Here is a 144,179-nt window from a genome sequence, read left to right as displayed (position 1 = left end):
GAGGGTAGAAGGGGGATGGGATAGGGAATGGAAAGGGAGAATGGAGAGTGACTGTTAATGGGTATGGGTTTATTTTGGGGGTGTTGAAATTGTCCTGGAATTAGATCATGGTGATGATTGCATAACCGTGTAAATATACTAAAAACAATACTAAAAACAACTGAGGCTTATAATTTAAAATGGTGAATTATGTAGTTTGTGAATTATATTTCAATAAAGCTGTTACCAAAAAAGTGTATTATCTCTCTTAATCCTTATAACAACTCTAAGAGATGGGGACTAACAAGAAACTGAGACCCAGCAAAGTTAATTGGTCACATTTGCTCAGCTAGTAAGTGGCAAGGATACCCATCCAACTTTGCCTGACTGCAAGGCTCTTGCTTTTAACCACCATTTCACACTGCCTCTAATGAATGTGTTCCTCACATAGAGGATATCATAAGAGCCAATACTTACTGAGGACTTATTTTTCACCAAGCACATTACATTCTTGATATGGTTGACGCTTGAAACAAGGTAGAAACCATTCAAGCAGCGGTCTCCCAACTTTTTTGATCACACACCCCTCTATGAAAAAAATTTTGAGCAGGTATTCTCAATATTTGAGGATTTTGTAGTTTCAAAATGACATATGTGTGTTACTCTACTAACGCACTATGTACATTCTAAAGCACAAGAAGGACATTTTTAAAGGATGAGACAAGAATGAAATAAACACTATTTTCAAATAATTTAAACTTTTTGTATTTGTAGTATGAAACTATTTTGACTCTCACTAAAATATTACGAATTTTTTTTTCACAGAGAATGTGATTGCATATGGTTCATTAAAAAGACTCTCGGGTTATCAAAACAGCATGGTATTGGTACAAAAACAGACATATGGACCAATGAAACAGAATAGAGAGCCCAGAAATGAACCCACAAACTTTTGGTCAACTAATCTTCAACAAAGGAGGCAAGAATATACAATGGAATAAAGACAATCTCTTCAGCAAATGGTGTTGGGAAAACTGGACAGCAGCATGTAAATCAGTGAATCTAGAACACTCCCTTACACCATACACAAAAATCAACTCAAAGTGGATCAAAGACTTAAACATAAGACAAGATACAATAAACCTCCTAGAAGAAAACATAGGCAAAACATTATCTCACATACATCTCAAAAATGTTCTTCAAGGCAGTCTACCCAAGCAATAGAAATAAAAGCAAGAATAAACAAATGGGACCTAATGAAACTTACAAGCTTCTGCACAGCAAAGGAAACCATAAGCAAAACAAAATGACAACCTACGGAATGGGAGAAAATTTTTGCAAAAGATGAAACCGACAAAGGCTTGATCTCCAGAATATATAAGCAGCTCATACGACTTAATAAGAAAAAAAACAAACAACCCAATCCAAAAATGGCAGAAGAGCTAAACAAGCAATTCTCCAAGGAAGAAATACAAATGATCAATAGGCACATGAAAAAATACTCAATATCACTAATTATCAGAGAAATGCAAATCAAAACTACAATGAGGTACCACCTCACATCAGTCAGAATGGCCATCATTCAAAAGTCCACAAATGACAAATGCTGGAGAGGCTGTGGAGAAAGGGGAACCCTCCTACACTGCTGGTGGGAATGCAGTTTGGTGCAGCCACTGTGGAAAACAGTATGGAGATCCCTCAAAAGACTAGGAATAGACTTAACATATGACCCAGTAATCCTGCTCCTGGGCATATATCCAGAGGGAACCCCACTTCAAAAAGACACCTGCACCCCAGTGTTCATAGCAGCACTATTTACAATAGCCAAGACATGAAAACAGCCTAAATGTTCATCAACAGATGACTGGATAAAGAAGATGTGGTATATTTACAATGGAATACTATTCAGCCATAAAAATGACAACATAATGCCATTTGCAGCAACATGGATGTCCCTGGAGAATGTCATTCTAAGTGAAGTAAGCCAAAAAGAGAAAGAAAAATACCATATGAGATCGCTCATATGTGGAATCTAAAAAAAAAAAAAAGAAGAACATAAATACAAAACAGAAAGTGACTCACTTATAGACATAGAATACAAACTTGTGGTTGCCAAGGGGGTGGGGGTTGGAAGGGACAGACTGGGAGTTTGAAATTTGTAGGTACTGACAGGCATATGTGGAATAGATAAACAAGATTATACTGTATAGCACAGGGAAATATATACAAGATCTTGTAGCTCACATTGAAAAAGAATGTGACAATGAATGTACGTATGTTCATGTATAACTGAAAAACTGTGCTCTACACTGGAATTTGACACAACATTGTAAAATGACTATAACTCAATAAAAACATGTAAAAATACTTAAAAATAAATAAAATAAAAATACTTTATTGCTAAAAAAAGACTCTCGGGTTGATATTGTAATAGAGTAATACAGCTATAATTACATGCTGTAATACAGCTATGTGAAGGTTTGGTTTTAAGTTTAGTTTATTTCAGCACTTGGTTTCGGTGGCTGTCATGGATGAAGAAGATGTCTGAGAAAGCTACACAACTCCCAATGGAAGACAAATTCCATGGGCTGGATTTACTAGGTCAAGATTCTCATTTTTCAGTTCCACCCACCAATTATGCAATGGTTTTTGATGAAATTCAGCTAGTAAACCATCACCTGTCCTGACGCCAATCATTTGTTTTTGCCATCCAATCAGCACATTTATGTTTTTAACAAATGTGTTCAAAGCTCACAAAAACCCTACATTTGAAAGATTTGAAAACACAGTAGACATTTTCAGTCCTAGGTTTTAAGCATGCAGATACGAGAGGTTTTCTAGGTATGCAACTTACATCATTTTTGGCAATAAACTTACAGAACAATGAAAACGCAAATATCCGTTCTCCAAATGAACGAAATGAAGGAATGAAGGAAACTCGTTTCTCTCCATGAAGTGAGTTTCCTTCCAAAGCAGTTATTTTCTCACTCATTGTTAAAATATCAGCTTAACCTTGAAGAGCTAGATTGTGTGTGTTACTATAATTGTTTTTTTAAAATGTCCACTGGCTGTTAAAGGACACCACAGATATGTGTTGAAATCCGTATCTTTGTGTGAAAGGAAACTGTGTCCTTTAGTTCAAAAACTCTTCTAAGGACTTTGCCACAAAATAACCAGCTAACCTCTATGTGGTACCAAAGTGACAAAGGGAGTGTCACTCCCTCCCTTGTTATAAAATAGAGTCCTATGAAGATCTGAAAAGTCTAGTTTCTATACCATATTGATGAATCCTAAAGCACTTTGTACATTTCAGGCTTCAATATCCTTGCTTTAATAGCTTGTCAACTTTTTCAGTAACCTTACTTTGAGATCTACCCCTATCTTTTGAAAAAAAAAAATTCCTGTCAAAGCAGCACTTCATTTGAGTAAAAAAAACCTGCATTTTCAATTTTTCTGAAAGACATTAAAAAAATTAAACCAGTCATTTTCTGTTTATTCTATATCTTCTCCTCAATATCTTTCCTTTCATAGCCCACAAAAAAGAAGTTCTTTGTGGATTTCATTATTGAAACAGAACCTAGCAAATACGAAGCTGAAAATGTTAGAAAGATTTTATCCAGCTGTACAGTAAACCTCCCACATGCTATCATTTATTCTAATACTGTTTGTTCAAATCTTCAGCAGTGTTTTCTAGATGCCTTCTAACAGTATTTGCTGATAAAAGAATGGATTTTAGTTTGTCATCATACTGTTTCATGTAGATTCATTTTGACCATTTTTTTTTGCCATGATAGAAAAAACAATTGTTTCCCCAAAGGGATCTTTGAACTTCCATTTTTTGTTATTTAGTAAGAAACTTCAAACAAAACATCTAAACATCTATCTTTACATTTAGTGAGATTTAATAAATTACCATATTGAAAATCACTTGATGTTAAACATTGATGAAAAAATAGTAGAGATTTATTTTTATGTTCTGGATGCCCAGTTTTTAAAATGTAAACTTAAAGAAATTGTGGCATACATACCAAAAAGTGCACAAATCATAAGTGCACTGACAAATTTTTACAAACTGAACACACTTGTGTAACCAGCACCCAGATCAAGAAATAGAATAGCACCACACCCAGAAATTTCCTTTGTGCCCCCTTCCTTTCTTTATCCCTTTAGTTCTTATTGCCGTGTGACAAATCACCCCAAAAAGTAGTGGTGAAAAATGACCAATTTATTATGTTTGTGGATTCTGTAGGTCAAGAATCCAGACAGGGCACATGGGGGTAGCTTGTCTCTACTCCATAATGTCTGGGGATTTGCTGGGAAGGCATGATGGCTCGGGGTAACTGGACACCTAGGGGCTGAAATCTTCTGGAGATGTTCTTCCTCAAGTCTGTCATTCCATGATGGCTGCTGGGTGGGACTTCAGCTGGAGCTGCTGGCCAGAACACTTACAGATGGCCTCTCTATGTGGTCTATGATCTAGCGTTGGAAGTTGGGCAGCATCACTGCCATCATACTCTGTTGGTCGTTCAGATTCAAGGGAAGGAGGCATAGACTCTTCCCCTCAAAAGGAGAATTTCCAGACATGTTTCAAAACTGCCACAAAAAGTAACCACCATCTTAACGTCTACCACCATAGATCAGGTAAGCATCCATTTGGGCAATGCTTAGATTTTAAAGATCTTGCTAATCATGATAGCTTCGTATTATTAGTAGTAATATATCAAGGCAAAGTACACACTTAAAATGAGTTTGTTATTAACAAAGTGGATGTGAATCAAACTTTACGTAGCTTTCTTGATATTTTCTTTTTTCTTTTTTTAAAAATTTCTTATCAGAACCAATTTGTTCATTGTTGTTTTTAATTTGGAATGGGGCTGATGAAAAGCTCATGCTAAGAGTGGGAGAAAAATCAGTTCTCCCATTTTCCTGTTACCCGCTCGTACTTTTCTTCAGATTATCTTCATTCAGGCTGTGGTTTATTTGTAGGAATCTTTTCAAGCCACTTTTCCATTTGGGGAGGACTGGTTTAGTTAAAACCAGATGATATAATCTGTAAATTCACAACCCAACACAGACACTGCAGAACTTTGCAATAGGCTGAAAATAAAAAAAGAGGGCAGGTGCCACCATCAACCCTCTCTTACTCCCCTACCCCTCTATCACCCCTCCCTTCCCTCTCCCCACTGGTAACCACTAGTTTGCTCTATATCTGTGAGTCTGTTTCTGTTTTATTATATTCACTAGTTCGTTGTATTTTTTAGATTCCGCATATAAGTGACATCGTACAGTATTTGTCTTTCTCGGCCTGACTTATTTCACGCAGCACGATACGCTCTCTGTCTTTGTTTTTGCCTACCGTTAGGGCAAGTGTGGGCAGTCCCTCACGATTGGTCTGCCAAGAGCATGATCCTTTTGTTGAATGTCCTGGGGGCTTGATCCAGGTCAATAGAGGGGAAAGGAGGCCCTCAGGCTGGGCACGGGCTTCGAAGAGAAGACACTGTCCCTGGGTCAGCTCTTCCAGTGGGCCGCTAGAGGTGCCTACAAACAGCGGGGGAAAAGGAGGAGAAGGAGAGAGCATCGCGGCGGGTCCCTGTCACACTGCTAATGGATTGGTTTGCCATCTTTGGCAGGCGTGTGCTACAGTTTGCCAACCCTTCAGAGAAAAATTACTCTGCCTGGCCCTGCTGGGACAGTTGAGGGATCAAGGACAACAGCCTGCTGGATGCTCTATGACCCTGAAGCCTACAGCTCAGTAATACCTATCCTGAGGTGGTTCCCATTCTTTTGGAAGTTTAGCTACCCCCTGAAGGCACTAGGAAGAACCCGCCCCAGTCTGGCCACCCTTTCCAGTTGGCCAGCTGGCATCATCAGCTGTTCTGTTCCTAGGGTCCCCTGGCAGCCAGTTTGGCAAGAGCGGGCTGGGAAGAATAGTCACTTGATTTGTTTCCTGTCTGCCAGACGCTCAGAGCTGCTGGAAATCCACGTGGATGCAATGACTAGACATGGTTTCATTCACTGAGATCCAGGGGGAGGACACACTCCTTCCAAAGACAGATAGGGGCTACATGCCTAATCTAGCAAGTCGGGGAGGTTTCACACATTTCACAGTGTTATGAAATGTCGGGGCTGCCTCCTGCGTCTCCTTCTGGGGTCACAGAACACTTGTTTCTGAGGGCTCCTGGGGACTGAAGATTTCATAAAGGAACAAAACAGTAACCGTTCAAAAACATATATGTAAATTATTCATATTTGTGAGTGAAAAATGAATAAAACAACAGATTGATGAGGTTTCTTTTTCCAAGATAGGAATTGGATTCCAGGCTGCAGAAATGGCAGGACAGTGTCCAGAGCAGAGGGGTTGGGGGGAGCATGAGAAGCTGGCTCTGCATGGGACTGGCCAGACCCCATCCAGAATATTGTGCCCAGTTTTCGGAGCCCATCTGTAGGAGTGACCAGGAGTGAGGGGACTGCAGATGCGAAATGACAGAGAGAGGCAGGAGTGTTTAGCTGGAGGAGGAGAAGGCTCACAGGGAACATGACAGCTGCCTTTAAAAAACTGAAGGGCTGGCCTGTGGGAGAGAGAGAGGGGACTTGAGGCAGAGTGGAGAAGTGAAGAGTGTGGGCTGTGGATTCAGGAACCTTTGGCTGAATTCATGGCTCTGCAACTTTCTAGGCCTGTTCTCTTTGGTCATTTAATCTCCTTGAGCCTCAGTTTCCTCATTGGTGCAGTGGCTTGGAAGATAACACCTTCCTCACTGTGCTGTGAAGATCCAGTGAGCGGGGAGGTGTATAAAAGAGTGCTTGAAATCTGCAAAATGCTTAGCAATTTATATTTCTGTGAGTCTCTATGGTCCCCAAGCACAGAGCCTGGTCCAGTGGGTGAAATTGATGGAGAGGCAGATTTGGGCGCAGGCCAATCACAAAGAGCTACCTACCGCTATAGGGGTCGTAAAACGCAAATAACTGCTTTGGAAAGTAGTCGGTTCGTCATCACTGGAGATGTTCAAGCAAAGGGTGGACCACCATTTTCTGGGAGCTGCACAGGGGAATTCCTGCATATGGAAGAAGGTTGGAGTGCATCACATCTAAGGTCTTTTCCAGCCCTTAGGGTTGAAGGATCTAAACTGAGTTTCTGCGAAGTCCTGTTTACAATGGACTGTCTATGCTCCCCTTCTGCATCCGATGCCATTCCTTACCTCTCACTTACCTCAAGACCTTGCTCCAGCTGTTGCTCCCTCTCCTGTGGCATTTTTTCCCTCTTCACTGGATCTTTTATATTCTCACACAAGTATGCTGTTTAATCTCCAATTGAAGAAAAAGAAAAATTGTTTCTTCTAGCTATCGTCCCATTTCTCTTCTTTCCCTTTTCTAAACCTTTCAAAAGCATGATCTGCATTTGCTGCCCCACTCCCCAGTCTTTTTCCTCCAACTCTCTCTTTTACATATTCCTTTCTGGCTTTTGTCCCCACCACTCCACACAAGTTGTTCACATTAAGATCATTGTGAGATGATAGAAAAAATTTATATATTGGTCTCTGCCTTTGGTTCCTGGCCCAGAGCTTCTAAAAACCTCGCAATTTCCTAAGTGATAAGAACACTAGGAGCATCTCTTGTTCTGATACCTGCCTTTGGCCCCATTCCTGACACAGGGCTCCTAAAATCCTTGTAAATTCCTAAGTGATAAGAGCAGTGAGTAGCATCTTTTGTTCTATTGAGGTGATTCTGGATGAGCTCTTGGCTGGCTCCTGGATGGGGGCTGGTCACCAGAAAGACCAAGCCATGATTAAAATCTTGGGGTTTTCAGCTCCCCGCCCCCTCATTCTTCAGAGCTTGGGGAGGGCCTGGAAATGGAGTGACTAATTGATCATGCACAGGTGAGGAAGCCTCCATAAAATCCCAACAGTAGGGAGTTCTGACAGTTTCCAGGTTGGTGAACACATCCACACTGGGAGGGTGACACAACCCAACTCCATAGGGACAGAAGCTCCTGCACTTGGGACCCTCCCAGACCTAGGTATCTCTTCATCTGGCTGTTCACCTGTAGCCTTTATCATATCCTTTGATAAACTGGTAAAGGTAAATAAGTGTTTCCCTGAGTTCTGTGACCTGCTGTAGCAAATTAATCAAACCAGAGGAGGGGGTCATTGGAACCTTTGATCTATAACTGATTGGTCAGAAGTACAAGTGACAACCTGGACTTGTGACTGGCATCTGAAGTGGGGCTGTGTGTGGCAGTCTTGTGGGACTGAGCCCTTAACCTGTGGAATCTGATACTGTCTCCGGGTAGAGAGTGTCAGAATTGAGTTGAATTCTTTTTTTTTTTTAATTGAGGTATAGTCAGTTGCAATGTGTCAGTTTCTGGTGCACAGCATGATGTTTCAGTTATACATATGCATACATATAATTGTTTTCATATTCTTTTTCATTATAGGTTACTGAGTTGAATTCTTAGACATCCTGCTGGTGTCCGAGAGAACTGCTTGTCGGTGTGGGGAAAACTCCCCCATATATTTGGTGACCAAAAGTGTCAGAAGTGAAGTATTTTCTTTGTAGGTAAAGGAGACACACAGGGAAGAAACACACAGTAGAGAAGAACTGGGGCTTTCCCTACATAGGAAGGAAAAGGACTGAGGTTTCCTCCTATATAATCATCAACAACTTATGTGCTGCCAAATCCAAGGATCAAATTTCTCCATCTTCCTCCTCCATGACTTGTCCCATGTGCGTAACTGACAAAGTGGACCTCCTTGTCCTCCAGGACACCACACTCTCTGGCTTTTCTCCTACCTCCCTGGTTCTCAGTCTCCTTGGCAGATTCCTCCTCATCTCCTGACTTCAAATGGTGGAGTGCTCCAGGGCTGTGTCCTAAGATCTCTTTTCTTTCCTAGTGTTTCCTTGTGGTCTCATCCTGACCCGTGGCTTTAACTATATACTGGGTATGTACTTGTCTCTGTATACCAGACAACTCTGCCAGTCGTATCTCCAGCAGGGACCTCTGTCTTGGACTCCACACCTGTATGGCCAATAGCCTCCTAGGCATCACCACCTGGAAGTCTAATTGCCCTTGATGGGGTCAACTGAAATGCTTTTAGCAAAGCTGAAAGCAAGAGTTGGGTCTTGGTCTTCCCTCTGCCTCCAGCCTGAGCAGTGCAGAGCCCAGGCCTGGCCCGTGTGTCCTTGTGCTGCCTGCTGGCTGCCCCAGGCCCTTAGCTCAGTTCTGAGCTGCCCTCCTCCAGCCCCTCCCCCAGTGAGGAACAGGCCTCTTGTTAGCAGAGCTGGTTTAGAAGCTGTAAAGGAGGAATTCAGCTTTTTCCTTCCTATTGAGGGGGAGCAAAATGCACCACCTTGGAATATGTCTCTTTGGCATATTGATTATATTGAGCTGGTTACTTTTAAGAAACAGCCAACACAGGTGAAGCTATGAAAACTGAGTGGAAGTTACTCTTTTGTAAGAGATTTACATTTACAGGGGAAATCTCCAGTGTAAAGTTGTCTCCCCCTCTGTACCAGGAAGAGAAGGGTGACTCCAAATCTCTAGAAACTTACCAATGCTGAAGGCAATGACTTAGATCTGCATAACACCCTTATTCTTGCTTAATGTTTACTGGGCTTTTCTTGGTAACCTCCCATTAATTGGCCTCCCCTGCCCCATCCCCCCATCCCCAGTCCCAACATCTTTTGTCCTTAGCTGGAGATGGATTTAAAGTAATAGCTTGGACCATTTCAGGGAGTGGCTCAGTGTTTTCCTGGGTCTCTCCCATGTATATAGGTGGTATATATGTGATTAAGCTTCTGTTTGTTTTTCTCCTGTTAATCAGTCTTTTATTACAGGGGTGTCTCAGCCAAGAACCCAGAAGAGTAGAGGGAAAATTTTTTCCTCCCTTCCACTATGTAGGGGAAAACCCAATTCCTCCCCGCCGTGTGTTTCTTCACTCTGAGTCTCCTTTACTGCTCACACACTTTCCTTCTGGTCACCAAATATGTGGTTTTTTTCCCCTACATCAAATAATTCTCTGTGACTCCAACTAAGTGTCCTACAATTTAAGTCAGTTCTGATACCATCTACCCAGTGATAGCCTCAGATCCCACAGGTTAAGGGCTCAGCCTCACAAGACTACCCACCCCCCTTCAGCCACCAGTGGCAAGTCTAGATTATCACCTCTGCTTCTGACCAACAGGCTATAGGCCTAGAGATCTGGGAGGTTCCAATGACCTCCCTGGGTTAGGTTAATTTGCTAGAGTGGCTCACAGAACTCAGGGAAACACTTGCTTATGTTTATCAGTTTATCACAGGATATGATAAAGACTAGAGATGAACAGCCAGGTGAAGAGGTACATAGGGTGATGTCTGGGAGGGTCCCAAGTGCAGGAGCTTCTGTCCCTGTGGAGTTGGGTTGTGTCACCCTCCCAGTGTGGATGTGTTCACCAACCTGGAAGCTGTCAGAACTCCCTACTATTGGGATTTTATGGAGGCTTCCTCACCTGTGCATGATCAATTAGTCACTCCATTTCCAGGCCTTCTCCCCTCTCTGAAGAATGGGGGTTTGGGAAGCTGAAAATCACAAGATTTTAATCATGGCTTGGTCTTTCAGGGGACCAGCCCTCATCCAGGAGCCACCCAGGAACCCTTGGGCAATTTGCAAAAACTGGGCCCTCTGCCTCGTTCTCCACCAATGAGATTCCTGTTTGTGGAAGGAAGGTAATAACAATGATCATACCTACTTCTGAGGTAGTAGTGACATTTAAATGGGTTCTTTATTCCCTGTAAAAGCTCTTAGAACAATGTCTGGCACATAGTAGGTGCTCGATACAAGGAGGCAGTTATTTTTGTTCTTCTTAATATTATCTTTTATTTACTTTGCTGGTTATAACAGCCCTGCAGGGGAGAATGCACCGGGTAGGCTGGAGTCAGACAGACCTGGTTGGAATCCCAACCTGGAGACTTAACCAGGTGACCTCTGTAAGGCCTTGCACTGTTCTGTGCCCCAGCGGCCTCCTTTAGAGAGTAGAGGTCATAGTGATCACACCTGCCTCGTAGGAGTGTCTGAAGAATTGAAATAGCTCTTCCAAAGACAGCACGCAGCAAGATACTGGCATGTGGTGAGGCTTGGTTGATGGGAGCTAGATTTGGTTCTGTTTTCTGATCTTGATTCGGCTGTGAGCTCCCTGGCTGGCCTGGGGCTCCTCCGTCCTCTGTGTGGAGCTGGTTTTCTTCAGCTGTCATTCAGAGAGCAAGAACTGGCCCCCGCCTCCTGCAAACGGAGCCACTCAGCCTCCCCACCCCCTTGGGGCGGTGACAGGTGCACTGCAGGTCAGCTTCTGGCCCTGCCCATTCTCTGGTCCCCTTTCTAGCATCTGGACCACTCAGCTCTTCTAGGGAAGGAACTTCAGGGGCTTCAGGAGCTTGCCTTTGGGGACTAGACATTGAGTGCTTGGTCTGTTTGTCACCAAATCATTGAGACAGTGCAAGCCCGCCCACTGTGCCCTGCAGCCCCAGCGCCCAGTTGAGGAGGTGGCTGCAGCAGGAGTCACTGTTGCGCCTCCCTGGCCATTTCCAGGCCTGCAAGCGACATCTTTCTGCTAGGGTTCACTATCACACAGGAGGGTTCCTTTGCAGTTTTCTCCAGAGCCTGGACTGCCCTCCCACCCACTCCTGCCACTCAGCCAGTTTGTCGCTTCTCTCAACCAGAGCCTCAAACTGCCATCCCAATGCAAGCCTGCTGGATGCGACAGCCCCTCCACCCCGCCCTCGCTTAGCAGCTGCAGCCGGGCTTCTAGTGCTTCTCCAGTCAGGCTTTGCCTGGTTTTGTTGTTGTTGTTATGGTCCAAGGAAAATAAAAGTTTGCTTTATTTCAAAACAATAACTTCCTTATATGGACGCACTAGCCAAAATTCAATGCTGAGACAAATATAAATTTCTTAGGCAGTCAAAGTATGTATATCAGGCAAATTTTCTGAATTTCTTTTAAAGGCAGAATTTTTCAACCATAGAAAACAATGAGAAACAATGTACATCAATAGCATGTGTAAAATAAGCCACAGTTCAAATTTTAGCTGAACAACCAAACCATGTAAATTAGTTCAACTGGTATTTGCTATTATTTAGCACATTGCACGTATTTTCAATAACTTAAAAGTCAGTGTCTTCTTCTATCTCCTCCAGCACCAGCATTGTCCTTGGGGCAAAAGCACGCAGCCTGAACTTGTTGGACCCCATGTCCCTGCAGTGCCCTTTGCAGGGCTCTTGCCTCCAAGTGCATCCTCTCTGTGACCCTCACCGTGGCCAGCAGGCCCACTCTGGAGCCGACTCTGGGGAGGGCATCCTGCCAAGGGCTGGCCTGGATCAGTGTTGTGAGAGGAGCAGACACCACCCCCTAGAGAGACATCGGTTTCCACACTCATGAGTGGACGTGTCTCATCAGGAATTTGAGACCTCCACTCCTTGCATTTAGAAAACTGGCTAAAACGGGCAGCCAAGGAGAGAGGGAAAGACTTCAATGTTTTTCTTTTTAATTTTTTTTGGGGGAAAGGTAATTAAGTTTTTATTTATTTATTTAAATGGAGGTACTGTGGATTGAACCCAGGACCTCATGCATGCCAAGCACATGCACTCACTCTATCACTGAGCTTCCCATCCTACTCAGAGGGGGACCTCCAATTCTGGCTGTGCAGGGCTCACAAGGTAACAGGTCCTCTCCACCACACCCACCCCACCTCCTACCAATCTCCCCTCGCCCCTACCCCCTCCTACTGCTCCAGTCCTCCCCCACCCCACCTGCTTGTTCCTTGATCATGTCTAGCACGCCCCCACCCCAGGGCCTTTGCACCCGCAGTTCTCTCTGCCTGGTGTGATCTTTCCCAATTCATTCACGACCTTGCGCCTTCATGCCATTCAGTCCTGCTCAAATGTCACTTGGCCAGGGAGGCCTTCCCTGCCCACCCTGTCTGAAATAGCACCCTCTGGTCCCTCTCTAATCCCATCCCCTGCTTTATTTTTATCCCTTTGTTCTATGTTGATCTTTCCAACTAGAATGTAAGCCCCATGGGTTTAGGGACTTGGTTTTGTCACTGCCATCATCCCCCGCCCTCCATCCCACCATGTAGCATGTGGCACATATATACTGAGTCAAAGAGTGAATCAAGCTGATCATTTTGCCATCCTAAAATCCTACAGTGCTCCATCATATCTCTGTGCTTTTGTTCATGCTGCACTCTCTACTTGGAAGGTTCTTCCTGCTCCTAGACTGCCTGGAAAACTCTTATTCATCCCTCAACACCCCACCAAACTGTCGCCAGCTTTGTGAAGCTCCCATGTCCCCAGGCAGAATGATCCAATCATTCCTTGGTGACCCCAAAGCATCCTGTAATGCCTCAGTTAATGCCTGAGTCTCATGCAATTTGTCTGTCTGTCTTCTCCAGTAAATAGTGAGCTTCCTGAGAGCAGGCACCTTTTCTTCTCCTCCCTGTGTCCCCAGAGCCTGGCTTGGTGTCTGGACAGCTATAAGTAAGTACTTGGTAATGGTTTACTGGCTGAATGAATCGATGAACCAACAGATGAGGGAATAAGGGAGTAGAAAGGAGGGAAAGAGGGACATTTTCTTTTCTGGTAGGTGTCCCCAGGTGCCTGGGAGCCCTCACTAGGGAAGTTCCCCTGCTCTCCAGACTAATCCTGACACCCCGCCCCCTCATCCAAACTTGCTAGAAACCTCTCTGCCACACTGAGTTAGTTTCCACTTCCCCCAGATTAGAACCCACAATCTGGTAAGTTTAAGCATGGGTTTCAGAGGCAACAAGACTGAAGTTTTGAAATCTGTCACATGGCAGGACCTATGGCTATTCAGGTTTATTTTCAGATGACTGTGACCACAAATCAGGGCTAATGGATCTCATACATATTTACTAGAAAATATTTAGAAACTACAGGTAAGTGTAGAGACAACCCGTTCACAATCCTACATCCTAGATGCTAAACATTGTTAATATTTTGACGTAACTTCCTCTGGTATGTATGTAGGCAATCAATATACGCACATGTGTGTATGTGAAACATAATATGTACCTGGAAGGGCATATGTCAAATACATGAATGGAATCGCGCTGCCCCTTCCATTTTACACGGGTGGATCTTCATACTGTAGCAGGTGCCTGCCTGCTGTCTTAATTCCATGAGTAGTAGCTGACAGCTGAGTGTCCACACCGGACACCCTGGGAGGCCTGGCTCTGCCTAGGCTCCCACACTGCTGCTTCCACCTGCAAGCAGGACCTCTAGACATGACAATGCCCCATAGGGCCAGGGCCAGCTGCGGGTAAATAGAGCGACGGTGATCAAAACTAAGAACTGGGGAGGCCCTCCTACCTATCTCCAGATCCTTCCCGTGAAGTCTGGGAGCAGGTGGAGGACCAGTATCAGCTTTCTTGGGAGCTGAGGCAGGGAATGGAGGGAGAAGACATTTCCACTGCGATGGGAACTTGGACCTGGCTTGGAGAAATCTAGGGGGGTGGGGAGGGCTCTACAGCCTGAACTGATTGTCAGAATGCTTCCCTCTAGCAGAGTCTGCTGCTGGGTTGCTTTTTCCTTGGGGGAAATCTACTTCTGGCACATTGCTCTGGATAGTGTAAGAGACATTTGTATTTTCTCCTCTATATTAAAAAAGACAGACAAAAAGCCAATAAAAAAGTCACCCCCAATCATCTATTTTCCTTGCCTCTCCCAAGGCAACACTTATCCTAGAGGGAAATTATTGTAATAAAAAAGATGGTTAGTTTTCTTTCTTTTTTTTTTTTTTTTTTTTTTTTTAAGTAAAGCGGACCTGGAGGTTAAGAACTTGGTCGGTCACTAGGGGGCAGCAAAGTGTTCCTATTCTTAGAGGAAAGCAAGAAAGTCAAGTCCCACCAGTAAGGGAGAATCAATCTAAGTCATATAGAAACAAAGGATCAGCCACTGAATTTACAAATGACTGGCCAACACCCACTCTAGCGTCAAAATTTGGAAAAGAAATGAGTTTAAATCTCAGCTGAACCACTTAGGACATGTCCTTGGGCCAGTTGCGATCTATTTCACTTGCAAATTCCTCATCCTTAAACTAGGAACACGTGCTTCCCAGTATCACACCTTCCTCATAGGGTTGTCCTGATAATTAAGTGGGATAATTAAGGTAATAGGTAAGATGCTCAGCATAAATTAAGTGTTCATATGTTAAATATTATTATTACCATATAAAGAACCAGGGGACTGTTATTGAATACCTATTATGTGTCAGGCACTTTGAATCCTTAGAGCAATCAAGTGAGGAATGCTGAGACATTAAATGAGAGGTTGAATGACAGATGAGAGGTGAAATAACGTGACCAAGGCCAAATAGCTAGCAACCATAATACAGCTAATGTGAAGGAAACGCTAATTATGTGCCAGGCACTCACTCTTCTAAGTACTTTGCATGAATTATCTCACTGCATGAATTATCTCACTTCTTACAGCATTCCTCTGGAGTGGGTACTGTTATATGCCCATTTGACAGAAAGGGAAACCGAGGCACAACAAGTAACTGGCCCGGTCATTGTGGAGTGTAAGTGTGGACTTGGGCTGGAGCTGAGGCAGTCTAGCTCCCGAGCCTGAGCTCCAATCTTCATGCCATCTGACAGAGGTGGTATTTAAACTGAGGCCAAGCCCTAGCTCTTTCCATCACCCTAAACAGCTTCCAAGCTAGCTTGCATCTAAGCCTGCTCAAGATTCTCATGAAAAACAAAACAAATGATCTCTGTCTTGACCCCAATACATCCCCTCCAGCCACAGTCATTTCTCCCTTTTCCCCATCATCACTGCACTTCTTAGGTTGTCTCTGCTCAGTACCTCCAGTTCTTCCCTCTCACTTCTGCCTCCACCCATGACAGTCTGGCTCCTACCACCGCTACTCTACAGAACCAGCAACTGGCAAGTTCACTAATGGTCTCCAGGTCACCCAGCCCAAAGGTCACTTCTCAGCTCTCTTCTGAAAATTCAGAATTTTCAGATTTTGACATTGCTGACATCTCAGACACACACTCGATATTACTGTAAAGTTTCAAAACAACACCCTTGTTACATATGATGTACTCTGATATTTTCTACTCTCTTCCATTTTATTAAAAAGAAAATGCTTGATTTCCAAAGCCAAGAATGGGTTATAACTTACAGTTTGAAACACACTGAATTAGGACTCTCAGGTTGCAGGTAAGAGAAATTTCACAAGAGCAAGTAAAAAACACACATTTACCTATGATGCTAGAGGTCTGAGAAGTGGTCATCTTTGGGGGAGATTAATTGGGAAGGTCAGTAGGGAGCCTTTGGGGCGCTGGAAATGTTCTACATCATGAGTTGGATACATATACAACTGTATATGTATGTGAATGTATGTATATGTACGTAAAATATGTAAAAATTCATTGATCTATACACTTAGGAGGTGTGTGCTTTATTATAATGCCACAGGGATGTGTCCCGGAATTCAAGGACAAGAATGTAACTGGATCTTAGGATGGGACTAGAGCCAAGGCAGTAATCTACTATGAGTGCTAGGAGTACAGGACTGTGAAGCCAGCAGATTTGAAACTCTGGTCTGCTACTACATAGCTGAGTGACTCTGGGCAAACAACTTAACCTTTCTGAACCTCACTTTTCTCACCTTTACAATGGGAATAATATATGTTAAGATGATGCAATGAGCTAATGGATAGAAAGCAGTTGCCCATCACCTTACACATCATCTGTATTTAGTAAATACTGTGAATGAAACATACTGCAAGCCGTATCAGTAAACAAAGAATGCTGAAGCCATCAAGTCATCAGCTGCTGCCGCCACTCCCCTACAGTGAGCTGAGGGTGCAGACAAGCTGGCAGCCCAGCCTCTGCAGCCACCCACAATGGTGCCCTCTGGGGGACTCAGAATGTGAAAGGACAGGATACTGGCCCTAGATAGCTAGGTGCTTGTCAAAGGAATGACTTCAATGAGCCTATATGTTTGTTTCTTCCCATACATAGAAAAGCTCTAAATTCTTTAACTTGAGATGTCTGGTTTTCTTTAACAGTAATCTTTAATGTTTCAACTACCTGGTCTTTGTTATAAAACTCCTATATATTCTGGCTCTTCCCCTACCTCTTTGGAGCAGTCCCTCAGAACAATCTGGGAGGCTGTCATCCCGGGCTCCATGGGGTTCAAGTCCTCAGAATTATCCACCGAATAAAACATAACTCTCAACTTTTAGATTGCTCATTTATTTCAGTTGACAGTACGAATTGTATAGACTATAAGTGTTTTTCCTCTTCTATTTCTCTTTAATATTCCTCCTGCAGAATGGCTTTCTCTGCTTTTCTGATCCATTGAATGAAAAATAGCATTTTTTTTAGCTCATGGTTTCCATGGTCCTTTTCAAGCCACAACTGGAGGCCATGTTTCTCAATCCAAAATCCAAATTCCTGAGAGAAAAAGCCCTCCTGATTCAACTCGGGTCACCCTAGTTCACTCAGCTCCGGTGGGGAGTGGGGCAGGAGGGCCAGGTGGAGCCCTGAAATCCATACATGGTTCTCTGGGGGCTGTTATGGGCTGACTTGTATCCTCCCCAAAAAGATATGTTGAAGTCCTAACCACAGGACCTAAGAATGTGACCTTATTTGGAGAAAGGGTCTTTACAGAGGTAATCAAGTGAGATGATTAGAGTTGGCTGTAATCTAATAGGACTGGCATCCTCATAAAAAGGGGAAATTTAGACAGAGAGGTAGACATGCACAGAGGGAAGATGATGTGAAGACACCAGGGAGAACAGCATGTGAAGATGGAGGGTATCTACAAGCCAAGGAACGTCCAAGATCACTGGCAGGTCACCCGAGGCTAGGAAGAGGCAAGGAAGGATTTCCTATGGGTTTCAGAAGGAGCCAGGTTCTCATGACACCTTGATTTTAGACTTTCAGTCTCCAGAATGGTGAGACAATAAATTTCTATTAAGTCACTTAATTTGTGGTAGTTTGTTACAGCAGCCCTAGGAAACCAATGCAGGGCCCCTCCTGTGGATCGATAGAGTGGTTCCCAGAGAAGGGAAGGGATGGCTCCAGGACAGGCAGCCACCAAGAGGGACCATTTTTAAAATTTATTTATTTATTTATTACTGATTTACAGTATTATATTAGTTTCAGGTGTACAACATAGTGGTTCAATATTTCTATGGATTGTATTCCATTTATAGTTAGTATAACCTATTGGCTATATTCCCTGCTGTACAAAGACCATTCCTTGTTGCTTATCTATTTTATACATAGTAGTTTGTATCTCTTAATCCCCTACCCCTATCTTCCCCTCTCCAATTCCCTCTCCCCACTGGGAACCACCAGTTTGTTCTAAAAAGGCACCATGTTAGATCTGGATCCGCTGCAGTCACCCTTCTTGAAGAAATTGCCCACAGAGCTTGGTGACACAGCATCCCCAGCAAGTAGTCCTCAAGTAGACTCAACAAAATGCTGCTGCTCCAGGGTTCCACAGCCGCTTGAAATCTACTCCCAAGTATTCATTTAGTACCTCCAGCTTCTCACTTCTGCCCTAGGCTTGGGAGTTGCAGACAAGGGAGTCTGGGTGTATGTGAGACACTAAGTTGAGGGTCAGGATTTAGAAGTGAAACACTAACACTTCAAATACAAATTTGCCTCATGTTGTAGGGCCTGCTTTTCCCTAAGCTTGGCTCTGTCTTCTTGATCTCCAATTCCCAAGTATACTCATGTCAAATAATCCTCAAGGAATATTTATTGTCTACCAACTATTTACAAGACATCATGTTAAGCACAGTGAAGGCTTGCACTTGCACTGTTATTGAGGGACGTAAATGAAGACCTGAATATCTGGAGGGATACACCATGTTCAGGAGTGGAAAGATTCAATAGCATAAAGATGTCAGTTGTGGCATATAGAATTCATAGTTGTGAGATAATAGAAAATAAAAGTATCAGGCTCTGGCTCCAGCTGCTGGCACAAAGCTCTTGAAACCCTGTAATTTCCTAAGTGATGAGAACACTAGGAGCATCTTTTGTTCTAATATTTGGTTTTTAACCCTGGTTCCTGACACAGGGCTCCCAAAACTCTTGTAATTACCTGGGAGATAGGAGTGTCTCTTGTTCTAATGAGGCGAATCTGGGTGGGCTCTTGGATGGCTCTTAGGTGGGGTCTGGTCACCAGAAAAGACCAAACTATGATTAGAAGCTTGGAATTTTCAGCCCTGGCCCTCCATTCTCTTAAAAAGGGAGAAGAGTTGAAAATAGAATTATTGTTCAATCGTGGCAACGTGATGGAGCCTCCACAAAATCCCAGAAGTATGGGATTCAGAGAGATTCCAGACTGGTGAACAGTTGGAGGTGCTGGAGAGTGGTGTACCTGTGGAGGGCTTGGAGGCTCTGCGCCATTTCCACATACCTTGCCCTACGCGTCTCTTCCATCTGGATGTTCATCTGTATCCTCAGCATATCTTTTATTTATTTACTTATTTTAATTTCTTTTTTTTTTTTACTTTTATTTGTTGTTTTTTTGGGGGGTGGGTAATGAGGCTTATTTATTTATTTTAATGGATGTACAGGTTGGGGAGGAGATTGAACCCAGGACCTCATGCATGCTAAGTATACACTCTACCACTGAGTTGTACCCTACCCTCCTCAGCATATCCTTTAATAAATTCTATGAGCTGCTCTAGCAGATTAATCGCACCTGAGGAGGGGATCACTGGAAGTTCTGATTTATAGCCAATTTGTCAGAAGCAATGTAACCTGGACTTGTGATTGGCATGTGGAGTTGGGATGTGGGGGCATCTTGTGGTACTGAACCCTTAACTTGTGGGATCTGACACTATCAGATTGTGTCTGAATTGACTTGAATTCTCAGTCACCCTGCTGGTGTCCAAGAATTTTGCTTGTTGGTGTGGGGAAGCCCCCACCCCTCCTACACACACATTGGAATTCTGTCCAGAACTGAAATAATAGTAAATGAGGGCTTAGAAAACATGTTGTACCAAACTGTAAATACCGTTTTGCGATATTTTTTCATTTAACACTATATCTCTGAGTTTACTGTCAGTGCACGTAGATACACATATAGAGAAGGTGCTTTAGAAGGATGTATGGGAAACGGTGGTTACCTCCAGGTATGAGATTAGGTTTGGAGATGGCCGATGAAAGGCAACTTTATTCTTTTGTTTCTGTTTTCTTTTTTTTAATGAGAATGGATTCATGTATTATTTGTGCCATTAATAATGAGTTTACATTTTAAGACTTGAAAAGACTGACTTAGCCAATGTTTCCACTCTCTTGTCCATATGTCTTCTGCACTCGCTTTCATGCAGTTCATTCTTTCACTCAGTTGTCATTGAGCACTTACTGCTTGTGTGACATTGTTTTACTTTGGACACTGAGGGTATCTGAGAAATTTGAAATAGGATTTGGTTTCTGTAAATTAGCAGCTTTAAATCTGTGTAGGAGAATTGCAAGGCAATCCCCCCTCAAAGTAATAAAACAAGTCTAAGATAGATAACATCAGACATTAAAAAAAAATTTAGGGGCAAAATATTTCCCAGGCCCAAAGCAGGAAGAGTAAGAAATTGATTGTAACTTAACAGAGAGTTATAAGCTAAAGTAAGAGAGTGGTCAACATTAGACACAGAGAAACAGGAAATGGAGAGAAAAAGAGTTGGCAGGACCCACCCAGTGCTATCAAGTCTGAGGGCCTCACTCAGTTTATTGAAATGTCTGGGCTACTTGTCGGGTATATGTCTGAATCCCCACACCCTGTCCCCAGCCCAGGAGTGGGACAGGGAGAGGCAGCGCCCTGACTGGGATTCTGCAGCTGGAGAAGCTGCAAGAAGTGTCAAGAAGCTAGTCCAAACCGAAATCCATCAGGGAGAGGCTGCAAACTAAGCCTCCATGAGACCAAGGGCAAATGCTAAAACAGAGGGTCAGATAGCAGACCTCAGATTCTGCAAAGCTGGGTTGTGGAGCTGAGAGTTTACTGTCAGCCAGGGACACGATCAGGAGAGGCACAAGCAGGGAAGGTCCAGCGCAGTGGGATCAACAGTCTTGGGGTGGATTCTTGAGGCACTAGGTGTGTCAGGCTGGGTTAAAGGCAGCATATTCGGGGCAAGCAGGATATCACTGCCGTGGATATGAACGTATAGGGCACTTTCTGCTTGCTGTCCTTGGACACTAAAGCCATCCAGCTAAGTTCTTTGCTCTGGTTCTATGGTCACTAAGCAATCTTTTGATTAAAATGTGGCCCCCATGTTGATCTGCCTACTTGGAGGTGATGGGCTGGCTAGCCAGCATGAATGGGCCTTCCCTGCTGGCCTCTATTTCTCATTGAAATGTTTTTTTTCAAGCTAAAATATATTTTATGATGTTCTCTTATTACAAAAGTAGTAGACTAATTATAGAAAATATAGACAAGCAGAAAGACAGCATAAAGATCACCGTAGTCCCACAACCTGGAACAGCTACTGTCGGTGCTTTCATGATTATTAGTTCGGATCCTTTTATATGTATATTTACCTATAATACATATGCATACACATGCATATTTACCTTTAGTATTCTGTCTTTAGTTTTCTTCTTTTGATTTGAAATTTCTTCAGTCATACAAGTGATACATGAGTGCATTTTCATAAAAGATTTTAACACAATACAGAACTACGTAGGGTAAAATGTGAAAGACCCCAGAAGCAACTCATAATAAATAACTTCATATTTATCCTTACAGGTCTCTTTCTATGAATTTAGATATTGTATTCCATAATAACAAAGTAGCAAACCTAGGATCCTTCCATCGTGATTTTTAGTAACTGCTTATTTTTACTAAAAATTTTATTTTCCTGGGTTCAGTCCCCAGTACCTCCATTAAAAAAAAAACCTAATTACCTGCCCCCACCAAAAAAGATTCTACCATGAACTTCTCATCGTGTTGATACACACAATGGACATGATCATTTTTTAATAGCCACCCAGTACTCCATTGTATGAATGCACTATGATGCATTTAACTAATAATCTGTAGTTGAACATTTTGATTGTTTTTCAAACTTCTACTATAGACCGTGCTACAATAGCTATCCTCCTGTGTATATATTATGCACATGAATGATCGTTTCCTTGGAATAAATGTTCATGGGGAGAATTGTGGAGTCCAACAGCGTGAACATTTGAAGGTCCAATTGCCATTCACGGAGGACAGAGCCATCTACACACCCAGCACCTGGAGTAAGAGAGTGCTCATTTTCCTCAACCCTTGCCCACACTGGGTATTTTCAATCTTTTGAAACTTTGCCAATCTATAGGCATAGTAGGGTAGATCATTGTTGCTTTAATCAGCATTTAAAATTGTTCATGAGACTATTCGGCCATAAAAACTGACAACATAACACCATTTGTAGCAACATGGATGTTCCAGGAGAATGTCATTCTAAGTGAAGCAAGCCAGAAAGAGAAAGAAAAATACCATATGAGATTGCTCATATGCAGAATCTAAAAAAAAAAAAACATAAATACAAAACAGAAACAGACTCATAGACATAGAATACAAACTTGTGGTTGCCAAGGGGGCGGAGGGTGGGAAGGGACAGACTGGGATTTCATAATGTACAATAGATAAACAAGATTATACTGTATAGCATAGAGAAATATATACAAGATCTTATGGTAGCTCACAGTGAAGAAAAATGTGACAATGAATATGTGTACATTCATGTATAACTGAAAAATCATGCTCTACACTGGAATTTGACACAACATTGTGAAATGACTATAAGTCAATAAAAAAATGTTAAAAATAAAATAAAATAAAATAGTTCATGAGGTTTATTCATTTATTAACAATATAATTCAGGGCCTACTATGTGCCAAACACTGTATTTGGCACCAGAGATACAATGGTGAACAAAAATGGCCACAGATGTTGATCTTATAGAGCTTACAAGCTAATGAAAGAGACAGACATTAATCAAATGATACCATAAATAGATAAAACTGCAACTGTGATAAGGGTCAAGAAGAAGTACAAAGAACTCTGAGAGCATAAAATAGGGGACTTGGGCCATCAGGGAAGCCTTCCCTGAGGAAGTAATGATTAAGCTGGTAACTGAAGGGAGAGCTGGAGTCACTAAGTGAAGCAGGGAAGGAAGCATCCTTAGAGGGAACAGCATATGCAAAGACCCTGTGGTAGCAGGGAGTATGGTCAGGCACTTAAAAGCAGTCCAGTGGATTTGGATCACAAAGGGACAGGTCAGAGAGATAGGCAGAGGCTAGAACATTTAGGCCAGTCAAGTGGGTTAAGGAATTTGATCTTTATCCTAAGTACAAAGGGAAATCATTGAAGAGTCTAAAGTAGGAGGATGGCATGATCAGATCTGCAATGTGAAAAGATCACTGTGGCTCTAGTGTAGGGAATAGATTAGCAGGAAACATGAGTGGATGCAGGTAGACCATCCGAGAGGGCAGTAGATGAGATGAATGATAATGAGCATGGCTTGGAGCAGCATGGTACTTTTGTGGATGGAGAGCAACTCATGGATACAAACACTGGTAGTATCAGGACAGATACTACATATGGAACCAAGATTCAAGCTAAAAATGAATCATCAAGTCCTGGCCTATCTCCACCTGCTGTCTCTCTTGCATCTATTCCATAAACCCTGTTCTGGCTCCGGCCTCATCATCTCCTGCCTGGATAATGCACCAATCACTTCTGTGGCCTCCAGTCTCACCTCCATTTTCTTTTCTGCGTCTGTCATCACAGACATTTTTTTTCTTAGTAACAGCTTTATTGAGATATAATTCACATACCATATAAGTCACTTTTTTAAAGGTACAGTTCAATGGCTTTTAGTATTTCATGGATATATGCAACCATCATCACTAATTTTAGAACATTTTCATCACCTCAGAAAGAAACCCCATAGCCATTAGCAGTTACTCCATATTCCCTTCCAACCTTCCCAGCTCTTGGCAAATACTATACTCTCTGTCTCTGTAGATTTCCCTACCCTGGATACTTCATAAAATTAGAATCATACAATATATGGTCTTTGGTGACTAGCTTTCATTTAGCATCATGTTTTCAAAATTAATCCATGTAGTAGCATGTATCAGTACTTTATTCCTTTTTATTGCAAAATAATATTCCATTGTCTAGACATTTTGCATTTTATTTATCCATTCATCAATTGATGGACAGTTTGGGTTGTTACAACTTTTTGGCTATTATGATTAAAGCTGCTGTGAACATTTATGAACTAGTCTTTGAGTTGACATATGTTTTCACTTCTCTTGAGTTTCTATCTAGGGATGGAATTGCTGGATCTTATGGTAACTCTGTGCTTAACATTTGAGAAACTGCCAGACTGCTTTTCAAAGTGGCTGCATCCTTATACATCACCACAAGCTGTGGATTGAGGGTTTCAATTTCTCCACTCCCTTAGCAATATTTGTTATTGTATGTCTTTTTGATTATAGCCATCCTAGCAGGTGTGAAGTGGGTGTATTTCAGGTTTGAACTGCATTTTGCTGAAGGCTAATGACGTTGAGCATCCTTTCATAAAATCATCAGTCACTTATGTATCTTCTTTGGAGAAATGTCTATACAGATCCTTTGCCTATCTTTTTTTTTCTTTTACCTTTTTTGAGCTATATTTATTGAGGTATAACTGACATATAACATTATATTAGTTTAGGTATACAACATAGTGATTTGATGTTTGTGTATATTGTGAAATGATCACTGTAATAAGTCTATTTAACATCCATCACCACACATAGTGACACATTTTTTTGCCAGTTTTTAAGCTGAGTTCTTTTTCTTTTTGAGTTGTAAGAGTACTTTACATATTTTAGTTACAAGTCTTTTATCAGATAGATGATTTGCAAATATTTTCTCCCATTCTGTGGGATGTCGCTTCACTTTCTTGATGGTGTCCTTTAAAGCACAAAAATTTTTAATTTTGATGAAATCCAGTTTATCTGTTTTTTCTTTTCTTGCTTGAGGTTTTAGTGTCATACCAAAAAGAATTTGTTACCTAATACATAGTCACAAATATTTACTCTTATGTCTTCTTCTAAGAGTTTTATAGTTTCAGTTCTTAAGTTTAGGTCTTTGATTCATTTTCAGTTAACTTTTATATATGGTCTGTGGGTCCAACTTCATTCTTTTGTATGTGATATCCTGTTGTCCCAGCATCATTTATTTATTTTCCCAGTTTTATTGACATATAATTGACATATGTCACTGTATAAGTTTAAGATGTACAGCATAATGGTTTGACTAACACGTATTGCAAAATGGAATTGTTTTCTTAAGTTCATTTTTGAATGTTCACTGCAAGTATATAGAAACACTGATTCTTGTGTGTTCATCTTGTATTCTGCAACTTCACTTAACTCATTTAGTAGCTCTAATAGTTTACAGTGGATTCTTTGGGATTTTCTACATATGAGATCATGTTATCCGCAAATAGAGATGGTTTTACTTTTTTCCTTTCTAATCTGTATATCTTTGATTTATTTTCTTGCTTAATTGCTCTGGCTAGAGCTTCCAGTACAATGTTGAATAGAAGTGGTGGGAGTGGACATTTTTATCTTGTTCCTAATCGTCCAGGGTAAGCATGAAGTCTTTCACTATTAACTATGCTGTTAGCTGTGCACTTTTCACAGATGCCCTTCATCAGATTGAGAAAGTTCCCTTCAATTCCTAGTTTATTTTATCATAAAGCAATATTAAATTTTTGAAATGCTTTTTCTGCATCTATTGAAATGAACTTTTTTTAAATTCTATTGATATGGTGTATTACATCATTAATTTTTGGATGTTAAACAACCTTGCATCCTTGGGATAAATTCTACTTTGTCTTGGAGTGTAACCCTTTTTAAATGTTGATGCATTTGGCTTGCTAGTATTTTGTTGATGATTCTTACATCTTTATTCATAAGAGATATTCGGATTTTTTTCCTTATAACTGTCTTTGATACCAAATACCACTGCTTTGACTTTATCCCACAAATCTTGGTATGTTGTGTCACCATTTTTATTCATTTAAAAGCATTTTCTAGTTTCTCTTGTTATTTCTTCTTTGACCCATGGTTATAAATGAGTGTGTTGTCTAATTTCTACATATTTGTGAATTTCCCCATTTTTTGTATTTATTTCTAATGTTACTCCATTGTGATCAGAGAACATATTTTATAAGATTTGGATCCTTTAACATTTACTGAGGCTTGTTTTATGGCCTAGCATATGGCCTATCCTGTAAAATGTTCTATGGTCACTTGAGAAGAAGGTGCATTCTGCTTTTATTGGGTGGAGTGTTCTATAGGTATCTGTTAGGTCTAGTCAGTTTATAGTGTTGTTCAAGCCTTATATTTCCTTCAAAAAAATCTTTTTCCTGTTTGTTTTATCCATTTTGGCGATTTGTTATTAAGTACACACAAAGATCTTTTTAACATCCAGATCTGATTCTTTTACTCCTCTGTTTGGATACTTTGGCTTCTTGGCTACCACAGGAGAGAGAAAACTGCTCAGTAGGGCACTCAAGGCAATAATCTGACTACTGGTAATTCTCGATCTTCTCAAATTCTGACTTCCAGCCACAATGAATACCTAAGAGTTCCCTAAACCCACAATGATCTTCTTTCTGGTCTTTGTTTGCAGTATTATTTTTGCCTTGACTATCTCTAATCTCAACTCGCCCTTTCCCAGCTAACTTTTACTCATGGTTCAAAGCCTAGAAATTCTTTCCAAACTCACATCTGACTAACTTGCTACTCTTTTGTGGTCTCTCAGTACCCTGTGCTTACTGACCTGTGCTTACTGCACAGCACTTCCTCGAAAAAACAATTAGAAATTTGTGTGTCTCCCTCACCAGACTGGACACTCCCTGAGGGCAGGAATAGGTCTAGGTCATCTCTATTTCTCCAGCACCCATCACAGATTGGGCTGAGCAAAGAGAAGAGTGTCATGTTTTATTGAATAAACAAACAAACAAACATCCACTGATGCACCAGCCAGTGGATTTGTGACACCATTAAATGAAAAGGCAAGGGAAGAGTTTGTATGCACTGGTCATAACGCTATAAAAACAGATGTGTGGGCTTTGAAAATTTGACATATATTTAGGAGGTGAAATAGATTGGTTTTGGTAACAGATTTATAGGAGGGTTGAGGAAGGAGGACATGTCGAGGATGACTCCTATGATTCTGACCTGTGCGACAGGATAAATGGCAGTGCCATTCTCTGAGAGGTGGGACACAGGAAAATCAGGTTGAGGGTCAAGAAGAGGGAGGAGATGATGAACTTGTTCTTGAATCTGTTGAGTTTGTTTCTTTTGAAATATCCCAGTGGAGATGCTAGATGGACAGCTGGATACAAGAGGCTGGAGCTGGATACTTTGGGCTGGAGGTGCAAATATGTACTGTATTGGACATTGTCCTCAACAATATTTTAAAATAGCCAGCAGAAAAGCATTTTCCATGGCTCTTTATTGTCGTGATCAAAATTTGAAGGCATAGCATTAGAAGTAAACTGTGGGGAAGGTGATCCTGCAAAGGTGACCAAATACACAGGTTTCCAGTGGTCTCATTTGACTGAAGAATAGAACTTAGTGTACCCAGGAGAAGAATGGACTGGATGTCCCTTATCCAAGGTGTCTGACATGAAGCTTGCAGACCCAAACATGGTCTGGCAAAGGGGGAGTGGTTGTTTGTGCCTGCCTGAGATTTTTAGGAAAATTAACTAATCTAATTTACTTAATGATTAATAGTTACAGCACTTATGATATGCCAGTACTGTTCTAAGCATTTTACAAATTTCAACATATTAAATCTTCATAACAACCCCCCAGCATAGGTACTCTTATTATCATTATCTGAATTTTACAGGGAAAGAAACTGAGGCACAAAGAGGTTAATCATTTTGCCTAAGATCACATAGCTAGCAAGAGGCATACTGAGATTTAAACCTAAAGGGTCTGGCTCCAGAGTCCGTGGGTTTTTTTTTTTCTTTTTATGCCAACCCATGTGAATTAGGAGGTTCTAACCAACCTGAAGTAAGGACTTTAAAAAGTTCTAAACATGGAATAGTTCACTTGCTATACATGGAGCATCTGCTTTGAAAGGCAAATAAGATTTAAACAATGTATTTGAGCCAAGAGAAATTCGGTGGGCTCAGCTGTCATTGCTTCATGCCTTGTGCCATGAATTTTGCAAGTCCAGTTCACTACACAATGTGATGGAGAGAGCAATGAAGATTAAGAATTTCTTCTGTGCCCATTCCTTTAATCATGAGCAGTTTATGAGCTATTTAGAGGAGACTGACCCCAAATATGGAGATTTACTGAGCTGCCATTTCCAATCAAGGGCTTTTTGGAATAAGAGTCCCCGAATCCAATTTGTTAGACCTCCAGTGATTCATAAGATTATATTTTCTTATGGATGTGACAAGACATCTGAGCACATTGAACTTGAAACTGCAAGGGACAAACAAAAGCTCTGTTGATTTGTTCAAGGAAATGCAGGCTCCAACTGGATATGTGGATTGGGCAGATGGTGACCAGAAACCCCTCATTTCTCATTGCTGAACTGTCTTGAGTTCAATGCATTCATAGACTTGGAAGAATTCTGCACTATATTTGGTGGAAAATAAGTCACAATTGTGTGAAGATTCCTTTCCCCTGGATGCAGGGGGAGGGGTGCAGAGGAGAGTTTAGACCACAGGATCCTGAGAGCCCAGGACTGGGTAAGGGAATCTTAACTTAGTCCAGACATGCAGAGTCAGGAATCTGTAAGCCAAAAAGACCACAGCAATATCAGGGTCAGAGCCAACCTCCAGGCCTGGGCTGTACCTGGCAGGTGCCAGGAATGCCTGATTGTCCTGTATTTCATGCAGCCTCAGTATGGTGCGGAAGGCCCAGCTGAGTTTAAGGCACAGTGATGGGATGGTCAGAAAAGGTTAATAGGTTTTGGTTTTAAAAAAAAAAAAAAGTTTTACTGAGATATAATTCACATACTGCACAATTCATCTTGTTGGTTTTGGTGAGCACAGACAGTCTTTCATTTTCATAAACAAAGAAAATATAATTTAAAAGACATTTTTATGACTGTCTTGAGAGTTCAGATAGTAGGTTGTCATTTATTTATTTATACTCAACTTACAAGTAAATTATCAAACCCATTACTAGTGTGCATCAACGTTCAGCTTGGTGAACTGGATCCACCAGGAGTTTTGCAGGTGAACATTTTCCCAACCTCTCGGGTCAGATGGCCAAGCTCTAGACAAGGTTCAGGTCTTCCTGATGCGGCTGAGAGTGTGTTCTCTTTCTTAAAACTGCCAAAATTAAAGCCCTCACTGGGAGTCTGTCTCTGGAGTCAGCATGAGACAGACCCAGACTGAATAATCCCCACTGTTCCAGTTCATTTTGTTAGGTTTTAGTGTTCTACTCTTTTTATTGACTCAATCAAAATTGACCAATGACCAACAACAGACCTACAAATGAGCACTTTTGAGTGAATACAGTTGATTAAACTTTGGGAGGGGTGTGCTTTTGTATTATTGTCTCTGCAATTCATATTGTTGAACAGCCAACAAGCCACATTTCATTATTATTATCAATTTATGCAGTCTGTACATATCTGCATCTTTTATTATGGGACCGACAATGGAAAAAATGTGGATGTCCCACCTTAAGCAAACTTTCCTAAAATTTCAGATCTCTTGTGTAGATTTGTGATCAGAACCATATGGCAGGGAGTAGGGTACAGCTGAGTGATAGAGCATGGGCTTAACATGCACTAGGTCCTGGGTTCAATCCCCAGTACCTCTGTTAAAACAAACAAACAAACAAACAAACAAGCAAACCTAATTAATCCCCCCAACACACACACAAAAAGAACCACATGGCAGGTCTTTTAAACCTGTAATCTCTGATAAGGGCTTAGAGAGCTAGTATGTTATCTCTGTTGTTTATTGAGGACTGATCCACTTATTTTGGAAACCAATAGAGGAGGTGGTTGGTAGATATTCTGTTATGAAAGTTGAGAAGCTGGACCTGTGGTCTCACCCAAATGGAAGGTCATAGGACGTCTGGAGGTGAGCCATGAAGCTACTTCCAGCGAAGTACAGATCTTCCTCAGGAAGAAGCTTTGACTATTTGCCAACAGGTCAAAAAACACTCTGTTCAGTCCCCAAGTTCCATAATACGGAGCATGACATTAACCAAGAACCTGCCACGATCCTAGAAAAACCTCAGTACTATTCCATCTTTGCAAAGGTCACTTAGGCCCCCTTTGAGGATCGGGGCTGCACATGCCATATAAAAGCAAGCTTCCATAACGGGTGTTTGTCCTTTCTGACAAGATCCCACTGGCACTTGAGGCATGCTTACTTTGGCCCTGCTTACTTTAAAAAAGTAATTCTCTTCGAAGTCCCCATACCCCATGTCTCTGCAGGGAGAACAGAAAGTTCTTAATTCTGGAAGCTACTCCCCCACTTACCATATACACACCCATGCTCACCCTCAGGTTTTCTCCAGCTCAAGGTAATGGACTCACACCACTGGAACCCACCTCTGAACCTTTGTTGACCAGCTGGCATTTCTCCACCCACTCTGGTTACTAGTGTTTTATTCTCAGACTTCAACCTGATGCGATAATCATTTCCTTTGTCTTGTTCACCCAACCAACTCCTACTGCCTTTCAGGCCTCAACTTAGTGATGACTGCTTCTGGAAAGCCTTACTTAACTACCTAAATTAGGTACCCATCCCCTGAGGATCCTGGAGCATCCCACTGTCCTCTTCTCACTTTGGATTATAACAGCTTGTGTGTCTTTCTCCCCCTCCACTCCCATCTAGTGTGTAAGTTCCATAATAGCACTTGTTCACTGCTGTTTCCCCAACATCCTGTACAGTGCCCAGCAGTGCTCTGTAAATCTTTACTGAATAAACAAATAAGTGAATTCATTCCACTGGCTTACCCACCCCTTTAAACCCTGTCTGTCTTTGACTTGCTCCTCAGCTGGAGGTTGACAGTATGGAATGTCTGATTTTAAGTAACATGAATTCCCCATGAGTGGGCTTGGTTGAATTAGCTGCAAGTCAATGTGTCCCTAGGTGAATGAACCTCCTTTATAAAGTTATTTAATATTGACCAATTGAGTATGGAAAATATATGCTAAAGTCAATGGTTACAATTTTAGCTTAATTACTTCTAATAGGAGCAAAATACTACGTCTGATTATCTGGTGAGGTCCTTCTTGGCAGGTGATGGTAGAATCATGTCACCTGCTTACTCAAGGTCCTGAATGTCTTACTTGCCATGGTGGGGAGAATATCTGTGCAGGTACTTGAAATGCAGATTCAAATGATTGGAGTAGAAATTTTAAAAGAGGAAGGGCAGACACTTGGCAAGTATCCTCTGTCCTATATTTGAAATAATTAATTGAAAAGATGACGTTAGAGGTGTTACCTTGCCACCAGGAGATCTCACAAGATGGTAGTACCTTGGTGAATTCACTAAGAGCCATAGTCTGTTCATCACCTTTGTGATTTAAAACACCTCAGCCTTTTGAGAGGAAAGGTATAGCTCAGTGGCAGAGTGCCCACTTAACATGCATGAGGTCCTGGGTTCAGTCTCCAGAACTTCCATTAAATAAATTAATAAATAAATAAACCTAATTACCTCCCCCCACAAAAAAATAAATAAAACACCTCAGCCTCAGGCAAGCTAATTTATAATAGCCAAATTTGCATAAATCAAAGCAGAGTGCCAATTCATTACTTTACAAAGAAATGCAGAACACCAAGGGAAAAATCACAAAGGGAAATATTGATAGATTTTGACTATATAAATATTTTAAACTTCTTTACACAAAAAATCCACTGCAAATAAAATTAATAACAAAACATTAACATCCATACTATATAAAGAGCTCATATGAATTACCAAGGAAAAAAAGTGTTTCTGTATAAAAGCAGGCATGCGGGGAGGGTATAGCTCAGTGGTAGACTGTGAGCTTAGCATGCATGAGGTCCTGGGTTCAATCCTCAGTACCTCCAGTAAATAAATTTAAAAAGTAAATTAATTAATTAATTAATCTAATTATCCCTCTCCCCCCCCCCCGCCAAAATATAAAAGCAGGCAAAGGACACATACAGGAAATTCATAAAAGGAAAAAGATAACTGGTAAGTGAACATTTCAATCCCTTCTGCCATCAGTGGTATGCTGGAGTCTACTTGCAGGGCTGGAGACCTCATACTGACAGCTTGAAATCAGACACGGTGAGACTACACCATGGAAATCAGCAAGCGCTGCATGTCAGAGTCGCTTTTTTTTTTTCTCCGAGAACCAGTTGTTAAACTTTTACCAGCACACTACCGTATACATTCAATCACTCTCTCTCACCTGGATCCTTTCCAACTACTCTGAAATGTTCTCAAGTCTTCTCTGCCATCTTTAAAGAAACCTCAACCCCTACATCCTTCTCCGCTAACCATACCATCTCTGTTTTTCCTCACAGCCAAACTTCTCCAAAGACTGGACTATGTTTCCTGAATCCATTTAGTCATTTCCCAATCACTCTTCAACACACTCAAGCCATTTTTTTGGCCACCACCACTCCCTTGAAATTCTTGCTGAGCTCAGTGATCTCTGTAAACCCTAAATTCTATGAACAGTATCCCCTTACTTTCTTTGACCTCTTGGCCGTACTCAGTGCTGTTGACCTTCACCTTCTTGAAATCCTCTTGTTCTTGGGCTTTGGCAGCACATGACCCTGGTTCTCCTCCAGCCTCTCTAGCTTCTCATTTTCAGTTTCCGTCTCAGGTTCTTCTCATTTCCCACCTTGAAATGTTGGTGTTTTCTAGGGATTAGTCTTGGGTCTTCTTCTTTACTCTTTCCCTAGGTATTTTCATTTATTCCCATGGTTTTAAACACTACCTTTGCACCAATGACTTCTAGATTTATAGCTCCAGCCCTGGCCTCTCCTGTGAGCTCCAATTGCCTACTCGATCTCAAAAGCATCTCAAACTCAACATAATCCCAAACTGGAGCCAAAAACTTCCTCTCTCTCTTCCTCAAACCAAAGATTCTCCACTGTTCCCCATCTCAATAACATGCACCACCTTATAGGCCAGAAACTTAACAGTCAACTTTGGCATCCCTGTTTTCCTCATCTCCCACATCTTGCCACTCCATTATGGCCTGTAGTGTTTGTGTAGAGAAATCAGCTGAGAGCCTTATGGGGGTTCCTTTGTAACTCACTCTTTGTTTTTCTCTTGCTGCCTTTAGGATCATTTCTTTATCCTTGACTCTGGCCATCTTGATGATGATAGGTCTTGGTGTGGGTCTGTTTGGGTTCTTCCTGTTTGGGACCTTCTGAGCCTCCTGTACTTGGATATCTGATCCCTTCTTTAGGTTTGGGAAGTTTTCAGTCATGATTTCTTCAAATACCTTTTCAATCCCCTTGGTTCTTTCTTCCCCTTCTGGAACCCCTATTATGCGTAGATTGGCATGCTTTGTATTATCCCATAGGTCCCTTATCTTGTTTCATTGTTTTTTGCTTTTCTCTCAGCTGTTCTGATTGGGTGCTTTCTGTTGTCCTGTCTTCTAGCTCACTTATTTGTTCTTCTGCATTATGTAGCCTGCTTTGTACAGCCTTTAGGTCAGCTCTCATCTCAGCAAATGAGTTTACTAATTCTACTTGGTTCTTCTTTATAGTTTCTATTTCATTTTTGACATATTTTATATCTCTAAACATTATTTCTTTTAGTTCCTGCAGTACTTTGATCACTCCTTTTTTGAAATCTTGATCTAGTAGGCCATCAATGTCTATTTCCTTGATCATGCTTTCAGGGGATTTCTCTTGATCTTTTAATTGGGAGTGGTTCCTCTGCTTCTTCATATTGCTCATATCTCTCTGGCACTGTGGCTTAAGAAGTATCAGTTACCTATTTCTCCTGGAGATGGTGTACTCTTAATGATTTTATCGAGAGGTCTTTGTGTCTTTGCCTTGTTTCACGAACTCAGCTTGCTGTTTCCTGAAGCCCTCTGTTGGCGCCCTCGTCTGTGCTGCTCCCAGTGGCTGTTGGCTAGCAGATCATGACCCCTCCTAACACTGGGTCAGGTGCTGAGCTCTTACTTGGTGGGCGGGCGGGTCACTCCCCCTCCCGACGCCGCAGTCAGATGCTGTGCTCAGGCGGGCGAGGCAGGTGGACGGATCGTGCCCCCTCCCAGCACCACAGTCAGGTGCTGTGTTCCTGCCAGGAAGGCGGGTGGCTGCCCGCCCTCTCCCAGCGCTGGTCGCTCTGCTGCTCTGTGCAGCTGCCTGCTCTGCCTCGGGTTGGCGCTCTGAAGGTGGGCTCGGGGAAGACCATGAAAAGGCCCCGCCCCTGCTCCGTGCCACGTGGAGCGAGTTCTCTGAGGTGCCAGGGCAGAAAGATCCTATCTGCCTTAGGCTGTAAACAAGTTTCAGTCCTGTCTAGGAGGTTACGGAGCCCCCGGGTGCGGATTCAGGCCTCGGCCCTGCCCAGCGCTGGGCACTGGAGGGTATGGCAGCTGTCGCTGCACCCCGCCTCTCTTCTCGCAAGAAGCGCCAGTAATGGCGGCACAGGTCTGGAGAAAAAGGCTATGGTGTCCCTCCCCCCAGGGCACACCAGCCCTGTTGCTTTGCTTTTTTCACAACTTATGGGGGACTGAGGTCGTTCTGCTCCATATCCCCTCCCAGCTACAGCACGCAGCCCCCTGCAGTCTCCCCGGGCTGCCTCAGTGCAGCCGCCCCAGTCCTCCGTCTGGCTCGGGCGGCCTGTCCTGGCCCCAGCTGTCGGTTCGTGTGTCGGGCTGGGTGTTGCGGGGACCCTTTGTGCCCATTTAGCTCAGTTCCGTCAGTCAAGGGGTGCTCGGGACAGATCGAGCCTCAGAGGCTCCCCCTCCATCCCGCTGGCCTCTCCGTTGGAGGGGGGAGACCCAGCGAATGAGCGCTGTTCCTCCTTTGCTGCTCCCTCCCCGCGGAATTGGTCCCGCACTGTTTTTCTTTTTCTTCTTTCTTTTTTCCTTTTCTCCTACCAGATTTTTGGCATCTTTGTCTTTCGAAGAGGGCAACGTTCTGTCGGATTCGGCAGGTGCTCTGGTTGGCTGAGTAGGTCCATAGATGTGAGTTTTGGTATATTTGTGGGAGAGGGTGAGCTACAAGCGTCCTTCTACTTCACCATCTTGCTTTTCCCATATTTTATATTTCTTTATACCTCTCCCAGTGCCTAGTGCAGTGCCCTACAAGGTACATAATGCATTTTACATGATTATACATCTTAGATTAACTCTGTGCCTCTGGGAAGACCACCAAGGACTAATTGTGGCATACGAGAATTGTTTGAGGACATAGAAAATTGTATCATCTGTCTAAATCAGTGTGTACAAATCAGGGTATGAGAATAACTGGCATGTCATGATGTGGGCGCTGAGCCCAGCCTTCTCTTGAGTTCTGGCTCTTGCCCAGTGTAGAAAGCCAGCCCAGGACTATAGCAGCAGCCTCCAAAGTGGTCTCCTTGTCTCTAGTCTTGGCCTCATTCAATCAGTTCTTCGTGTGCTGACTCGAGTGAGCTGTGTCAACAGAGATCTCCTGGTCAGGCCTCTGCCTGGTAACCATTCATGCAGTGGTTCTCCAGCTGCAGTGCACCTCAGAACCACCTGGAAAGCTTGTTGCAACCCCCTACTTGTTCCATACAAAGATTCTGATTCAGCAAGTCTGAGGTGGAGTCCAGGCTTCTGCATCTATAAGAAGCACTCCGGGTGAGTCTGATGTAGCTGGTTCAGGTACCATTCATTAAGAAACATTGCTTCAGAGGCTCTTTATCCCCTACAGAGTGGAGCCTCAGCGTCCTTAGCATGGCACACAGGCCCTTAATGGGTGGCCGCTTTTAAAGCTGACTCTGTCCCCTCCATGCCATTCTAATGCCACGTAACTGTCACCATCATTTCTCGCCTGAACTGCTACAACACTGTTCTGACTCCTGAGTCCTAACTGCTTTAATTGCTCTCTGCTCCAATTTTCTCCCCAGGCTGGAGCCAGAGTAACCTTTCAAAATTGCAGATACGTTCATATTGTTCCCTTGCTGGAAATCCTTTCATGGCTCCTCACTATCTAAGTGGTTTCTCCAACTGAGTCAGGTGGCACAGCAGCTGGAAGTCAAGGTGTTCTTTCCAGAAGGCCAGGAAATAATGGATGTATCAAATCACACCATGCGAAATAAAGCACTTTTCAAAAGAACACTTCTTCTAGTAGAAAACATGTCTATGTTATGTGTGTGCAATATAAAATAAGAGCCACAAGCACAGATGTCCATGAAAAAAAAATCAACTGTTGAATTAAGCATGATCGGTCCTGGGATTGTCTGTTTAATATTCCTTTGCTACATGTTCATTCGTTTTGTTGTTTGCTAGCAGATAAGTAGGAGCATGTCAAAGATTTAGGGAAAATTTACAGTTAAAAAAGTTAAAATAGAGAAATTTCTACTCCTTAACTGATTTTTTTTTCACTCTGAGCTTCCATCCCATTTGCAATGGGCATGGTTCCAGAATGAGCAGGCATTGTCCTTGGAGAGCACAGTTCGAGAATCCCTACTCTGGAGCAAAAAGGCTAAGCTCTTTGGCATGGCCAATGTGATCCTTCTAGATCTGACCCCATCTTATCTTTCAGCCCCATTTACAATCACTGTCTTCTCCTCCACCATTCCCTCTGGCCGAGACTCAGAATTCCCTAATGTTCTCTGTCCTTTTTTCTGTGTTTTTACAATACTGTTCTTCTATCACCACCCAGCCTTCTTGATGGCCAGATAATCTACAACTCTTTCTTCAAGACTCAATCCAATGGCTCTTCTTTGAGGTGTCTTCCCTCACCTCACTGTGTCTCTGCCTCCCAAGGTCTTGCTCCTGACTGATTATATCACATATCACGCTGCTGGTTGTTTGTGGCGCTATCTGGCAACTGGCCTGGGCCCTCCCTCAGATCACAGTAGGGGTTCTCATCACCCATTTTTTCTTGAGTCCTCTGGCACTGAGCAGGGTGGCTGATGTGCAGTGGGGGTTCAATGCATATTTGTGGAATGAAGATTAAAATTTCAAAGGAAGCAAAGTTTATCTTTAGAAGCTTCCAGCTCCCTACAGGGGTCCCCTCTCCACTTTTTTGACACCCCTTTCCCAACCCTAGGCAGTCTACACTCTCATGCTGCCCAGTGTAGAATCCGGGATCTGCCATTATTGCCACAACCCAGGCTTCAGAACTTTCTCTCAATAGCCTGCTAAACATTACCCAGTCATGTCTTTCCCTGGCTGGATTTCAGATAAGCCAGTGGTTCTCAAACTTCAGAATAAATTAGAATCCCCTGGAGGACTTGTTCAAACACAGATTGCTGGGTCTCAGTCCTTGAGTTTCTGATTCAGTAGGTCTGTCTGGGGTGGGGCCTGAAAACTTGCATTTCTAACTTTCCAGGTGATGCTGAGACTGCTAGGCAAAGACCACATTTTGAGAATCACTGGAATAAACTAACATAAAACCAGGGGCTGCAGGAAATAATGCACAAAGGAATCCTTACTTCATCTTGACTCAGCCCCTTCCCTGAGTTTCTGATCCTATCAGCACTGTCTGGATTTGGTTCATCTCAGATCAGTTTCCCTCTGCTTCACCTTGTCCTCTTCCTCCAACTTTCGATCTTACTTTTCAGATTGTTCTCTGAGCGTCTCTCCTTAGACCAACTTGATTATCCTCTTTCTCTTTTTCATAAAGCCACAGTTTCAGGATAAAACCCTTACTGAGCTCTTGGCTCCATTTCATTGCCTTCTTTCCCCTCCCTGTCCCCCTTCTCCCATCCAGTCTGAGCACCTCCTACCCAGCCATCAGAGTGACTTTTCTGAAGCTTGGCTTTAATTAGGGCCCCCTCCTATCTAGCAGGGAGAGCCATTTCCCCTCCCTGAGGAGTCTGGTTCCACAAACAACATTAGCAAGTTAATGACAGTCACCTGCTGGCCCTGGGAAGTCTGCTCGCTCCAGCTTCCTTAAGGACAGTGGAAACACTGAAAATACCACATTTACATGCTTCCGTTTATTCATTCACTCAACAAACATTGATTGAGCCCCTGCCAGACACTGTGCTTGGCCCAGGGGATCCAACCAGGGCACCACAAACATGAAGACATGTTCACGGCAGTGTCTAAAGGTCCACAACACCTCTTCAGGAAGGGGATCTCATCAATGGGGACAGACATTCAAGGAAGAAACTGACAGCTCTTGCCTCGATCTTCCCGTGTCTGCTCCGTGCCTGGGAAGGTGACTCAGGATCAAAGACTAGGAAATACGAACCCAGTGAGTTTCCAGAACTCTTTGTTGAAATAAGTATAATAATCCACATCTCTCAGTTATTGGCCCCCTGCATTGAGTGAGGTAAGGTATATAAAGCCCAGAACAAGTGAGCTAAAACCTCTCTACACCTACACACACCCACACTGAAACACACACACAGGTAGGTACACAAAAACAAATACAAACATAGGAGTAAACACATGCCAGCACACATACACACTGACAACACACACTGAAACACACAGACACAGCTGATGCACACGCTGACACATACAAATGCACACCAACTCACACATCAACGCCAACCTACACCCCATGGAAACTGGGAAGCCCAAGCCCCAGGAAGGACTTGCAGCCGCAGGTGAGAGATCCTGGAGGGACCACAGGGTTGAGGGAGACTTGAATTACACACTTGGTTCCAGTCTGCAAGGTCCAGCGTTTTGGAGGCGGAGGCCACCGCGAGGCTCTGAAGGCCCCTGGGGACAGGCGGGAGGAGTGGGGCAAACGGGCGGGGTACCAAGTTACACCAACGCTGAACCGAGATGCACGGAGTTTTGGTCCGCGCAGAGCATGAAGGCGGGAGGGCAGCGCTCCGGGAGGCAGGCAGGATTCCCGGGGAGCCCGCAGTCAGCCAGTGCAGCTCCGACTGGCCCTCCGCTGGCTCGCCCTTCGCGTTATCAGCTGTCAGCTCTGGTTTATAAATGTGCGCTTCTCGTCCCGCTACCACTCAAACTCAAGTCCAGGTCAGAGCTAGTGACCTCCCACCCTTCCCCGTTCTCCATGCTCCAGCCTTTGCAGCGAAGACCCGTCTCCTTCCCAGATTCTCAGCCTGGAAGCTGCCAGTCACCTCTGACTCCCCGCCCCCATCCGGTCCAGGCCCAGCCTTACAGCGGTTCCTCTGTACAGCCTTGGTCCCTCACGTCGCTGCCACCCCAATCCAGGGCCTGGCGCCTCTCCCAGGCCCTGCCCCAGCGCCCTGGCGGGCCTCGGAGACAACGGCCACTCCCCTTCTCTGCCACCACCATCTGTCCTGCGGGTCTGTGCTGTCTGTTCCCAGAACTCCCCTATACTGTTCCCTGATTGTGCCAGGCTCTTCTCTTTCAGCCCCTCCTGGGTCTCCAGCATAGCAGGCACTTCCAATACTTGTCTCTTCTGTCGCTACAGCTACCCCCTAATTGGGTCTCTTCTTTCTTCTGTGCCCCTCCCCCAATCCAAATCCTCTGCCCTCTTGTTCAGAAAAGGCTTAGTTGGGCGCTTCGTGGATGCCAGGCCCCGAACTAGGCACTAGGGATGCATTTTGCCGAGTCCTTGTTCTCCAGATTCATACAGCACATACAGAGCTCCCTGAGACAGTGTGAGAAGCACTATCCTGGCAGGTGGAATCAAGTGCCAGGGAAGCGCTTCATATGGCCACCCCAATTTCTCTGCCTTCCCTCCTCCCCGCGTGCAGACCTCTGGATCGGGTCCCTTCTCCCTCTCTCTCTTTGGTTCCCGTTTTTCGTCTTTCCTCCCTCCTGCCTCCCTCCGTCTCAGCTGCTCCCGCCTTGGGCCATCTCCCACGCCGCATCTGGGCCCCCTCGCGGGCGGGGCTTCCACCCATGTGTCTGTCTCCCCCCGCGGTCCCAGGTTCCTTCACTCGAGGGTCTGAGTCCCTCTCCGAGACCAGGGCTCCTGCCCTTTTAAGGAGTGGAGTGAAGTGTCCCGCCCGCTCGGGCCTCAGGCACGCCAAACCTGCCAGGGTACGCCGGTCACAGGGAGCTAGCAGGGAGCCACTCCCGGGAGAGGGGGTGGGAGGGCGTCAGAGCCCGAGAGGTGGAGAGGTGCCGAGGTCAAGGGAGGGGGCCCGCGGCGGCGGTTGGCGGGGAGGAAAAGGAAAGCAGACCCGCAGAGCCTCTGCCTGCGGAGGTTCTCTCTCCGCGCACCGCGGCCGCCGAGTCCGGCTGACCCAAGGTTAAGGGGAAACTAGGGGGCGGGACAGAGGCACCGGAGGTCACTCTGCATCCCTCCCCAGCATTGCTCCCAGCAGAGCTGGGAGCCTCCAGCCCCAAGCCCCTCCTCTGAGACTCCCCGGAGGTCCAAGCACTAGAAGAGGGTGGGTTGTCCGAGCCTTCGCTCACACGGTTGAGGGTCTAGGGTTCGGTGGGGAGAGGAGGCGTGGGGTTCGTCTGTATTAAGTATCCAACGGTGGTGAGCTCGGAAATGACAGCCCACAGCACCTGAGGCTTGGAAACCCCAGGTCAGAAGGAACGCCTAGTCTCAGGACCTCTGGCTTCGGACTCCGCATGTCACAGCTCAGTTGCGGGGCCCGCAGTGCGGCTTCCCCCAACGCCCCCTTTCTAAGCGCCACTGTGGAGCGGCAGGTGCTGCAGTTTTCCCCCGCCCCAACCTCCGGTCTCAGCAGCACTCCCGGGCCAGGGTGAGGGGAGGTGTGGTGGAGCAGCGAGACTCCAGTGGCAGACGCTCCCACCCAAGCACCCCGAGATATCGGAAGAGGGGCTACAGGGGGCGGGAAGGAGGGAGAGGAGGATCGCAGGGCTCAGCCGCCGAGCTGTGCACGGCAGGAAGGGCGGGGGGCTCCATTCCAGCCTCCAGGGTCTGGGGACTCAGGGATGTAAGGCGAGAGCAGGGGGGTGTGACAATTCAGCAGAGGTCGGGACGTACCACGGAACCCAGTGACGGGGGGGCAGAGGACGTGGTCACCGAGGGGAGCCCCCGCCCCCCTTCGCAAAGGCCTACAACTGGGGTTGCAGAGAGAGCTGGAACTGGGCTGGTGGTAGGGGGAAGAGGCGCTTTAAATCCCCCCCACCCCATTTCCGAGGGGGTGGGCGTTGGAGGGGAGGTTGGGGTTGGAGCAGCGGCTAGGGGGCCCCTCCCTTGCACCTCCCCCCACCGGACTTGGTCGCGCCCGAAGTGTAACACTTTCTCTTTGTCGGAGGAGCTCCGCTGTTTCCTGTGCTGTAGCTCGGGTTGCGGCGGCGCCCGTGGCAGCCCTGGCGGACGCAGGAGCGATGGCAGCGACCGATATAGCTCGCCAGGTGGTGAGTGCGGGGCTTGGGCGCCAGCACTGGGGCCGGGGGCCTGGGAAGGGCCGAAGGGACTTGGCCGCCGCCACCGCCACGGCGAAGAGGGCAGTGGGCAGTATCTAGGAGCCAAGGCTCGGCGGGACTTCTGCTCCCGGGGTCAGCGGCTCAATCTTCCAGCCTCCCGTCTCCGAGAACGGTGGTGGCGGGCGGGTGGGGGGCCTGGTCCAGTTTGCGAGCCGGCAGCTGAACTTGCGTTGCCCAAGAGCTGTAGTCAGCACTGCCGCCTCCCTCGCTGCAGCTGCGGCGCCGCCGCTGGGGCGTTGCCGAATGAATGGCCGCACGGGCCGCCGAGCCCTCCGGGTCCCCAGCACCCTGGCCTCGCTCCCTGGGACCACCCGGCCTCACCTCTGCTCCCTGCCGGCCGCCAGGACCCGGGGCCCCTCAGGAAGAGGGGCGCGGGGCTGGGGTGAGCCTGGGGCAGGAGACGGCGAGTGGTGAGGGGGGCGGGGAGGTGACCGGCTGGGGTAGGGTTTCTCCATATGCATTACATATGTGACTGCGTCTCTGTGTGTGTGTGTGTGTGTGTGTGTGTGTGTGTGTGTGTGTGTGTGTGTGTATCACTGTGTGCGTGTGAGTGCACGCGCGCGCACTCGTGCCTCTCCGGGCGGGCGGCGGTGCCCGGCTTGTCTGTGACCCAAGATGATTCCGCCTGTTTCTCAGAGTGTGCTCACCTCTCTGGTGTGTGTCTGTGTGTCCGGACGCCTCTCCCCTCGTCTGCTCGTGCCATGTGCCTCTGGGTCCCATTTGTGCATCCATGTGAGGTGCAGTCTGCTGGCCTGTAGGTGGCTGGCTGCTTATTTTGGCGTGTTTCTGAGCACCTGACCCGGGTTTTGCGGGCCTCTGGGAGTCTGTTTCTGGTGCGTGTTCAGTGTAACTGGGCTTGTGAGCCAAAACCTGTGGAGCTGGCTTCTTTATATGGGGGCTCAGGAAAATAAGTGTGAGGCTTGCAAAAGCGGTGCCGTCTCTCTTTTTGTTGGCAGCCGACTCTGGGGGAAAAAAATCTTCATTTAAAAAACTGAAGTTTTCCAGCCTGGGATGTGCAGAGAAATCATACTGAAATGACCCGAGGCTCCATGTTTGTTTTTTCAGGGAAAGGGAGGGGATGGTTCCATTTCGGGGAACAACCTTTCTATTCATCCATGGGTATCTGGGATTTTAAAGAAGACCACAATTACCAGCACCCTGAGGTGAGGAAGGAGAGTAGAGGTAGGTCAGATCTCATGACACTAAATACTGCTTGATGAAAATCTCTGAAACGTATGTGCACGCACACACACACACACACACAATATTTTTAAACCTTGTGGATTACTTATTTAGAGAAATAGTCCATGCAATGCAATTACAGTGCAAATATATATATATATATGTATGTATATATATTATAGCCTCTAGGTATTTGGTGTAATTGAAATTGATTTGTTTTCAAGATCTGAATCCAGAATCTGGTAGTATTTTCTCTACAGGATATGGTTAAATTTATCCCACCCTCTGGTCCCAGTTTGGAAGGGTGAGGTGATTTCTTTGGAAATCTTCCCCCACCCCCTGCAAGACCCCAGCATGGGGCTCTTTATGCAGTCATGATGTGGAAGGACCAGGTGTAGATAGGAGACAATGCTCTGTGATAATGGAATTTGAGAGAATTCTTTTCTCCCTAAGATTGGCTGTGTAATATGTATTGCTTTAGTGTTTTGAGGGTTCCCAGAGTCCCTTTCTTCTCCTTGTATTACCTGCATTTTGGAGATGGCATGGCTTAAGTAGAGGAATTAGTTTCCTGGATTACACTTCCTCCATCCTTAGTGACCAAAAAGGCCCCTAATGATTTTTCCTGTCAGCTAATTAATTTTCATCGACCTGCACACACTCTCTCATCAATTCCCCCTTCCCTGGATTAGGATTGTAGGGCAGATGATGCAAAATGGAACATTCCAGAAGGTTGTGTTGCACCTTGGATAACCCAGAGATCCTCTTTGTTCTGCAAATGGAGGTGGGGGCGGTTTAGGGCCACTTGGTTTGCTTTGCTGGGTTCCAGTTTGCTCTGGCTGGCCTTGGCCGTACTGTGTGATGAACATAATTGTCGGGCCGGATTCTGAAGCTGAGATAGCAGCCTGAGCACTTGAGACCTTGTTCCTGTGATAAATAGGTTTCTGGGAAAATTGATGTCACTCTTCGGGTCCCCCTCCCCCAGCCAGGGAAGCTCCTGTTTATGTGTCATTTGTCTCTCTGCTTGCCTTTATGTCTGCAAAGAAGTTGTAATTCACTAGGGGAAGATGGAATTAACTCAGGAGACCTTGGACGGCTGGTTGCTGTCGTTTCTTCCCCTGGAACGTGTATCCAGGGTTTGGGAAGAGAAGCCTGGAGATGAAACCTGAGTGTGCCTAGTTTAGGAGTTCTTTTTAATGAGCTCTGAGACATGGTGCCGTGCAAGTGGTGCTCTGGTATGTGTGTGAGGGATTGGGGGGGGGTGTCATTTCCAGAGTCACTAGAGGGTCACTCAGGCTTGTAAGGTAACATTATTAGTGACCAAAACAGGCCTTACAGTTGCTGAGTAGGGCCCTTATTTGAGCATGCATCGAACCTGGAAGTTCAGCTTTTGTATACATGATACAATCCCATCCCGCTTAAATGAACACAAAGATTCTTTATGACAAAACTATTTTCTCATTGTGTCTACAAGTGTTTATTTGATTGACTGATAAGTGTCCAGCACCATGGCTAGCCCTGGTCATCTATACAAAAAAAGTAGTAGACACAGTTCCTGGCTTTTAAGCTTACCACAGTCTCCTTGGAGAGACAAATTGTGGACACTGAAATAATTAGAGAACTACAGAAGATTCTTGGGGTGTTCCCATCCCGAATCCCTGCCTGTGAGGTGGCGTGGGCTGCTATTAACATATACTCTGAGAGGTTCCATGGCTTGTCCAAGGTAACCTAGCAAAGCACAGTGTAGGCCCCAGAGGCTGCAGCTCCTGGCTTATGCATTGAGCTGTTTCTTTCAGTGTTGCATCTTGGGGTCCAGATTGCTAAGTGCTGACCCATAGAACGAAGGGCTCATTGATTCTGGTTTGAACCCATCCTACAATGTGGACAATGATGCTTTCCTCCGTTGGCAGCTGGATAATGGTCTTTCTTCCTAAATAAAGAGCTTGAAGGGCCTAACTCTGCCCTAGCTCGTGTGGGCCTGGGGCAACTTTTCCAGAGCCACTGCCAACAGGTGGCACTTAACCCTTGATTCTCCTTGGGTGCCCTGCCTCAGCATCTCCACCACCTCATACTAAAAGTCATATTATACCCGAAGCACAGAGCAGAACCCCAATATTCACCCATACGTCTAGTGGGGATACAACACTAAAGAAAATTTACATGGCCCCAAATATGAAACATTCTTGACTCCAAGTCGAGGGTATATGGATGATCATTGTACTATTTTCCAACTTTTCTGTGTGTTTGAGACTTTTCAAAATAAAAAAATTGGGTGAGGAAATCACAATGCCTGACCCCGTCCCCTGCCAATGCACCTGGCCCATGCCCTCATGGAGTTTACAATCTAGTAGTGGAGGCAGACACAAATAAGTGTGTAATTATCCTTGTGCTAAGTGCTGTACAGGAGAGCTACTGACTGCTAGGAGAATTTATTACAAGGGGACCTAAGCCAGCAGTGGAGGGGGGCGGTGGGTGACAGGAAAGGCTTCGTGGGGGCTTCAAGTAAGAGAAAGGTAGGTGTGAAAATGGGTGAGATGTCCCTTCTGCTACTGCGCTGGAAACATTTCATTTGTTAATTCACGCGCTTTTATTTTCATTTACTCCCAACATGGGCTTATTGGGCACCACTCTGCCAGGCCCTGTGCCAGGCGCTGGGGATATAGTGGTGGCCAAGGCACACAAGACTCAGCCCTCTCAGAGCTTTCAGATGAGAGCCCCCCCATCCCGCCCCCGCCCCGTTTCCTCTTCATATCCTAAATCCTGGAAATGTGAGTGTTAGCGACGTTCTTATTACAAAACTGCATTGCAGCCAAGCGATTTGTCTGTATAGTATAATGAGATTTTGATCTGCAGTCATGTGCACAGCATTTACTTTGTAGAGTCTCTGCTGTAAATTTTGTATTAATTGCTGGCTTTGTTACCCAGAATGGCCCCTCCCTTTGTGTGCTGTAAGGGAGCGAACCCGTTACATTAGCCTGAGCAAAACTAATTAGGAAGATAAGCCCTCTGGAAAAAGGTATTCCAGAATTAAAGAGGACTGATTTCTGGACTTGCCTGGGTTTCTGGATTATCAGAGCCATGGCTTGCCATTAGCACGAACAATTGGGAGGCACTTTCAGTTGCGTGTACATTAAAACCACATTGGAGAAAGAGAGAAAGAAGGAAAGGAAAGAAAAGAAAGGAAAAAGAATACCATGAATAATTACAACATGTCTCTTTCAACGATCGCAAAACACTTCCATCTGTATGATTTCATTTTCCCCAACAGCTTCCTGGACAACTATTATTATTCTTTTCATTTTATGGGTTCAAGGAGACCAAGTTGCTTCGTCCAAAGTGTTATTGCTGGTCAGTGGATGAAGCAATGAAACACCTAGCAGATGATATAGATACATTAAAAACAACAACAAAAACTCTGGCCTTTTCTTGATGTTTCTGAGAAATAAAAATCCTGCCACGTCCCCTCTCCCCTCTTTTGACTGCACCCCCGCCCCCAGTACACTCATGGGGTAGAGAAGAGTCTACCTGGGTGCTTTGCAGACTCTCTGATGTTAAAAAGATCCTTAACTTGAATCCCAGATAGCACAGTCATGGCTACGTGTGGGCTTCCTTGCTTTTTCTGGTTTTTTTTTTTTCCCCATATTGCTTTAAATAAAAATCTTGGAGCCACCAAGCATGTAATGATGGATTATTTTAAGTAACAACTGGAGAGGGGGAGCAGAATAAATTAGAAACACAGACCCTTCCTCCTTGGTTTGGCAGGAGGAGGCTTCTGCTGCCGGGATTTGAAACCGTGGGTTTCTCTGCTGCGTGCACAGAGGAAGGAGGCCACATGCTCCGGAGGGAGAGAAATAATGTTACTGCTTCTGCGGTGTCTTCTCATTGAGGCAGCCATCTGCTGAATTCTGTAGCACGCCCTCCGCTGGCCCTGGAGTGGGGTCATCCCTGCCACTCACTTAAAGGTGACCAGGAACAGATCTGCAGGCCTTCTTGGGGACAGGACCCAGGGCTCGGGTTTCTCCCACCAGGGCCCTCTCTGACCCCTCCTAGAGGCGCTGGGGTAACAGGAGCAGAGCTCTGCTTTCACGGCCCTGATGAAGTGTGAGGTAGCATTTGGTTTTTTCACCGCAGAGGCCCCAGCGCTGAGCCCTGGCGCTGAGGCAGGAACTGGGTTTTTTCAGATCCCCTTTAAATGAGACCAGATGGAGGCAGAGGCAAATTCAGGCTCCCCAGAGGACAGTTGGGCACGCATCCAAAGGCCTGTGAGTAAACCTTTTTTCTCTTTTGAACAGATTGGAGATAACAATGGCCAGAACACCTAGAAAACTCTGTGTCAAATGGCCTGATTTGGAGGGGATCTGTCTGGCTTTTGTGGGAAAGTTGATTCACCCTGAGCAGGGGTCACCCCTGTCCTGAGGTGGAGATATTTTACCTAGAATCTGGCCGGTCGGATGTAACCCTGGGGCGCTTAAGCAGAGGCCAGGCTGAGTGAGAGGAGAGGGAGATGAGCCGGGGTGGGGAGAGGGTGCGGAAGCCGGCGCCAGCCTCTCCTGGCCTCGTCTGCTTCAGTTGCCTTCCGTGGGCCAGAGCCACCTCGGTGAGCCCACGGGCTTCAGACTCAGGCCCCACGACCCTTCTCCCTCCGACCAGCATCAGCCACAAGCCCAGTGTTCCTGAATTCTAGCAGCAGAAAGAATTCTCTCTGCCACTTGAGTCAGCTTTTCCATTTGAGAGCAGCAGTCTGCTTGACCAGGCCCTGGATCCCAGCACCACTCTCTGCCACTAAATCACTCTGTGACTCGGGACAAGTCACTTCCTCCCTCTGAGTCTGTTTCCCCTTTTGTAAAACGAGCAGAGTGGATTAGGTGATCTTTAAGGGCGTTTACAGCTTGAACATTGTGCGGTTCTTACGTTTCCTTGTCGTCAGCCTAATTTCTTTTAGGTCCTTGACTGCTTCTGCTTCCGAATGAGGTGGCAGAATTTAACTCCACCCCTTCCCTGCTTTGACTTCTTGAGCTGGGTGGGGAGAGAGTTGCAGAGAAGGCAAGTCTGTATTTTAAGCTCAGCAGGGTCTCAGTAACTGGGAGAGAAAACCCTTCAGAGATTGCCTGTCTGTCCGTGTAGGTGTATAGAGCTACTGTCTACCTGTACAGGTACATAACTGCCAGATTTTTGTCTGTTGAACCCCCTTTTGTTTATTTTATTTTATTTTTTATTGAATTGAATCCCCTTTTTATTTTTATTTTTTTATAGAAGTAGTCAGTTTACAATGTTGTTCCATTTCTGGTGGACAGCATCGTGTTTCAGTCATATATATACATACATATATTCCTTTTCATATTCTTTTTCATTATAGGTTTCTACAAGATATTGAATATAGTTACCTGTGAAGCCCCTTTTAAATGCACTAGGAGAGCTGGCTATTTAATAGAATCCTGCTGTGAATCCTTTTATATAATGGAAGGCCACTCTGGAATTGATCTGATGTATTAAAATCCAGAGTTCCATCTGATTGATTTGCCAAAAACGGACCTTCTCTGTGTATGGTGAGGATGGTTTCCTTTATGCTTCCCCAGGGTCCCCTAAACTGCTCCCCTAAACTGCTCCCCCACTGAAAGGCATTTCTGGGGCCCCTAAGGAGTGCTGCTAGCTTTTGCAGGCTTTATTTCTCCTTGGAAAGACCCCCTGCTTTTTCTCTCCCAGTTCAGGGCATCGCTACTACTGTCAGTTTCCTCTCAGCCCTGCTGAATCAGCATGAAGGAAATCCTGACATTTGATGTGTTAGACATATTGGAGGTTTTTTTTTTAACCTCTGAGAACTTGTCAGTGCTTTTGTGGTTCTTACGACTAATAATACAGGATAATGAGTGGCATCCACTCTCTTGACAACACTGGAAGCAGCCGATAGAGCTATCACCCACCTGATTGTTTCAAGACTTTTTGCTACATGTTTCAGGATATGTGATTTGCCTTCTGGTTCACATGGAAGGTGTACTGTACAATAATGTTATATGTCTTTTTACACATAAATGTCATAATGAAGAGAATAATAAGGTTTTATTATACTATCTGTAAAATAAATGTTTTGTATATAATAAAACTGCCTGAAAGTTGACTACTTAACTGCATTTTCTGATTATCTGTATGTAAAGCACGTTTATGGTCATAACTGAAGATTTTGCTAAAATATCTGAGGCCACTTTCCTGCCTCAGAAAGTATCATCATAGAATCGTTTTAAAATAATGTTTGAATTCTGATTATAAAAATAAAATACGCTTACTGTAGAAAATTTGGAAAACAGATAAGCAGCAACCCCTGCAGCCCCTCCACCCAAAAGTAACTATTGTCACCATATTGGTATATATTCTTCCAAGCTTTTAAAAATGCATATATACTTTTTTCCCCCATGATTGGGATGGTCCTGTATATACAGGCTTTTTTTTTTGTCTAACTGTATTTGGTGATCATTTTCCCATGCCATTAAATAGTCTTAGAATATATTTTTTATCAGCCACTTAATATTTCATTGTGCATCATTGAACTATTCATTGAGTTTGAACATCCTGAAGATTTGCAGGGTCTCTCAGAGACCAGTATTCAGAGCTGGGGGTGGAGATGGAGAGTGGGAAGGTGTGGGAGATCAGACCCACCAGCAAGTGACACAGGAGGCTGCCAGAGAGAATCCCATTTCAGTATTTTGGTCCTTTCCTAGCATCTCCGTGCCAAGGCCAGAGCAGGAAGTTTAGGGTAAGCCTGGTCACTGGCCGTGAGTTCCAAACTTTTTTCTTTGGTCTTGCCCTTCGGAATGACAGCTACTAACCTGGCCACCCCAGTTTTCAATGGAGGCAGGAAATTCTCCATTGACACAGAGGCACCGTCAGGTCCCAGAGGCCTCATGTCCGGCTGGCTTCCTATACCACAGAAGTTGGAAAGGAGGTAGGGGGACTTGCACACTTGGGTGCATATGGGACACTTTATTTTCAGAATAACAACAGTGGGAGAAAGATGTGCAGCTGTAACCGCTCTCACCCTTCTTCATAACACGAACCTTCGAATATTCAGTTAAAACACAAAATTGGTGTGTCCTCAGGGGAGGAGGCGGAAGAGAAAGAGCGATGTTTCTGCCTGTGATACAAAATGTGGTATAACGTATTTCCAAACCGCAGGTGACTGCAGATGAGCAGAAAACAGGAAGTGTAATTGGGGTGGGGAGGGGGGGGCTCTCCCAGTTCTCCTGAGCCCGCTTTCATTTTGCCTTCTTTTTAGCTCCTCTCAGACTCTGCCTCCCAATTACCCCTGCTGCAAAGCTGAGTGAGAATGCTCTTTTTGTGTGTTAAAAATGTTTTTAAATGACACAGGTAATGTGTGAATACATTCATGCTGTAAAAGAATCAAACAGTGCAGAAGAATACTGACTCGCCCCGAGTCAGCTCCTCGTCCCAGTCCCCTCCCCTGAGGTAGCCACAGTTCTTGGTTTGAGGGAGTGCAGTCCCCTCCCTGCACTCACACACGTTTATGTGCAAATACACACATACAAAGCTTTTTTGCAGATATGGGCTTATACAGCGCTTATCGTTCTGCAGCTTCTTTTTTCTACATTATAATATGTCTTGGAGATATTCCCATCAGTACCTATAGACCTCCTGCATTCTTCTTAATGGCTGCAGAATATTCCAGAATATGCATGTACTATAATTTAGTTAAATATTTTCCCATTGTCTGACATGTAGGTTTTTTGAGTTTTTCAGCATAAAGAATGCTATGATGAATTTCCTTGTACTGTACATGGATCTTTGTACAGACATGTGAGTTTCTGTAGAACAGATTCTGAGGGGAGGTTGCTGGGTCATGGAAGTTGGGCCATTTAACATTTTGGTGGCTGTGGCCTTTCTAGCATCTTGGTTCAAAGCGTGGAACGTGGCACCACTTTCTACTCAAGATAACTTGAGGTTTTAGTGTCAGATGTGCTGGGCCAAGTTGCCAATTCCATTTCCTCTTGTGCACTTTATAATCCAGGGAACGTACACTTAACTGCAATCAGAGTAATCAGGACCTCAATTAATCAGGCCACCTTAAAAGAAAGAGGAAAGAGATAAGCTATCAGAGGTTTAGAGAGGGAGGAGGGAAGAAACTTCCAGGGGCTGTCCTGGGGTCAGTGTACATTCAGTCCAATGTCCTGTCCTTTTCACCTCTACATATTTACTTCTGAACAATGAGGACTGATATTCATAATTATGACCCTGACATCTAAGATTCATCAAAGCGGGAGTGAATGGTGCTCGCTAAGACAGGATTTCCTAAAGCAGGAACTGCATATACAAATTCATTTTTGAAGCTTTCTCAACTACCAGGATTGAGACATAAAGTTTGCTGCTTAAGTCTTCGTTAGCAAGGAAAACACATTACCCAGCTCCCATGTCCCCGAGTCCCCAAACCATCCAGTTAATTTTGGTGTATTGGACACCGAGTAAAAAGATACAGAAAAAAAATGGATTCTAAAACTTACTAATGGCCTTCACCAAATCCAGATCATGGTCATTTCTCCGTAATTCTTCCTGACTTCAACCTTGGCCTCTGGTGTTAGAAAACTGTTGGGTCATCTTTTACTTTTCTGATCATTTCCCCTTCTTGGGAGAATTCTCTTCATCTTTACATTCCTTACTTGTGGTCATTTCTTATATTCAATCTTTAGTTCTTTTCTCCCTGTGTTATCTCTTGGAGAACATATCTGGTTTCATACCTCTCACTCCTAAATTTATATCTCAGTCCCAAATTCTCCCTGAGGCTACAATCCCATGTTGCTAAGTGCTTACTGGGTTTCATTTCCTGGATATCTCACCGTAAAATCAAAACTATCTCATTTTCCTTAATATATAAAATGCTTTTTACAAACCCAGAAGAGAAAGATAAGCACTTATTTTTTAAAAAACAGGCAAAGACATGATTGGTAACTCACATGTACATACGCACAATACACATACATAGTTAAACAATAAAACAAATTTACTCTAAATAATAAAATGCAAATTAAGTGACATGGTATCATTTTTCAGTGATTCAATTCAAAATGATTAAAAAGCCTCAGAAATTCAGTGCTGGTTAAAGTATGGGTAAACAGACATTCGCATCCTGTGTTGGAAATAAACATTTGTACTATTCTCTGTTGATTCTCAGTGTGTACCAAAGTCTCTCCAATGTGTGTACCCTTGGACCCAGCAGGCTTTAATTCTAGGAATTCAGCTGAAGGAAATAATCAGAGACTATGCAAACTTGTAAGAATAAGAATTATTATTTATAATGTTAAAAACTTGGAAACATGATAACGTCTAGCAGTGGAAGATTGGTTAAGAAAATGTGGTGAATTCCTACAATGGAATGCTATGTGGCCAAAAAAGTAATGTTTTGGAAGTATGCTAAATTACTTAAGAAAACATCCATACCATATGAAGTGTCATGTTATTAAGCCAGGTAATGGAAAGGAATATACAGGATTATCCCTATTTTGTTAGAAAAAAGTATACAGACTGTGGGGAAATACATATAAATATTAACAGTGATTATCATTGGAGAATGATGTGATATTATGGGTGATTTTTTTTCTTTATAATTTTCCATATGTTCTAAAATTTCTATAGTGAGCATTGATTACTCTTTTAAAAAACCTGATAAATGTAATTTTAAAATAATTTAGGTGTTTAAAACCAGAATCCTCGACTTTTCCACTAAAGCACCCTTTCCTGGCTTCCCTCTTTCTGTCCTTGGTCCATCAAAGCTCCCAGGCTTTGGACCCTGCAGCCTTACAGTTTTCACCGCCCTTCCCCGACTCCCTCTGCCCCATCACTCACTGTCTCCTCCCTTCTTTAGGAAGGCTCTCAGATTTGTTCTTCCCTCCTGAGTCCCAAGACAGATCAGTTTACTTCAACCAGCATTGTCACAATGCCTGACTGTCCCTCTACCAGCTCAACGTTATTGGAGGTGTCTCCTAATATGTCTTCCTGCCCCTACTCCCTCTCTCCTCCCATCAGTCAAGCGCCCTGCAGCTGCAATGATCTTTTCAAAACACTACTTGTTTCATGGTCCTCCATGCTCAAAACGCTCAAGATGCCCCTTTCAAAGCCTGTGGCCTAGGGAATAAAGGCCATACTCTTTCTTCCGCTCTTTAGGGCTCTTACAGCGCTGTGCTAGGTGGGAGATAATGTGGGCACACAGAGGGGCTTGGTGAGTCTTTGACAATGAAATAAATCTTTAAGAGTAAGACGTGGAGTCCTCCCCACTGCCCTCCGCTGTCTTGAGTTTGAACATTCCCTTTCCTTACCTTTTGGCACTTGGACCAGAGGCCTTGGAGCACTTGAAGTTTCCTGGTGCTGAATTTGGAGACAGAAGAGGCAGCCAGGGGCGATAGAATGTGGCTCAGGAAACCCCCACTCTGAGTCTGCCCCAATTTCCGATGCCTGCTATGTAGGAGGCTCTACTGAGAAAGCATATTGGCTCTCCTGTCTCTGTCTCCCCTGCAGTGTTCGAACAGTAGCAAAAACTCACATCTTTCTTTGTTTGCTTTGATAAAAATAAGGCGAAAGGGGTGAGGGGAAGCAAAAAGGGGGTGAATGCAGAACAAGCCCTGAGTGACGCGGGCCACTCATGAAACCCAGCTGTCTTCAGGTACCCCTCTGGGGCCCAGAATGCATCAACCAGGGCGGAATGATGGCATATGGTTGTCTGTCGAGAATACTCCACTGGGAGTGTGTGGGGTGAGATGTGTGGGGGTAACGATCTTGCCAGATGGCAGTCACTGGCACCGGCCCTGTCTCTCGCTCTTGGAGGATCTGATGACACCAGTGGGAGTGGGATCCCAAGCTGGGTGCAGGGCTATCTGGGAACCAGTTCTGACAATGCCAGCTGCTGAGGGGCTCCCCCACCAATGCCGCCCCTTCCTCCCTCTCAGTGTGGAGGCATACCCTCAGGGGCCTAGTCTAGAAGTGATCCTGTTCACCCTAAGAGCTGCCAGCTGCACAGCTTGGGATGCTGGCGCAGGCCTCCTGGCACTAGCCACGCCCTTCTTGAATTGCTCTTGGTGCCTTTCTGGTGACAGGAATCTTGGTGGGGCCCCACCCAACAGAAGCCCTGACTCCCTGCACAGCCTGCCTCTCCTGTCCAGCTTGGCTGCCTCCAGCTTCCCCTAGGCCCTGCGCCCCTCCCTTGTGGCTCTCTGCCCTTAGCACGCTTCTTGAGTATATGCAGGCCCTTTGGTCTGTCTACCTGGCTCCTTGGAAGCCTGTTTGAGGTTCTCCCTGTTTTGTAAAACCATTAACAATAGGAAGCTTTGGAACCTGCAGGCAAAGCCAAGGCCCCCTGCTTTCTGAGGCTGCGAATGACTTGCCTGCCCCCTATGGAGACAAAGGAACAGGAAGGAGCATGAGGGCAGGGAGCCAAAAGTGTTCCCTGGCCTCACATGTCGTCCGGGGGTCTGCGGGGCGGGATAACGTCACGGTGCAGTAAGAACAGCGGCTACAGTCCAGGGATGCTCGTCACACACTAGGCCCCGTGCTCACCCTCAGGGGCAGTATCTTGTCTAATCCTCACACCCATCCTGTGAGGTAGTAACTACTAGTTCCCGATTTTACAGAGGGGGAAACTCTGAGAAGTCAAGTAATTTGTCCGATGTCCAGAGGCAAAGGACGTGGGACTCTAACTCGGATCTGCCTGCTCCCAAGGCCTGTTCTCTTACCCTCTCTGCCGTGCCACCTTGGTTAGATCCTCAGAATGCCCTTGCTTTTTTGAAGTCCCTATGTCATATTTACTGAACACTTGTGCCTGTTCCAGGCATGATGCTAAGCTCATTACATGTATTAGCATATATGAGTCACCCAATCACCTGTAAGGTGTATCTCCTATGACAGACCTGGAGGAAAACTGAGTCTCCAAGAGGTTACCCAGCTTGTATGTGATTGAGTCGAGAGTTAACTCAAGCCTGGGAACTTCCGGCCCCAGCATTCTCATCTCCTAACCCTCCTTTCCCGCCCCTAGAAGCCCCCTTTGTAGTTTTCTCTGTCTGGCACTGTGGTGATATTCATTGTGGAGCCTTGAGGATGCCTGTCCCCAAGAATCCATCATTTCTAAGCCGATAGGTCATTTTGCTTTGGATCAGGGACTAGCTAAGGGAAGAGATGGGCCCCAGACAGGTGTTACTTATCAGCACAGAGGGCATTTGGATGGGGAGTGAGACCTAGATTGCTTTTAAGAATATTTTCCTTTTCTTCCCTCCCTCCCCTTCCAAATTAGGGTGAAGGTTGCCGAACCGTCCCCCTGGCTGGACATGTGGGGTTTGACAGCTTGCCTGACCAGCTGGTGAATAAGTCAGTCAGCCAGGGCTTCTGCTTCAACATCCTGTGCGTGGGTGAGTATTTCCATTGCAGGAAATTCTATTACAGAATATGGATCCTTAATGGCTGGATGTGGCTTTGCAGGTAATTAGGTTAAATAGTGTGTCATTCTGGTCTATTTACAAGAGTGTCCCCCCCCCCTTTTATCCCTCTGCTTATTTTTGTAAGCAGCTGACTATAATTACATTTTTCCCTATGCAGCCATACCTTGGGGGAGACTGAGCTGTGTGACATCCAGTGGAAATTTTGTAAGAGAGCTGGCCGGCTCAGCTACTCTAGTCAGGTTTGTTCTGACTGCAGAAAACAGGAGCCAGGGCAGGCCTGGGAGGGAGGCAATGGCCGTGGAAAGATGCCTGCCTACCAGCTATGGCCAGTGGGTTGGGGTTGGGTCTGTCTGTTTCCTCTGCAGCCCTGCTGAGCTTGTTACAGTTTGAACTCAAGCACGGGCACCACACAGCTGTGTGCAAAGTTCTTTTATTCCCCTCAAATATATCTCTGTCTGGCCCTTAAGTCTCAAGTGTGGGAACCATGTCTGAGTCACCTCTAAGGTACTAATCGCAGCACACAGAGTTCAATAATGTATGTGAAATGGATGAATGAATTAACCCCACAGGAGCCACTCACTATACTTCTCAAACACTTTCCCGTATCAGCAATTTGGGTCCTTACAGGGCTCTGTGGAGTGAACAGAGCGTGTGGCATTCATATCCTCATGGAGCAGACAGAGCCAAGAAACCTGGGAGGATAAGGGACTTATCTGAGGCAACACAGAATAAGTGGCAAAGCCAGGACAAGGACCCAGGTCTGCCTGACCCTTTGTCCCTGCCACTGCTTCTCTAACCGCTGCCAGCAACATCTCTTGAGAATGCCAAAGCACTTTGGAAACTGTTAGGCACCAGATAGACAAATCTGAGAAACAGCAGTTCCTTGACATTCTTTAAGAATCTCTCCTTAGACCTTCAATAATCCCAAGTTTGCAAACACAATCACAGCATATAATTTTCACCGTACAGTGCCATAAAGCATACCTACATATTTTCGGTGACCTACCTCCAAACCTTAATGATTGTCTAAATACCATAATGACAGCAGTTTTCACGCCAGTTGGAACACTCACACTCTTTGGCTAATAGCTTTTTCTTATTTTCACAGAGAGCGGATGGGGAATTCATTCATGTTGAGGGTCTGAACATTACTGAATTGCATATTCTACTTTCTAATGTAGCTTAAAGTTCTGTTTTCTAACAAAGGTCATTCATTTTCTTGGACTCTTTTTTTTTTTTCTTCTCCTCCCCAGCACTCTTCCTTGGATCCTTGAGTACACTCAAGGACAAGTAGAGAAAACAAAGCCACTTCTAAATATGGGTGACAGGAGGTCAGCTAGGCTCACTCATTAGTGAAATGACTTACTCCCTCACACTAGCTTTGGAACCTATGTGATGAAAATATGTGCTTCACAGATTTACAGATCATGGGCCTGGGAGTCCACATCTAGGCTGTTAATTCTTCACATGCTGTAAGTCTACTCACGGTTGTGGCGAGGCGCTCTTAGGAGAGGGATGCAAAAGAAACAGAAGTCATAGTGACGGACATCAAGACCAACTACTATCACATCCAATATTAGGACTGCCAAATCTTTTCCATCTTTGGCTAATGGCCAACTTACTTCACATAATATTTGATTACTGAAAAACTTCCGCACAAACATTGGATTTCCTCGGCATTCCTCCTAGAGCTCTGTGTGACCTGTACTAAAGTTGAGTGGCTAAGAAGTGGAATGACAGGCCCACTCTAATCAACCTTTCAACCAAGTGCAGCCTGGGGCGGGGCTAGTAAAGCTTTAGGGAATACATGTAGGTCAGAATGGCTCTTTGAGGGTGGAAGTGTAGGGTAATGGGACATGTGGACCACAGGCTCCCCTAGGGCCCAGAGGAATAAGAAGCCAAGCTCAAGGCAAAGTGAGTGGGAGAAATAGTAAACCCCTACCCACACAGTGTGCACCTGCTGGGATGGAATCGCTTGACTGCCTGGGACAGACCCTCCAAGAGGGGAGGGCTGGGAAGGAGACCTTCGCACCCAAGGAGTCACCCCTTCTCCAACTCTCCCCGCTTATTAAGTTTCAGGAAATGGCTGCCCTAATAGCTCTCCTCTTAGCCCTGCAGGTGCACCCCTTGGATGGACTGGATTAATTTCGTTCCCCATCCTTGATCCAAAAAAAGCTAGAAACTCATGTATCCTGCTCTCTGGCTGGGCCCACAACCCTGTCATTGCTCTGAGAATACTCAATTTGGGCCAAAGTCATGAGCTGCTTACAGTGGTGTTAAGACTGCAATCTCAGCCCAGCCAGGGGGCTGGGTACTGTCACTGACTTCATGAAGGGCCCATAGCTTGGCTGTTGAAGGCGACCTTTTCTCTCTCAGGACCTTTAGTGAGCATACTCTGACGCCTACCATCTGTGCATAATGATCAGGTTTACTTCCTTAATGACTGTTATAAAACAATTGTGTTCGGGCATAGACTGTGTTTCCCCAAAGGGTTTTTTTTTTCATTGATAGGGCATTTTAAGTGTAAAATTATGGTAACACTAGCTTTGGTTATTAACAGAGACCTAGGATATTTTTATCACAGCATCATGTATCTTGGTGCTGGGCCACTGATCAGAGGCCCCAGCCTGGCAGAGTATGTGCGCATGTGCATGCTGGGCTTGAGAAAGAATCCAGAGCATAACCCATACATAGGGGCATCAATAAATGATAAACTTTTTAGAGGGATAGGCACATGGGCGTGACTAGGCCCATGGCTCCTCTCCAACAGATTCTCTACGGTTAACAACAATGACCAAGTGGGGTGAAGTTCTCCTCCCCTAGTAAAAATCTCCTAGTTCCTTAGCTTTGGAAATCACTAGGATCCCATGATTCTGGATATAGTTCAGGAGGCTTCAGAGGAACCACCAGAGTCAGCCGTGCAAATGTTCTGCTGGGAAAGAGCCCCAAGAAGACTCAGCCCTCCTAATGGGCCAGCAACAGAGAATGCCTGGGACGAGCACAAAGGGTCATAATGATATTTACTTTGAAGCTGCTCAAGATTCCAGGCTCCACTGGGCTCTGTTGAACTCGGGGGAAAAAAAAACACATACAAGAGAAGCAGGATTGCAGCTCAGCACAGGAGGAGGGGAAGGGCAGCTAGCATATTCTCAAGGTCAGGGTACGATTGTTTCATCCCTCCGTCTCTGGGAGAAGCAGTTGCCCACCTGTCTCAGACAGGCTGCCGGTGGGGGTGTGCTGGTCAGCCTCTAACAACCCACTCTCAGGAGAAAAGTAGCCTTTGCCGATTTCCGTGATGTCATTGTTTCTACCAGAGCTGGTTTTGAGCTGCAGACAAGATGTCACAGCATGTGGGATTGGGAAGAGCTGCAGGGAGCCCTGCGAGCCGGCTCCAGCCCAGCCTGGCCTCTTCAAGATCAGGAAGGAGTAGAGGGCAAGGTCACAGCGCCAGGCAAGACCTTGTCCCCATCCATAGGCTCCCTTGGCCAACAGGAGTTCCTTGGGGAGTTTCCTTTTGAACACCTCCTTATTGAACTCCAAGACATTTATCTTGGCTTATTCCCACATTCGGAGCTGGAAGAGACAAGCTCTGTGTGACAGAGTTCCACGCGAACAGGGATTATGGCTGTCCTGTTCGTTGCTGTATTCCTGGCCTCTAAACCTGTTCCTGGCTCCTATTGGAGGCTCTGTCAATATTTGTTGAATAACTGAATGAACCAGCCTCCCACGTCTGTGGGCCACACTAGAGCATGCTGGTTATAAGCACAGGCTCCTGTGTCAGACTGCCTGGACTCAAACACCGGCATCACCGCATACTACTTTTGTGACCCTGGGCCAGTTCTTCCTCCACATTTTATAGACAAGGAAGGTCAGGTGCAGAGAGACTGAAGAGCAGGGGCAAATTCACACAGCTAGGAAGTGGCCTGGTTAACCCATCTGTAAATTGAGGACAAATAGTAGTACCTCATCCGTAAGCTTATTGTGGGGAATGAGTAAGAAAATATATGTAGAGTACTTACAGTGGTACCCACATAGTAAGTGCTCCAGAAATGACAGTTATTATTATTACTACTCTAACATGCTCATTTTATGGAAAAGGAGACTGGGGTCCAGAGAAGGGGAAGGGCTCAGCTTGTGTCACACAGTTGTTTAGTGATAATCTGCCTGGGACTCTGCATTTCATCACTTGCAAAGACTTAACTGCACAAGATACCAGAGGATGCAAATGTTCACAGCAGATGAAGAAAAGGCCTAAGCTTTATTACAGCGGTTTTGAACTCAGGATAGAGAGGTCAACGTCAGACTATCCCAGGAAGTATAGTTTGTAAAAGCATATGTCATATTCCACATTGTAAACTGAAATTCGTTTTTAAAACCCTGGTGTTTCCAGGATCCTATCTATGTTAAGCCAAGTGAGAGGAAATCCTCTTGGCCCAGTGGAGATGACTTAAAAGGGGTTAAGAAACCCTGCTGTCCACTCTGAGGAGGGAGGAGGAGAGAGAAATGGACCCCTTGGGACTCCTCAGGTTTCCTGCTGGAATCTAATTGCCAGGGCCCCACCTTCCTGCCGGGGGTGTCGGAATGTGCTGACCTGATCCGGGTTAGGCTGCAAGTGGCTCCCCTCCCCGCCTCAATGCTGGGCCCAGGGCAGTGTAGGAGGGGACAGCAACCCAGGCTCAGGCTGGGTCTGTGACAGCCATCGTGAGAGACCCCACCTCTAGGCTCCACATTGATGGAAAACTGGAACGGGAGCTAGATAGCAATGGGGCGAGCGCACTGGTTTCCTGCCCTCTTCTTAGGTTGCATTTATCACGATTCCCTAGACACCCGCCGGGTCTTTTCTTCCAGACACTCATCACTGAGCGTCTAATTTCCACAGCCCCCTTGTGCTGGCAGGCATCTGGGTGGTCATTTTCCCTGTTGCCCTGCCCTGCCCTACCTGCCAGGCCTCCTTTTCTCCAGCTGCACAAACAGGGCGGGGCCCCTCCCTCTGGCACTGCTCCTGAGGCCTCTGGGTGAGCGTTGGGCTAAGCACTCTGGGGACTGTCAGAAGTTGCCCATCCTGCGGTCTGAGAATTCTTAGGATCAGGGAGTCAGGGCGCCAGCTCCGGGTGTTGGGGAGTCAGGGCCCACCACCCCCTAGGAGCTGCGGGGCATTCAGCAAAGAGCTCAGGGAACAGAAGAGAGGGCCTGGAGGTGAGGATGTGAGTGGAAAATGCACATACAGAGGCAGGTTAGAATGTAGCTTGAACCTCAGCGCACAGAGGGAAGGCGAGTTGGGGGAGGGAGCCACCCGGTGTTCCCATCTCAGAGGTGCTGGCCCTTTGCCATAGAGCTGCACCCCGACCTGGGCAGGGAGGGGGCGATGTGTTCCTTTGCTTGGCCAAGTCTACCACCTCCCATGGCAAAGGCTCCCACCTCACCAGATTTTTTTCTGGGAATCCAAATACTTCCTATTCCTTTAGGGAGGGGGAAAAAGGGCCTCTTCTGGGATAGTTTTTGGTGCTAATAGGTACAGCAGACTCTGGCTGGAAACACGATCTGTGGGAGGAACCATTTCCCTGCACCCTGGCAATCAACTCCATTAACCAGCCATGACTATGAAACTGGGCTGGGGGGCTGGGTAGCCAGGCTGAGTTGAATGTTCTCCTTGTTCTCTGTCTCTCTCTCACCAAGCTCTCCATGCACAGAAAGCTCTCAGCCTAGACAGATATTTTTAAAAGCACCTCCTGCATTCATAGCTCATTATTTGGGATGAAAGAGGCGTGCAAGATGCAAAGCTAGACACACCCAGAAGGTGGAGGGGAGAGGGACCATTTACAGTTATGGGGTGGGCAGCTCTACCCCCAGCCCTGGACTGCCCTGCAGATAGGTGCTGTTGGTCACGGGGGCGGGGACTTGCCAGGCCAGGATTTGCCCAGGGCAATCTAGGAAGACTTGTCATTCTCACATCTCAAGGGGTTGGAGCAGGGAAGGGGAAAAGAGAGGTGATGATAGCAGAACAGCAGGATGGCCCAGGTCTTCAAAGCGCAGTCCTTGGCTTCTGGCAGGGGTTTGATGTCCTCTGCCTCTCAGGAATAACCTTCCAAAACCTTCACCAGTCCCCACAGCCCTTCCCCTCCTTGTCTCCCTGGTGTGAAAGTCAAGACTTTTGAAATTCCAGTGGTTTAATTTATTAGTATCCTGCAGTCTGTTAGTTAAACAAACAAATGACTGGTTTGTTTGAAATGTAAAAGGAAGAATAATTTGTGGCCTGCTAAATTCCCTCCCCATTAGCTAAAAATGGTCTCCCCACTGGGATACACATCCGAGCATCTGCAGAGTGCTGTTTGGGCCTGGCAGGGAGACAAGGGGGGGGGGGACCGGACTGAGAGGAGAGGATATTTATTTGATGAGGGACCGCTGTCCCTGTCTTTTAAACTTGAAAATAGCCCTTCAATTTTTATTGTTAAAGCTACACATGTTCCTTGTAGAAAACTAGGAAAATAGAGAAAAGCATAAAGGAAGAAATGAAAACCACACATAACCCCACCACCCAGACATGACCATTGGTAAGAGTATCTCGTATATCCTTCCAGTCTTTTTCTGGGCATGACTCTTACCTCTCTATCACTGCCTTGAACCCAGTTTCTTTTTCTGACTATCAAAATAGTGCATACTCAATTTTCAAATAACAACAAATATGAAGACTAAAAGGAAAACTACGCCAATTCTACTGTCCTGAGATGACTATTGCTAATATGTTGTTGTAGTTCCTTATAGTCCTTTTCACTTAACGGAGATCAAACAGTTCGTATAGTTCTCTGTGCTCTTCACTTAGTGTCTTATTGAATGTACTTTTTCCCATGTTAATGAATATGCACCCCAAACATGATGTGTAATGGCCGCATGGTCACTGTGTGAATGGATTATAATTTATCCTTTCATTTCTCAGGAGAGACAGGTTTGGGCAAGTCCACCCTCATGGATACCCTGTTCAACACCAAGTTCGAGGGGGAGCCAGCCACCCACACACAGCCGGGTGTCCAGCTCCGGTCCAATACTTACGACCTTCAAGAGAGCAACGTGGGGCTAAAGCTCACAATCGTTAGCACAGTGGGCTTCGGGGACCAGATCAACAAGGAGGACAGGTAAGGAAGGCAGTGGGGTGGGGAGGCTGGTGGGAGGCCACGGGGAGGAGCTCACCACGGGGGTCCTCCTGGACCTCCGCTCAGCTGACGCAGGCAGGGAGCAGGTACCTCACTAGCGCCGCCTCTGCCCAGGATCCCTGTCTGTTTACTCCACGCGCTTTCCATTCCATTCAGCCGACGTTTATGGAGCTCCGGCCTGACATGCTCTGACGATCTAAGAAGGAATGACTTTGTCTCTGCCCTTGAGGCACTCACGGGGAAGCCTGGTTTTAAACAAATGAGTTCTCTGGAGTGTGGTATGCTCTGGTAAGGACAGGGCACACAGAGGTAAAGGACACGTTATAATGAGAACACGAAGGAGAGAACAGTCAGCTCCACGCGGGGAGGTCAGAGAGGCCTGCACAGAGGAGGTGCCCCCTGAGCTGGCCCTTGAAGGGTGAACGATTTTGTAAGACAGACAAAGGAAGGTTGGAAAGGGCATTTCAGGCAGGGGCAATGGCTGATACAAAGGCAAAGAGATGTGGAAGTCTGTGGCATGCTCTGGGGAACTGCGCTTGCTCTGTTTGGTGAGACCAGGGGCAGAGTTACTGTGAAGCCACTGAAGCTTGTTTCAGGCCCTCACTTACCCAGACCCCTGCAAGGCCCTGGAACTAATTTCTAGTCATAATGTTGGTTTCTTTTTTCTTGAAGGGCCCTTCAAATCCTATGAGCTTAAGGCCCCATGACACTGGTCTGCCCCTGGCCTGGCACTTGGCATGAGCTGGGGGAAAAGTGGGGGGGAGATGAGCCTGAAGAGGTCAGTAGGGGCCAGATTATGGAGGGGTTTCTAGCATGTGTGGATATAGAGCCATTGAAAGGCTTTATGAAGTAGAATGATGTAGTCTGATTGAAGGGGTTTGGGGTAGGATGGAGATGGGCTGGAAGGCAGGAAGACCAATTAGGAGACTGTTGGACCAATTCCATCAAGGCAGCGGTGAAACAAGTGCTGAGATAGGGACGGGCAGACACATTTGATAACTGTTGAGTAGGTAGAGCCAACAGGACTTGGTAGAGACTCGATGTAGTAATGTGAAAGCAAAAGAAGAACCTAGAATGAGGCCTAGGTTTCTGGCTTTGGAGAGTGGACAGATGGTGGCAGCAGTCAGTAAGTGAGGTCATCCGAGAGAACCAGGTTTTAAAAGAATCAGCTCTGTTTTGGACACGCTGGGTTTGAGCTGCCCGTGGACCATCGAGAGACGTGATGACCTTTCTCGGTGGGCAGCTGCATAGGCAGGGTTAGAAGTCAGGGGAGGGTCTGTGCTGGAAATAGAGACTTGGGTTATCAAGGTATAGGTGATATGTTCCAGCTGCAGGCATACACAAGCTCATCCAGGGATCAGAGTTGAGTGAGATTAACACTGGGTCACAGACAAAAACCTTGGGATGTTAAATCAGCAGATGGAGGAAAAGACATCCTGGAAAGAGACTGAACGGGGAGTAAGCAGAGAGGTAGGAGGAGAGACTGTGGGTGGTTGAGAATGGTGTTCCAGTGAGGGTAGGGGTGAGGCTCAACTGAGGATGTGATGAGGGCTGGGTTGAGGGAGGGGGAGGGGGGTCAGGCACCCATCTGCATTTAACTAAAAGTCACATGGTTATCACACGTGCTCTTTGCAGAAAAGGCCATTCATCATTTTGAGCAAAGTGTCTGCTCATCCTTTGAGGATGCTCTTGCTTCTTAGATGAACTGTATCCCAAATTCTCCTCTTTCTCCCTTAAAGTTACAACAGCCATATTCATTTCCTTATAATGAAGAAATATATTTAGCTCCTTAATTGAACTGACTTCTGTTTTCCATTTGAAATTCCAGACAAAGGACACCTCGGTTTTTTGTAGGCTTGCTTATTGTGCTAATCTTGTTTGGTGGAGAATAAATTAGACCCTGGGGAAAGGGGATATTTGGGTCACAATACAAGTGATTCATCTCAGCTGCAGATTGCTCAGCATCTCAATTAAATTTCTCCTGGTTCTCAGTAACATACATTCAACATGTCTAACACTGGAAAATGACTTGATAATTATGGTTTAGGAGGGCCCAACTGATACAGCCCCTTAGAGGCTAATCTACTTCTATTATATGTGTAATATCTTCATTGTTTTTCCTGATTATAAATATGATACATATTCATACACAATCAAATAATACAAACTGCAAAAAGAAATGAGAAGCCTCCTTAGAATTGGGCTGGGGAGCAAGGTGGAGTCAGCGCCAGGGATTTGCAATAAAAAGCCATATTTTCTCCATTCTGACAGAGCCATGTGGGCATAGTTCTGTCAGTGCAGCCACATTGACATAGAGCCTTAGGAGGCCCTGCTTTACCTAGGGCGCAGGGCCAAACTGAGACAAGCAGTGACAAAGGCCATATCCCGGGGAAAGCCACCCTTGGAAAGATGCTGGACCAAAAGGAACTCAAGAGGAAGACAGGACAGGCTGGAAGGAGGTGTCCTTAGTAACGTAGGCTTTGGTCTCAGACAGACCTGGGTTCAAATCCCATCTTGCCACTTATTAGCCCAAGGATCTTGGACAAGTGTTTTGTGCTGGTCTCATCTTATCCATAACCAGTGTTGTGACTGGACCAGCTCTTGTGGTTCTTATCATCATTGCAAGACGCCCTCAGCAATAACCATCGGGAAACCATGGGTGGGGGGGGAGATGTGTTACTGACAGGTCCTGGAAAGGACAAGGCACACCTGGGGCTACACAGGGAGGTCATGGGTAGAGAAAAAACCTGCGCACAGGGCCTCATTCGGGTTCTGCTTTCATTCGGGTTGGGAGTGGGAGGCCTATAGTTTTGCGGGCTTGCTCTTTATTGGTGAATTTAAAACATAAGAGCAGGAATTTAAAACATTGGGAGAGAAAAAACAAGCAGCCTAAATGGTCAGTGATGGAAATCAACCAAGCTCTTTAAAACAAAGCCTAAGGTAGGGGGTCGGAGGGGCTGGTTCCTTATCTTTAGGTGGCTGGCAGTGTGTTTACTCGAGATAGCTGACCTTGAAGCGGATGCCTTTTTGAAGTGGATGTCTCTGAAATCAAAGCTGAAACCAGGCACTTGCATTACAAAAATGCAAGTTACAACTGTCAGGGCTGATACCACAACTAGGCACTTACATTCTCTATACCCCAGTCTTCTGTCAAGTGGGGATGATGATCATACTAATATCTGCCCGGAGGCTTGTGGTGAGGCGGACTCAACATGTATAGCACAGGAAATGCTTAAATAGTGCCTGGCACAGGGTAACCAATGAACAGAAGATATCATGATGATCATGAGTTTTATTGGTAGAAGAATCGAGGGAGAGTTGTATCATGTAGCATATGGGAGGGAATGATAAATGGTGTCCAGGAAGATAAAAACTGAAAACTATCTATTGGGTTTGAAAACATGAAGATCATTAATACACTTAGGAATAATAATTACAGATAAATTACGGGTAGAAACTAGATTGCTGTGAGTGAATGGCAGGTAAGGAAGTAAAGGCATTAGAATGGCAAAAGGAGCGACTGAACAGAAAAATGAGTCCAAGATCATATTCATGTTTATATGGCAATTTAGTGTATGTAAGTTAGCAGGGGAAGAATGGACTATTCAAGAAGATGTGCTGGGAAATAGGCCATCCACTAGGAAGAAATAAGATGAGACCCTCCCACACAAACACTATTCACAAAAATAGATTCCAGTTGGATTAAAAACAAATTCTAAAAATATGAGGGGAAAATATAGAAGATTTTTATCACTTTGGAAGTAGAGAAGGCTTTTCTAATTGTGACACAAAATCCAAAAGTCAAAAACACTGACAGATTTAAATTCATTAAAATGAAAAAAAAAAAACCCTTTGTATTGTGAATGGAAAGATGTTGCCTCTCGTATCAGTACACAAAGGATGTTGTGGCCATCAAGCCAACAGCCACGGCAGCCGCCCCCAACTGTGGACCCTGAGGGGATTCAGGATGGAGAAAAACAGGATACTGGTCCTGGATAGTTAAGATGCATATCAAAGGAATGATTTCAGTGAGCCCAGGCTCTTGCATCTCTCCATACGCAGAAAAGTGCTAAATTCATTAACTTGAGATGTCTGGTTTTCTTTAATAATAATCTTTTGATGTTCTAACTACCTGGTTTTTGTTGCAAAATCCCCTATATATCCTGGCTCCTCCCTTACCTCTTCTTTTTTTTTTTAATTTTATTTATTTATTTGGGGGGGGAGGTAATTAGGTTTATTTATTTATGTTTTTAGAGGGAGTACTGGGGATTGAACCTAGGACCTTGTGCATGCTAAGCATGTACTCTACCACTTAAGCTATATGCCCTCCCCCTCTCCCTTACCTCTTGTAAGGAGTCCCTCAGTGCTATCTGAGAGGCTGTCTTCCGGGCTTAAGTCCTCAGTTTTGTCCACCAAATAAAATGTAATTCTCAACTTTTAGGTCTGCATTTTTTCCAGTCGACAGTCTATTGAAAGATACCATAAACAAAAGTAAAAATAAATTACAGATGGGGAGAAAATATTTGCAACCTATAAACCAGACAAAGGATTTTTTTCTAAAATGCAAAAAGATCTTCTACAATTCAATGAGAAATAAACAGGCAATTGACAGAAAGGAAAATGTAAATGGTCCATCAACATACGAAATGATGGTCATTCAACTTCATCAGGGATTAGGGAAATGCAAAATGAAAAATGAAGTATTTTTTAATCTATCAGATTGGTAAAAATAAAAGATAAAAATATCCTATCCACCAACATCGAGTACTTTCATTCATGTTGCTGTGAGTGTAAATTGATAAAGATTTTTTTAAAGGGCAAATTTGATGGTATCTATTAAAAATTTAAATGTGACTGTTTTATGAGCCGGCAGGTCCACCTTTAGGCATATACTTTAGAGAAACAATTGCACAAGTTCATAAAAAGCAAGGATGTTCACTGTAGCATTCATTATGGAATAAAGAAATTTTTTAACAGTCTAAATTTCCACCAACAGAGCAACTTAATGAGCTATTGTACAACCATACCATGGAATTGTATTTGGCAGTGTAAAAGAATGAATTAGATCTATACATACTCACATAAAGATGTTGTTAAGTGAAAAAAGAGGTTGCAGAATGATACACAGATCATGATGCCATTTGTGTAAATCTGTCCCTTTCCAATAAAACAAACATTTGTCTGTCTCTCTGCTTATAGAGGCATAGAAGAAGGTCTGTAAGGATAATCAACAAACTGAAAAATAGTAGTTACTTTTGAGGAGGGGAGATTAAGTACAGATACTACTTGCATAATTAAAAACAAATTTTAAAAAATTGAAAGGAAGCAGATAAAGTGGGTGTAGACTGCTCACTTAAAAAGCTTTTCTGAGCTGGGAAAAAGATAAAGCGGTGTCTAGAGGGAGGCAAGGAGGTCAGGGGTGACTTTTGTGAGGATGGGAGAGATGATGAGGGCTTGAACAGGAGCATATGCTTCATGGATATACAAGAGGGGGCAGATGTGAGAGAAAAATATCCACATGACATGTAACCAAATTGATATGGAGGGATCTAGTTCAGTTTATAAAATACTAAATGTCTACTGTGTGCCAGGTACAATGTGAGATGCCAGTGTTACTGAACTCAGGTTTGGCTACTCACTGCTCAAAAGCCAATAATTGAGAGGCAAATGTTGGGAGAAAAGAAAGTTGCTTTAATCAGAAAAGCCAGCAATCTGGGAAGAAGGTGGATTCATGTCCTGAGGCCAACTTCGAAGATTCTGCTCAGCCATGACAATTTTTAAAGGGAAAAAGGGGAAACAATCTCAGTTAATCATTAAGGTAGGAGGTCAGATTTTTCGTCATTTTTCCATTGTGTGCATACCTGCTGACTTCTGATCTTCCTTTAGAATGCTATTTACCCATGTGGTCTGCTTGCAATTGGATGCTATCCTGCCCATGTCATCCACCTGCAAATTTGCTGAGGGAGGAAGTTGAGGGTAGAAAGTCAGTCATTCTTTTTCTTTTGTGTGTGTGTGTGTGTGTGTGTGTGTGTATAAATATATATACATATATATACAAAATATTTATTTATTTAAACATTTTTTATTGAGTTACAGTCATTTTACAATGTTGTGTCAAATTCCAGTATAGAGCAAAATTTTTCAGTTATACATGAACATACATATATTCATTGTCACATTTTTTTTTCGCTGTGAGCTACCACAAGATCTTGTATATATTTCCCTGTGCTATACAGTATAATCTTGTTTATCTGTTCTACATATGCCTGTCAGTATCTATAAATTTTGAACTCCCAGTCTGTCGCTTCCCACCCCTCTCCTTGTATATATATTTTTCATTGAAGTATAGTCAGTTTACAGTGTTGTGTCAGTTTCTGGTGTACAGCACCATACTTCAGTCATACATGGACATACATATATTCACTTTCATATTCTCTTTCACCATAAGTTACTACAAGATATTGAATATAGTTCCCTGTGCTATACATTATGAACTTGTTGTTTATCTATCTTAAATATGTTAGTTAGTATCTGCAAATTTCGAACTCCCAATTTATCCGTTTCCACTCCCTTCCTCCTCTGGTAACCATAAGTTTGTTTTCTATGTCTGTGAGTCTATTTCTGTTTTGTAAGCAAGTTCATTTGTCTTTTTTTTTTAGATTCCACATATAAGTGATATATAGTATTTTTCTTTCTCTTTCTGGCTTATTTCATTTAAAATGACAATGTTCAGGTCCATTAGAAAGTCAGTCATTCTTTAACAACTTAATTCTTCATTCTTACTCCTTTTAATCCAGGAAAGGAATCAACAGGTTAGGCAAGGCATTGCGTACCTTCAGTAGAGAAGTCAGAAGTTAGGTTAAATGTTACCGAGTGATCTCATTTTTATAATTAGAGTTTAAGGGGAACAGAAATAGGCAAGCAGGAAAGAGGCAAAAGAGCTGTTTACAAATCCCCACTTGCCAGATGTCATTCCATTTCTATGGGATTGGGGCGAAGGTCCGTCTTCTATATGGCTGACATAGTGGCCATATTCTTAGAGTGGAAGATGTCAACACGGGTTTGTAGTATCTCTTTGCTGACAGTTTTAGTTGCCCGCTTACGTATAAGAGCAGAGCAAGCTACAATTATTTTGATCCCCTCAAAAATATAGATTATGATGAGCAATAGTGTTAATCCCATTCTTTTGAGGCCAGATCTTAGAATTGTGCTAGCCATAGACTCAGTACTGCTCAAGACGGAGCAGCTTATGTCATGGCTGCAGTTTGGTCATCATGCAGTTAGTGTTTTCCCTCTGGAGGCAGTTATAGTATCTATCTATAAACAGCTCAAGAATGTGCATCAGACACTGAAAATTCTGTGACTCTATTATCCTAATCATTACCTACTTGAACCTGCTCTTTTGTGACTTAGGGAGGCCTGGGAAACTTCAGCTTTTCTACAAACAAGAGGCATGGGACATGGAGGAGACTTTGTACTTGGGGAGTCCCCACTGAGTTCTGTTCCTTTTCACCAGAGGTACTAAGAAATAAGGCACAGTCTTTAGTTAAGGAGCTCACAGTTTAGAGGAGGGGACAAACATGTACACAAATTCTACATAATGTGGTAAGTACAATAACAGAGGTATGTGGAGAGGGACTGTGGGAACAGGAAGAGTAGCGATCTGGTGGTGGGAATATAGGTGGGGTGAGTTGCTGAAAGGGGAGAAGAGGTGACCAGGAATGGCTGAGCTAAGTGTTGAAGTTTTTTAGGATGAGTACAAGTTAGCCAGTTGGCTTACAGTGGGTATTCAGGGCACATTTGTTGAATGAATGAATGATATACACACTGATGGGAAAAATAAAATAAACATCTCTAACTTTTCATCATTTAAAAACAAAAGTATCCAGCTCACAGACATAGAAAACAAACTTATGGTTACCAAAGAGGGAAGGGGGGAGGGGTAAATTAGGAGTCTGGGATTAACAGATTCACACTACCGTATATAAAATAGATACAGCAAGGACTTATGGTATAGCATAGGGAACTATATTCAATTCCTTATAATAACCCATTGTTAGAGCAGGCAGATAGTTAGATATGAGCAGAGAAAGGGGGACCCAGGCCAGATGTCAGGAATTGGGCAAAAAGGAGGGAAACCCTTCCCTCCTCAATGAATATTCTGCCCATTCATTTTCACACCTTATGTAACCAACTTGCCAAAGAAACCCAGTGCAGCTGCTCACCTGAGCCTGCCTGCTCTCCCCTTGAGAGTGGACTATCTACCCGTTACTAAATCCTCACTTTACTTTCTTAACCTCCCTGTCTCGTCTCTGAATTCTTTCTGCGATGAGACAAGAACCTAATCACCAGCAACACTATAATGGAGAAGAATCTGAGAAAGAATATATATACATTTATATATAAATATATATTTAATATAGCATATATTGTTATATGTAATGTTATAACATGTAATTATATTATATTATTATTTATATTTATATATATAGCTGAATCACTTTGCTGTATACCTGAAACTAACACAACATTGTAAACCAACTATACTTCAAAAAAATATCCCAAACTATCCATTGAATGTAGTAACTAGGATGCTGGTGAGGGTAGAAAACAGTCTACAGTGTGTTGAGGAATGAACAAGAAGTAAAAATAAATAACTAAATGAATAGATTATTCTTTCAAAAAAATCTCCATCCATCCATTTAAATATTCATTGGGCACATATTATATGCCAGACCCTGTAGTAGGTGCCAAAAACCAAACTTGACTGCTAAGGAAAGAAAAGACACAGGGTAGTAGCTGGGGAGAAATGTGTGGTTGAGAAGGTTTGGGCTGTGAAAAGACTTTTTTTTGAAGTGAGGGAAGACTCAAGCCTGTTCATTGATTGAGGGGAGGGAGTGGTCAGTAGGAGGTGAGGAGCTGATAGATAAAGCAAGGTTCTCAAAGAGCCTGAAAGGAATGAGGTCAAGTACACAAGGGGTGATGGACCTGGAACAGGATGAGAGACCCCTCATCCTCAGAGACTAGGGGGAAACAGGAAAGAGTTGATTTCTTTTTAGAAGGGAGGGAGTAAGGCAGGTCAGGGTGGTGTGAACCTGGTGGCCTTGATTTTGTTGATAAAGTAGAAGGTAAGAGCATCTTGTGAGAGGGAAGGGGTTGTGAATGAGTTTTGGACCTTGAGGAAGGTGGTGAAAGTTTGACGTGGTCAATGAAGGCAGTGGGAGAGGAGTCAATCAAGGCTGAGCAAAGGGATTGTCATGTTGTTTTAAAGGCTTACATGAGGTTGGAGGCCATGAATTTGGGTGCCAAGACCCCAAGTTTTGTGATTGCTTCTAGCCAACTTCAGCCGCAGTGCTGTAGGAGCAGGGAGCAGATCCTGAAATGTGTTCAGCCCAGCAGTTTTGCTAGGCAAGGAGGGTAGAAGGCAGGGGTGCAGTGGGAGGTGAGCTGATAAAAGAACGGCTTGGGGAGTCAATGCTGGGGGTCAGCCTGGGCTGAGAAGGAGGTGAGGCCAGGAAGGGGCTGATACCCTGTGAGATAATGGAGAGGTCAAGGTACCAAAGGATTCTATGAGGTTAAAGATCAGGTTTAGGAAGATTGAAGGCAGAAGAGAGCTGGAAAATTGTGAGGCTGTGGTCAGAGAGTAGGACATTAGAGGATTCTGGGGTGAAGCTGGTCTGGCTAGAGGTAAGGTGTGGAGGTGACTGAAGCAGAGGGAGCTGAGGGTTGGGGAAGTTGAGGCAATGGAGAAATAATGAGGCTGAAGGTTGATGGGTTGTCCACAAGCACGTGGCAGTCACTCCGAATGGGGAGAAATACTGGGGGTTAGGCGCCCCTAGGAGAGGATGAAATAGGTCTCAAATGGAGAAAGGGTTTTGCCCTGAGGTAGAGGAGTAATGATGTTTTCAAGGTTCATCCTGTGGCAGCCTGTATCCGAATTTTCTTCCTTTTAATGGCTGAGTGGTGTTCCATTGTGTAGATATTCCACCTTTGGTTTATTAGTTGATGGACCTTTGAGTTGTTTCCACCTTTGGGCAATTATGAATAGTTTATTGTTTTGCCTTCATTCACTAATTCAATGGCTCAAACCTGTCAAGCTTGTTTCTGCCTCAGCACCATGACATTTGTTACTCTCGCTGCCTGGGATACTTTCCTCCCAGATTCTCCATGACACTGTGATTCTCATCCTTGCAGCTCCAATGTCACATCCTCAGAGAAGCCTTCCCTGATCACTGTGTTTAAAGTAGTTGAACTCTCAGCCACTTTTTATCCCGTTACCCTATTTTATTGTCTTCACACACATTGCTATCTGAAATGAATAAGAAATAGTGCCTAGACCTGGGGCTGTTTTGTAGCTTTGGCCCCTTATGCAATCCAATGAGGCCTATGGGCTCAGAATAACATTTTTAAGTGCCTGAAAACACCAGTGATACCAAAAAATACAGTTACCAAAATATTTTAAAAATTGTGATTTAGTTAATCTATGTGCTTTTCTATTAATCCCTGAATTAAGAATATCTATATGCAGGTCTAATAGCTATTATAATTTGGAAGTTGTGATGATTATAAATGCTGTTTTGAGATATTTGCAACAACTGTAATAGGAAACAAAAATATTGGTGATTTCTATTGGTTATGAAATCATGGGCACTGCTGAAATTATCGTAAGCTGTTACCTACTTTTGTACCTGAAGAGACTGCTAAAACCTCAGTTAGAGCTTAGTGAAAAAGATGGGGGTGTATGTGTGTGTTTTTCTATCTAAGTTCATGGATCCTATAAATTCCATCCATAGATAGACCCCCTTGGAGGTCTGTGGATCCCAGGTTATGAACTCCTACCCTGAAAAGTAAAAGATAAACAGCCGTGATGAGGAGGCGTAGATAGAGTATGTTGGAGCTGGGTTTTGTAAGAGATGGAATAGACCATAGTAAGCTGTGGGAAATGAGCTGGAAAAAAGCTGCTTTTGGGTGTGAGAGATAGAGAAGTTTTCAGTTGAGAAGGGTATGAGAGAAACAGCATCTTTGAAGGGAAGTCAGGTGTCACTTAAAGGAAGGGAGCATTTTGTGAGGAGGTTGCCTATGGGAGTAAGGGGTTTTGTTTACCATGGACTGGGGTCCAGTGAGCACAACAGAGTAGGATGGGGGAGGTGGCCACCATGGGAGGATGAGCCATTGGGAATGGGTTGTGACTCTCACTATATTCCAGATACCATGTCGGACACTGAGGATATAAAGATAGATAATGTGGGCACACACACAACATGGTGACAGTGACATGCGGGTTGGTAAAGAATTACCAGGGACTGAGAAGAGTTTAGGAAAGTTTAATAGGCATGCTGCTTTAGGTAACAGGGGGCTACACAGGCGAGAGGTGCCTGAGGGTAGCCGTGCAGGGTCTTTTATTGAGGGAAGGGGGCTGTGCACACAAGGAATAGGGGCTGCATGATCAATTCATGCACAGGTCCCTGATCTGTCAGGGATTTCTCTGAACAATAGGTTTTAGGACTTTGATAAGGGCAGGATGTGAGGCCTGTCCACCTAGGGTATTGTGAGATGCTATCTCCTGGGGCGATGAGTTTTGTTAGGGTAAACACATATCCAGGGAAGATGTTTTATATCTTGCAGAAATGCAGGTATGTGAAGGGTCCTGCAGGGAGGAGTGGGGGTTAAAGTGTCACTAGGCTCCAGGCACACAGAGAACCCAGGGGTGGGGGTTTTATGACTCCAAAGAGTGCCAGCCAGCTCCACAAATAAGACTCCAGTTATAGGATAAATACGTATGAGGGTTGTAATGTACAACATGACAAATATAACAAACACTGCTGTATGTTGTATAGAAAAATTGTAAAGAGAGTAAATCTTAAGAGTTCTCATCACAAGGAAAAAAAATTTCTATTTCCTTTATTTTATAACCTATATGAGATGACAGATGTCTACCAACCTTAATGTGATAATCACTTCATGATGTATGTAAATCAAATCGCTATGCTGTATACCTTAAACTTATACAGTGCTGTATGTCAATTGTGTTTCAATAAACTGGAAGGAAAAAAGAAAATGCAGGAAAAAGGGGAAAAAATGAAAAAGACAAAGATGAATCACCCATTTAGGATTAGTCTAAACGAAATACTGTTTGTTGGTTGGCTGGTTTGGCTGGTCTGATCAATGCACCTCTTCAGAGACCCCAAGAGCCAGAGACATTAGCAGGAAGATAGGCCCAGGGTATCACTACAGATTCAGCGGAAAAAAGCTAAAAGTGCATTGTTTTCTTTCCTCCTTTCATCCCTTTTGTAGAGCAAAAAACTGAAGTTAAAAAAAAAGATTAGTGTAATGGAGGGGGAAAAAAAATGTAGCAGTGCCGTGATTAGATCATTCAAATGAGCCAATCATCCAAAATTAATTAGATAAACCTAAGGGATGCATCCCTCCGCCCCTACTCCTAATTTTTCAAGAACCTTCTAATGATCTCTGCAACCAAGAGATTCTTTGATGCTACGACCCTTCAGAACAATGTTTGGCTCAGAAGGATCAAAGGAAGAAAGAAAGGACTATATTTTTAGATTTTTCCCTGGGGCTCTAGAGGTACCCGGCTCTCTCCTCTGCATGTAGCTCTCAGAATCTAGAATTGTGTGATTCTTTTTTAAAAAGTTATTTTTCCCTCCTCTACTCAGGGGATCTTTCAAAAAGACGCAGGTTGGAGGCTCCTGCAAGTGAGAGGCATTGGCTGAGCCCAGCCCCTCCTTCGATCATGTTCCCTTCCCATCTGGCAGTGGTATCTGCAAACCCACGGCCCCGGGCCAGATAACAAACCTCTTCTAGCTTGAAGGGAGGAAGCCCCAGATGGAGAGGCAGTGGACAGACAGGGAGATGAGAACAGAGGCAGGGCTGAAGCTAAGCTGACCTAGTTAGAGCAGAAAGGGGCTGCAGGGGGGCAGGAATGGCCCGGGAGAGAAGTGAGAAGCTTCCCAGAACAGGGAGGAGTGAGCCGAGGACTGACTCTTGGCTGAGACTCCCTGCAAGACTTGGAGCCACAAAGGGGAGCTGTGTGTGGAGACTCAGTGAGCCAGGTGTATGTGTCCGTCTGTTGAGGGTGTGTGGGCAGGACTAGCTTTACCAACTTTTATATGAATACTTAGATTTTAAAGTCACAACCTTAAAGGAAACGAGAACTGGAAAAATATCTGTACCTTAGGGGAGTCAAGTGGGGAGCGCCCTGAACCCAGCAAGACTGAGCAGAACCCAGCACGTTCTGATCAGATTCCCCAGTAGCGGGTCAAGGAGAGGTCCTGACCACCACCGTGTATCCCGCTCGTGTATTTAGGCAATGTGGGGGAGATGCAGGAAGCAAAGACAGGGGTCCAGCCTGGAGGGCAATCAGCCCATCCACAGGTACTGCCAATGGGTTCCATACTGCATGGGGGCCCGGGTGACAGGAAAGTGCCCTTCACCATCCCTGCCCTTCACAAGGACACAGTCCATCTGAGGGAACACTAATCCTTGGGAAGCAACGGTAAGCAATCCAATAGCATAATTCTTTTTATGCTCCTCGGTCACAGAAGGGATTTCTAGCATAATTGGGGAAACATGGAGAGGTGGGCATTCATCCAAGCTTTGAGGTCGGGGAGGGCAGGCTTTGGATGAGGAGAGAGAAGCGGGCATTCCAGAGAGAAAACACGCCAATGGGCACACGTTTGGCTCATGTGGGGACCGAAGAGGTGGCCGGCCTGACGGGATCGGAGCCCCCTGAGCAGAGATGGAGAAATCCAGCTGGTTAGGGAATTGGATTACCAGAGGGCATTTTAAATTTCTAAAAGAAACGGTATCAGAATCCAGGTTTTTGAAGTGGTCTGGCCATTTCCCTACTCTCCCTTTTAGCTACAAGCCCATTGTGGAATTCATCGATGCCCAATTCGAGGCCTACCTACAGGAGGAGCTGAAGATCCGCAGGGTACTGCACACCTACCATGACTCCCGCATCCACGCCTGCTTGTACTTCATTGCCCCCACGGGTCATTCCTTGAAGTCTCTGGACCTAGTGACCATGAAGAAGCTGGACAGTAAGGTACGGAGGCAGGCGGGAGGCGGGGCCAGTTGGGCTCCCTCTTCCTGGTCTCTTGTGCAACAGAGCTGCCAGATTCCAGGAGAGGTTCTGCGGCTTCCTCCTCCTAACCTTCATTCCCTGTCTCTCCGTAAAGATGGTCTTATGGTTCCAGCACCTACATTAGATGCTTTGTGATGTCTTCCCAGCCCTGGACATGGTCTGCCCTGAGCTGTCTTTCTGCCCTGATCCCTCTTGGGAATAAAGGTGGATGCAGGCAAGACAGCTGTCCCCGTCTAAGGGTCAGGCTTTGGCAATGGAAACGTGTTTTCCCTTTGTCCTAGTGTTAACTGGCCTGTGCTAGAATCAGACATGCAAGCTTGATTTTGAAAGTTATTATTCTTATTTTCAATATTCATATTTATCATAGCAGCTAACATTTGTTAAACCCTCATCATATGTCATCACTGTCCAAGTACCTCATGGAGTATCTCACTGAATCCTTACAACAACCCTGTAGGGTAAACACTGTCATTATCTCCTATTTTATGGAAGAGGAAACTGAGGCTCTCAGAGGTTAAGTGACATGCTCATTGTCATATAGCTTCTGGCAGCACCTAGATTGGAACTCAGATCTGCGGCACCAGACCTTGGGCCTCCATACTCAGGAGAGACGGCGGTGGGAAGCAGGCATGTCCTGCTTTAAGAGAAACTGAAAAATGCAAGTCCCACATCAGAAGTAAATTAGACAGTGATTCTTCATGTTAAAGGATTATTGGTTGTGCAGAAAAATTGACCACAGGATTCTCTTTTAAAAAAAGCCTAATTACTGGTATATTTCCCCCCAAACATTGCTTATGTGCCTGGCACTGTGATGAGTATTTTACATGCATTATTTTTATTTCATCCTTCCAATAATCCAGTGTGCAGGGTACTCTTATTTTTCCCATTTTTCACATGGGGAAACTGAGGCACAGTCGGGTAGCTTGCTCAAGGTCAGACAAATTGTCGTGATTCTGGGACTCAGACTGAGCTCTCTGACTCCAGGGTATTGTATTTTATAAAAAATTCTACTTCATTTGCAGTTGTTGAGTAGCACATCCACTCTAAAAACTGAGTTACAGCTATCATCAAAGTAGGAGCCGTCTTTCATTTTTCACAGCAATGAGTTCACTGTCCATGAGTCACAGGCCGCTTGGGAAATGTCGCCATGCCACACACATCTTGAATAGGGCAGCAGAGAGCCACGCGGCTGGTGGCCTGGCTGGTAGGTGGGTGGGCTGAGTCAGGTAGGCAGGCTTCGGCATACGAGGAGGGACGAGGTGAGAAGTGACAAGAGCTGGCTCTGCCTGCTGTTTCACCTTGGCAAGGGCTTTGACCCCCCACCCCCTAAAGACTTCAAGGGAGGTGCCTCCAAGGTCCAGTCTTTCTCTGACCAGCACAAGAAGCTGTGGTGTCAGCCTTTTGAGGCACTCCTAAGATAGTGCAAAGGAGGCAGGATTTGTGTTAAGCCTAGAGCTCCTTTTGGGGCCCGGGTACCACCCATGCTAGCCCCTTGGAGTCTGCTGGCAGGACTGACTGTGCTGTCTGTGTGAACCTGAGCTTAGCTGTGCTGTCTCACTAGGGCGTGTGCATTTCAAATTTCTTTACCTTCCGGCAGTAAAAGCCTTGTCCCTTCTTCAAGGAATTTCAAGGATTAACGTTCAGGTGTACTGAACTTTGGGGTGACATTAGGCCTTTCTCCTGCTGTCCAAAATTGGGCATTTATACCTGCTTTCTTTATGCAGAAATTAATCACAAGATTCTGGCGTTATAACTCTTTTTGTCTAAGTCTCAGATCAAATTGGTAACAGAGGGTCATCTTCACGTCAGCAGGTGAGTTCATTGGTGTTTGCTGCCAGAAAGAGGACCGGGTATGGCTCTTCACAGAGCCCTGCCCTGCCATCGCCCTTGTGGTGTCTTTCACACTGGCTAGGGCTAGCTTGTGCCAGATGGGTTGGGACAGTTTACTGTTAGCAAGGAGTGGCTACCTCTTCCTTTGTCACCGCAGATTCCCATCATCTTTCTGCTTCGAACCACCCAAGCAGTGACCTTGATATTTAGATATCATGCAGCCCATCCATTTGGATCTGAACTGGTAGGTAGCTCATGGTTAAGACTCTGGACTTAGGAAGAAGACTAAACTTGGATCTGGATCCCTGTTCTGCTACTTACCTGTTCTGTAGCCTTGGACAAGCTACTTAGCCTCTCTGTGCCTCAGTTCCTCATTGGTAAAATAGTGGTACTAATACCTCCTGGGAGGTTTATTTGTCAGGGTTAATTGTGTTAATCCATGTAAAGCACTGGGTTCAGTGCCCAGCACATTGTCGTTTATTATATTGCTATTTGGCTACAGAGGTGGCCAGTCCTGGATCACTGGGTTGAGCTGCTCCCGCTGGCAGCTGGTAGAAGTCCTAGTTCATGCTGCCATCGGCCGCAGATGACCAACAATGATGCCACTTTGCTCCTCCCTTCCCTAGGTGAACATCATCCCCATCATTGCCAAATCAGATGCCATTTCTAAGAGTGAGCTAACGAAGTTCAAAATCAAAATCACTAGCGAACTGGTCAGCAACGGAGTCCAGATCTACCAGTTTCCTACAGATGATGAGTCGGTGGCAGAGATCAACGGAACCATGAACGTGAGTGGGAGCACAGGGGTTCAACTTTCTGTCCATTTGCTCTTTATGATGAGGATGATGATAATGTTACCAAACAGCAGTCAAACATCACCATCCATCTTAGGGTAGTCAACTCTTGATTATTTGAGTCTCAGGTATTCATGAGAAAAAATCCAGAAGCAAATAACTCCTCTCTCCCAGCAGTGGGTAGTTCAAAGCTTCAGAGATGCAGAGATTGATAGCCAGAGACTGAGAAAGGGAAAGGCTGACTCCAAGGAGCGGCTAGAGCAGGGGATTCAGACCTCTCCTTCTATCCTCCTCTTTGCTGCCCCTCTGGTCTCGGCTAGGCCGTCCCCAGGGGACTGCTGGAAAGGCAAACAGTCTTTGTCTCTGACCAAAACAGTGCTGCAACGATTGATGTGGCGAAAGAAGGAAAGGCTGAAAAAGTTGGCTGGTTTCAGAGACTCGAGAATCTGTACTCAGATCATCAATCATTTTTCCTCTGCCCCTGGGAGGAAAATGACATGTAGCCTCCCATTTTTCTGGTGACTAGAGAAATGTTATTTTTAAGTTTCAAGCTTATGCTTTGCTTTATTAGATGTGTGTGTGAATGAATCGGGGGGAAAAAAAAACCCTAACCACTTGCCATCTTTCCTCGCCTCCCCCACTTCCCCTCCTAAAGGAGTGAGTAATGAAGAAGGCAGAGAGTCAAACATCTCCTCATGCGTCTTTACAATGTGTTGATGCTGTTGCTGTGAAATCTTCAATGTTGTGATTTCAAGGAGACAGCTAATAGCTTACAGAAAGCCTCTGCTTTGGGAACAGATTTCTTCTTCTCTATCGAGAGGCATCAGTTTTTCCTAATGACATAATGCCTGGGTATAGCCAAACTCAGGAAAGCCTTGTAATAAAAGCCATTTTTAGAAAACTTTCCTGCTGCCACCGCCCTCTAAGTTATCATTATAGCATCAGCTGCCACTTCCTATGAATTGGCCAACAAATTAGCATAGCGGGGCAGCAAGTCATTGTCTCGCCTGACTTCCTGCTCATCAGTACACCCGAGATATGTTTGTGTTTAGAAGTCCCTCATCATCTTTGACATATCTGGCCCGGGATAGAGCTGTGTGGACTGTGGTAGGTGGAGTTGTAGCCTCTCTGACTGGTTGTGGGCATTAAAAAACTGAAAAAAAGAATTAGTACTTATCCTCTCCAGCACTCAGGGTGTTTTGATGGAAACTAGCTTCTGTCATGATGAGAAAACCCGAACGGGTGCCTAGTTTGCAGAAAAATTGGAGCCTAGAGAGAAGTCTCATCAGGTGTCGCTGGCACTGATGTCTGGGAGCACCTAGTCACCTCAGAACATCGGGCTCCATAGATAACTTCCAAACTCTGATTCCCCAAGTCCTTAGGCAGCCTTCAGGCTTGTGGCTTGCTTTACTAAGAGTAGACAGGGGCAAAGAGTCCTTAGCAACCTCAGGGCGTCACACAAAACAACCTCTCACTGCATCGTGGATCAGGAGTGACAAATATTTGCAGCTCTGCCCTTGGCTGGGCTCTGGCCCCTTACTGGAAACTTGGGCAGGCTCAGCCTCAAGGTCAGAAACTTCCTATGCTACGAAGCAACAGTGCTCAGCTCTGCTGTTCTGGCTGTGAAGGGGCTCTGGGTCTTTTCTTACAATAATCCAAAGTTTGCCAGTGTTTCACTTTGTAAAACTAAATTTGGGTGGCTTCAGGGTTACCCCTACAATAGCATCGCTCAGCACACATTCCCTTGCGTTCCACCATGCTTTTTTGAGCAGGAAAGATGGATGGCTCACAGCTAGTGCGCCTGGGACTGGGCATGCATGAGGGAGCAGGGTGTGCATGTGAATGCTGTGTGTTCTGTGTGTTGTGATGGGGGAAAGGGTGGGGAGTCGCTACTATCAAATACATACCCAGGATTGCTCAGCCTGCCTGCCAGTGGAACAACTGTGTCAAACTGGGTCTTCGAACAAGCCGTGGCCTATGAAGCTGCATCATCAGAGACCTGGGCTTGGGTGGTAGGAGGAATGGGTGCTGGCCTTTCAATTCTGGATTTGACTCCAGCCCCACAGCCTCAGCCACCCCAGCCAATTGTCATGGGAACCGGATTGGAAGAGTGGAAGAAGCCTCTTGCCCAAGTGGAGAAGACCGGACAGTCCTCTCACGGCTCCCCATTAGGGATTTTCATGGCAGAAAATGAGAGTCTTGAGGTCTCGGCCACCCCCTTGGCTTCTGAGTGGCTCTGAAAACACTTATTTCGGCTTGAAGGGGCGAGCAAAGGGAGGGAGAGGTTTGGTTGCATGCCACTTTCAGCCTCTGCTCTAATAGCTCTCAAGGTTGTAGACTTTAATGCTGAAGATTGCTGTGTTGTTCAAGTCAAATGTTGTTCTTTGAATGGTTCAAACCATGGTCAGGGACCCAGGGAATAGGCCCTGTTACTTGACTCAGCTTAGTCGGTTGGCCGCCTGTGAAGTCTTTGGTTTTCCCACACATTTGGGCCCAGTGAGAGCACATGGGTGACCAGTAAGGTCACAGGGAGACCCCTAGGCCAAGCCTGTCCCTCCTCCTGAGGCAGCAGTACCATTTCCATTGTTTGCACATCCTTTTGTGCAAATCACCACCAAGGGTTGACTTGAGAGTGAATCAGACAATGCTCAGTCTGATTTGCTCAGTCACCGGTAGGAGCCTGGAATGGAGGCAGCATAACCAGCAGCATGACTGGGGAGGAGGAAACCATGCCCACTCAGGATGTATCAGATGAGGAATAAAAGCTCCTGACAGCCTATTTCACTGGCTAAGGGGAATGGTCATCTAACCTCCCTATTATAACGTGGGTAGTGGAACCAGAATAGAATAATTCATGCCACTTGGATCATCAACCACCTTAAAATGTACCAAGAGGAACTTAAGGTACACACCAGGCTGTAAAGACAGTGAATCTGGGAACAGACTCCCAAGAGGGGGCTTGGGACTGTCATTTTTTTAATTTTATTTTTTATTGAAATGTAGTTGATTTGTTGATTTACAGTGTTAGTTTCAGGTGTAGAGCAAAGTGGTTCAGTTTTATATATATATATTCAGATTCTTTTCCATTATAGCTTATTACAAGGAATTGAATATAGTTCCTTGTGCTATACAATAGGTCCTTGCTGTCTATTTTATATACAGTAGTGTGCATCTGTTTATCCCAAACTCCTAATTTACCCTTCCCTCCACTGCTTGGGACTACATCTTGTTGGAGTTTTTTGAGACTGGGGCATCAAAGGTAAGAAAAAGTCAGACACAGTCCCCTTAGGAACCTGGCCGTGTTTCAGCAGCAGCGCACTGTCTTGCATCTGCCAGTCTCCTCCCTGGGCCCACACAGACAAACTGTCACCCTCATGGGCGGGGTTGGTTGGAGGGTTTGCCTTCTCCCTGCTTTGCTGGACTCTATTCTGGCTGTCAGAGCCATCAGTCTCTCAAAAGCAGCAGAAAGAGGGCAAGGGCTGGCCCCGTGATTTCCTGCCCTTCAGGATTAGCTGGCTTCCAGCAGACGTCATTTAGCCATGAGGCTGCCTCGGGTGGCTGGGAGAGGCTGGCACCTGCATCGCAGTGTCCTTGCTGCTCCCTGGGAAGATTTGCGCACAGGAATCAGGGACCTGGGCACCTCGGTTAACTTTTCTGTGCACCGGTTTTCCAAATCACGAATGAGCTTTATAATAACTGCCTTGTAAGGCTGTTGTAGAATCAAATGGAATCTCCTTGGGAGCACTTGGAAATGATATCCTTGGATATACTTATCAGAACAGACTTTGATGCCAGTTGCAAAGGAGTGTGCTGTGGGAGGTCTTGGGAGCTCTCTAAAGCTGCCTTCGTGGGGGCTGTGTGTTTTAGAGCAGGGAGGGATAAAATGACAGCAGTTTAAGGAAGAGGGGAAGCAAGTGACCCTGTCATTCTAACTAACAATGTCTTTTGCAGCTAAAAATAACAGACCCAAGGGAGTACTGACTTTTTTTTAATGCCTTTATTCTCTTCTTGGGTTTTTTTTTTTGTTTTTTTTTTTTTTGCTCTTGAGCCTAGAGAGTTACTTCTCACTTCACATGCCCTCCTCTATCACTTTCAGCTAAGATGCAAGAATGGTTGAGAATGATACACGCCTGGCTCTCTTTCTCACCTCCTCCCTTGGTCTAGCCCTCTGCCATCACTGCTCCTTCGCTCTTTATGTTGTGTGACCGAAGCTTTGGAGTCTCTGCATGAGGGGCAACGTTTTCCCAGAAAGCTTGGGTGTGGTTTTGAGGCTCCTGACATGTCTTGGGTCCCTGAGGTGCAATGAATTGTGCCCAGGTTACCCCCCAGTAAAGCCAGCTGGCAGAGGTCAGAGATGCCCCAGCCCTTAGGCAAGGTTTTCAGGAATTCATTGCTCCTCCCACCCTGCTCCCTGTGTTGCATGCCTAATGACCCTCTTGATCATTCCCCTACTAGGACTGCTGAAACATTTCCCACCTCCACTCCTTTCCCATCTTCCATATCCATAACCTCTTTCCCTCTTTCCTCTGTTTTCAGGGACCATCTGATTTCTGATTTCAGGGACCGTCAGCAGAGTGGGAAGGGGTGGGGGAACACCTGAGATGATCACAGAGAGCAGCTGAGGGAGGGTGAAGGAAGAGCCCCTTCAGTTGGATGGCCAAGCACCTTGGGGAGGCGGAGGTGAGCAGATGTCCTAGAGCTGAGCTCTCGATTAACTCCTGTGTTCTTCCATTTTGAAGAACATTCCTGGGTGCGGAGCTAGAGAACGAAGAGGAAGGATTAGCTGTGAGATCAGCGTGTAGATTTGAACTGCCTCTTACGACCTGGCCTTGCATGGCCAGTTCACCCCTGGGTTTAGAGCTCTTTCCTCATCTGTTGCCCAAACCCGCCAAAGAGGAGGGGCAGACCAGCAAGGGTGGGCTTTGAAGTCAGAGAAACTTAGATTCCACCCCTAGCTCTGCCTCTCTGGACCTCAATTTCCTCTTCTATAAAATGAGGATAATGAGAATACCTACCTCATAGTGTTGTTGTAAAGATTCAACCTGATAATGCAACAAAGAGCACCTGGTTTGTGGTATACGGAACTGCTGCTAATAGCAACTGTAGCTCCTGATCCCATTAGTACGATCGCTACTACCCACTCTGTGAAGCCGGCTTTGACTTCCCAGGAAATTAGCTGCCCCTTCCTCTGAGTTCCTCCAGCCCTCAAGCCTCTGTTTATAGTCTGGCCCCTCCTGTATTATCATTGTTGCCGTGCCTCTCCCCTACCAGACAGGGCACTCGCCAGGGGCAGGCTCTGAGCTTTTTCAATGTTGTATTCTTCTTAATGCCTGGCACATAGTAGGAGCTCAGTAAATATGTGTAGAATGGATGAGTGAGCAAGTGGGTCATATCTGAGATCAAGGCCTGTTTCTCCAAGCAGGCTAAGAAAGCCTGCTCCAGTGGACTTTTGGCTCATCCATGTAAAGCCCTTTGCGGTAAAGCCCCACCTGGGATCACCTGGCTTGTAAACACAGTATTTATTCAGTGCTTCCACTTGGCCAGTGGTGACTCAGCACATAGAACCTGGCCAGCTCCCTGCGGAAGAGGGGCCATGAGTGCTTCCCACACCCCACGCTACCTACTCGGGGCAGCTGCGTCTTCTCTGCTGCACGAAGCCAACCTCATCAGCCGGGCCCTGCTCCTCATCACCCTCTCCCCTGTGAGCACCAAGCTCATACTCCCGTTTGTACTTTTCTTTCCTCTCCTACTCCCGTGGCTGTGCCACTACCGTTCAAGGAGTATTTATTAAGCACCAACTGTGCACAGGGCATCAGACCATACACTTGAGTCCTTAGGCATATTCTGTCTTAGGTGATTTGGGGTATATGATTCAGTCTTCCCCCAATCCAGATTGTAAGCTCCCAGAGGGCAAGGGAGTGCATCTTCTTTTCCTTTTTTTCCCTTACAGCACCTGAAATAGAGCCCAGCAAGTGATGGGCACATGGGTAAATCCTTAGGGACTTGACTTCTTGGCTCAAGAGTTCAATGCAAGCTCTTGCTCTGGGGAAGGATGAGAACCAGGAGTGTGCATCGCAGTCAGCAGTGTGGTCTCAGTATGTGCCTATTCTCGGGGCTCTCACACTCCAGGAAGAGGGGCACTGATCCCAGCCACCTCGGTTCTCCTTTAGTCTCTGTGCACCTGGAAGAGAGACTGAATAGCTTGCTCGTCTGGGTATCTGCTTATTATTCTGCGTATTTTCTGTCTTTGTTCCCTCTGCACTTGGCTGTGTCCTGTTACCTTCTACTGTGAATTTCTGAATGGCAGAAGCTTGGACTAGGCCTCGTCTCCCCACACAGCTCGGGAGCTTAAGAAATGCCACTTGATGATGACAACAGCGAGGGACACCGCGGTGGGAGGACCAAGGCCCCGGCGATGAGCAGCAGTTGTACCGGGGGATGCTCAGCACCTTTCCCCTGGAGTTCTGAGCTTCTGTCTGCCTCCTGTTTCAGGCCCACCTGCCGTTTGCTGTCATTGGCAGCACAGAAGAACTGAAGATAGGCAACAAGATGATGAAGGCACGGCAGTACCCCTGGGGCACGGTGCAAGGTGAGTGAGTCTCCAGGAGACGGGCTGCTCTCAGGGATTCCCTTGATCTGTCTCTTTGATTGTCCCTAGCCACTATGTGACTGTGTGACCCTAACTTGTCCCTGATCTTTACTGATTCAGCTTGGGCCCTTTGACCCCCTCATGGGGGTTGCCAGCCAGCAAACTCTGGCTCTGTACCTGGATTCTCTGCAGCTAGCAGGCTCTCTTTGTCTCCAACGGAGAAAGCATTCTTAAGACAAAAACAAATGTAGTCATAGGAAAGTAGGAAAGAGTGTGCGAGCAAGCATGTGTACCCACCAGAGTGTATCCGGAGATGTACAAGAATGTCCACAGCAGTGTTGTTCATAATAGCAAATACTTAGAAACAACCCAGATCTCCATTAGTGATAGATTAGATGAATTGCAGAATGTTCATATAATGGGATATTATACAGTAGCAAAAATGAATGGACTATGGTTACATCTACAGGAAAGCATCTCAGAAACATAACATTGAGCTAAGTAAATCATAGAATACAGGCTGTATGAATCTATTATATGAATTCCAAAAGTCGACAAGACTAAACAAGATATATACCTTGAGGAATTCATGCATAAGTGGTAAAACTATAAAGAAAAACAAAGGAAGGCTCGCCTCCAAAGTCTGGAGAGTGGTTAAGTCTTGTTGCAGGGACGGAGAGGTGTGCGATCAGGAAGGGACACAAAGGGACTTCTAGGGCACTTGGTGATGTTTCACCTGGGCCGTGGATACACTGCTATTCATTTAAAAAAATTCATTAGATCACACCTTTCAAGCACTCTTTTATATGTATGATTATTTTGCGATTTAAGAACAGACGTATTGTCTACAGGCTCAAGAAAGTTCCTTTTATAGTCTGCCTGACACGTGTTAAGTAAGTTACCCTTGGTAGTAGTCAGTTCAGTGGATAAACCCAGGCCCAAGACATTGCCATGAGTAGAAGAGGAGTCTGGTTCTCTGAGTCTCCAGCTATATGCTGGGTGGCAGATGGCAGGGGCATTGTGTGTGAGAGGGTGGCTGGTTCCCCGCCAACTCATCCCTGCCACTGAGCAAGCACCCAAAAGCAGGTGGGAGGTTGTCCATGTCGCATCAAAGGCTGACATGTTCTAGGACACACCAGAGACACTCTGGTAGTAGCTGGCTTTTCCACCGGTATGACAGCACTGGTTATCAGAGCTGTGCTAGATTTTCATCTTCTCTACCACTTGGGGCCAGGGATGCTCCTCTAGGAACATTTGCAGATGGTTTCTGGACCAACAGTCTCACCCTGGGAATGAACTTGTAGTCTGAGAGACGGGAAGTTGAGGTGAAATGAGGAGACGCTAGCAGACGTGGTCCCAGTGACTCCCCCTGGTTCAGACCACCTGAGCCTAACCAACAAAGGGGCTTTTGAAAGTGTTTCTTGTAAGTCTGAGTTCACTGTTCTGTTTGAGTGAGAGAAGCTGTCCACTGTCTGGTCCTTGCAGGGGCCTTGGAGTCACTTCTTCTGACTGGTTGCCAAGGACCACTCTCCTGAGATGGAGGAGGTCCTGGGAAGCTGATCTGTTCTGTGACAGCATATCAGCGAGGGCCTTTCTCCCACAGGCAAAAGGTCTTAAGCAGAGGGGTTCTGCAGGCTGATCTGGGCTTTGGAAAGATTGCTCTGACGACCACAAGGCAGTCTGCTGCAACTTTCCCCGACCCTGTCATCCCAGACCCCCTCCCTGTCCCCCACAACCTTCACCCAGACCCGTGAGGCAGAATCTGGGCTGACTGTGCCTTTTCATCATCTGAGACGCCACTGTCCTGGTGTGGTCAGGCCAGACACCCCCATCCCAGCAAGGTGGAGCCATGCCTGGAGACACGTGTGGGAGCACTGCTCACACCCTTATCTTCCAACCAGAAGTTCCTTTGCTGGGATTGGGGCCACATGTCCATCCTTCTTGGCCACTGCCCCAAATGCAGACCTTTACCATACTCTTTTGAGGAGGGAGCTTGTTCACTTAGGCTGGAAAGTGGGGCCTATTCTGTCCTGATCACCAATGCTGCTGTCAGGCTATTATCCACCCTCTAAAAACACCTCCATTGAAGCTTCTGTCATCTAGATGGGCCATGCCTGTGCTCCACACCCCTCCTTGTCCCTGTCCTATTGATGTCCTCATTCTTCCCCCTTGTTCTTTGGACTTTGGCACCTGGTCATAGCCTTGGCCTCTCCTTTAGATGACCTGGATTGGAATCCTAACTGCAACTTTTTAGCTATGGAAACTTGCCTAACTTCATCGAAGCCTTGCAAGGAGTCCCTTATCCGCCTGATGAATTCTTAGTCTTCCTTAAAGAGTCATCTTAGGGGTCTGTCGCCTTTTTGGTGAAGTCTTCACTCGCCCCAGAGTTCTCAGGCCCCCCTCTGCTAGGCTTTCGTTGCACCTTGGCTGTATACCTCCATGGTGGTAACCTTTGCTTTGTATTCTATTCGTCTATTTGTGTCTATTCTTCCACTAAATGGAAGCCCTATGAGCAAGACTTCATAACTTTGTTTCTGAATTCCCAGTGCCTCATACAATCCTGCAGAGATTCTGCAAGTATTTCTTGGATGGATGGCTAAATGTGCATTTGCCATCATCCTGAAAGTGGTGCAGAGCAAAGCAAACTCTCCTATGAGTGTCAGATCGGTGAATTTGGGTTGAGGTGCTACTGAGTGTCTTCTTAGATATTTTTAGGGCACTACAGTTTCCCATTACTGTCATTCTTGGCACTTTTCATTTGTCTTTTTAGTAGAAAAGCCAATTAAGAGGCAAAATCACAAGCTCTGTATACAAAGATCAAAAGTCAAGGTTGCTGTTAGACATTTCACCTCTTGTTTCATCCATTTCTGCTTCTTCTGGCCTTCCTTTCAATGTACTTTCCATACCCCCACCCCGGCCATGCAGTTGAAAATGAAGCTCACTGCGACTTTGTGAAGCTGCGAGAAATGCTGATCCGGGTCAACATGGAGGATCTCCGGGAGCAGACCCACAGCCGCCACTATGAGCTGTACCGCCGCTGTAAGCTGGAGGAGATGGGCTTCAAGGACACCGACCCCGATAGCAAGCCCTTCAGGTACCTCTCCCCCCAGCCCAGCCCAGCCCATCCCAGCCCAGCCCAGCCCAGCTCAGCCCACCCAGGGGGTGTGGATGCCTCGCCCTGCAGAATTCACAGGGGAAGCGAGACAAGGGTGCCCAGACCCAGAGCTGTGGGGCTAAGTCACTTGCCAGTTCCGCTTGCCCGTACTTTCTTGGCCTCGGCACACCTGCCAGGCGAGCTGTGGCAGGGCGGGCTTCATAAGCGCTGCTGCCCTGCTTCTAAGAGCAGGGCCAGGGAGGGGGCCAGGGGACCAGCAGAGCCGATGGTCTCGCTGCCACAAGTAGATGTGTGGCAGCTGCCAGCCCTGAGCCTGGGCCTTCTTCCTCCACGTGCCAGTTTGTGCCTGGCCTCTGCCCCACTTTCTTCATCAGGCTCCGGCTGCTCTGTTGGGTTTCCAGTCTGTTCTTTACCTCCCTCCTCCCCAATATCAAAATCAGATGGGACCAGACAACAGTCATTGCAAATGTGTCAAACCTCTGGCTCTTCATTCGCTGTTGTTAGTATTTGCGTTCAAGTGTGAGTTTTGTTTTGACCACAGGATGTTACTAATCATTAACATTTCAAATCAGAATCTAAGATGCTTTCAGAGAAGAGGAATGTTTTTGAAAGTATTGCTTCAAATGCTTTCAAGTAACCATGCTGATGGGAGTTACATGTTTAAGTATCCGATCTCTATGCATGATGTGTGACATAAGCCCTACCTTGTAAATGATGGTGTGGTGCCCTTCGTTGGAGCTCACATCTCCTTTTAGGAAATGTCAGGCCTTGGTAAGTGAGTGAGGGGAATGCTTGTGGGCTAAGAAGGCCTTCAAATGGCTTCTGAGATCCCAGAGGACTTGCTCACAGCAGAAAGCCAGCCTGGGGGCAAAGCATAGCCAGTCCTTTGGGGATACCTTGTTCTGGAGGGGCGGGCTCACTCCCGTTCATGGACAGGGGCTGCTGGAGCCCCTGGGGTTGGAGGAAAACGTGCTTGTCTCTCTGGTGTGTGTTCCCTTAGCTTTCTGGCTCCCTCCCCTCTGAGAGCTTTAATCTGCATCTGCAGGGGGTAAGAGGTGTCATCTAGTCCCCTCCCCTCCTTGACTGCATCCTGACTACCTCTGTTTCCCACATTCTCGCCCTCTGCACACTTTCTCTGCTGGCTCCTTTCCATGTTGCAGGCAGACATCTTCATCCTAAAGAAACTCCCTCACCCTGCTCCTTGTCACCAGTCTTCATCCTGTCAAGGAGTTTGGCTCCTATAGGAAGGAGAAAGAATTGTTCTATAATTACTTGGCTTCTGCCCCCACCATGTTGCTGAATGGAGATGCCTCTCTCCAAGGTCAGCAGCCACATACTCGTGGCCAATTACACTGTGGCCTCTGAGTTCCATCTTTTTGGATCTCAGCACAGTGTTCGATACCCCTCCCCACTGCCTCCTTCCTGAAACTCTCTCTGCTTTGGCTTTTATAGCACTTATCTGGCTGGGTTTAGTCCTCTCTCATGTGCAACTCCTTCTCAGCTTTATTGGCCGGTTCATTTTGTTCAGTGTAGTCCTTTGCATGTTCTTTCCTAGGGCCTCTGCTCCTTTCACTCTCAATTCTTTTTGCAGCTGGTTGTTTCTACCCTCACAGCCCTAATTACCACCCAGAAATAGGTGACTCCCAAGCTAAAATCTTACTTTTGAGCTCCAAATTGAGTGATCCCCCTGCTTACTGGAAATTTTCACTTGGACATCTCATAGAGGATGTACCTAAAACTCAAGTTGCCTAAAATTTAATTCATCTCTTCCCCTCTTAAACATACTCCTCCAGTGTTCCCTGCCACAGTGCACGGTGCCACCATCCACCTGGTTGCCCAGGTAAAAAATCAAAATCATCTTTGACTCCTTCCAAGTCTTGGGAGTTCTGCTTCCCTTACTGTTCTCCTGTTCCCCCACCCCCTACCACCCCTTAACATTCAGAGCTCATCATTTCTTACTTGGATCGTTAGAAAGTCCGTCCTTCACACAACACCCAGAATGGTCTTTCCCATTTTCAAATTAGATCAAGTCAGCCCTGCTTAAAACCCTGCTGTGGATAAACATCCACATCTTAACAAAGCATCCAGCACCTGCTCTCTCCTGCCTACTCAGGAGCCTCATCTCCCACCGCTGCAGCCCTGTGGGACCCGGTTGACTACCCAGGTGTGCCATTCCTTCTCCACATATGCCTTTTCACAGGCTGCCCTCTGTGGAGCACACAGCCTCTTCTTTACCAGGCTAATTCCTATTTCTTGAAGACTAAGTCCAGGCCAGGGGCAGGGAGACTTAGCCCAAGCATCTTGAACTAGACTGTGAATTCTTTGATGGCAGGCACAGTGGCTGTTGACTCTAGATGTTGACTCATGAGCATACCGTCACTTAATCCTGTGTCCAGCACATGGTCGAGTCTCAAGTGTTTGTTGAAATCATTCATTAATGTCAGTTTCAAAGCCAGGACCTGGTAGCATAGGGCAAGTGGAAGGACCTAGATTATGAAACAAGAGAGCCAGCTTCCCGTCCCAGCTCTGCCTCTAATAGCTGTGTGATCTTGAGCAAGTCACTTCACTTCTCTGGGCCTGTTTCCTTCTCTGTAAAATCAGGGTATAGAAGCAAATGTTCTAAGTCACTCCCAGTTCCAAAGCTCTCCGGTTCACCAGGGCTGTCCCATCCCCCCTGGCACCCTGTGACCCTGCTGTCATGTGCCAAGCCAGGTGCCCACAGCTTTGTGGTCCTGCTTCTGCACCTCTCTCAGAATTGAGGAAGGGAGGATGGGGGCACCTGGGAAGGATCAATGGGGCCAGTTTTCATCAAATAGGAGCCATTCTAAAGGCAGGGGAATTAATCTGACCATGTTCTCAGTTTACAGGAGACATATGAGGCCAAAAGGAATGAGTTCCTAGGGGAGCTGCAGAAAAAAGAAGAAGAGATGAGACAGATGTTCGTCCAGAGAGTCAAAGAAAAAGAAGCTGAACTTAAAGAGGCAGAGAAAGAGGTAAATGTGAGCCTGCTTGCCAGGTGGGAAGGAAAAGGAGGCTGAACTTGGGCAAGACGGAGGTTTCTGCCCCAAGAGAGCAGCCCAGGGAGTCTTGCAGCCTCTCGGCAGGAATGGGGCACGGCCTCTGCAGCCCTGCCTTGGCTGGCGCAGAGAAGGCTATGAGATCTGTGTCTTCTCAATCCCTCATTCCCCAAGGCTTGGATATTTTCTCATTCTCTGTTATTTAATTCTCTAGAACCACACTGTCCCATATGGTAGCTGCTAGCCCACATGGCTATTTAAATTTAAATGAACTAAAATCAAATAAAATTTAAATCTCAGTTTATCCATTGCATTAGCCACATTTCAAATGCTCAATCCTCATGTGACTAGTGGCTCTCAGATACTGAACATTTCCAGCCTCGCAGAAAGTTCTGTTGGGTGGCGCAGCTCAAGAGTCAGGATCTGGCATGGCCCCTTAAGGCCAGGTGCGGGCTAATTTTCTCCCCTTCCTGGGAGTTTGGAGCTCATTAGGGACAGTTGGTCACTTTCTTGGCTGTCCTGCCCCATCCTACCTGCTCTGACGGCCATGGGGAAAGGTGGTCCTGGTGAGTCCTGGGTACCTTGCTGAATCCGAAACCAGTGACAGCTGGAGCACTTCCCCATCCACTTGGACATTCTGTTCCATTTCATGCTGGTGTTAGAGAAACATCTGTGCGGCTCTAGTGAGTTTTTAAGCTAAGGCTTGATGGTCTATCTGGGGATTTCATTACTTAAGCCGTGACTAATAGAATGCAGTTAGTCCTGTAACCATCGCCTTGCCTCCAAGGCCCCACTACCGATTCCCCAACTGCTGCCAGATTAACTGGCTTCAGCCACAGTTTTGGTCATGTCAGCAACTGCTTCAGCTCTCTGGGCCTCAAAAGCCATAAAGAAAGGAAGCACTTAATTACTTCCCAAGTCTCTTCCTCTTTTAATCTGCTGTGACGCTCCGGGGTTATTGCCAAAGCCTGTGTGTGGCAAGAGTATTGACTTCACTTCAGTTTCACTTTTCAAAAGAAAAATGTCACCCAGTACTTTTAGGAAGAGAGGTGAGGGATCTAAAAGACAGATAAATGAAGGAAAGGCCAGTGAACAAAAGCCACATGAAAGCAACTGATCAGCAGAGCTTCACCACCACCCGAGCCCATGTGACCAGTGAAAGCTGATTTACTCAGCAAGTCTGTCACCTACCACTCCTTACTCCGTGACAGTTCCGGATGACCTGCAGGGCACCCAGCCTCCTTCACGGGGTGCCGTGAGTGCTGCAGAGCCCTCAGTTCTCTCCCGAATCCCCCAAAGAAAGAGAAATGATGCTTGATTGGCTCTCACTCTTCAGGGTAGTTTATCACATTCTAGTTTGTTACCACCTACCCCCCTGGCTGCCTGATCCACTTAACACAGTGGCATGCTGGAATATTCTTGCTCTTTTCCTTTGGGTCTGTGGCTCTGTTCGGGGCTAGTTAAGTCTCCCTTTGCTCAAAGCTGAGGTTTCTGTGCTCATTCCATTTTCTAAAATTCTTTTATCTCCTTCCGTGTCCAAGGACAAGTGTTTTCTTTGACTGGCTTCGGCGTTGCAGGAGTTTTCTCTGCAATCCCCGACGAGCCTCTGTGATTGGAGCCCCTTTTATATGGAGAAATCTCATTATATAATCATCTAAAGAAGGGCTTGACCTTGGGTGAATTCCTTAAACTTCTCCTACCTTCTGTTTCCTAATAAAAGGCAGATAATAACAGAACCTACCTCAGAGGGTTGTTGTGATGATTAAATGAGTTAATACATATAAAGTGCTTATAAAAGCCAGTACCTGGCCTATAATAAGCACTCAATAAATGTTCTATATTATAATTGATGTTATTATTAACCATATGTAGTAACTATGGGGACTCTTTTAAATAAAATGCTTGATTAAGCAGAACGCACAGTTCCTTGACCGTATTCAGGAGCAGAACTGTGGAGGAAAAATGGCAGGAGGAGAGAACTCTCCAGAACATGGTGCCCTTTGCTGCCATCATAGCCATCCCTGGCTGAAATGTCTCCTCAGGTCCCAGGGTCCTGCAGGGTCGCAAGCTTGCCCATCCCCACCCCATCCCTGGGTTTGGCTCCACTGGGCTGTGCTCCTGGGGCAGGGGATCTCTCCCCAAACTTCCTGTGTTTCCCTGCCAGCTGCATGAGAAGTTCGACCGTCTGAAGAAACTTCACCAGGACGAGAAGAAGAAGCTGGAGGATAAGAAGAAATCCCTGGATGATGAAGTGAACGCTTTCAAACAGAGAAAGACGGCAGCTGAGCTGCTCCAGTCCCAGGGCTCCCAGGCTGGAGGCTCACAGACTCTGAAAAGAGACAAAGAGAAGAAAAAGTAAGTGGTAGGGTGCTCTGGGGCGAGGGCTTTTTTCTTCTCCTGCTCATCCCTTCAGGGTGGTGACCAGAGGCCAACTGTGGGCTGATAGGCTCTTTGGGCCCCTGTGACTGGTCTCAGTGTCCCCACGGGACCTGTGGATCCCCTGAGTTGGGGGAGCTGAGAGCAGGGAAGGGCTGTGGCCCCAGAGGCCCAGCCCCTCTGCTCGCCCTCTCACTTGGGTAGGAGGAGAGGGAGGGAAAGGGGAGGAAAAGCAAAAGGAGTGTGAGAGAGTAGAAGGAAGAAGGGAGGGAATGAAAGGCTGCAAAGTTATCAGGAAGAGATGAACAAAAAGAAGGGCAGAGAGAGGGTAGCAGGAGAGAGCCTTAGCAGAAGCCTCCAGGTACCCTCTTTCTCCCTGGGAGGTTGGAGCTGGCCAGCCTCATCCTCCTCCGTTCTCACAGCTGAGAGAGCCTAACCCTGCTGCTGAAGGCTGCAGCGTGGTCCTGATTTCTCGTCCCTTCGCGGTCCCTCCCTCTTGGCTGCTTAGTTGTTCCCAGCCTGGGGAAGCACGAACTTGGCAGGGGGCCCTTGGAGGCTCATGTCCTCCGTGTACCCCATCCTCAAGCTGGAGAATGACTGAACAATCCATCTGTCTCCCCTGGTGTTGGGGGAGGTAGGATATAGCACGCGGTCCTGGTTACCATGTGGGTCAGTCACCCTGACCCAACCCCAGGCCTTGCTTGCTGAAGTTATCCATCTTCACCCCAGAACCAGAGGCAAGAAACGCATTTCTGACGGGACCTGTACAATGCCCGGAAAACCACCAGTGGTCCCTGGTGCTCTAGTTGTTTGTGCGGTGTGACTGGAGGAGCCCTCGTTTGGAGGGTTAGACAATGTCCTTACTAAAGTGGCCTGAGGATCTGAACAATGTCCATGGTCATTGCCTTCTGTTCTTAGCCACTGGTTGCTGGACTCAACTAGGGGATATTTGCCGGAAAGAGGAAACATCTTCCTTTCCTCTGTGCCCAGCTTACCACTTAGGAAGAAAACAGTACAACATTTCAACAACAGTAAAATACATTAGTCAAAGATTTTATATTTGAAGGCACCCGGTTTTGCCATCTGATTATTCTTTTTTCAAAAGTGTAATTTGAACATTTTCACCAATTAGTCCAGAGATCTTTGTTACTGAATCATAACAATCTATGTCAAAGTCACTGACTAATTAACTTTTTTTGATATTACCTGATAGGCAAAGTTCACCTAGTGAGAAAAAAAGCCTCCTTGGACACACTGTATATTAAATGATCTGTCATGGTGTGTTAGTTGCACCAGCAGGAATGGATTCCTATATTTAAGTTCGGAAAAGTCTAAATTTGTCTTCCAACTCTAACCTGCTACTTTCATAGTCCTGTGGTGTTTGTTAAGTCGACCCCTGGGGCAGTCTCACAGCCTGCTGGCAGGAGTTAGGAGATTCATTTGTTTGGACCCCACTGATGCTAAACTATAAATAGTCCCTATTGAGATGTTCAGTGGAAGTTCCTCTCAGACCAGGCTTTCTCCTAGTTGCCCTCAATTAACTGACCCCCACCTCCACCCAAGGCAGAAGACCTTATCTAGGGAGACATGTCCCTTCAGTCTCCAGGAATGTTTGGAGTTGGTGGTGGCACCCTTTCCCAATTTTGAGATAGGCGAACACCTCACTGGCACGTGGCACCTCATATTAACAAGAGAGCCTAACAGAACAGCCTGTCCTCTTCCATACTTCCAGGTGTATAAATGGCCCCAGGCCTGGGCTTTTTGTGTAATTCCCTGAACAGTTAGATAACCTCTGGAAGACCTATCACTAGACCTGTGTCACTCTGGTCCCCGTGGTGATGATGTGGGTGGTGGGGAGGGGAGTTGAGGGTAGAAGTGGTGGGTGGTAGTAGCATTTCTTCTTGAGAGATGGTGGTTTGATCTAATAGAATCACATATGGAGGATTTCCTTTGGCTGCTCTTAAAGAGCTTAAGAAAGAGCACCAGTGTTTCAGGGCTCCCTACCAGCCCCCTTCTTCCTTCACCTCCCCACTCCTCCTAATCTCCTTTGACCTCTAACTCTTCACTGTTTGTGTCAACTCATAATATTTGATTTCTCCCCAAGCTCACTCCATCTTCATCAGCTTTTACTGTTTTACAGTTAACTCTGCTGTTTGCTGCATGCTGCATGAGACCCAGGGTCCTGGTAAGCTTTATTAACTCTAAGTAGAACTGGCAGTGGCTTCTAGAACACCTCTCCCCAAATCTCATCCCCTGCCCAACACATGTATCTAATAGAAAAGAAGCTACTTCATTGTCCTAGCTAGTTTTCTCTTGTGATTTATAATATTCAGAAATAGTCTGGTGTGATTTCAAGTGTACCTGTGGAATGTTTGTCTTCCTGATTTAAAGTGAGGGTTTTTTCAGACTTTTGCTGCCAAAACAGGTAGCATAGGTGGCCATTGTTTTTCCTTAAAGAGCCTTCATCATTACTCTCAAAATTAACTAAACTGTAGTGATGAGGGGAACTGTTGGGTTCACAAGCCCTGTCCTGCAATGTCACGGTCAGCCTTGACCCCCCCAGGTTTGGGACTGTTCCGAGCCAACGGAAACTTGCTTCTCTGTTTCCCTCTGGTGGCTGTTTCTTATCCGAGAGGTTTAAGTTCTCCAATTTCCTTTGGCTATGTAACTCCCCAAAATCATAAGAAAAGTGGAAGAAAATGAAGAGTTCTCAGATATTATAGAGAACTCCTTATATTTAATTCTACAAGTACCAGCTTCATGAATACCTTTGATAAGGAGGTAAGCAGGTAACCTTTGGTAAGAGGGATTGCAAGGGCTAGGTGTTATGTCCACAGGAGTGAATAAAGTAGCCCGTGGCCTCACATAGTTTACAGGTTGATTATAGCAATGGTTAAGCACCTTCTGTCTATTCTTCTAGACACAGGTAGTGAGTGGGGAGGGAACATAAATATTTTTAATTGAACATAATTAGGCTTATTACCATTTAAAAACTTTACCATAGATACTTTCAAACAGGAACAAAAGAAGAGAGAGAGTGGTACCATGCAGCCCTGTGTACCCACAACCCCGCCCCCAAACAACTGTCAACAGATGCCAATCCTCTTTCCAATGTTAACCCAAACCGGCTGGATTATTGTAAAGCAAAACCCACATACTTCATCTGTAAATACTTCAGCATGTATTTCTAAGAGATGACTCTTTAAGAAAAAAAAAAACCCATAACCACAATGCCACCATTATCACACCTCCAAAATTAACAATTCGTTCACATAAAATTTCTAGTCAGTGTTCAGAATACCCCGGTTGTCTCATAAATGCCTTTTACATTTGGTTTGTTTGGCTCAGGGAATATAAAATATTGAGAGGACTTCTCCCCACTCACCCATGGAGTTTATGATTTAAATGGAAAGCCTGCTGTTAGTCACCAAACTGATTGCTGCAGCTACTGCACTGGGGACTTTGGGCAGCTGGCAAAACATCTACTTTCAAGCAAATCCCGAAGAGGAAGTCCATAGAAGCTTCTGAAACATAAGGCCCATGAAATTGGGCCAAAGGAAACAACCCTAAAAGAACAATGACATGATTTATTGTCTGGCTTAAAGGCAAGTCTTGGAGCCCTGCTAGTTGACTTGAATGAAACAGCAGGTTTCCGTGGAAGAAGACTCTCGAGTCGGAGAGCGTCTGTCCACGGCTGCAGTCCCAGCGCCTAGCAAAGCGCCTGGCACTTACTTCATGTGTATTTTCTTCGTTCTCCCATTTTCCATGAGGAGAACAGGAAAAATGCATCCTGGTCACTTAGATTTCAGTTCATAAAACCTGAATTAACATGATTTGACACAATTTAGTTCAGCTTTCCCTGAGTAAATCATTGTTAATGGCCATTGCTAAAATTAATTCTGGCAAAACTATAATTAAAGCCGTACTTTACGAGCGAGAGGCAATTGGCAAACAGCGAGAACAGCCAACTCCGACCCTAAGTAGATTGGCTTTTTCTGGCATACTTCTCCCCAGCAGACCGCAAGAGCAGCTCCGAACCAAATAGGGAAGGGAGACCTTGGCTCCCTGGGGTCTGAAAGCAGCAAAGGTAGCCTGTCCCTTCCCCAAAGCCCTCATTCTAGGGGTGGGTCCCAAAGGCCACCCCTCATTAACTGGAGCACAGGCAGAAGGAGGCTTACTGTTCCTTGCTGGTTTTGAAATTGCTTAAGGCACTCCTGGCAGCTGTCTGCAACTGAAAGAAATTCTCCCTCCGTGAAGATGCAGATGCTATAGCTCAGTGGTTACTGGTCCCTTGACCCTTGGAGGGGATGCCAAGTATATAGACAATATACACATATCGAAACACATCAGCCTTCCCATGAAACCCAGGACACAGGCTGTCACAGTGTTGTTGAGGTTTCTCTTCCCCTGGGGAGTAGACAAGGAGTGAAAATAGAGATGAGCATTTGTATTACATTTTAACTCTATTCAATGTGATTTTCCATATGATATCTCATTTTCACATTACAACAATCCTGTGAGGTAGAGGAGGAGGGACTAATCTTCAGTTTACAAGATAGAATACATGGAGGAGTGGGGAATTTAAGAGATTTACCAAGGATCACACAGTGAGTTAGTGGCAGAACTGGAAAGAGAATGCAAAATGCCTAATTCCTGGTATAAATTGCCATTCACATAAGTGTGTGTGTGTGTGTGTGTGTATGTGTGTGGATATATTCACTGTGAGGAAGTGACTGTACAAACATACTCAGTATACACTTTTAACTGTTCCTCCCCAATATCTAATAGCCTTTATTTAATGAGATAAATGTGTTCTTCAGGAAAAACAAAAACAAAAACAAAAACAAAAAAACTAGGGGTTGAGATCCAGAGGCAGGGAGTTCTCAGGGACACTGTGGTGTGAAGTAAAGGAGTCTTGATCAAGCAGCCAAGGGATTCAGGCTCTGCTGCTGGCTGTGACTCTCTGTGTGACCTTGGGCAAGTCACTTGGCTTTGCTGTTTCTTAGCTTCCTTATATGTCAAATGGGGATCCATACTACTTGCCCCATTTATGTCACATGGATGAATTTAAATGGGAGAAAGTTCAAAGTGCGGTGTGAACACAAAAAATAATGCATTTCCATAGCTCAGGTTGTTGGGTGACTGGTTGGACCTTCATGCAGAGCCCAGCCACCACCCCCAGACACTTCTCACGCAGATCTTGCCCCGGGGTACCAGTTAGCTGACTGGGACCTCCGAAGGTGACCTAATGTGAAACCTGTACCTCCTCTGCTTTCCCTATGGGACGAGGCCATCACTGGCTGAAAGCCTGGTGCTCTGTCCCCTGGCCTGAAGCCACCTGGAGATTTGCTGAAGATATTCCTGTATACGGTGCCTGGGTGGAGCGTGCTGATCAGGACCCAGTAATTAAGAAGAGACAAAAAGTATTCTTGTGGCTGCTAATAATTATTTTGCTAGCTAATGCCACGGTGGTCGCCACTCAAAGGTGTGTATGAGTGAATGAGACCAAAGCATGTTCCCGGAAGCCGATGCAGTAAGACCTTAAGCCGATCTACAATAGCTATATTCTAATTGAGCCATTAGTCATCATGACAATTTTCTTCTAACCTTTTTATTTTTTGTACATTAATCCATCCATTCATTAACCCAACTTCTCTTTTCATTTTCAGTTTGGGCTTCCTGTAGACGCCCTTTTCCTGCGCAACAGAGCTGGGCCTCCCTTTCTCTAATTCCCCCTTAACACGTCTGGGGGGCACACACCCGTGCCCTCCCCTCTCTTCCTGCCAAGGTTTATAGAAGCCTGAGAGCCTGAGGACCGTGTCTGGCCTCTGGTCAAGAAGCCAGCAGTCACGTGGCTTGGAGATGCATCCTGCATCCCAGTGCCCCTCCCAGCGCCCCCAGCTGGCCATTCCCCACCCCATCTTTGCCAGACTGTACCGTGTTTGGGGGTCCCAGCTGTTCCTCTCCACCACCAGCTTCCCTCTTCCAACTGCTGCTTGTTTCCCCAAGGTATTTGCATCCACCATGGCTGGGTGAGCTCTGGTCAGTACCCCAGTCACTGAGCTTCCCCGACCATTCCTTAGCCCCCAGTAGGAGCCACAGCCCCTTCTCGGAAGGCTCCAAAAGGAGATCTTTTGGCATCTTTTCCTTTGGGCCTGTCACCCCAGCCTTTCCAGTTTTGATTCACTCAAAGTAACCGCACTCAAGCTGCGTTAAAAATCCAGAACAAGTTTATACTTATACCCAGCCCTTCCCCGACAACACAACTGCTGAAGAAAGTAGCATAAATTTTCCCTCTCTATAATTCTGGGTACCCCACAGGTGCAGAAGGGAGAATAAACCTGAATATTATTACCAGCCTAGTGTCTTATGGAATTGTTCTGAGGTGTCTCAGCATCTCCTCTGTAATTTCCCTTAGGATGCCACACCATCCCAACAAGGCAGAGCCAGTGGCAGGTATCATCCGATGTCGTCAGCTGCCAAACTGAGCAGTCAAAGAATCAGTGTTTTCAGTTTTGCTATGATGAGTCCTCCAAACTATTTGGTGAATGTGATGACTTTCAATCGGTATTTTGCACACGTCCCCCAGTAAGAAGAGGTGAGGCTACCAGCTGGACAGGAGAAAAGAAGTGGTCCCTAACTTTATCTCCAGTTTTGATTGGATATTTAAAAAATCTTTGAGCCCTAATTTTTTATAATGGGGCCCATCTGATAGCGGCTTTGGGAATTCCTTTGAAGTAGAGAGCCCTCCATTGTCAGGGCCACGAGGTGGTTTCAGTGGCCTTTGATGTTTGGCCAGGGAGAGAGTGAGAGCTGGAGGTGACCTGGCGATGATCTGTGGCTAACACGCCGTTTCTCTACCCTTCCTTTGCAGTAATCCATGGCTGTGTACTGAATAGTATTCCCTGCTACAGCTGGACTGGACTCCATTTAACCTTTTAAGCCAAGGTTCCCATTGTAACTGACAGATTTCCTTTGAGGTGCCAGGCAGCTGGGCCCCCTGCTTCTGCCATGTACCTCCACTTCAAGCCCCACCTCTTCTTTTGAGTTCTGCCTCAGTCCCGCCGGCACCTGACCATGACCACCTTTTTTATTTTCATTTTTTGGAGGGTTTTTTTTTTTTGTCACTTTCTTTCAAAACACAGTCAAGTAAGGCTATGCTACATTTTCAGGTCTTTTTGAAGTGTTGAGACTGGGGAGGGAGTGTTCTTTCTTCAATAACAGATAAGAACAGGGATTGAAAAGTAGAAAAAATGAAAAGCAGAGGAATACACACACTTTCTCTTGTTGGCAAAGCAGGAGTACAGTTTGGATACGGATTGTTTGGTGAGTCACTGATTGGTGGGTGGCCAGAAGCAATAGGAAAGTGATGCTGCCAACGCCCACGCTAGTTTCTTGAGAAAATCCAAGTCGCACAGTGGAGTATTTTCGGAGACCCTATGCTTGGCGATTTAAGAAACAAAGAAGTTTGTATACTTAGCCGGTACCTCTGGGAGATGCTAAGTTAGTGCTGTCAGGTCTCCTAGGGAAAGGCTTCTTATTTACAGCTTTGATGTTTCTGTGACCAGTTTCACAGCTGCTTCCCAAGAATCCCAAACTTAAACAACCAACCGGTCTCCATCCTCGGGTTAATTATTTGCATTACAAATAGGAGGCCCCTGTTATTTGCATTTGTTTACAGGTTTACTACTGGAGGCTTGAGGAGCTCTGAAAACTTCAAAAGGTATTAGAGCCACCCAGCCTTTGAGAGACCTTCAGAGACTAGGCAGGAATTTTGTATGAAGGGAGATATTCTGGTCTGGAAGACAGATATGACCCACTTTTTTTTTTGAGAGGAAATTGAGGGCCAGAGAAATGAAGGACTTGCCAGAGGTCCCAGCGCTGTTTTGTGGCAGAAGCAGGCTAACTTTAGTGTCTCCTGATTCCCAATCCACTTCAAAAATGGATTCAATCTGTTCATGGATGTTCCTGGAGATGAGTCTTTAGACATTCAGGAGAAAACGAACAGTTACTATGAGAGGGCCTTTGAGGTTTCTTCTTCCCTATAGAAAAATATCCAGGCAAAGCAGAGGACTCAAGGCCAGCTCCCGAACCGAGTTCTTCCGCTGATGATAGAAGTCTCGGGGCACCATCCGTTAACTGTTCAGCTTTCCTGGAAGTCTGGAATGGAGCCCAGGCTGTGTATGTTTAACAGGTGCTCTAGATGGTCCTTGTAATCAAGGAAGTGTGGTAAACAAAACCCTAACCTGTCCGTGAACATGAGACCTTTAGAAAGTCAACCAAAGCTATGAAAATAATTTAAATGTTTATTTTATTGGGCAGCTTTTCTCACTGTAGACAGAAAGGTTTTTTTCCTTCAGTGAAAAGGCTTTTTACTTAGTACAATTGTTACCATTTTAAAAAGTACCCTAAGTACTCTGTTTACTTCTGGTGAAACAAACCCAGTTATTAGAAATGGTCTGTGTCCCGCCTGCCCAGACTGGAATGGAATGGCCTTCCTGAAAAATACCCCTGTGTATAGACACACACACACACACACCCCTCATTTCTCTTAAGCCAAGAAATTTGCTTTTCCTAGCTGCCTTACAGGTCGCTTTTGTCTTTGTTCATGTTTTTTGTTTTAATCATTTGACATTCACATGTGGCTGTTAATATGTGCTTTTTTTTTTTTAATTAAAACAAGAAGCTTTCAACTGGTGTGTGGTGTTCTTAAAACCTTCTCAGCAGATTTCCCGGTGGTGATGGTCCATCGGTGACCCCATTCTATCCTGCCTTCCCCAAGTTTCATCTGTGCTACCTCACACTGCCCACTCCCCTCACCCTGTCTTACTTTGAATGTCCCTTTTCTTTGGCTAATCTCATGTTTTCTTTCTCTTTCTCTCTCCCTCTCCAGCTTTTTTTAATCTTGTCTTCAGCAGCTGCACTAAGTCTAAAGGAGAAGACTGCCATTATAGAAGAGTTAGGGTTCCATAGTGTTGCAAACCAGAAACCAACCAATTCCCTCTCTCCCCAAACTGCGCACACACACACACCACACACTCAACAAGTGTTCATGTGTCCCTGTGTCACCAGGCAGGAGGCTCTCTCCTGACTTACATGGTATTTTAAATGGAAGTGTCTTGTCCTAACTTAAGGCAGGAAAAGAACCGTCAGAGCTGGAGAATGGACCAAATGTAACCTCAGAGAGACACCTACAGGATGACTCACCCAAGTGTAAGTGACTGGGGCAGGAAACCTCAGCTGTGGGTGTGCAAGTACTATTCACAAGTTTTCTGATTTTCTTTTTAAATGCCAATTCTCTGGTTCAATGAGTTGACTGTCTACGGCCATTATTAAGCATTTCTGAATATGGAAGAGAAAGTCAAGCGACATTCATATCTTCTTCAGCGTTTGCAGACCTTCTGCAGACTCCAAGCAAGGGGGGAAAATGGACCTACTAACACTCAGATGGAGAAGGGAGAGACAGGAGGGAGTTTGAGCTTAGTGAGAGCAAAATTACTCCATTCAACCTTCCAAGGCCAGTTGGGGTTTTGAGAGGTTTCTACTCACCCTGGGATCTGGAGGGAGAGCTTTGATGTTGATAAATCTGCCTTGAATTCATTGGTTTAACTTGCATCAAAATACCATGTGAGTGTGCTCATTCACATATATCCCTACAACCATGGCCATTCCACTGTCCAGTGTCTCTTAAGAGAGCCTCTTTGCATGTTTTCCAGAAGCTGTGTTCGTTTTTCCTTCTCCTTTGTTCTTTTTGCTCAAGGTGTGACCAATCACTGCCCCTCTGGGGCTTTCATTCACCAGGAGAAACATCATGAAACCAGCACTGTTTAGCTTGATACCTTTCTAATGTCCATGTCAATTTTCAATAAAATTCAAAGAAATGCTCAACGGCTGTGTGATCTGAAGTCATTAGGTGATGCGCCCATCATTGTTGGCCTTAGGAGTGGGTGGCTGCCTTTCAAGGGGGTAACTTGCTGGGCTCAGGGAGGCACCATTGGCTGGTTTGCAACCTTCCTGGGTGGGCTGCTCTGTCATTCCCTCCACCTGGGCTTGCAAATCCCACGGGGTGAGGTGGGGCTGAGCAGGAAGTTCTTTAGTTTTCCTTATGTAGTATAGATTTAACCCATCCGTCGAGCTCATTATCATCTAGGATGGTGAAAGTGGAGTGCTAGACCCTACAGAACAAGATTCGGGTGAGTTTTAATTCCAGAAGGAAAAGAACTCTGCGCTGCATGTCTTCTCTTATTTAATACTATGATGTGAGCATCCTGAAAATTCATGTATATGACTGTCCTTTATGACTTGAAAAGCCTTTACTTTGTGTCCTGGGCCTACTAGGGAGGGAAGCCTCCTTGTCCCTCCTAGCATTAAAGTTGGTAAGACAGAGTGGTCGGTTTTCATAATTCTGGTCACAGTCGAGATGGGGTTTCCTTTCCTCGGCTTCATTTCCCGGGTGGCCAGATGCTGGAGATCCTCTCTGAAAGAGTACCGGGAAACGACACTGGCCTGCGTCTGCGCAGCTCGCACACTAGGGGGCAGCCGAGCGCGATAACGCTCGCCTGTGACGTCACCGAGCCGGGCGGACACTGAGGTGTGGAGCGAGGCCGACTTGCTCGCTGTGTGTGCTCTGGGAGAAGTTGTGTTCAAAACCTCCCCGTAAAAGGAGAGTGGCAGTAACTCCCTTGCAGGGTGATTGCGAAGGTTCCATGAGCTAAAGATCTGGGTGTTCAGTAAACGGAATCCTTATTAAGGATGGCGTTTCCCCTTCACTAGAATTATCTTAGGTTCTTCCAGTCTACTGTTTGGCAACCTCATCAGTATTGTCATCTGAGGCCAGGTAATTCTCTGTTGTGGAGTCTGTCCTGCGCGTTGTAGCATGTTTAGCAGCATCCCTACCCACTAGATGTCAATAGCACACCACACCTCCCCATCCCCATTTGCCACAACCAAAACCGTCGCCAGACAATGCCAAAAGCCCCCTGGAGAGCAAAATCGCCCCAAGTTGAGAACCACTGCTCTAGGCCAAGGGTCAGCAAACTTTTTCTCTAAATGGCCAGCTGGTAAATATTTCAGGCTTTGCAGGCTACATGGCCTCTGCAACTATTCAACTGTTACTACAGCACAAAACCAGCCACTGATAATATATAAAAGAATGAGTGTGACTGTGCACCAAAACTTTACTTATGGACACTGAAATTTGAATTCATACGTGAGTTTCAGTTTCTCATGTCCTGAATTATTATTATTTTGATTTTTCCCCCAACCATTAAAATGTAAAGACCACTCAGCATGAGGGTCATACAAACACAGGCAGAGGGACCAGATTTGGCCTCTGGGCCACCGTTTGCCAACTCCACCTCTAATGCATTTTGGTGCTTGTTGATGCATCATTGAGCCTAAAGGTATTAGAAGTGACCGGCTGGTCAAAAGAAATGAAGACAAATGGCTGATACTTTAATTCAAGTTAGTGGGGAGATGGGTTTGATTAAAATTTGCATATAGTTTTGCTAGAGCACAGATGGGGGCAGGGGTGTGCTGAGGAGCTGAGAGCCTGTTCCTGGGGTGGTCCTGAGCAGTGAGGTTGCTAACTGCCTCTAGGGAGAGAACCGAGCCTCTAATACCCTCAAAATGGCTGAGCAACTTGGACTCCAGTTGCAAGCACTGAGGTTAAGCATCCTTTTGTGTCTGAAATGCTCTACTCTGGGAGATTCATCCCTTTGCTAAAAGGACACCTTTCTTGCAAGGTCATTCTTCTAAAATGGGGACACCCCTTGAAAGAGTTCTGCATTCGAACAGTAATGCCTCACAGTGGTTTTGCCACCCAGACCTACTACTTTCCATCAATGTCCAGCCAGGTCCTGCAATACCGCTTAGCTTCTTTGGCTTCGGCTTTAGAAGATCCCTGCCCCTCAGCTTAATACCCATAAAAATTATATGAATATTTATTATGTATAGGATTGGGGACAAACTCCTTGTCTTGGTTCGGGGCTTAATGAAATTATTTTCTTAATCAAATGGTAAGAGTGTATTGAACACCTCCCATGGGTTTGGCCAAGTCCCCTCTGCTACGTGGGGTACTTTGCATGAAATCAGTTAGACATTGCTCTTAAGGAGCTTACACACTGGCCCTATCTTATCTACTCAACCATATTTTCCAGTACTTCCTAATACCCAGTCTCCATTCTGGTCCATTCAGTCTCTGCATAGGCCTCTCCCTAAGTTACACAAACTAGTTGTTGACATTGTCTGAAATAGCCTCTACTGAGTTAAATTCTGCCTTCGAGGTTCAGGCCTACCTTCTCCTTGAGGCCTTTCTTGACCCCATCCACCTCTCCTGATCTCTTCTCCATTTTCGAACTTCTTGGCTGAAATTTTATAATCTTCTCTGCTTCTTGCTTAAGGGACATCACTCCTCCAAAGATATTAAGCTTCCTAAGGGTAGGAACATCATTTAGAGCCCTCCAGGGGGCCCAGGAAAGCACTGGACACACAATAAAAAGTGACTAAGTGGTAGCTAGATTGAGATTCTTTACCAATGTAGGGAGCTATTGTACTTTTGAGATACCTGATTTTGAAATTAAGTCACAAGAATAGTACAATGTATACCCACATGTTCTTGACCCAGACGTACCAATTAATATTTTACCCCTTTTCCTTTATCATTTATGCTCAAACTCTCTCTCTTTCTCTCTCCCCCTGCCACCTCTCTGTATCTAAATAGATAGATAGATAGAGGTACATAACATTTTTTTCTGAACCATTTGAAAGTAATTTACATGTTTCATGGCCCTTTACCCCTAAATATTCCAGTGAGTATTTCCTAACAATCAGGATATTCTCTTACATAGCCACAGCTACCAACTTCAGTAAATTTAACACTTTTACACAACTTTAATCTATCGAATAGTATACTGTATAGCAATTTTTTCTTCTCATGTAAGATTGGGTCTAGGATCACCCATTGTGTCCTGTTTCTTTAGTCTCTTTTAATCTGAAACAGCTTTTTTTTTTTGTCTTTTATGACATTGATATTTTTCAAGCCCCATTTTTTTTTAAAAAAGTGTTCTCATTTTAACAATGAGTTAAGGTATTGCCCAATATCTCTACTATATAATTGCTGTTTCCCTTCCTTTTTTGTTACTAATAAACAATCTGTGAGGAGAAACTATAAATCCATGCAAATATCCTACTCCTTATCAAAAAATTTCCCCCTAGATTTAGCATCTATTGGTAATTCTTGCCTGAAGCTATCTACAAAATGATGATTTTCCAACTCCATTATTCCCTGCAGATTTACCAATCGGCACATGGTATTCTATTGTAAGCAAAGGCTCTCCTTTCTCCTTCATTTTTAAAAATTTAAAATACAGTCAGTTATAATGTGTCAGTTTCTGGTGTACAGCACAATGTCCCAGTCATGCATATACATACATATATTCATTCTCATATTCTTTTTCATTAATCTCTCATCATTTTTTATCTACTTGATATCACTGTGGACTTATGGCCTCCTATTTTTTCAATGGCTCATTATTGTCCTCAATAATTTTAGTGCTCAAATTACCAAGATTTGGCCAGCTCCTAGTTATTGCTTTTAATCCATTAGTAGCCATTCCTCAAGAGGATATTGTAGTGCAGAATACTCTAGTCAGGAACTTTTGGTGATCAAATTTCTGGGATAATTTATGAGGGTGGTGCTTAACCAGGTTCCAGGTTTCCCTCCTCTCATCACTCACTGGCTCCCCCACAGGAAAGGGCAGGGAAGGAAGCTAGAAGCTGTCAGCCTGTGTGTATGTTTCGCGTAAAGAAGAGTGGCAGGAGCCTGTGTTAGAATGGAGATAGATGATGGCGGAGAGGAGGATGGATGATTACAGGAGGTTTTAGGATGGCAACGGCTGCCGTTATCAGAGCTCCCTCCTACACCTCTCTTCAACCATTATTCAGATAATCTACTTCTGCTTAGGGTTTTCAATTCCTGCTCATTGAGAAAACATCTGTGGCTTGTGAGAAGGGAATGGGATGAGATAGGTTGGCTGAAGGATTTTTTTTTTATTAGAAGGATTACCAGGGAAAGAAGGTCATGGAGAATCATGCAAATTTTTGTTTTATTTACTAGAGGTGAAACTGCTTATCCCGTAGAAGAAATTACAAATGGACTCCAGTTATGGCTGTTTCAGGGCAAATGGCCTCTAACATCAATTTCATTGCCTTTCACTTTGTAATCCAAATTCATATGTCAGATTGCAATTATTTGTTCCTATATGATGGAAGGATTTTCATCCAAGCTGAGAGAAGTTTATTTTTATTTTCTCAGCTCTTTTTCTAAGAAAGATGTGTATTGATTGCAATGATGATTTTGATGAAGGTTAGCAGCTTAGGCTGCAATTAATCTAACTGCAAAATAAGAAATCAGCTTAAAATGTAGGCCCCAAGAAAATGAATTTCACAAGTTTGGGACAACATGATGAGTCGTCATTCATTCAATCATCCATTTAATTCAACAAATATCTATGAAGTTCCTACAGGAGCCAGATGTAGGTGCTAAAACCAAGACAGATGATTCCTTGTTCTCATGGAGCTGATGGGGGAGGAGGAGAAGGGGGCAGTCAAATTTTTTAAAAAGTTCAAAAGGTAGTACATGCTGTGAAGAGGAAGAGGAGAAAAAAACCAGAGCAATGCAATGGCAAATGACTGGGGGAACACTGGATGAGGAGTCAGGGGACCTAGATTCCGATATCAGCTCTGCCACAAACAGTCTCTACAGCCTTCAGCTAGTCACTACACCTCTCTGGCCTTATTTTTCTCACTCGCACAAGGATGACTTGAATTTATAGTCTCTAAGCTTCCCTTCTAGTATCATGTTCTTTGATCTGATAGTTCAAAGACTGTCATTACTTCAATAAACATACCTACTACAGAGTCAGAGACAATGTCCTCCCTATGCAATGGGAGAGACAGGCATGGAAATAAATCATTTTAAAACTGTGGAAAATGCTTTAATCTTCTGCTCTTCTCAGCCCAACACATCCCTACACATAAGATGTGTCACATAATGAGAACTATGTCATTAAAGAGTTAAAAGAGGACAATGGGTCAAAGCCACCTCATCCAATTGTCCTGCTGCCCTGGGACGTTGAGTTGTATGCAGGACTATTTCTCCCCAACAACACTAATCAGCTCTAGGACTACAAAGAAAACCCAGTTTCTTTTTCCCTTGTATTGACTATTTTGAGCACACAGTAGGTGCTGTGTAAATTCCCCGACACTCATTCATTAACTACTTTCACAGCACAGATTGGCAGACACAGATTGAGGGATCAGGCTGGAGCAGATCCACGGGTGGAGTAGCAACGTTTGCCTACAGTGTAACTGAGCCATTTGCTCCTGTGCAGCCTTTTAACCCTCTTTCGGGGGGGGGGGCTTTTGTATTTTGTAATATTCTACACGTTTTAAATTAATAGTTAATACAGAATTATTTGAAATCACGATCAGAACTGTGTAAACACGATGTCTGTGTTTGTCAGCAATTGGGATGGTGTATGGACGATATGAGAAGTGGCGCTCTGAATGATTTTCTTTACAAGTATTTCACTTTTATTACTTCACAGTAAAAAACAAAGCTAATAATGCAAGACGCACAGAGCTTTTCAAGCTGTCCTCTGAAGAAAAGGCGCCTCACAGAGCTGACATTAAAAAAAATGTGTAAAATCCATTTCAAACCCAAGACCCTCCCAAAAGACACGGTCCCACTATTGCAACGCTCAGAAACCCAGAGAAAAGCGTCAGGCGAGCCATTGCTGCCAACAATCACCTGAGGGAGCCTTTCAGGGACTTAACAGAACCATGTTCCCGAACCGCTGAGAATCTTCCCAAATTCCCTTCCCGGAGCCCCGCCCCCCGCTTGTTACGATAGTGCGTCAAAGGCCGTAATCGTCATAGACGGGGGAAAAGATGTACGTCGCGCGAGATCCGGCGACGGGATTTTGAAGTTAGGGAACAGCCGCGACGCACGCGCACTGGCCTCACAACCTCGGGGCGGCACGCGGGTAGGTAGGCTAGAGCTCAGAGGAGGGGGAGCAGAGCGTGCTGGTGTCTTTTTTTTTTTTTTCCTTCCCCGCGCAGCGCGTGAGTCTGCGGTTCGCTGGAGGTGCGGCGCTCAGGGCTTGGCTTGGCCTCCCTGGCGCGCGTGTGACTGCGGTGGGCGCCCTCCTCCTGCTCCTCCACGAGTTGGAGGAGTGTAGCGGGCGTGCGCCCCGGTTGCCGGGACGTGGGCTTGTGCTCGCCTTTTCCTTTTTAACGGTCGCCCCTCACGCACACACTCCAGTCCCCTGAGAGTTGGTCTTCGCGCTTCGGCGTGCCCCTCCTCACCCGGCCACTCCCACCGACCCCTGTTCCCTCTAGCTCCTGGTCTGGAGTCGGCTTCATCCCTGGGGTCCCTGTTTGGGGGCGGAGATGGCTGGCGGACGTCTGCTGTTGGGGGGCGACTTCCTGTCGCCGCCGCCGCTGCCCCCCCTCCCGCCGCCGCCGCTGCCGCCGCTCCCGCCGCCCCCGCCCGAGCCAGTGCTGGAGCAGTGGCGCTATAGCCACGAAAGTGACTGGCAGTGGGCTCTGCGGCGCAGCTTCATCTGTCGGCACCTGCACAGCTATCCCGGGGCTGCCCTAGACCAGCTCCTTGCGCTCTCGGCTGCCTGGACCAACCACGTTTTCCTGGGCTGCAGGTGAGTAAGGTGTGAGGGTCGGGGTAGGGACCTGGGTAGAGGGATCGGTGATAGGGGTCGGGATAGGGACAGAGGCGGGGTATGATGAGGGCTTAGAGGCTGGAGATTTGGAGATGCTGGAGGACTCCAGAGGGCTCACTATTGGCCCGGGGAGGGGTGGGGGTTGGCCAAGCGAGGTGGAAGGGGATGATCAAACAGCTAGAAGGGTGCGGGGATCGGGGGAGCGGCCCCTTCAGGACCAGTGTTGGAGATAAAGCACCGCCAGGGATAGGATTGTTGAGAGGTAGTCATTGTGATGGTGGTTTTGGAGGGCGTGGGAAATGAACAGCAGAACCTCGGACCTGCGTAGGACCGTCTAAGGATGCGGTATCCGCAGAGAATATTAGACAGTCGGGGCTTCGAGGGTCTGTTGAGGGGAGAAGAAGGGGACTCTGCGGTTCTAATTCTAGTGGTCTCCTGACTGTTCTCTGTTTCCATCCTCATTAAATTAAACAACACCAGCCCCCAGCTCGGTTTTACTGTCTTCTGGGGAGGCCGTTTGTAAGAGGTCTCTCAGCCGCAGGGTCCGCCTGGCTTGTAGATTTGCGCATAATGTGTCTGGATGCAAACAAAGAAATGGATATATCTACTATAAAAACAGACTGCCCTCCTTTCGCCTTAAATGTGATCAGAAGGATTAACATTTGACATCTGCGTGAGGTTTTAGGTGTGCGTGTGTTTGTTTTCCACCCCTTTCGTAGAACCTGGTGCGTGTTCTGAACAGGCCTCTTTGAAAGCTCTTTGCATTCAATGGAGACCGCAGTATGATTTCAACGCATTTTTTTTTAAAACAGACTACTTGGACCACTGTCCTTCAGAACCCCCAAATGGGTCCTACACCAGACTAATCATTCGTTTGATAGACTGAGAAGCTGCTGCTGCTGCTGCTGCTGCTGCTGCTGCTGCTGCTGCTTCTGCTTCTGCTTCTTCTCCTTCTTCTCCTCCTCCTCCTCCTCTTTTTTCTTTTGACACTTGCCTCACGGTGAATTTTTTATTAGGAAGGATGAGAAATTCTGGAAAATGATCAGATAAAATTCAGCCAGTTCAGTTCCAGGAATGACTGTAACAGATACAGAAAAATTGAATTATCTACCGTTAATGCTTAATTGTTGAGCACAGCATCCAGTGTGACACTTTGTTTTGCTTTCATAACACATTATTTTTTCTGTCTTCTCTAGGTTAGTTAGATAATGATTATTTCACTGGAGGAACTGGTTACAACTGGGGAAGCCTCAGTAATTAATCAAGTCAGATAAATCTAATTGACCTTCACTTAACGATATTGTTCTGGCAGTTGAAAAGGTACCTTTATCCTGTAATCATAGGTCTCCTTAATCTTAAGAAGGCCATGGGGGAATCTGAACCCTTAAAAAAAAGAGTTACATGGGGAAGGAGAATAACTCTCCTTTGTGTTAATGATAAATCTTACTTTCCCACTAGAATGGGGGAAGGGCTTTTGCTTCTTGTTCCTGCCTTTATCTTCAGTGCCTAGAAGAGTGCCTTCTTCATAACAGCCACTCAGGAAATATGTGTGGAGTAAACAGATGAATATAGCTTTGTAATGTACAAAATACTTAAAATATTTATGTCTCTCACTTAATACAACAACCTTGGGAATTGGGTGGTGTCTCATTTTTACAGCTGAATCAATGGAGGCCAAGAAGTTAAGTGACTTTTCCAAAGTCCCGCAGTTGGGGCCAGGACCCAGGTCTTCTGATGCTCTTCCCACTGAGACAGCTGCTGTGTTTGGGAAGGACGGACCAGGAGTGAAGCAAGTAACAGACACAAACCACATCATTATATGTACCTCAGGATTTCATTCCAAAAACAGCAGCCTTGTGCATAACAAGGGCATTAAAAAACACAAGCCAGTGGTAGTTGGTGTTAAAAGCTCAGGCATCCAGGGCATTGTGTATGTGTGCATGCACTTGTCATGTTACATTGCAGTTATTCAGTCAATTCAAGAATTGCTATAGCATTATCAACTAGCTTAAATGAAGAGTGATGTTTGCATTATATCTGATAACCTCCATGTAAGAGAAAAGGAAGGGACAATAAAGAATCTTGGAAGCTAGGGGCCAAGTGCAGTCTTCCACTTTAAGCAGGCTTTATGTTAGTTGTCTTCAGGTGGATAAAATCTATATTCCAATACTTGTCAATGTTGATGTTGGCAGAGCTCTTGTTTTCTGGTCTATTCTTCTGTGACAGAAGACTCTTCTTTTCTCACAAGGGAACTGCAGAATACATGGTGACACAGCCCATTCTAAACTCAAATTATCAATTTGTTGTTCAAAGTTTGTCCCTTAACTTTTAGAACAGATTGTAAATAGTAGCAAGAAGGGAACTCTGTACTTTGTTTCCCACTCGCAGGACTTTTCTGTGTTCTGATTTGGCTGGGGCTGAAATAACTCCTAGCTCAAGGATATATTTGAAAACTGCTTGATTATAAATAAGACCAGGCCAGGAGGAGCTCAAATGTGCAGGGAGGCAAACCATGTTTCATTCCTTTTGGTGATAGTGGTGATTTTCACTGAACTTGTTTGAATATCTTCCTGACTCTGTGTTTCTCAGATTTAAGTAAGCATCAGAATCACATATTAGGCTTGTCAAAACACAGATTGCTGGGCTCCACCCCCACGGTTTCTGATTCTATAGGTGTGAGGTAGAACTCCAGAATTTGCTTTTCTAACAAGTTCCAGGCAATACCGGTGATCAGGAAATGCTGATCCAGGGGCTATATAACCATTACCTTATAGGATAAAATAAAACAATGTTTTCCAATCTGCTTTTTGACCATTTTTTTAATCCTCATAGTCCAGGCAACCAGGAAGCTCAAAAAGCTGAAATTATTTCTCTTCACTTTTTTTCCTGTTTCATAAAAGTAAACAACCTGTCAAGATTGTTTTCTGCAGGCAATTTCTAAGATATATCTTGTGGCTAATGAAAAGTTAGTACAGTCTTCTGATCAACTACACCTATAGCATAATCATTCATATGAATGCTGAGGGAGCTGTGCAATCTTTACTTGAAATTGCCGATAATGTATATATATTTTTAATATAGCAGAATGTTTGTTTAACTGCAGCATTCAGTTTTCAAATCATTCTTCATCAATGGTATTAGAAACGGAAAACCTGGCCTATTGACCTTTGATGAGATACTAATTAATAGAGAAAATATATCCTAAAATGAAACTGGCTTTGCCACCTTGATTATTTGTCTCTTCCTTGTTGATATGAGACTGGTGTTTGGAAGGTAGATGCTGGCTGGGCTCATGTTGTGAAACCAACTTTACACTTAGTAGGTAGACTGCATCAGTCACCAGCTAATGAAGTATGAGTGGGAGCTTTTGAAAGATGAATCAATAATCTTGGTTGTATGGTATTCACTTATGATGTTAGGAGTTTATGAATAGTTGTGTGTAAATAATTTTATACTTGGAAATCTTAATCTTTGCTTAGTTTTTAAACCTAAGCTTTTTTTTATTAGGACCTAGGAGAGCAGTTTAATAAATTTTAAAATGTTTCAAAAGCATCTAAAACTGAATGTTTATTAAATGTCAGGTGTCATTGTGTATTATAAGTATGCATCTAAATGTGCCTGTCTTTGTTCAAGAATGTAAAATTCACAAGGTCAGATGTCTTTGTCCATTAGAACTCATCTTATTGTATGCTAGGTATCATGGGACAGTTTAATAGCATCCTGATTTCCAAAAGCTTGGTACATAATAAGCTACCTTTGAAAACCTTAAAGACCTGCTGGGCCTTTTGGTTTTCTTTTAAGCATTTATAACCAAATGGGTGAATTAACAGACTTAACTATATAATATACATGTATCTTAAAGTTACTATATTAGACTTGCCATAATAGTACTTTACATCATGGTCTCCCATAAGATAGAAACTACACAGCCATTAAAACTCATGTGGTAATGACATGGAGAAAAAGCTTATGACATAGTAAATTAAGAAAAACAACAACAAAACCCCCAGCAGATTACAAAACAATATAGATAACCTGTTAGTATTTTTTTTAGGAGGGAGGTGGTATGGAAAGCATAGGAAAAGGAATAAAAAGTAAACCCCCAAATATTAATTGTTAATGAAGTTATCAGTGGTTGGGTTTGTAGGTGCTTTTCTTGGTGGATTCTCTAAAGTGTCTGGAGTAAAGGTGTTTTAATTCTACTACAAAAAAATATACTATGGAGAACTGTAATGAAAGCTTTACTGCCTTGGCTTATATCAAATTTGTGGAAACACTTCTTTATCCCTGGAAAGCTACTCTCTGGAGAATTTTAGAAATGAGGCTAAAATCCTAGTGGTCTTTGTATTAAAGATTGATGCAAAGATGAATATTTGCAGCTGTACACTGGAAATTGACACAACATTGTAAACTGACTATACTGCAATAAAAAATAGAGACTCATAAAAAAGATTAATATTTGCATTGTTCTTTGAATAGTCAAGTGTTAGGCACTATATAGTCTTTTTCATTATTGTTTGAGCTGGTTGGGCTTCTTCGGTATTATGACTTTCTATTAAAGGACTGAGAAGATGACTGTGTTGGCAACCTCCACAAAAGTTTATTTTTATAGCCTATGGGTGATGTTGAATTTTGTGGCAGATGTAATGAATAGGGAACAGTAAGTAGGTATAATCATTACTAACACTGGAAGAAACCTGAGAGAAAAGTGAGCATGAATGAAGTGGGCCCCGGATGCGGTGTTCGAGCACACTGTATGGCCCACATGCCCAACACCTCATCTCCTAATTTATTGGCTTTTCATACAGTGATCAGAGTGAGTTTGGACTTCACAACAGTATCAAGTTGCACGTTTTAAATATATAATACACTTTTTTATATGACAGTGATATCTCAATAAAGCTGTTAAAAAATTTAAGCTTTGCAATCAGGAAAATAGCAGAGCTACTTACTAGCAGTGTAATCATGAGTTTGACCCTTAACCTCTGTGAATCTTAAATTCTACATCTGTAAAATGGGTATAGTAAACCTATACTGAAAGATAGTCATGGTGGGGGGTGGCACATGCTGCGCACGTTATGGGTACACAATTTGTGGCAGCTCTTATCATTAAAAGTTGTTCACCATATTTGGGATCAGGCTATAATTGAAGGTCTGGAGAATTCTGACCACAATTCAAGGTGAGTGGCATGGTTGTCGTACCAATTTTGGTAGCAAAAGTGGCACTACCAGTTTGAGATTTAAGACTTCATCTCATTTTCATAATCTGTTGTTTTCATCTCATACCTTGGAAACTGGACTCCCAGATCTGAATGGAAGTGATAGAAAGTGTGACATTTTAGGCTGTACTTTTCAATGTTTAGATAAGAGTAAATGAAAATAAAAGTACTCTTGGCATTTAAATACTGGTGTTGGCAGCAACAATTATCAGCAGGAAGTGTGGGTTACAACTGGGCTAGCTTCCAGGTGATCTGTCATGAAGGCCACCATGTCTTGACTTCTCTGTTTTGCAAGGAAAGACATCTGATAGGTGTGGAAACTATCATGCTTCTATCGTGCTGAAAATGGAAAATATTATCCTCCAAGTTCAGAACCCATTCACTAAGAGGTGTGACAGTTACTCATTTTTAGAACTTTCGTCCCAAAAGCCACCCAGAGTCTTTTTTTGTTATAGGCCGAGAAAGGCTCTGAAGGTAGGAAGGGTGAGTAGATCCCCATGATAATCAAAACTTCACTTGAGCTCATATTTTTGTTTCTCTGAAGGAAATTGATATTCTATCAAGCAGCCAATCTACTTCATAAGGGGCACTTTTTAAAATTGTGTATTTTAAAGCTTTTTATTATGGAAAAATCAAATACACAGAAAAGTAGAAGAGTTTACTGAACACCCATGTGCCGTCACCCAACTTCAGCAATTATCAACAGTCTGTCATGCTACCTTTCTCATTAATTTATTCTGCCCCTAGTTTTTTGTGGGAGGTAGTCTGGAGTATATTAAAGAAAATCTTGTGGAGGAGGGTGTAGCTTAGTGGTAGAGTGCCTGCTTAGTGTGCACAAGGTCCTGGATTCAATCCCCAGTACCTCTACCAAGAGATAAATAAATAAAATAAATAAACCTAATTACCCCGCAATTTTTTTTAAAAAAAGAAAGTATCACTTAAAAAAGAAAAAAAAATTTAAATTTTTCAACCAGAAAAAAAAGCATCACTTAAAAAAAAAGGAAATCTTGACATCATTTGTCCTGCAAATACCTCAGTATATGTCTGTACCAGTAAGAATTTTTAAAAATAGAGTCATAATACCATTATTTATAATCAACAAAATTAACAATAATTTCTTAAAATCATCCAATGCCTACACCATGTTCAGCTTTCTCCATTTGTCTCAGGATGTCTTTTTGCAGTTGGTTTGTTTGATTCACATTATATTTTGTTGACCTGTCTCCTATAACCTATAATTGTTCCCTTCTCCTTTTATTTTCATGCTGTTTATTTGATGAAGAAATTGGGTTGTCACATAGTGTTTCCTTCATTCTGGATTTGGCTGGCTATGTTCTTGTGGTGTTTAATGTGTTTCTAGGAGTTAGGGGCTTGATTAAGTTTGGGTTCAATTATTTGGTGGGCAGGAACACCTTATAGATCTCTATCCTATCATATCACATCAGGGACACATGTCCATTTTTAGTGATAAGATTATAAGTTCCCCACCAACTTTTTTTAATTGAAATTTTTATTGCGATAATTATAGATTCCTCCAGTGACAACATTTTGCAAAGTTATTGTATAATATCACAACCAAGATAATAACATTGTTACAATCCATTGATAATACGCAGTTTCCCCTAGTTTTAGTAGTACTCGTGTGTGTGTGTGTGTGTGTGTATGTATTCTATACAGTTTATCAAATGTGTAGATTTGTGTATCCACTACCACAATCAAGATATTGAAGTTCCAGTACAAGAATCCCTCACGTTGCCCCTTTATAACTACATCCTCTCCTTCCCATTCGTACACAATATTGTATCATAGTTTATTCCTTTTTATTGCTGAGAAGTGTTCCATGGTGTATATAGTACCAGAGTTTAGCCACCTGTTGAAGGACATCTGGGCTGATTGCAGTTTTTGTCTATTACAAATAAAGCTGTTATGAACATTTGTGTACAGGTTTTTGTGTGAATATAAGTTTTTATTTCTCTGAGCTAAATGCCCAGAAGTGCAGTTGCAAGGTTGTGTGGTAATTGCACATTTAATTTTATGAGAAACTTCCAAGTTGTTTCCAGAGTGGCTATACCATTTTACATTCCCACTGGCAACGTGTAAGTGACCCAGTTTCTCTACATCCTTGTAAGCATTTGGTGTTGTCACTATTCTTCACTTTAGCCATTCTGAGAGGTATGTAGTGATATCTCATTGTGGTTTTAAACTGCATTTCTCTGTTGACTTACGATGTTGAACATCTTTTTGTGTGCTTATTTGCAATCTGTGTATCCTCTTTGGTGAAATGTTCTGTTCATATCTTTTGTTCTTGTCTGTAGCTTGTCTTTTCATCTTCACAAGGTCTTTTGAGAACAAAAGTTTTTAATTTTGATGGCATCTATTTTATTAATTTTTGCTTTTATGGATCATGCTTTTGGCATCAAGTGTAAGAACTCTTTGCCTAGCCCTAGATCTTGAAGATTTTCTCCTGTTCTTTTTTTAAATAAAAGCTTCTTAGTTTTGCATTTTACATATAAGTTTGTGATGCATTTCAGGTTAATTTTTCTGTAAGGTGTGAGGTTGAGGTTGGTTGGTTGTTTGGCCTATGGATGCCCACTTGCTCCAGCACCATTTGTTGAAAAAGGCTGTCCTGCCATTGAATTGCTTTTGCAACTTTGTCAATGGTTGAGTATGTCTGTGTGGGTCTATTTCTGGGTTCTTTCCCATCAACTTTTCACTTGATAGCTTCAGCAGCCATTGATGATCATTTATTGCTGCATTATGGGTTGCAGAATGGCAGTAGTCTATCATTCCTTCATTTATTAGCTGGAATACTTCTATAAAAGAGATTTTCCTTATCAACTCTTTAGCTGCTCTGAGGTACATTTTGTACAGGAAAATGCTGGATGAGTGCTTGGTTTCTTCCTTTAATATTACCTGTTTTTTGAATAATGAGTTGATTCCCTGCCATCCTCCAAAGGTAATCAATAATGAGTTTGTAACTATCATTATGAACTAATGGAGTGTTAACTTATTTGATGTATCTCAGTCCACTTTGGTTATTGTTCTTGTTGATACTCAAGGTGGCTCACTTTGCCAGTAGAAATCTATTCAGACTGGCTTCTGAGTCCATTTGACACAACCCCTGAGGTCTTTGATAGCTTCCTTGTTTCCAGGCACAAAAATATCTCCCAGGTGCACCTTGTACATTTCTTTCCCCAGACTTGGATCCAACCATGTCTCTCAGGACCCTGATTCCTTTTTGTGGGAAATAATAGAAACCAAAATCTGGATGTTAACAACCCAGTAGCTGTTAACATTCTTAATACTTCTATAAGTATATTAATATAATTATTTATATATAATATACATATATGATAGAGAAAAACAAATTATAAGTTTGTATGGCTACTTTCAATTCAAATTAAAGATAAGATCTTCACTTAAACTTCTTGATTTTTATGTTTGTATGTCTTCTAATGACAGTAACATAATTACTCATTTGATAGGTAAGTATTTTAGGGTAGATTCTCCAGTTTTATAGCCAAGATACTCTGTTGATAAAGTCCTGTGGGAGTAACTATAAGGTGGCTCATTTAGAAGCTTTTTCAAAAACTGCATTCTTATCTGTTTTAACTGTAGATTATATTAATTTAAATAGGTACAGCCCACGCTTGATGGAAAAAATTCTCCAAATGGCTGAAGGTATTGATATTGGGGAGATGCCATCATATGACTTGATGCTGTCCAAACCTTCCAAAGGTCAAAAACGTCACCTCTCAACATGTGATGGTGAGTATACTTGTTTCTGGAAGGTGGGGTTTAAAGAGAAAGTGTGGCTTTTTCTTAAAAGATCTGAGTGTGGTGTATGATTTTAAACAACATTGGTAACATTGGATCTTACACAGATGTAAAAGAGTTTTAACTTTTAGTTATGGATAGTTTTTTTTTTTTTTGAGGATGATAAATAGAACTGAAAACTAAGAATACTGAACTCACATTCTAATGCTATCCTTGAAGTCCATGCCATGGAACCTCCCTCTAAATAGAACAACCTTATACTCTGATCATTTGAGCATCTAAGTAACTAAATGCTGTTGGATGGGTCCAAGATGGACCAGCTTTCTACTAAACAGTGTAAAAGGGAGAAAGCTCTAGTGTCTGGTATAGCCTCAACTGAGGGTTCTTCCATAGCTTTAAATTTGATACCCATCATAAATCATTAGTTTCCAGCTGTTGTTTGTTCTAGAAATAAAATACAGCAGATACCTTTTTGTGTAGAATAGGTCAGAACTATGATTTTGGAGTTGAAAACCTTTGGCATCTTTTGACAATTGTTTTTATTTGATTTTTTAGTCACAACCATGTAAAGCACCATCACAGAATCACTCACTTTTGATACAAAAGAGAAAAAAAGCTTTGTAAATGCCTGTGGTCATCTCCTCTGTTGCATTAGAGCCATCTGTTCCATTTGTAGTCCTTAAGAAGGGAGCTGTTCAGCACAGGTGGTATGAGATGTAGTGGAACCACTTCTTACTCAGTACACTTCACCTTGCTTTAACTCATTAGATGCAGAAGCATCTATCAGTCATGCGTGGTGGTGACCTGCATACTTGAGTCAGTGACATATTTTCTATCAAGTCTCTTCCCCTACATGTGGAAGGACAGGGAGCAACCCTCCTTATGCTGGAATCTTCCATTGATATTTGAGTCCCTTCACCTAAATGACCTGAAGTTTTTTGTGATGGGAAGTATCTTGTACCAACAATACAGCTTGCAAAAATAATATGGTTGGTACTATTTTCCTGCTTGGTTCTTTTGAAATATTCCCTTTTTAATGAATTGTAAATTTCACTCATTCTATAGGTCAAAATCCTCCTAAAAAGCAAGCCGGTTCCAAATGCCATGTGAGACCTCGTTTTGAGCCTGTACATTTTGTAGCTAGTAGTTCAAAAGATGAAAGACAGGAAGATCCTTATGGCCCTCAAACAAAAGAGGCAAATGAACAAACACATTTTGCCAGCATGCCAAGAGACATCTACCAAGATTATACTCAAGACTCTTTCAGTATACAAGATGGGAATTCTCAGTACTGTGATTCGTCAGGATTTATTTTCACAAAAGACCAGCCTGTAACAGCCAACATGTATTTTGACAGTGGGAACCCTGCCCCCAGCAGCACATCACAGCAGGCAAACTCTCAGTCAGCTCCTGAGCCTTCACCATCACAGACATTTCCTGAGTCAGTGGTGGCTGAGAAGCAGTATTTTATTGAAAAATTAACAGCAACTATCTGGAAGAACCTTTCTAATCCAGAGATGACTTCTGGATCTGATAAAATTAATTATACATACATGTTAACTCGTTGTATTCAGGCATGTAAGACAAATCCTGAATATATATACGCTCCTTTAAAAGAAATCTCTCCTGCTGACATCCCCAAAAATAAGAAACTTCTAACAGATGGTTATGCTTGTGAAGTTAGATGTCAAAATATCTACTTAACTACAGGTTATGCTGGCAGCAAGAATGGGTCCAGGGATCGAGCTACTGAGCTAGCTGTGAAACTCTTGCAGAAACGTATTGAAGTTAGGGTTGTCCGACGGAAATTCAAGCACACGATTGGAGAGGACCTTGTGGTATGTCAGGTTGGCATGCCTTCATATGAATTTCCTCCGGCTCTGAAACCACCAGAAGAGCTGGTGGTGCTGGCTAAAGATGCTTCTGGGCAGCCGATTTTTAATGCTTCCGCCAAACACTGGACCAATTTTATCCTTACGGAAAATGCAAACGATGCAATTGGTATCCTTAACAATTCTGCCTCATACAACAAAATGTCTGTTGAATACAAATATGAGATGATGCCAAATCGTACATGGCGTTGTCGAGTGTTTTTGCAAGACCACTGCTTAGCTGAAGGTTATGGAACCAAAAAAACAAGTAAACATGCAGCTGCTGATGAGGCTTTGAAAATCCTTCAAAAAACACAACCCACTTACCCATCAGTCAAAAGTTCACAATGCCAAACAGGCTCTTCACCCAGGGGATCTGGAAAGAAGAAAGATATAAAGGATCTCGTAGTTTACGAGAATTCTTCGAATCCTGTGTGCACGCTGAACGACACAGCTCAGTTTAACCGAATGACAGTTGAATATGTGTATGAAAGAATGACAGGCCTCCGATGGAAATGTAAGGTAATTCTAGAGAGTGAAGTAATTGCAGAAGCAGTTGGAGTGAAGAAAACTGTCAAATATGAAGCTGCTGGGGAAGCTGTGAAAACCCTCAAAAAGACCCAGCCGACTGTCATTAACAACTTGAAGAAAGGAGCTATTGAAGATGTGATTTCAAGAAATGAAATTCAGGGCCGCTCAGCAGAGGAGGCTTATAAACAACAAATCAAAGAAGATAACATTGGAAATCAGCTGCTGAGAAAGATGGGTTGGACGGGTGGGGGTTTAGGTAAGTCTGGCGAGGGCATTCGGGAGCCAATCTCTGTCAAAGAGCAGCATAAGCGGGAAGGGCTCGGTCTTGATGTAGAGAGGGTAAATAAAATTGCCAAGAGAGATATTGAACAGATCATCAGAAACTATGCCCGCTCCGAGAGCCACACGGATTTAACTTTCTCTACAGAGCTGACTAATGATGAGCGGAAGCAAATACATCAGATTGCCCAGAAGTATGGTCTTAAGAGTAAGTCTCATGGGGTCGGCCATGATAGGTACCTGGTGGTGGGTAGAAAAAGACGGAAGGAAGACTTACTAGATCAGCTCAAACAGGAAGGCCAAGTGGGGCATTATGAGCTTGTGATGCCTCAAGCAAATTGAGACCTTACTAACTTGTTTTGTAAATGCCCAATGAGGCAGATTGTGAATTAAAGAAATAATACATGTTCTGGTTGCAGAGTATATTCATTCATAAGATGTTTCACCTTGTTCATTTCATATAGTGCTTTATTAGATATTGGAACCTGAAGAATCCTGTCCACTTGTATTAGGTTAATCCAGCAGATGATATTGTGCAGTTACTGTTTGTGTCTTTGATATTGCTGTGTCCCTCAGATTTTAGTAGTTTGTACAAAGCAAGAACATATATCTAAATGGAATTTCACCCCAAAAAGAAATTCCCATTTTAAAGGGCATATCACAGCAATCTGCAACAATATATAAAGTTGATACTGACTACAATAAAACTACAATCTTAATTCCAGACTTAACTGAAAATGTCAGATCATTTTGTATTATCTATTTTCATCTTTCTGTGAAGCCAGTTATAGAATGTTTAACAGTAAATTGTGCTGTACGTGTAAATGTCCTTACCAACTAAATGATGTAAAACTTTCTTAAAGTAATTTTAGTGTTCATTTATTTATAACTTCTACCATGTGGTTTCCAGAATATTGGAAGTGATTTACTGTATCTTGTGATATATGAGTTTTAACAAATTCTAGTCTTCATGCTGAGAGAGCACTGTTTGAGAGAGCAATTGAAAAGTTTCCCAAACTTTGATTCAATCTGAAGAAAGGAAGCTGGAACTGTCTGTTCTTGGTGCCTTGCAGAGAGACTCACAGCAACTCTCCATTATAGCTTTCACATGGTTTGGATGTACAGCACATCCAAGGCAGCCACAGCTGTGGTGGAGCTTGGTAAAAGACTGAGCATACACTGGTGCTTTGATGAAAAGGTCAGTTGGCTGGTCCCTCTCTCAGAAAACTTATTTAGCCCAAAAAGCCAACTTTGTAACATATTTAAAACTGCTATTTTTGCTTATTTCTGGAATGTAAAAAAAAACGTATAAAAAGACTTAGTGTATGCTTCCTGAATAAAAAGGAGCCAAAGTTGATCAAAATGGTAGTGTGCTTATTTCTGAGCAGCAGCCTAGTAGTGACACTTTGGGCCTTTGGAGAGGGGAAGTGGTGTTTGCACAAAATATTTCAACATCAGAGCACATGTGGATGGACATGATGACTTAGCAGATGGGAACGGCCAGTCAGCCACCCATCACGTTTTTCCTATGGACCAACATGCTGGCTGCAACCAAATCCCAGGCTGTTTGCTTTTACATGATTTTGGTTTTGTATCACAGATAAATCAAATATAAATAGAGATGAATATTAATATTGATAGTTAAACACCTCTAATGAATTGATATTTAGAACAATTAGGTTGTTTGCAGTGTCTTAAAGCATTTAGCACCACACTTGACATGTAATGAACAATGAACAATTTGCTTTCCCCTTTTTTATATTTTACTTTAAGAAGCTGGGCATTGTAGTTAAATTGATGTTTAAAATGTAAAGGGATTAACTTTTATACCTGGATCTCTGTAACTTTTAGTGATTTACAGTGATTAACACAGTTTGTGATATTTGCTTTCCACTAACTTTTTCTTCCTACAGTGTGTGGCCTTTCCTAGTGTTGGTAGGAAGAGAAATGAGGTGTGTATTTTATTTTGGCACTTAATATTTTAACAATGACAAAGGAAACTAAGCTAAAATGTTTATAGATTTTATAGGATTTTTTTTAACATACAAGGCTCATCCCAACTTTGAGAAGCTATGATTCAATTAATGCATTAGAAAAGCCAGCCTTCAAGTCTCTTGAGTAAGAGTGGCTTTGGTATGAAATCTCATTTCTCTCTTCACATTTCTTTCCTCCTCCCAAAATGATTTAGGGTCAGTGGAGTAGGGAAATGTTACATAAATTTGGTTTATCTAATAGGTTCAACCGAACAGAATAATGTAGTTACAGTTAAGGCTCCCAAATAATTGGGCCAAGTATATGTCTGGTTCTCGATTTCCAGGCTTAGATTTCCTAACTTCTTAGATCAGCCTCAGTATTGATGTGGCATTAGGGTGAAGTCACTTAACTCTGCTTGAGAATAAAATATGTTGAGAAACGGGTTTGGCAAGAATGAACTGCTAACAACCTTGCTGTCCTACTTTGTACCCTTTTTGTTGGTTCCCGTATTTTCCCTTTCTTTGAAACAGCAGTCATTTTAAGCCAGTAACCTTGCCATCAAACCTGCACAGGTACATGAGCAGTTTCAAGTTTTATTTGAATTACTTAAGTATATTACACTGAAGAACTAACTCTGCCTTATATATATATATATATATATATATATATATATATATATATATAGCATTGAGGCTCACAGATCTTTTTAGATTTTTTCCCTCCCCTTTGATTACAAAATGAATGGAAATTTCATGCATTCTGTTGGGACTCTTTTTTAAATAGTATACAGCGTATTCACTTTGCTATGAGTAACTCCTGAAGCTAGAGATGGTTCCTAAATAAAGGACTCTTAATTACAACTTTGGTTCTTCATCAGACCCTCTTCTCCACACCAGCAAGTGCAGAATTGAAGATTGAAGTTCAAATCTGCCATTTGAAAGGGGACCTTGCAAATCTGTTTTATGTAATTATTGTTATAAATTATGAATATGCAGAGGCATCCTGTGGCATTTGTTTCAAAAAATTGTAAAGGAAAAGGCAAATTAGCATTAAACTTTGGAATGAATGGTTTGTGGTGCCTTTGACCATGGCTATGTTGCTTTGGAGGTCAGCTTGTTGACTACTGTAAGGTTTTAAAAGGATTATCCCGTGAAAGAGATTGGGAATAGTGTTTCTCAGGAGGTGTACAAAAGAAAAAAATAATAAATTTGCACATTCCCAATCTCACCTTAATCTTTTTAAGTATGATTAACTGTCAATATTTAAGGTACCCAGCCACAGTAGGGTGAAAAAAATTATGTAAAGCTAACCTACCAAATAAAGACCAATTTAATGTGGTTCTACTTTGAAGCAGAAATGGACTTAAGTGAAAGTATTAAGCACATTTAAGGATGTTGCTGCTAGGTGAAACTAACCCATTCATGTGGTTCAGTGTAGAATCTTGAGGCTTCTTTAAGTGCCATGTCTTAAAAGATGAGTGGGTTCGTACACTAAGGACTTAATTTCATTTAGCACCGCCCCCCTCCCCAAGTAAAGAAGTGTTTCCCCAAAGTCACTGTCCTTGTCACCTTAAAATGAGATAGGTTGCTCCTCAGAAGAAAGCAGAGTTTTGTTTAAACAAGGTTACACTGAGGATACCTGTACCCCCAGACTTTACATGGGACTTACTTAAAATCTTTTATAGGAGTTTGGCACTGTTTGTTTTTTAAGTTCGGGCTTTTTTAAGAGGTGAAACATCTGATTAGAGCTTGGTTCTCTGAGAGTGCTGGTAAATCTCCAGGTTAATTGTTCCCCCTTACCACAATTTCATTCTCTTGAATGGCTATAATATGTGCTGAAGTAACTTTATTTAGTAGCTTTACAGTCGATTAGAATGTTTTAAAAAGCATTAAACGCTATGACTGAAAAGGAAAAAAAAGGTCCTCTCCAGCAGTATCTACTCTTCTCCCTCTCCCAGAATCTATATTTTTTGCTTCTACCATAATTTTTGTTTTAAGATGGGGAATGAGTAGATATGAGAGTCCCACAAATTAATACTAAAAGTTCATATTGAGCTAAAATATAATTATACCTTGACTACAAAATTTTAAGGTTATTTTTATTTACAAGTTTTGAAAAATGTACATTTTTTACATGGGTTACTTGTGCAAAGTTAGATTTAGAAGAGTGATAAATGCACAAAAGGTAACAATGGAACATTAGACAAAAACATTTACAAGCCTTGTCCCACACTGCTACTTAAAGGTATTGTCTATCTAAAAGTATAAATATCCAAAGAAAGATTGCAAACTTTGACTTTAAGGTTCTTATAATACTGAAAGGGAGGAAGAAACTAAAGCATGCAGCTTTAACTGAGGATTTGAGTGGAAAATAGTTTGCTATAGATATGTTCCCTTCCTCGGATTAATTAAAACTCTAAAACATGATGGGGGATTATAAATTTGTTAATCTAGGGTAGCACTGCTCCTTTAAAAAGATTAAAGGATTTTCCAACCCTCCCTAGGTCAAAAACTGATTGTTTCCATTCCTCTGCTCCCACACCTCTTTAAAAATTGAAAACCCAGAGACGACTTCAGTATTCTGAAACTTAGCATGGCTGTGTCCAGTGAATACCTTGCAAGGAAAGGATGTGTCAGTTACAACTGATGCACTCCTTTGGCTGAGTCCTTTCTCATTCTCCTTCCTACCAGTAAAAAATGTCTTGTAAGCTGTGTTGGTTAGATCTTAGTAGCATAGCATTTTTAGCTTCCACTGCTCTTTCAAAATGGATGTTTATATGAATTTGTTCTCCTGTTTTCCATAGGCCTTATTCCAAAAATTCACTTCTAAATCCAACACAAGTGAAGGACCAGCCAGGATGAAACACTTCAGCAATCATTCTGTTAAAAATAACATTCTGGTCATCAAGCTATGCATAAGCACCACTTGTAAAACAATTCATTTAAAAAGCTTAGTGTACAGTACAGTAACACAATACTGCCCTACAACTGGAAATGAGATACAACAGAAAAGGAATTAAGCATTAGTAATTTTTGCACGTAACCCAGGTACAGTACATTTGATCTCATAGAGGGTGTTTTCTGATGTTTAAGGAGAGGGTAGAAGGGGTAGGAAAACCTTGGCAAGGGAAGATGGAAACAGCACAACAGCTATTTTGCTTTTAATAAAGTAAATGTAATGACACTGAAGAATAGGAAGGTGACAAACACATCAATATATATTTTTCTTATGACCAGCTGCTGCTTTTCCTGCACCCGGGTCAACAGTCACGCCAGCTCTGTTCTACTATCGCAGAAACACGTTTTTCATATTCCCGTTTGTTCTCCTGGTACAGCTGAGCAGCCTGGCTGTTTGCTGGACTATTGGGATTGGGTTCATCCAATAGAGACTATAGAGACAATTTGTAAAAGGTCAGTTCCTCAATGCAAAAAATAAAACTATATGTATATTCAAAGCACTCACTTGAGTTGTCCTAAGCAGCAGCTACATTTGCTCTCTTAGCATAATAACCCAGAGTTACATTAATCTGCTAGTAGCTAGGCAAATAAATATGTTTTCTGGTGGCTTAGGTCTTAATGACCTACCTTTCACTTACGACTTCAAAAACAATTCAATTGCTAATATAAACATATCAAAGGCCACAGTCACATTGAGGAAAATTCACCTGTATGGATGTTAAAATGGAAGACACATCATAGGTTGGACTCCAACGGTTCTGAAGTATGTCCAGACATATACTACCATCTGCATAGACTTAAGAGCATAGAAGTAGGTATGTTAAACATAATAAAACCATTAAGGTTTTAACATCACAGTCAACACAAGTATAGTCAAGAACACTGCTTTTGAGGCTTAAAAAGATTCCTAAGCTGCTTCTCAGTTACCTTCCTAAAAGAAGAGTCATAATCATTACTAGTGAAACCATCAGGATGATTGAAGAATGTCAAATGTAATTGGCATAAAACTGGAAGATACTTAGTTCTTGTTCTTCTGAAAAGATAGCCCTACTATCCAGGAAAACACACACATTTCTAACAGGGTCCTGAGTCATCCATAGACTTTGGGAAATTCATTCCACCAAATCTGTAAACTCTATCTCCTATCTGAAATAACAGAAGATAGCTCAGAGTTCACAAGGTTTCATTTTGGCATGTAGATAAAAAGATCTGATACCCTGGAAAATACTTGATTAACCTGAATAAAAGGCAAGCTGTTGTAGGTCTACTACTAGAGAGAGAGCGAAAAAGCAATTTGGTAAGTTAGAATCACCTGTGGCACTTTTCCACTCTACTCTACACCTGGGCCGCAACCACAGCCTCTGACAGTCAGTAGGCCTGGAGTGGGGCCAGGGCATCTGTATCTTTTAGATGTTCTGTGCTAGTGCTTGTCTGCATCCAAAGCTGAAAACTATTGTTCTAAATGCTAGTGAAAATAATTACAACACAAAACTACCCCAATCTGGCCTTACATTAAAAGGAAGCCTCAAGAGCATCCTTATTTTTGTTTAATAAGTAAATGATAAAATCATCAAAACCAGGAGGCTTTGAGACTCCCACAAAGGCAAAGTCCCTTCACTGCTTCAGTTCTCGGACTGCAGACCAAGACAGTAACAGACCACCATGAACAAGTTCAGCTTTCAGGAAAGAGCAAGAGGCCCAAACACTCAGGTACTACAGACAAATAAATAGGAAATGTGGAATATCTCCAAAATAAGCAGTGTAGTAGTTTAAAATACTATATTAAAAGTGATACTTGCCATTTGGATGAAACATCTTAGAGACAAATCTAACCGTAGGTGGCTTATTTGGATATTCTTCAGTGAATTCTATTGTAAGCTTAAAAGTTCCTGTAGTTAGAAAAGAAAGGTTTAAGAAAACATACTTATCACTTTGTCCATAGTACTTTGTTTTTAATGCTACATGACTTTTTTTTTAAGAGTATTAAATAACATAATGCAAAGATATAGGGTAGAGAGGAAAGAGACCAGGTAAGAGATACAGCTCCAGGGTTTGCTCTAAAAATGAACATCGTAAGAACCACCACCCAAAGGTGACTGCTTTTTTGTTTTTCCAGTATTCTCCCCCAAAGTTAAATACAGCCATCTTAAACTCAAAATTACTGCCTGCAGGATAACTTTAGCCACTGTACATTTAGAAGACATCCTTAAAATAACAAGCATCTAGAGCCAAAGTTTGGCCTTCCTCCTATAGAAAAACTAAAAGACCATGATAAAGGCCTGTTTTGATCAGCTGCTATCCTCAACTATCCAGTGATTTTTAAAATGGACTAGAAAGAATGAGAGCACAAAGGTTCAAAAAGCAATGCTAGAAATACAAATCAATAATCAAATTATTTTTAAAATAGCAAGGAATAAGTACAAAAGTGTTCACTGGCTCCTTTTCATGTGATAGCAAATCTATAATGAAAACATAATTGAATGTAAGCCAGAAAAAACTTCAGTCTCTTCAAAACCCTTAAGTATGACTCACAAGGTACTTCACTGTAAAACCAACTCAATTATTCACACTAATGGATGGAATTAATGGCAGAAATAATTTTAAAATCACATTACATTGCATTCATGTCTCCAGTAAATTTCTTTCTAATGATGTTTATTTACGTTACTACTGAAATGAATTCCTTTTCTTGAATATGTGCCAACTAAGGTAGCAGGAGGCCCTAAAGCACACTAGGTTATAGACTTATTTTAAGAAATGGACAAACTGGATCTCATTCAAGAATTGTTGGATGTTATGATTTGGGGAGATAATTTTCTTCAAAATGTCATTTTTCATTGGGTTTAATAAATTCAAGAAAACAACTGGACAATTGTTTTTTCCTAACTGAAACTTCAAGTATACTTAAGGAATCAGTTACTATCAGGTATAAAATGATGCATGTTATATTACATTACTCTGGTCCACTTAATAAATTACTTATTCTAATACAACAGACCACAGAGTATAATTTGTTACTGGTTCCATCAGAGTTAGCAATTTATTTCCTCCTTACTTCCATTCCTCCTTTTCATTTAAGAAAAAAAGAGAAGACTACAATCATTCTCCTGCTAGATCTGTCACATATAACAGTACCAAAAAGTTTGTTTTCTACCAGCAAGCTCATGGGAAACAATTTGTTAACAAAGTTGCCCCTGGTATGAAAATGTGTTCCAAAATTTCAAGAATAATTTAAAATGCAGCATATAGAGACATATTACATTCCCCAAACTATTGTTACTTCCTAAACTTGAAAGTCAGATCTAAAGATACCACATATTACAACTAAGGACAAGAAAAACATTTTGGAACTGAAAAACATGCTATAGTCCATCAGAACACACTTCACCTTTATCACCACCTGGTCATAACTCTTCCTATTTTTGAGGAAGAAATCATAGTTCTTCCTTTCCAGTTTTACTGATATTATAATATGCAAGAAAAAGTAGGAATGAGTGTTAGTTCAAAACTTTGAGCTTCTTTATATATTTCAAGTATAAACACATTTGACTCAGTGTTGAATTCCACTTAAATTAGAGCCTAGAGATTTATCATCAAAAAATTGCTCTAAAATTGGTCAGATTTAATAGCAATTGAAGCTCCCAGGTACTTTAAATTAAAATCGTCATTACACTTGATACATAAAGGTGGTAAAGTCATACATAAGTGGAAACAGTGGAGCACCATGGGGAAGAGCTTTGCAGTCAGATAGACCTGGGTTCAAATCCTTGCTTTGCTACTTGCTAGTTGTGAAACCTTTGGGGAAGCTGCTAAACTTGACTAAACCTCAAGTTCCTCATCAGTAAAATGGGGTTTATAATAGCACCTGCTACATAACACTGCTGTGAGGTTTCAATGAGGGAAAGATGCACAGTGATACAAAATAAGTCTTCATAAATATTTTGGCTACAATAATTCTACAGTTTCACATCTCTAGACCCAGCTGAAGGAGACAAAAACCAAAAATCCAAACTTCACTATCAGTCCAGAATTTATAATTAATTAATTCATAATTAAATAGTTCTTTTTCTTCCTGACCTACATCAAACAACCACAGTGAAATGCAAGTTCAGTACATATGCTGGTGGCTCACAAAACCCTTGACGTGAGCTTTCTGCCTACTGCTTGCCCAAAAGTTCAACAAGGTGGTTACCTAGCTACTAAAGAAGTTAATCAAGTCTTTTGGAACAGCTCATTTAATATCTTGAGGAGTGAAACAACCTGCTTATGTCTACTTGAATATAAATTAGGACTTACCTAAATCTTACTCAAAGTACACATTTAAAGGGATATTTCATACTTTTAGCTACCTTAAACAGTGAGAACCTCTTTAGTACAACCCTCAATGCAATTTCTGAGATCTAAAACAAATGTTAACGAAATTCAAAATCCCAGAACTAGTATGACACAAATGAGACTAGAAGGCATCCTCTGAATATTTAGAAGGGTAGGCTTTAAAATAACTGAAAACTTAAGCCTCACCATTATTGTACACAATCTGTACTGATTTTGTTCATCCTCCTGAAGAGACCAAAACATTGTAAGGAAAGTATCAATTAATCCATTTATACATAGGGACCAGGAAAATTATGTAAATGTGTGAAATGGCTGGTGTATGGCAACAGGGAGTGACATGGTTAAACTAGAGAGTGTATATTATGGCTGAAGACTGTCACAAGTTCAATTTTTTGAAAATGTTGTGTTGGCCAAAGAAAACACCCCTGCAGGTGTTTTCTGCCACTAGGCTACCAGTTTGTGAACCCTGAGGAGAAAGCAAAGTACATGCACTTAAAAAATTTTTTTGATGATGGAAAAGTCTCATTTTTAAGGTAATACCCAAATGTTCTTCATCATAGGACTCATCTACCTTAAGAACACCCCTAGTGGGTTTTATGTGATTCATTTTTAAAAAGACATGAAATTCTGAAGAATATTATCTATTATGAAAATCCAACCCTAGTATCTTACTACATCTATTAACAATTTTCTGATGATGTGATGGAGAATACCTTGTTCCTTAGCCTTTGTATTCAGCATACATACCAATATATTTTTATGAGGAAGTATTGTCTTATTTGGTAGTGTAAGCTCTTGGGAACACAGTCCTCTTACTTCAAGTGTGTGAAGTTAAATCAAAATACCTTTAAGAGTTCCTTTTCTTAAAATTTCATCTCTTTAACTAGGGCCTGGCTGTTCCAGAAACTCGCACTACAACTGGTTTACAAGGAAGCAACAAAAGTAGTTTGGGGGCTGTTGATTTATACAATACATTGGCAACAGCAATATCAACTATGCCACTGGTCCCTAATCAGGCTTTTCCAGTAAATTCCCTCACTGTAAAATAAGAGTCACTTTTAAATGGTGAAAAAAAAATTTTTTTTCCAGCCAGGGTCAGTGTTCTCATCACCTGAGGAAGCATCCATGGATAGCAGACTGCTCAGCAGAATCAACAGAAAAGGGTACTGTCATGTAGCCTGAGTAATTCCTCTCAGTAATGCCAGGGTGGAGATACACATCATCAAAAACAGAACCAGTCATGTCAAAGGTAGATAATGGATTACACAAGTACCTTTTCAGCTTATACCACTTAAAACAAGAGAATTACCTTTGAAATATTTAAAGTTGCCTACCCCCAGCAAAGTGATGTACTATTAATAAAGCTGTGCCCAGCATAAAGCAGTCTGAGTAAAATCAGGAGGAAAAAAGAAGCCAATGAAAATGAAGCCTGCTGGAGCTAAAGCAAATACACAGTTAATCTGCACATAAAGCTTAAGTATGAAGAACTAGCACCAATCTACCTAGTAGAGAAAAATTGGGCCTAGCTAGCTCTTGCTACAGATCAGTTCAAATTCTTTACTGCACTAAAGTAGTATGCCTTCAGGATCACACTCTCCTGCTGTCATTTCTTTTTATTGTGGCACTGAAGAGCCATGATGTTTACCCAGGGGGTGAAGGAGAGAGGAAGCTAAAAGTCTAGTCTACTAGGGAAATTTCAGTACTTGAGACAAACTATAAAACTGGTTGATATTGACCTACCTCACACTATCTTGTGGTTGGTAGCATCCAAAAGCAATCCAACTTGGTAACATAAATAAGTATGTACCTAGCAGTTTGCAGAAATGTTTTTTTCCACCTTCAAACTGAGTTATGTGCATATGTGTATGTATGTATATATGTGTGTGTGTGTGTGTGTGTGTTTGTGTATCTGTATATATATATATCTCAAATGCTATGTGACCAAAGGAAGATAAATCATTGACAATAAACCAGAAAGATAGTTTTCTTTCTTAAAATACCTCAAATATTAAAGATGTCAATCAGTAGTTCAAATACTTTTAATCATCTTTTAAGTGTATGAAAGTTTCAAAAACAATTAATTCCACACACACACAAGTGCACATAAAACTATGTCAGTGTCAATTTCCTGGTTGTGATATTGTAGCACAGTCATTAAAGATGTTACCAAAGGTAGGGGGGTAGGTGAAGTGTATACAAGGTCCCCCCGTATTATTATTTATTACAACTGCACATGAATCTATAATTATCTCAAAATAGGAGGGGTTTTTTTTTTTCCAAAAAATCCTTAAAAAGCATTAACATGTGTTTCTTTAAAAGTCAAACCTAAACCCATTAAAAATCATGTACCTGTAAGTACATGTAGTACCTTCAAGGAGGTTGGACACTGGTCAAGAGAGTACATTAAGGCTACCCTCAATTCTGAAGCTGCCTTGAGATTACTGACCATAAAGTCCTGATAAAAGTACATGCTGAAAACTCATTTAAAAATAAGAAACAATATTATATTCAAACTGGCCATTAAAGGTGCCATTAAAGCAGTGAGGCTGACAGGTATCCAGTGCCAGGTTGTAGAAAGCAGGCAGTTGTGTGCAAGGGATTCTTGCATCCATTCACCATCCCACAGTTCCTGCCCTTGTACCAGAATTCTGAACCAGATGGTCCCTGGGGTCTCTGAGTCTATCAGCAAGTGGTTGGGTTGATAGTAACTCAGTATCTCGATGGCGGCTAAATTTATGAGAATCAAAACCCAAACCTCACAAACCCTTAGCAGCAGTGGTACGATGCTCCTTTTAAAAAGTGACTGCCTTACCCAGATTTTTTTTCAAAGAAGCAACGGAAAAGGTGTAGTTCTAGTCAAGCGGACAATAGCCAGCACAACATGCCACATACTGGATTCCACTCAAGCCTTTAGTAGGCAGAGGCTGGGGAGAAGCGGGTTTCTAAGTAGGAGGGACTTCTAGGATGGCTGGGAACCCTTTCCCCAGATGATCAGGCTCCTGAAAGGTGGGTAAAGAAACTCTCTTACCATCCTCAAACGGGGTTCCTTCAGGCCTGCAACACAGAGAAAACCCAGTCAGTCCCTGCTGCAGGGGCTCCCTTCACACCGGTTCATCTGAGGAGATGGCTATTCTGAGCTCTGCCCACTCCATCTCTGGTAAACCACCGCTTCCCGGGTCGCAAAGCCACTACACGTAGAGGTTTGGGGCTCAGAAACCTCGGGCAGGCCGCCGCGCCGAAGCGCCACCAGTCCCCGCCCCGCCCCCCTTATAACCCCAAACGGTTCCCCTGGCAGCGGGAACCGAGCTAATCGAGGCACAGGCTCCGGGGAGGCGCCTAGGCCCAGTCAGCCCCAAACCCTTTCCCTCTCCCCCCGCCTCCACACAGGGCCGGTCCCGGAGGGCACACCCGTCCCCCAGCTCTCGCCACCACCCGGAACGCAGACTCACCCAAAAATGACCGCGTTCCAAACCATGATGTTGTTCTCGGACGGAGCCCCGCTGACTCCGGCTGGAGGATCCTCCTGCAACCTTCAGGGAAACAGACAAGGGCCCCCGCGATCCAGCACCCGCGCCCGCTGTCGGTAGCCCAGCCGCCCGCCCGGCCCGCCGCCGGCCCCGCCCTGCGTCCCGGTCGCAGCCCCCGGCCCCCGGAGTCCCGGGCAGGTTACCTCTTGAAGTCCCTCATGAGGCGCCGCCGAGCCGGGGTGGACATGTCTCTAGCGGGGTCAGGGGTGGGGCATACACCGAGCTCTCGGGTCCCCGCGGGCGGTAAGGCGGCCGAGGAGGCTGAAGAAGCTGAAGAAACCGAGGGGGAAGCGCCCAGAGGAACAGCACTGCCTCTCCGAAGTCGAGGGTCTGTCTGGCGCCGGCTAAGCACCACCCCAGAGTAGACGGGGGCTGAACCAACCTGGAAGGAAAGGGCGGGGGTGGAACGTCGAAAGCCGGACAGGCCGTACCAAGACGGGGCGGAGGAGGGGGGAGGAGGAAAGTTGCTTAGGTCATTAAACCCCCGCGGGAGGCGGGAGACGGGCAGCGGGCGGGAGACGGGCAGCGGGCGGCCGGCGGGAGGACTGAGTGGGGTGAGAGGAGAGGTACTGGCCGAATCGGAAATAGACTGTAACTCACTAGGATTGGGTGGTGGAACGGGGTCCACCCCCACCTGCCAATTTTAAGACGAACCCTGGGAAGCTCTTTTCTGTTTTCCTTTTTCTATCCTTTTTTTTTTTTTTTTTTTGAGATCAGATCCCTTATTAAAGTGCTCACTGTGGCTGAGGGAGAGAAGAAGGATGGAAGTCCCGAACTCGACTAGGAGGGAGTGGGCGGAGGCAAAACCGGTTCTCCAAAAGCCGGAACTCTAGGGGGCACACCCCCTGCGGACTCGGGAGGCTGGGGAGGAGGGTGTGTGACTCGTTAAAATCACTGAAAATCCAAAGAATATCGACCTTGACTATGAAGGGGGGCTGGCTGTGGGTCCCTTTTCTATGGGATAACTGTGAGGGATTGGAACCCAACATTTAGGCCAATGATCACCCCCAAAGCAGAAGGAAATGGTGTTGCTTGTCCTGAGGGAGGGAATGAGAGCTGGAGGCAAGCAGAATGAGGCTTTAGCTCTGGGCACTCACAATTTGGCTCTGGAACCACATTTCCCCTTGGCAGTTCAACAAGCCAAGCGGCTACTATGTGTTCAGAAGAGTCCAAGGTATGAGAATATCCGACTGCAGAGAATTGGAAGAGCAGTGAGTCTGAAGTAAAAGTAAGATGCACGCGAAAAAGCTGCAGGTTGCAGGGAAGAGTCACAGTTAGTATGTGGACCTGCAAAAGCAATAACAGTTTTAAAGAATAATTTTTAAAGGTCAACCCAAAATAACTTAGAAGGCAGGCAAAATAATCATATAAGAACCTTTGAAAATATGAGAAATGTAGGTTTGGGTTCAGTCATGGAGCATTTTGAATGCCAGGCTCATGGCTTTCTTGGAAGGTGGTTGAGCAGTAAAAGCGACTGTATCAGAGCTGTGCTTATCAGAGATAGGTCCCAGGATAGCAACTAAGAGACTCTTGAAGTATTCCAGGTGAGAGATACTGAATCTAGGCAATGACAATAAAAATAGAGAGGAAATGATGAATGGAGAGGACCTGGCAACAGACAATTTGGGGGCAAGAGAGAGGAAGGAGTCAACAATAGCTTGAGTTCTAACCCCCAAGATAACTGGGGGTTTGAAGGTGCCATTAAGCGAATTAGGGAATAGAGAGGGAGGGGCAGTTTGGGGAGAGGCAGTTTGGGGATTTACTGAGTTCATGGGACTGGTGAGACATCCATGTGAAGATGTCCAGAAGATATTAGATGTGCAGAAATTTGTTTCTAACCTGGGAGGCAGGAGGCACTTGAAAATGGTAATGATTCTAGATGTTGCTTAACAGCAGATACCTCCATAGCCAAGGATTTATATCTCCCATTAACTCCAACATATCAGTTAAGGCAAGGCTCCCTAATAGCATCCCATTATGGCTGTGGTTGGAAGAGGGTACAAAAATAAATTTAAAACTTCTTTTTTCCTCTCTTCTAGGAACTTCCAGTCTACGTATGCACACATATGAAATCAACAAAAGCAAGTTCTCTGAAAGCAAATGCATTAGTTTTCTACTGCTGTTTAACAAATTACCACAAGCTATTAGCCAGCTTCAGTTTCTTGTGGATGTAGGACTGAAGGCCCCATTCTCTCACTGGCTGCCAGCTGGAGATTATTCTCAGATCCTAGAGGTCACTCATATTCCTTGCTGTGTTGCTTACTGCATCTTCAAAGCCAGCAACAGAGAACTTCTCTTCCATCAAATCCCTCTCACACTTTGAATCTCTCTTCAGGAAGAGCTCAGGTCACTTTAAAGGCTTATCTGATTAGGTCAGGCCCACCCCGGGTAATCTGATCTTAAAATCATTTGGTTTGGGACTTTAATTATATCTGAAAAATTCCCTCATAGCAGAACCTAGATTAGTGTTTGACTAGATACCTGGAAGAAGTGACCAGAAATCTTGAGAAAGGAGGTGGCCTCTTAGAATTCTGCCTCCAGAGTAGCAGCAAGAGACGCAGCAGAAGCACATGAATCCACAAATGTTGAGGGTCTGCATAGCAGGGGAATCGTCTTTCCGGTGGGGTTAGAACAAGCTTCCTAGAATGGGTCTATTTCAATGTTGTTTCAGAAGAGATGAAAGCAGGGCTTGGGAGAAAAGAACTCAAGCAGTTTCTGTGAGGGCAACAGTGCGAACATGGACATGGAGCTTAACCAGGATCTGGGGATAGTGGGTCGATTAAAGTGGCTAATGGAGATTAATGGGACCTCAGCTTGGAAAAATGAGGATGACAGAAGTTGATTCAATGCCCCTAGATGTGAGGATGAGGAATTTAGGCATGATAGGCAGCTTTTATAGGTGTTTGAACCTGAGAGATGTGTATTGAAGACAGCCTACTGAGAAGTGGTATACAATGTACCAGAGTGAAGGGAAGGGTCTGGGATATAAGGGATATAAGATACCAGATATAAGAGACTGAATAGAAATGTCTGAAACTCACTGAAGGCTAGACATGTATTTGAGCTCGTTGTGGGCTTGTCTGGTTTCTGAAACGCCTTTGCTCTATGGCTAAGGAGTAGCTCTTTGACTACCTAATGAGGAAAACTCAGGGATGTGAACCAAAGCTGTCTGGAAGCCCCGTGGCACCAGGGTCTGGGGAGAGCATTCCCTGACTGCATGGTGCAACTGCATTGCAGGAACACTGTGCCCCCACATTCCTCATCAGAAGCAGGGTTGTCATAGCAAGCGGCACACAGAAGATTGTTCTCCAGCACAGACGATTATAGGGCTAGAATATACTAACTAGAGCGGAGCTGGCCAAGCATTCCTCCCACCCCCTTCTCACCTTGACATCTAGAAGAAATATCCTCTTCACAGGCAAGCATCCTCCCTTCCCCTCAAGAACAGGGGTCAAGAAACTAGAAGTCCTTTTCAATATAAAGAAAAGTGTGTTAGCAATGCCACTGCAGAGAAGATTAAAAAAAATTCCAAATTGTTCATAGGCAAGGATGTGAGAATTTTTCCTAAAAGGGAGGACTGTGAAAATATGGGACTATATGACTAGGGATATTGTGGCATTTCATTCATGCTTTCAAAATGCAGAATAGATTGTGATTTTTCCTGAACAATTTTGAGTTGATGAGAGAGACCAAATAAAATAGCATTTCCTGCCCTATGAGGCTGTGAGTTTGTATTTCTGATAGCCAGTGAAGGCAAGGAATTTTATTTTGCTGTAGTTTCCATTTCTATTGAGAAAATTTAGTACAAATGAAAAGGACCAAGAACAACAGGAAATAAAATCAAAAGGCTTTTTTGACTCCAATAATCTTGGAAGTCAAGAGAATCAGTTAGAGAAAACCACAGTTGTCACAGTGTGTTCTTGGCAGTAGAGGTAGTAGTATGCTGTCCATCTATAGCCTCTAGGACACAAAGAGAGAAGGAGAGAGGGAGAGAGGAGAGAGAAATGATGAAGCTTAGAGAAATGGGGAAATTAGGGCCATGAACATAGGAATTCACTTCATGCTGAACAGCTGAATCAAGGAAACCAAAGGCATAGTGTGGTAGGCTGAATAATGCACCCCCTCCCCAAGAGCTCCATGTCCTAATCTCCATGTCCTAAACCTGTGAACATGTTACCTTATATAGCAAAAGGAACTTTGCAGATGTGGTTACATTTAGAATCTTGAGATAAGGAGATTATCCGGGGTTCAACTGGTGGCCCTGATGTAATCATATGGGTCTTTAGAAGAGGGAAGGAGTTCAGATTCAGAGAGAGAAGGCCATCTGATGATGGAAGCAGAGACTGGAGTGATGCAGCCACCAGCTGAGGAGCTAGGGGATGCTGGCAGCCTCTAGAAGCTGGAAGAGACAGAGAATGGCTTTCCCCCTGGAGCCTCTAGGAGCAACCAGCCCGGCTGACATAATTGACTTTAGACCAGTGAGATTGATTTTGGACTTCTGATCTCCAGAACTATAAGGTAATAAATCTGGGTTTTCTTAGACCACTAACTTTGCAGTAGTTTGTCACAACAGCAATAGGAAACCAATATATACGGCTATGGTGTTGCACGTGGGAATTCAATCAAACCAGCTACATTCACCAGCAAACTACAAATGAATCCAGCCTGGCAGCTTTTCCCCTATGGCCTGCAAGCTAAGAATGGTTTCCTGTATTTTTAAATTTTTAAAAAAAGTCAAAAGAAGAATAGTATTTCATCATATGTCATGACACATGAAGATGATATGAAATTCAAATTTCAATCACCATAAATAAAGTTTCACTGGGACACAGCCATGCTCTGTGGCTGTTTTTGTGCTGTAATGGCAGAGTTGCAAAGCTGTGACAGAAACTGTTGGTGGTGCCCTCATCACTTCCCATTGTTGGCCGGTACACTACAAATCACAGTGATGCAGTTATAACTCGACAAAGTTTTGGGTGCTACTTGTATCACCATGTTGTGGAATAATTTTTTTTTTATCACAAATGCATACCTATCACGTCAAATCAAGAAAATAAAAGTGGATTTTGAATGTTGTACTTTTAAGGTACAGTGGAGTGTAGATTACTTGGTCATCAATTTAGATGTCAAACATTGTGTTTATTACACAATGACACTATAGCTTTGCTAAAAAATACAATATACATTGACATCACCATAATAAGCACTCATCACAATCTTCCTGGCTCACAGGAAAGCAATGGTTAGAAAAATTAGAAAGTTTAAAATAGAATATCTTATCATAGCAGAATTCTTCACAAAGATAAAAAAAAAAATGAAAATGTGGTTGCAGCCAAAGTAAATTTCTGAGTGGCTCATTTGTTAGCCAAGCAAGGAAAGCCATCTACTGATGGTGAGTTAATTAAATCATGTTTGATTGCAGAAGCCAAAGACATGTGTCCTGGGGAATATCAACTTTTTGAAGACTGTTGTGGGGGAGGGTATAGCTCAAGTGATAGCATGCATGCTTAGCATATACAAGGTTCTGAGTTCAATCACCAGTACCTTCTCTAAAAACAAAAAAGTAAACCTAATTACACCCCCCCCCAAATAAAAATAAACAAAATAAATAAAACTTTAAAAAAGACTGTTAGGCTTTCAGCAAGAACACTGGCTCAAAAAGCTGAGGACATTGGAAATAACATCAAGTCATTTAAAAAACAGGGCAAATGATTTTCAAGTGGTTTTCCTTGGTTTTTGATAAGTTAACAGATCTTAATACCGCTTAGTTGTTGTTTACTCAAAGAGTCCACGTTGAGTTTAGTGTGACGGAAGAATTAGCCTGTATGGATATTCTATAGATGACTGCAGATGAGAATATTTTTTAAAAAGTCAGGAAACCACTAATTCAATACAACCTGAAGTAGAGTCTGCTAAGATGCATTACAAATAAATATGAAGCAGAAAAAGGCTTAATGTACGAAGTTTGTGAAAATCTAAGTTGTTTAAATCCTATAGCTATTTGTTGTACTATTAAACAGCAGGTACTCTGCAGGAAAATATTTGAATCTATCCTGTGTTATTTAACCATTCGTGTCAACGGTGAACTTCATTCAATCTTATGGACTAAACCATTGCCAGTTTCATGAATTTTTGTCAGAAATAGAAGCTGAATATTCTGACTTGCCCTACCAACAGCAGTTCAATAGCTTAGCAGTGGTAAAGGGATTTTTTGGGGAGGTTTTTGTTTTGTTTTGTTTTGTTTAGTTTTATAGCTCATGGCTGGGACTGAAAATTTTCTGAACCAGAAGAACCACCCCCAACCACTATAACTGAATACTGAATGGAATTAGCTTTTGCTGCAGACTTAATAATGTTACTTAATAAATTTAACCTAAAATTACAAAGCAAAATGCTGCTTATATGTGAAACTTATACTACAGATTTTACATTTCAATGACAACAAACATTTTTTGAATCAAAAGTAATGACACTTAATCACTTCCTGTCTGTCAAAAGTTAAAACAAAAATAAAGATTTGCATTCCCACACAAATTTGCAGTGGATATATTTTCTAAGATCAGATTATAGGTCCAGTGGTGTTTTTTGGACATTGATGCAAGTGAAAAGGAAATTTCTATATTTCAAAAACAGAACTACTATGTTTGAAATAGGTTAAAAAACAAATTTCTTCTGTATAGCACAGGAAACTATATTCAATATATTGTAGTAACCTATAATGGAAAAGGATATGAAAACGAATATATGTATGTATACGTATGACTGAAACATTATGCTGTATACCAGAAATTGACACATTATAACTGACTATATTTCAATTAAAAAAAACAATTTAATTGTGCAGTTGAAAGTTTCCACTGAAACTTCAATTGGAAGTGATTACTCAACATGCTAAAAGGCAAATAATAAGAGAAGAATCTGATAGAATTTGGTGAGTGCTGTTTAAGAGATGAATATGCTCAATTAAAACTCAGATGCTCGTGGATTGATATCAGTACATGGCAGTACTTTGTGTTAAGGTTTTCTTCAAAGATGAAATACATAAAATCTCATTACAGATAAGCATTAACAGAAATATTTGTAACTGATTTTTTATTATGACCTTTATTAACAGGTGCTTGCAGTTTCTTAACTCTTGAAAAACTTAAGTCGTAAACTTTTATTACAGATTAAAAATGAGGTTCTTAAAAATCTCAACTTGACCAATTGAAACAATTTAAAAACTTTTAAAGGTGTATTGATATTGCAATTGATTTTAATGACAGGAAACACTCACTATGAACTCTAATTAAGTGAAATATTATCTTCTCCATAAAAGAATGCCATTCTTCTCATTAGTAGATCTATACTACAAAAAATTATACTAAATTATTATTATGGTTTGAATTTCATCAAGAAAACATTTGTGGAAATTTGTTTTCTCTTGTTATATCAGTACCTACATAATGTTCTTGATTTTGCCTCTTGGCCTTCCAAGCCAGAGATATTTACTCTCTAGCCCTTTATCCACCACTGCACTAGACTAAGCCACATGAGGGAGTGAGACTATTTCTAATTGATCACTATGCAACCAGTATATAGCACAGTGCCTGACACACAGCTCAATAAATACTGAATAACACAGAATCATAGGGATGACATTGGACTAAGACCTAAGAGCAAACACTAATTCTTTAGGACTTGAATTGGTATTTCTTTTATACTTTATTTAAGTCATGTTCATTTGGGGGCTAGCAGATTGCTTTAAATTCCCATTGGTTTACATCTTGTGTATCTTGAACACTACATTTCTTCCAGCCAACCTGTCAATTTTCTGGTCCTGCTTTCCTCAGTAAGTTCTCTGTTAAAAAGCCACTATTTTGGTGTCATCACTTGAAATTATCCAATGTAAACTGTCTCAATGTCCTTATTCTAGATTGCCCCAGGCTCCTGTCCCCTACAAAGAGCATTCTGGGAGAGTTTCTGGGTTGGGGAAGGAAAGGTGAAAGATGTTTTCAATACTTATGGCAAACAGGATCATTAAGATGCCCCCTGTTTGCAAATCATTTACGTGATTAGGTTCTAGAATCCAAAATATATGACAAACTCTCACAATTCAACAATATAATGACAAATAACCCAATTAAAAATGGCAAAGGATTGGAATAGACATTTCTCCAAAGAAGGTATATAAATGACCAATAAGAATGTGAAAAGGTATTCAGTATCATTAGCCATCAGAGAAAGGCAAATCAAAATCACAATGAGATATCACTTCACACTTACCAGGATGGCTATGATAAAAAGGCAAAAATAATTATTGATGAGTACATGAAAAATCAGAACCGCACATACATTGCTGGTGGTAAATGTAGAATGGTAAGGTTGCTTTGGAAAACACTCTTGGCAGTTCCTCAAAAAGTTAAAGTTATATGACCCAGCAATTCCACTCCTAAGTATACACCCAAGAGAATATATGTCCTCACAAAAATATAAAAACATATGTTCTCACAAAAACTTGGATACAAATGTTCATAGTAGTACTAGTCATCATACCCAAAAAGTGGAAAGAACCCAAATGTCCACCAATTGATGAATGAATAAACAAAATGTGGTATATTCATACAACAGAACAACAGAATATCACTCAGCCATAAAAAGGAATGGAGTTCTTTTTTACTGACTTATTACTACCTTTTACTAATTCATGGTACAACACGGATGAACCTTGAAAACATTATGCTAAGTGAAAGAAGCCAGACACCAACAGCCACATGTTGTATGATTTCATTCATATGAAATATCAGAAGAGGCAAATCCATAGAGGCAAAGTAGATTAGGGATTGCCAGGGGCTGGGAAAGAGATGGAGAGAGTGACCACTAACAAATAGGGGATTTCTTTTGGGGATGATAAAAATATTCTGGAATTAAGTAGTGGTGATGATTGTA

General features: G+C 43.8%; 3 protein-coding genes across 10 annotated transcripts; 2 read left to right on the top strand and 1 right to left on the bottom strand.

The window, feature by feature from the left end:
* The first annotated feature begins 40,212 nt into the window (after positions 1-40,212).
* SEPTIN6 (septin 6) lies at positions 40,213-103,930 on the top strand. 8 transcript variants are annotated; one of them, XM_074359964.1, is made up of 11 exons: positions 40,213-41,399; positions 54,928-55,042; positions 62,007-62,202; positions 76,096-76,282; positions 78,778-78,939; positions 85,438-85,534; positions 88,460-88,628; positions 91,510-91,642; positions 93,831-94,021; positions 96,166-96,227; positions 99,712-100,399. In XM_074359964.1, exons 1-11 carry the CDS (start codon positions 41,370-41,372, stop codon positions 99,780-99,782), a joined length of 1,413 nt encoding a protein of 470 aa, XP_074216065.1. In that variant the 5' UTR covers positions 40,213-41,369; the 3' UTR covers positions 99,783-100,399. The 8 variants fall into 8 exon arrangements, with proteins under 8 accessions (XP_074216065.1, XP_074216064.1, XP_074216063.1 ...); XM_074359963.1 differs by lacking the exons at positions 40,213-41,399; positions 99,712-100,399 and adding exons at positions 46,778-46,909; positions 100,917-103,930; XM_074359962.1 differs by lacking the exon at positions 40,213-41,399 and adding an exon at positions 46,779-46,909.
* A 6,109-nt stretch (positions 103,931-110,039) lies between these two features.
* NKRF (NFKB repressing factor) lies at positions 110,040-125,498 on the top strand. Its single transcript, XM_010947400.2, has 3 exons — positions 110,040-110,760; positions 119,638-119,768; positions 120,843-125,498. Exons 1-3 carry the CDS (start codon positions 110,495-110,497, stop codon positions 122,798-122,800), a joined length of 2,355 nt encoding a protein of 784 aa, XP_010945702.2. The 5' UTR covers positions 110,040-110,494; the 3' UTR covers positions 122,801-125,498.
* A 1,015-nt stretch (positions 125,499-126,513) lies between these two features.
* UBE2A (ubiquitin conjugating enzyme E2 A) lies at positions 126,514-135,694 on the bottom strand. The gene is made up of 6 exons (XM_010947401.3): positions 135,395-135,694; positions 135,174-135,254; positions 134,753-134,778; positions 129,189-129,278; positions 128,097-128,185; positions 126,514-127,820 (listed from the first exon to the last, which is right to left on the bottom strand). Exons 1-6 carry the CDS (start codon positions 135,436-135,438, stop codon positions 127,692-127,694), a joined length of 459 nt encoding a protein of 152 aa, XP_010945703.1. The 5' UTR covers positions 135,439-135,694; the 3' UTR covers positions 126,514-127,691.
* Between the last annotated feature and the right edge of the window lie 8,485 nt (positions 135,695-144,179).

The sequence above is a fragment of the Camelus bactrianus genome, chromosome X (genome assembly GCF_048773025.1).
Source record: "Camelus bactrianus isolate YW-2024 breed Bactrian camel chromosome X, ASM4877302v1, whole genome shotgun sequence".
NCBI lineage: Eukaryota > Metazoa > Chordata > Mammalia > Artiodactyla > Camelidae > Camelus > Camelus bactrianus.
Note: the sequence above shows the minus strand (reverse complement) of the source record. Positions and strands in the feature narration are given on the sequence as shown.

Coding starts and splice junctions, on each gene's coding strand:
- SEPTIN6 (XM_074359962.1), top strand. CDS start 46,850: ATGGAGGCAGAGGCAAATTCAGGCTCCCCAGAGGACAGTTGGGCACGC. Junction 85,535..88,459: donor CCCCTGGGGCACGGTGCAAG/GTGAGTGAGTCT, acceptor CCGGCCATGCAG/TTGAAAATGAAGCTCACTGC. Junction 96,228..99,711: donor GCATGAGACCCAGGGTCCTG/GTAAGCTTTATT, acceptor TTTCATTTTCAG/TTTGGGCTTCCTGTAGACGC.
- NKRF (XM_010947400.2), top strand. CDS start 110,495: ATGGCTGGCGGACGTCTGCTGTTGGGGGGCGACTTCCTGTCGCCGCCG. Junction 110,761..119,637: donor CACGTTTTCCTGGGCTGCAG/GTGAGTAAGGTG, acceptor TAATTTAAATAG/GTACAGCCCACGCTTGATGG. Junction 119,769..120,842: donor TCACCTCTCAACATGTGATG/GTGAGTATACTT, acceptor CTCATTCTATAG/GTCAAAATCCTCCTAAAAAG.
- UBE2A (XM_010947401.3), bottom strand. CDS start 135,438: ATGTCCACCCCGGCTCGGCGGCGCCTCATGAGGGACTTCAAGAG. Junction 129,279..134,752: donor AGGAACCCCGTTTGAGGATG/GTAAGAGAGTTT, acceptor TTCTAACTACAG/GAACTTTTAAGCTTACAATA. Junction 127,821..128,096: donor CCATTTTAACATCCATACAG/GTGAATTTTCCT, acceptor TTGTCTCTATAG/TCTCTATTGGATGAACCCAA.